General features: G+C 41.3%; 2 protein-coding genes across 4 annotated transcripts; both read right to left on the bottom strand.

The window, feature by feature from the left end:
* Positions 1 to 4,688: 4,688 nt before the first annotated feature.
* MACC1 (MET transcriptional regulator MACC1) lies at positions 4,689 to 63,644 on the bottom strand. 3 transcript variants are annotated; one of them, XM_075587180.1, is made up of 6 exons: positions 63,463 to 63,644; positions 18,454 to 18,749; positions 14,678 to 14,799; positions 11,252 to 13,299; positions 10,644 to 10,832; positions 4,689 to 7,923 (listed from the first exon to the last, which is right to left on the bottom strand). In XM_075587180.1, the coding sequence occupies exons 3-6, from the start codon at positions 14,790 to 14,792 to the stop codon at positions 7,708 to 7,710; spliced, it is 2,568 nt and encodes an 855-aa protein (XP_075443295.1). In that variant the 5' UTR covers positions 14,793 to 14,799; positions 18,454 to 18,749; positions 63,463 to 63,644; the 3' UTR covers positions 4,689 to 7,707. The 3 variants fall into 3 exon arrangements, with proteins under 3 accessions (XP_075443295.1, XP_075443293.1, XP_075443294.1); XM_075587178.1 differs by lacking the exon at positions 18,454 to 18,749; XM_075587179.1 differs by lacking the exon at positions 18,454 to 18,749 and having other exon boundaries at positions 14,678 to 14,796.
* Positions 58,573 to 59,502, bottom strand: LOC142488260 (modulator of apoptosis 1-like). Its single transcript, XM_075588632.1, has one exon. It carries the CDS (start codon positions 59,500 to 59,502, stop codon positions 58,573 to 58,575), a length of 930 nt encoding a protein of 309 aa, XP_075444747.1.
* Positions 63,645 to 125,680: the final 62,036 nt, after the last annotated feature.

Here is a 125,680-nt window from a genome sequence, read left to right as displayed (position 1 = left end):
TAGATAGATAGATAGACAGATAGATAGATAGATAGATTATTAGATAGATAGATAGATTATTAGATCGATAGATTATTAGATAGATAGATAGATTATTAGATAGATAGATAGATTATTAGATAGATAGATAGATAGATAGATTCATTAGATAGATAGATTCATTAGATAGATAGATTCATTAGATAGATAGATTCATTAGATAGATAGATTCATTAGATAGATAGATTCATTAGATAGATAGATAGATAGATAGATAGATAGATAGATAGATAGATAGATAGATAGATAGATAGATAGATAGATAGATAGATAGATAGATTCATTAGATAGATAGATAGATAGATAGATAGATAGATAGATAGATAGATTATTAGATAGATAGATTATTAGATAGATAGATAGATTATTAGATAGATAGATAGATTATTAGATAGATAGATAGATTATTAGATAGATAGATAGATTATTAGATAGATAGATAGATTAATAGATAGATAGATAGATTATTAGATAGATAGATAGACAGATAGATAGATAGATTATTAGATAGATAGATAGATTATTAGATCGATAGATTATTAGATAGATAGATAGATTATTAGATAGATAGATTATTAGATAGATAGATAGATAGATAGATTCATTAGATAGATAGATAGATTCATTAGATAGATAGATTCATTAGATAGATAGATTCATTAGATAGATAGATTCATTAGATAGATAGATTCATTAGATAGATAGATAGATAGATAGATAGATTAATTAGATAGATTAATTAGATAGATAGATAGATAGATAGATAGATAGATTCATTAGATAGATAGATAGATAGATAGATAGATAGATAGATAGATAGATAGATTATTAGATAGATTATTAGATAGATAGATAGATTATTAGATAGATAGATAGATTATTAGATAGATAGATAGATTATTAGATAGATAGATAGATTATTAGATAGATAGATTATTAGATAGATAGATAGATAGATAGATAGATAGATAGATTCATTAGATAGATAGATAGATAGATAGATAGATAGATAGATAGATAGATAGATAGATAGATAGATAGATAGATTCGATAGATAGATAGATTCGATAGATAGATAGATAGATAGATAGATAGATAGATAGATAGATAGATAGATAGATAGATAGATTATTAGATAGATAGATTATTAGATAGATAGATTATTAGATAGATAGATAGATTAATAGATAGATAGATAGATTATTAGATAGATAGATAGATTATTAGATAGATAGATAGATTATTAGATAGATAGATAGATAGATAGATAGATAGATAGATTATTAGATAGATAGATAGATAGATTATTAGATCGATAGATTATTAGATAGATAGATAGATTATTAGATAGATAGATAGATTCATTAGATAGATAGATAGATTCATTAGATAGATAGATAGATTCATTAGATAGATAGATAGATTCATTAGATAGATAGATTCCTTAGATAGATAGATTCATTAGATAGATAGATTCATTAGATAGATAGATTCATTAGATAGATAGATAGATAGATAGATAGATAGATAGATAGATAGATAGATAGATAGATAGATAGATTAATTAGATAGATTAATTAGATAGATAGATAGATAGATAGATAGATAGATAGATAGATAGATAGATAGATAGATTCAATAGATAGATAGATAGATAGATAGATAGATAGATAGATAGATAGATAGATAGATAGATAGATAGATAGATAGATAGATTCATTAGATAGATAGATAGATAGATAGATAGATAGATAGATAGATAGATAGATAGATAGATAGATAGATTCATTAGATAGATAGATAGATTCATTAGATAGATAGATAGATAGATAGATAGATAGATAGATAGATAGATAGATAGATAGATAGATAGATAGATAGATAGATAGATAGATTCATTAGATAGATAGATAGATAGATAGATAGATAGATAGATAGATAGATAGATAGATAGATAGATAGATAGATAGATAGATAGATTCGATAGATAGATAGATAGATAGATTCGATAGATAGATAGATAGATTCGATAGATAGATAGATAGATAGATAGATAGATAGATAGATAGATAGATAGATTCGATAGATAGATAGATTCGATAGATAGATAGATTCGATAGATAGATAGATAGATAGATAGATAGATTCATTAGATAGATAGATTCATTAGATAGATAGATTCATTAGATAGATAGATTCATTAGATAGATAGATTCATTAGATAGATAGATTCATTAGATAGATAGATTCATTAGATAGATTGATTCATTAGATAGATTGATTCATTAGATAGATAGATTCATTAGATAGATTGATTACACAACATGGAGAAAGAACATCCAGGTACCAGAAAGTCAGGCAAATATACACAGGTGAACGTGAATATTAAAGGGCATATAAGGAGTGAACTCCACAAGGTTCCTAAGATCGATGAAGAAGAAACAGTATACACCAGTTCAAAAAAAGTACACATTTACAGTGCAAAAAAAATAAAATCTGATGTTTCAAGGTGAACTCAGTACCCATGCCCTCTCACGGCGGCCACTGACAAAGTAGTAACCACTTACATCAATGATGTACAAAGTTGGAGGGATGTTTTTCATTGTTATGAGCAGTTACCACATGGTAAATTAACATATCTGATTTTGGTTTTTAGTTTGTTTGTAACACTTTTTGCCCCATTTTTTTCTTCTTTAGATTAGAATATTTTTTAACAGTATTGGAATATTTTGTTGTGGTGGGGCATTGTTCCAGGAGGAGCACAACATGGATGGGGTTGAAGGAGTGGCTCAGTTTGAAGCAGGGGAACCTGGTTCAATTCGCGTTGTCGGCTCCTTGTGACCGTGGACAAGTCACTTTATCTCCCTGTGTCTCAGGCACCAAAAACATAGATTGTAAGCTCCACAGGGCAGGGACTGTATCTGCAAAATGTCTCTGTAATGCGCTACGTAATACTAGCAGTGCTATACAAGAACAAACAATTATTGTTATAATTATGAGGTAGGTGGTCTCCTTGAGAGAGCCCAAGCAGTATCAGTGGAACTCAAGGGGTTAATTACCATATTATACTGTGTATATTAAAATGTGTATTGTCATAGTTTAGTATATTTTTTTATTAATAATATTCTTAACAGCCTATAGCCCTATTAGCCTGCTTTGGCACAGGATAGAAGCATATTTCAGAGAGATGTGTTGGATAGTGTTGGACCGGGTCCTACTTTAAAAAAAAATGGGTAACGGGTACCCGGCCAAAATTAAATAATCTACCCGGCCAGGTACCCGGTTGGCACTTACCTGGGGTGGAGGAAGATGGCGGAGACATCTAGGAAGGTCAGGTCCTGTGGTGGTGGCAGCATCAGCAGTATGTGTGCAGTGTGTGTTCAGCCGGTGCGGGAGCTGCAGGACTCCATAGGAGTGAGAGCTGGGGAACCACGCGACAGCCACCTGTCCAATAGGAACACTTCTGCTCCTGCTTTGGTCACATGGTGCCCCAGCTCACACTGCTATGGAGTCCTGCAGCTCCCGCGCCGGCTGAACACACACTGCTGATGCTGCCACCGCCACAGGACCGCTGCTGACCTTGCAAGATGTCGCTGCCGTCTTCCTCACGGGTCATCCTCGCCTTCCGTCACTGACAGCAGGTAAGTGATGATATATTTTTCAGCTACCCTGACATTACCAGGCGCCGGCTCCACTTCTCAGTTGCTGGGTCCGGGTAATGTCTGGGTAGCTGAAAACCTGGCGGGTAACGCCGGGTACCGGGTAATTCCGGGTACTCGGTACATCACTAGTGTTGGAGCATGCTCTGAAGCTGCAGGTTGGCATGCTAAAGGGGAGGGCCAGCTGGGATGTTTGCAGGGTTAGTAGCCCCTCCTCCCAGGGTTTACGCTCACCCTTTCCCACTTTTAAAAGTAGTAGGTTTTTTTCATTTTGCTGTATGGACAGACCCACTGCGATCATTCTCCCTCAAACACAGGTAAAAGAGAAGGTTCATAGTTGATATGGGGGTCAAATAAGGCTGTAATATTTTTCTTCGAAGGATCTTCGGGAATAGGGCCGTAACACAGCGAAAATAACATTTTCCTGTTTTAAGTATATCCATTTTTCCTGAGTTAACAGAATCTAGCCCTTCAACAGTGTGCTGTAAAGCTTCTCTATTCTACTGTATATTCATTGATGTTATATAAAGGCACTTGGCCTCTACAAAGAACTGAATGTTTATATTTTAACTGTGTACCACCTTTTTACTTATCCCCCTTCAATGCATATTTTACTGTACGGATTAAGCTTCTAAGAACGTCCAATCCTGTATAGAAATATCTGGCATTTCCATTTATTTTTACCTTCTTCTACCACTGCAATCCATGAGAGATTAGGATGGTTCATGCAGACATATTAAGGTTATGGTTGACAAATCTTACACAATCTTATAAAACAGACAAAAACAGTAATGTTTACTGACAGGCCTCAGGCATGCCACCACAATCTTTCTCCATACAGTACTTAAAGACGCAGTTTTTAAACTGCAGATGTAGGAAGAAATAAAACACATGGCTTGTCCGTGGCCATGCAATGCAACCAGTACACATACAGTAAAACAGATAAAGAACACTTTAATGGAGACATTTCAAAATTACTTTAATGTTTTATTCATTTCTTTGGTGAAAGCAGTTTTATTAAATCTTGCTTATGTACAGTATATAAACATTTTGTTGTAATGCACTTTACATAAATATATAACTGTAAAAAGAAGGGAGACAAATCAGTTTAACCTTAAATAACATGCTTAACGTATTTACAAATTTACAAGAAATGTTTAAAAGAAATAAAACGGATTATCAGCATGTCATGGTAACAGCATCACAATAATGATCATTGGCAATATAGTTATATATTAATACAGTAGTACCGTAAAATAAAAAGCTAGTAACATCAGTAAAATGGTTTCATATTATGTACCCAGTGCTTACGGATGTGTCCTGAGTTATTAGTCATGAAAATCTATACAGGGGTCCATGTGAAAATGGATAAGTAAAGAGTGACACATTATGCTTATTTGCATGTCATTACCCAGAATCAAAGTACAAGGATTCCGGGCTCACGCTGTCCCAGATACAGTATCTGTGATAGACTGAAAATCTCTTGCAGCCGTCAGCAGAAGTACTCCACGATCTCCTGTATAGTGAGCCCCCCTAGGGGAGCTCACAATGCGACACAAGAAAGAAAAAACGGAGAGCGAACGGAGATTCAGTATATGGGGTATATACAGCTAGTGGAGAAGCTGTAGCAGGTCCGGACCCATAGAAGAGAGGCTGCTATGTACGCTGTCATTAGTGGAGCAGTGGATCAGTCAGAGAGAAGAGAGAGAGAGAAACGCATTCAGCTGAAGGAGTCTATGGTTCTGGGCCTGCTACATCTTCTCCACCGGCTGTATTCCCGGATCTCCCGGTCCCACTTGCAACCGATTTTTTTTATATACCAGTTGTAAGTTCACTATTGCAGAATTGTTGTGTTTTTTTGTTGTCAAGGGACTTTTTAATATATACCCCATGTACTGAATCTCAGACAGGGTTGCAGACTTGTCTGAGACATGCAAGTGTACCCACAAGTGGTATTTGTATTTGCTTAAAATATGATGTTAATGAAGGTATCCTCATCATGTTTCTTTGATGCAGGATCCTTAAATGGATGATGCTCATTTAAAGGTTTTGTTTGGACTTTATAAAAACTCCATAAAAGCAGGGGAAATAAAGTCTTATTTAATTTCCCTTCTGATTAATGTTTTATGGAAAAACTCGCACAGACTTTACCTAAAATCTGTATAGACAAGGAGATTAAATTAATTAACTAGTGTTTATTTCTTCTGTTTCTATTCACGCTCTGTAAAGCCCATCAAAGTTGAGGAAGCTGCAGATTCCACTTACATGCCCAGCACTTACTTTGCCAAATACATCGGAACATATCTGTATCTGCATATCTGTAGATACTGTAATTATTGCGTTACTTACAGTTACAGTATACATGGCAATCTTGTTCAAAACATTGATCCATTTTACTTTATCCCAGTAATTTGTAAATGTGTATTGTATCAACACTGACAATAACCGATTTAAAAAAAAAAAATCACTCACGACAAAAATGGCTAATAAATAAAAATGTTTCTGGTAAAACAAAACTGCCAGGCATGTACATTTTTAGTTTTGAAGCCAAACATAGAGAGGTAGCTCACATACTGTTGGAGTATCTTTATTTTGTATTATTATGGTTTTACGCACCCCACAAAAAACTGCACTATTTGTCCTACTTTTAAATACCAGGGACAATATATTTATGCCATCTGGAACTCACTTGGCAAGTATATTCACAAATAATTGTGTCTGTAGATAATCCTCACTACCATTTATATTAAATATATTTTTGGGGGGTAAACTTGGAAAGTAATGTCAAAAGCTGGACTGCTGAAATTATTCCTCTTTTGACACATGGCCCAGGTACGCTAAGCTCTATTATGCTATTTCATGGGATGTTAACTATAGGTTGTCACTTTAACGCTAAAACAGTATACACTAAAGTTAAAAATGTAACGTTGACTCACTTAAAAAAATTGTTATAAATAACGTTTGTTAGTGAAAATGATATGAAAATGAGTCATAATCATAAGCATACATTAAGCATTCTCTTAGCACTTAAGTTTAAACACTAGGGAATACCTTTAAGTTATTTCAAGTCAAACCTAAAACTGGGGTTATTCCCATACAGAAAGTGAAATAGGTCTTGAAGAGGACAGAATACCAAGAATAGATTAACAAAAATAAACTTTTAAAAATATTAACCCATGCCTAGCTGGTCACTTGGGCAACTAAGGGGTTAATATTTTGAAAAGTTAATAACCGTTTATTTCATTATGTTTTACCATCTATTCTTGGGATTTTCTCCCCTTCTTTCCCTGTTTCAGAGTCTGTATGGGAGTAACGTCAAAACTTTAGTTACTGTACATTGCGTTATTTGAATTTAACCTAGTGTTATCATCTTATTCTAATGAGCTCAAGTTTGACCGTTATGTTTGTAGATAATAAACTTGGTGAACAGGGCATTAACTCAGGGAAAATAATGTCCCTTCGTGTTTCGGGTGGGGTCACATTATTTCCCCTTATTTAACGGCACGTAGTGAATCTGGGCACTAGTTGTTCATTTAAAGTTGGTATGAAAACAAAACAATAGCTTTGTTTGTATAGCTGTTTTGAGATTTTTTCAATGTCAAAATCTCTGGTCCGTCCCCCTCCTTATAATATCAAAAATAAAATTACAATATTAGCAGCTGGAATTGCTGCTTTAAATAAAGAGTGTTGAAGGCAGCAACAATGAACATTGAGGTACAAGTCATCCTGTCGATGTACAATACGGCTTGATTTGCTATAAAAACTGCCCACCTGATTGTTATTGACAAAGATATTAGTTAAACACAAAAAAATATTAATTCAATTGCAAGGCAAAAAATAAACAAATAAAAACAAAAAGTCACACTTATTTTGGCAAAGGTAAATGGCAGTACATTGGTTTTAAGAAAATGTAAAGAACATTTCACTCAGAAGGCAATACAGTACATACATACATACAGTACATACACATACTTTTCACAGATCTATGAGAATATAAAAGATAATCACTTCATAGTCCCTCTTCCGATCTAGAGAAGGCAGTCATTCTTAATTTCTCTAAGCAGTTCACAAAAATGAGAGTGCCAGTTAACTCTCTCCACTGTCTGGTCACCGGATTTTTCATCTTATCCAATGCACAGTGCAAGTCTTGCAAAACATCCCTGTAACTGTCTCCATAGTGAGCTCCCCATGTATACAGGAAGTCAAACGCAGGCTTCCACATCATCTGGAATCAAGTTTAAAGAGTTAATTGATTAATGCAATACTTGCTAAAAGTTAAAAAGGACCTTGTTTAAAGTGGGACTATTTCACCAAAAACCAGTACATTTTTGAAAACAGTTATCAGAATGTACTGTATGTAACTCAAATGTGAAAAAATATGGGGAACCTCTCGTATCACATGGTACAAAAAAATAAAAATGCTCCTTTGCTATAAAATCTATTTTGCTAAATCTTAAAGTCCTCTTTAACCAGACAAACTTTTTTATTGTCAGTAAAAAAGTGACAAAACCCCTCCACCATACAGTGTATAGCAAATAAAAATACTACTTGTGAGCACGTACAAGTCTCAGACAGGTCTGCAGACATGTGAATGTGTTCACAGGTGGTATTTTTATTTGCTGTACAGTCTTCTTTAATATTTCATAAAAGTAATTATCTTCAAACAAAAGTCAATAGTTTTGGAAACACAATAAAATAACACATATGCATTCTGTAATAAAACTATAAAAATCATTTGGAAGACCTATAGTTTTGATCCCATTTTCATCATTATTTCTACTTCTTGACAAGGCTTAACGTATCAGAGAAATATATCAGACAAATAACTCTCCTTGGCCAATATTCACGAAAGGGTGCTAAACTTTTATCATGTCTTAAAGAAGCAAACTCAGCAATATGTGTGTTTTTTTGTTGTAAATAAATCAGTTCTATAGTATTAGATAATATTTACTAACTTTTTTATTTTTAAATTCAACTGTTAATGCCAATTTTAATGAGTTTTAATATAAGCATCCTTTGATTTTGATTTGAAACTAAAAAAGCAACCTTTTAGTGATTTTGTTGATCGATCAGGGGAGAAAAACTTATCGACAATTTAGTTAATTGGCTTTCAATAAGGGTAATCAAAGGCTGCATACAATATATATTTTAAGCTGCTTGGATTGGATTTTATTAATTTGAATGCGAGCTCCGGTCTGCAAAAGCATTGCACACTTTAGTGAATGTACAGTAGGCTTTTGCTCCCAGAAAAGGTTTCCAAAAGAGGGACAGACAGAACAATAAAATCAATACAAAATCAATTTATGTTTAAACAATTGTTTTAAAATAACACAGGATTTCCCTGTACATTTTTTTCTCAAAATGTAGACTGATTATATTAGAATTATTAGGAACACATTTTCCAATATTACTCGATATTAACCAATAATGGCTAGGTTTCAACTGAGTTAACTCCTGTGTTTCTCTCAGTCCTCTGACAAAAGACTTCTACGAAACATCAACGGGTTATGGGTTAAGCTTGATTCTTCTATATAATTAATACCAAGATTAGAGATGGGCGAATCCATCGAAATCCATTTCCCGGATTTTTCGTTAATGTAACCCCCAAAGACGATTTTGTGGTGTACAATCCGTAAATGGCTGGTTTAAATCCCCGAGGATTCTTCCAAATCTGCCATTGGATACAACCGGTGGATGGATTTGTAGAATTCAATCCGCGGATTCTACAAATCCATCCACGGGGTTGCGGAATCCAGGGAGTGTATGGTAATAATAATAATAATAATAAAATATCCGCAAAACGCGAGTCGTCCTTTTAGACATTGATCCGCTGAAATTTGTGCTCCAAAGAAACCGGCCAATCCGCTGCGGATCCACACTCACAGAAAAAAAAATGTGCCCGTTTCTAGCCAAGATAGACATTTTAAACAGGAGCATCTTTCTTCTGTTTCCTATATTGTACCCTGTTTGCATCAGCTTGTGTGATATGAGAAGCAATATAATAAAAAGACATCATGCACATTATGATTGATTGAATCAAATTATGCATCAAGGGATGTAATTATTCTCCCTATTATCTGTAGCCAAAGAAATTCAGCTGAGCTTTACAGTACGTGTTATTATCTTATTCAATCATTTACAACTAGATCAAAAGTCAATACAAATTGTGGAACCTATTCTTGGGCCAGTGAAACAATGGGTAACTATTTTTTTTAATCTGGCACAAATTCATGTTTGGTCAGAAAAATTATATCCTTACTTTGAAAACAAAATCTTTTATATTTGCCACCCAGCTATTTTGTAGGTGCATGCACCGTACAGCCTGCCTTAAAGCAGCAATCTCCCACCAGAAACCTACGAGTTTATCTCAGGGGTGGCCAACTCCAGTCCTCAAGAGCTACCAACAGGTTAGGTTTTCAGGATATCCCTGCTTCAGCACAGGTGACTCAATCAGTGGCTCAGTCACTGTGCAGGAAGCAGGGATATCCTGAAAACCTGACCTATTGTTGGTCCTTGAGAATTGGAGTTGGCTACCGCTGCTTTAACTCATAATATGCTGGTATATTGCTCCCTCCTTGGGGATGTCCTGCTTTTCGTTTTTTGTTTTTAAAAAGAAGAAAATATTGAATGTTCAAAAGCATGATTTTTTTTTAAAACTCTATCTTCTGAGGTTACCATAGGTTGTCTGACTTCACTAGGCTCTTGGGGAGCTCCATCTTAACCAACCAGACACTTCATATTAAAAACATCTCCGTAACAGAGCATCAGATAAAAAATAAATACTGTATTGGAAAATGAAAAAAGACCAATTAATGTTAAAAAAACAAAAAAAAATGTTGGTTGGTGTAGATTGCTGCTTTAAGCATGAATGTATTATTTTTATTTTCCTGTGAAAATTACAACATACAATTTGTTTCAGTGTACTGTACTTTTCTGTAAACATACCTGTAAACTAACTTCTCCTGTTTTTCCTTGATGAGGTATTTCATATGCTTCAATTTGTTGCCTAGTAAGTCTGGCCAGTTTCTCCGCTAGCTCTCTCCAACGTACACCTAACTGTACAGCAGCAGTCAAAATAACTGTATCCTGTGTAAGACGAGCCACTAAGCCCTGACAATCCATCTTCAAGAGGCCCTGTATAAACAAAACAGAAAATCAAACCAAATAGGAGTTAAAAAAAAAATATCGGTTTATTTAGTCGAGTAATCCATAAAGGTAAAAACCTTCACATAAAAATAATAATAATAATTAAAAAAAAGTTATTTACCGGAAATGTTATGGACAAACAACAACTATATTTGATTAAAATAAGGTTGTAACATGTAACAATTAGGTTGTAACATGTAATGTTTACTATTGGTAAGTCTGCTAAGAATGATGGTGTATTTATGTATACAACTCAGCATTAAAGCTTTGATTGTTATTTCTTTACATGATCAGTAATTTGGTCATGGTTCTCTTTTCCAAAATAAAAATAAACAAATCAGGTTTAAAAAAATACAACTCAAGTAAGTAACATATTATCAGTAAAGCCTTAGTATACCAGCACTTACCATAATCAGCTCATAATGAAATCTTTTCTTTTTGGAATCAGCATGACAATCTTCCTTCAACTTCTTCACCACAGAAGACACGCTCTCGGATTCCATTTCTGTAGGTGTATGACTGAGATCATCTAGTGACAAATGTGAATACCCTAGTACATCAGCGAAGCATCTCCAGTCATAAACATTCTCAGACACAAGGGAAAGCACTGATGAATATATGTAGGTCAGTTTTTTAAATGGCAATGCAATTTGTTCCAACAGCATCTTGGTTGTAAATTGTACATCTGAAAAATCGATGACTTGCTCTTTGGAAATAATCTTGACATTTTTGCAGTGTACAAGGCCGACCCTTCCTCTCAGGACTCCCACGTACCACTCTTTAATTTTGGTCTGACCAATAGCTTTTACTTTATCGTCACCAAGAAGTGCTATTGTGTCTCCTTTAAAATATTCGAGTAAGTAGTCAATCTTATTTTGGCGCAAAACTGTTTTTAAAGTCACACCAAAGAAGCTGATCTGTAAAGTCTTATCGTGAAACTTAGGATATTTTATAGTATTTAAAAGTGGCAGAGGGGCAGATTTAATCTCTTTGCGTTTCTGCTGACGAATTTGATTTCTGGGCACGCAGTGTACTTTGGGTGCAGAATCAGGAGTTTTTACACGGAACTCAGATACCAATAATTGTTGATTATCCCTAATCTGAACCATGAAAACAAATGCCTGGATGTCTCCACTGCCATTTAATGAAAATGGAAATTGTGTGTGAATCATTTTTCCCGTTCTCAACTGTTGCTCCTTTATTTCATTTTGGTTATCCTTCGAATTCACTTCAAAATTTGAGTCAGTCGAAACAAAACAAATGGCTAAATCTGTTAGCTTATTAAGCACCAATTGATGTTTTCCCCAAAGCTGAAAAACAACTGGTGGCATATTTTTCCCACGTTTTTTTATATCGTCGACTCTGAGTTTTTCTGGAGTATAGTTGTGCCCGAAGACTGATAAAACAGTGGTGAAAGCTGGATGAATATGCTTTGGTCCATAAATTCCCACAGTTAATATTTTATGAATGTAATCATAAACACTAGTAGCTGGATACTGAATAGCTTTGGCCTGTGCAGCAGTTACTATGTATGATACACGGCTCAGGATGGGCAACTTAATTTGTACCGTGTCAAAGTAAACATAACCATTTGGAATTTTTTGAAAAGGACCTTCTTTGTTGTTGCTGTAAAAAGTTGCAATCTCAGTCATTACTTGGCTGTAAGGATCCTTCTTTACCTCAACAGCTATTTTCATATCCAGCAAGAGAGTCTCTACTGTGTTGACGTTGCTTAGTGTTATTTCCAGAACAGGACTAACAGTAGTTGAAAGGTTATTGTTGAGTGAAGCTGGTGAGTCGAGAATCGCTCGTAAAGAAACGTCCTGAAATTCCCCAGGAGCCACATGACCTTCAGGAACATGGACAGTTATATCAGAATTAGGAAGCTGCACAGAACCACCTTGATGATCTATTTTACAAACTATGTGAGTATCAGCCGCTTGTGTTTGTGCCCATCCAGGGCTTTGACTCATTACATCCAAATCAAGACAAGATCTTGTTAGTTGCCTATGGCTCAACCATGCCATTTTATAAGCTTCACGATCATCCCGAAGCCATTCTAAATCAGGAGCCAGAATCTTCCCAGTAGTGGAACGGTCTTGAACATCTGATTGTTTGCCTTCTAAAACATCCAAGTCAGAAACACTCTTAGATCTTGCAGATCTCCAAGTAGCAGACTTCTTTAATAGGTAGTCAATATCCAGTTCATCCCCTGAAGAAGCATATGAATTTCTGTTTTCCGAATCTCTAAACAACAGAAAAGGATCTTCTTTCAAAATAGAAACATTAGCATTACTCTTTGAACAAGTGTTAGCTTGAACCACATCATCAAGGAAGGGGTTGGATTCAGAAAGTCCATTCCAGAAAGGGTTTGTAGACTTTGAAAATATCTGGGAATGATTTTGGAACACATCAGACCAGTCAATAAGCAGGTCAAACTCCTTTGCCACATTATCTGCAAAAAAAATGAAGGTATTATAGATATATATTCAATTAATTTGATTTCAAATTATTTGTAATTTGAATGCTATGAAATTATCAAACTATTTCTACAGTTGTTTATTACAGATATAAATAAAAAAAATTACACTAGATACATATCTGCAAAAAACTTTTTAATTTATATGATCAATTAAGACTTCCTCCCTCAGCCCAAAACTTTTAAAAGAAATAAAGGTAAAATGGGAATATTTGAAAAAGTTTGAATATGCAGAAGCTCCAACCTGAGATGTTGAGTATGACAATAATAAGACACTAATGATTTAAGATTTTCAATTACAGATACCGTAATTTGATTAGTAAATTCAGTCCAAATCTGCAAAAGATTCTGAGTTGGCAAATCAAACTGATTTGTATTACTTCAAACAATTATACTTTATGTTAAAACTTTGGATTCTCTCAAGAACATAAAACATTAGGAGACACTTTGTCTCCTAATGTCCTATGACCTTAACAACTGTAGTTATCTCAAATAGTATTTTCAGAATTTGAAAAGGAAACTGAGAAACAGCAAATGTGAGTTTAGGATTTTTACTTTCTAAAACCAGAATATAATGTAATTGGAAAGGGTTACTGTCAGACAGACAGAACTTGTGACATTCCCAGTATGAAGATCTGCTAGCCTGACCTTGCAGGTTTATTGTTTCTGGTGACAGTATCTCGAGAACTCGGGTGTCACCGGAAGTTGGAGAACCACAGATCAGTCCTGGTTCAGGGAAGTAAAAATGTAAACATAAGGAGTAGATGCAGCCGCTGCTTTCAATGGGTAAATTCTTTCTTCATAAATCTTCAACAGTGATATATTGATTTTTAGAATTAGACTGTAGGCTACATAAAAATAGGGTACAAATGTGTACATTTGCAAATAGTGAGCCAGCACTGTACTGGGCCCTACACCGTGCAATGATGATATTCCATAAACTATTTAGCAGATCGATTTTGTGTAACTAAGAAGACTAACCGGATGTATAACCACCTTCAGCAGCATAGCCTTCACACACTCAACTAATCTTTGTTATTAAATGATGTAAAAATGCAGAATGTTAACAGATATTTTTTTCGTTGGCAGAGTTATTGTTGTACTATTTTCTTCACTAAAATTCTAACCTTCACTGAAACTCTGCTAAACCAATAGAGCAAAAAATTACAGTATATATGAAAGTATAAAAATAAGCTGACGTTAACTTGAGTACAAAACACAAGTATTAATTGTAATAATAAAAGGTGTATTAACAAGCTTTAATTACTATGGAATTTGTAATACCTCCTTTTCTTCATCGTAACAGCACATGCTGAAATATACCAGTTATATAAGTAACATTTGAATATGTCACCTGTTAAAGTGTTACTTGTTGAGGCTTTTCGGTCATCAAAGTCAATCAAGGTCCCCTCCGACTTACTCCTTGAAATTCCACCAGAACGAAAAGAATGTGATCGACTCGTTGACATTTTCCTTCTAAATACAACAATTTCATTATTAGAAACAATGTATACAAGGGAATATCCTTCAAACTAAAGGTTAAATGACATAGGAATGCACTATATGAACCTTATTTACTGAATTTTATATTAAAAAAACAACTTCATATAAACAGTTTTTTTGTCATACAGTATTTCACACAGTGAGAATTAATTACTTCTAAGTGAACATTGCTTGCAAAATCGTAATACCTATTTTGCTCTACACTCAAGTAATCATTTAATCGATAATTAGAAGGTTATATTTTGACCCCCCAAAAATTTATATATTTCACTTTTACAAAATCATATTTACCTTTCCTTTTCAATCCATTAACACATAACTCTTTGTGGAATAAACCTGGCTGTTTTCTGGAAATGTAAATAAAACTGCTTTTGTGGGGCTTTTAAAAATAGTGATATTGGCAGTTTTCTAAGAACAGCTTTATGACTCCGTTCAATTTTGTAATCTCTGCAGAATTATCTCTTCAGTAAAATAGGAGATTCCATGTACATGCCCAATTCTACAGATGTATATATACTTTTTTATATTGTACATTTTCTTATGTTGAGTGGAACAATTACATGCCTGGGGGCATTCACTTTAGTGTGACTCCAATATACTGTATGTGACTAATTGAAATTCTACCTTAGAGATCAAATCGAGGTTTCCGATATATTCTAGATTAGAATTGTTATGCCTGGAAACCTGAGCACACAGTAGCTATGGCTCTATGAATGCTTTGTAATAACCTTTTTAGATTCAATCATGTGAGTCACCAGTTCTATAATTAATCATCTCCTCAGACTAGGCATTACCTACTGTTAATGACCAGCTGTCCCCTACACTGAATATCTGGACTCGCACCCTGGAATTGTGACTATACAGTACTATGTGAATATTAAAGCCTTTTAATTATCTATACTGAGAGACCATTGGAGTGTGTGTGTGTGTGTGTGTGTGTGTACACAGGCATACCCCGCTTTAAGGACACTCACTTTAAGTACACTCGCGAGTAAGTACACATCGCTCAATAGGCAAATGGCAGCTCACGCATGCGCCTGTCAGCACATCCTGAACAGCAATACCCTGTACCGAAGCTGTACGCAAGCGGGGAGACTATAGAGCCTGTTACACATGTCTTATTTACATCAGTTATGCATGTATATGACGATTGCAGTACAGTACATGCATCGATAAGTGGGAAAAAGGTAGTGCTTCACTTTAAGTACATTTTCGCTTTACATACATGCTCCGGTCCCATTGCGTACGTTAATGCGGGGTATTCCTGTATGTGTATGTATATATATTTAATCAATAATACAACTGCATGTGGAACAAGACCATGCCAGGACGCATGCTCCACACAGCAGGCACAATTACCACACAGGAATCTGGAGTACAAAATCAAAGGAAGGTTCTCCTGTTCCTTCAGCAATGTCATGTACCTTATCATGTGCATGAAATGCCCAGGAAGCTGCTACTACATAGGTGAGATGGGACAGGGGCTAAACAAGAGAAGGAATCTGCATCACCACAGCATCACACGCAGAACAAGAGACAGTCCTGTCGGTGAACATTTCTCTGACTCTGGCCATAAGATGAACGATCTGAAGGTGGCCATACTCAAAAGTAATCTTAGAACACTGAAGGAGAGACGGTTGCATGAATACTAATTAATGAAACTGTTCAGGACACTGAAAGGTGGCCTAAACAGAGACCGCAGTTTCATGAGCCACTACACAAGAGAACACTCTTCCCATGAGTGCTAAATCCCATATCTATAAATACTGCGCTATGTGAATGCACACACACCTGTCTCTTACACATACATATGTACAATTTAATTCTATCCCTATATACCAATAGGGACTACATAGTATCCACACACATTTATAGTACTGCAACACCCTCTTAGATTTCAACACCCACCAACACCATTGGTATACAGACGAGACAATGAGTATTCTAAGGCTTGCCTTAAACTAGCCCGGTTACATGCTGGGTGTAACCTGGCTAGTTTAAGGCAAGTTTAAGGCATTTCTGCATTGACTAATGACCCATCGGATTAACACAGCAGGGGTCCCTGGCAGTCCCATTCAGTTAAATGGGACTGCCAGGGACTCCCGCTGTTAACCTGATGGCCCATTAGCCAATGCAGAAATGCCTTAAACTTGCCTTAAACACGACCCAGCATGTACCCAGCATGTACCTGGGTCTTTTTGGCGATTGCCACTGGTTTGTGTTAGAATAATCGTCGGCACTACAGTACACTCAAACTCCACACACACCTTTTGGAAAGCACTGTATACACTGTGGGCACTTTATAAATGTATACACACACACACACACTCTTACATCACAAACATTCAGGGACTATTTAACACCTAGTCATAAATCGCATTTTGCATAGGGGGGAGGGATAGGTTTCATCCACAGATAGCATTCCATCCGTTTTAAATTTAGCCATGCCACCTTTGGCTACTAACCTGCCCTACTCCTGGCAGAAAGCCCTGCTAGAATCTGGCTGCCAGTAGTCTACATGGGGTTTTCCCCCTCCTTGATGCTGCACTGTAGTGACAGTGTGAGGCGGTGGCATCAGGCCTGAGCATGACAAATCATGGGACAGACCTGATGCACTCCTCCTGGCTGTACTTAAGGGCAGTGCCGCCCAAATTTAGTAGTGCCTCACCCCACTGAGAGAGGCAGGCCGCACACAGGGAGCCTGAGATTGGGGCCTTCCCTGTTCCTCTTCCCCTTTGGGTAGAGCAAGTGTTGACCTATACCCTGACATCAGATAAGGGAGTCGGGAAGAGCTAGGACAGTTGCAGAGGCCCTGACCAGTAGTGGTAGTCCAGGAACCATCCATAAGTTGACCATCCAAAGACTGCAGTTGGCAGAAATCTGCCTTGTTCCTGTACTGCACAGACCAAGAGAATAAACCATTCCTGTTGTTATACTCCCACCTAGTGTGTGATCTTACTGGGAAGAGAGGTGATAGTTCTATTGTAGGAGATCATCTTCTACTATCTGGAGCCTACAGCAGATGGAGGAACTGCACTGCTAGACAACCATGTGGGTAATGTACCCCAGAAACCTGATCCTGTGAACCCACTACCACTGGCAGACAGCTCAGCCCTCCTGTTACCAGCAGGTATAATGCACCACACATTTAGTAATGGCCAAACCTCCCAGAGGGTGGGGGAAGCACCATTATATAAAGTAAAACTTTTCTTGCTTCATCCATTGTAACATCGCCCGAAGAAGAGATCAGTGTATCTCAAAAGCTCACACAAACAAAAGCATTTAGTTAGTTAGCCAAAGAACGGTATTGAGTAATAAATAAACAGAGAAAGCAGTCATCCCTAGCAAGGGAAGACAAAGGACAGCACTCATGGATAAATGACAACAAAAAAAACTGTATTCAGATGGTACAGCACAAACAAGACCAATGTTTCGGTCCTTGTAGGACCTTCCTCAGGGTTGTGCTAGAGAACACTGGCCAGTGGATACCTTATATACCTAAACCCACACACCAAGTGAAAGCAATCTGGATAGCTAATTAGTCCCATGATCAATCCCATAGTGTCAGGAGTCTCATTACAGCCGTCATAAGATCAGCTGTGTGGAAGGAAGCATCAAACAGTATACATGCTCTTGCTGCTGGTGGCCACTTGGAGTGCCGTTGGGTCGCGTCCTGTGTTGCCTTGGCAACGCGATTCGTGAATCACGGCACCAAAGTGCTTTGGAGGATACTTCACAGCGTCATTTGGAGCGTATGTGCAGCCCGGCCAGTCAGAGCAAAGCGCAAGAAGACGTCCCACGTTGCCAGGCGACACAATATTCTCCTTCAAAACTAGGCAACGATCCAACAGCAGAAAGGGAACGTCTTTAGCAATATTGCAGCGCTCATATAGACAGCAATGGGATGAATATCAATGGGTAATCTAAAAAATAGAGAAGTGGGGAACAAACGTGATTGAGGGGAAAGGAAATAAAAGCAAAAATGTCATGTAATCACAGGCTAATAAGTTAAAAATAGCATGTAAACGAAAGGGTCAATGTAAGAGACGTGTTCAGAGGTATGCAATGGAGACTGTTTTAAGGTGAAATTAAAATAAGGCTTTATTGCGCCTGTTGCTTTAAACACAGCAAACATGTAAATCAGCAAACAAAATCTGCTCCACTCTGGAGTATATATACACTTTTGATCCAGCTCTCTAACTGCATGGTTAGCCCAGCGATTCACCAGCCCAAATCATAGAGACATTCATATACTTAGATAGACATAGATAAGACTTTTCTTTTAAGACTATTATCTATTAGCTGGGTTGCTGTAGGGGAAGGCTTCTTTGTTCTCCTGGTGTCCACACCCATCTGTGATAAGGCAATGTCAGGATCCAGGTATAGAAGTATTATCCCCTGTGTCTTGTTGTCAGCTTGCAGTCTCTTTTGGCAGGCTCAAGACGTCTCTCTCCTTGTTCAGCCCAGTTGTGGACTAAGGAGTCTCACTTCCTTTCTCAGAGGCAGGCTTCTTCTAACCCCTGTAATCAGCCAGATAGTGTTAGTTAATTGTCTACCAGCAGTTAACCACCACACTGATAGGCACATTTGTGAACAGGGATAAGTCCCCTGTTACAGTCAATAAGCAAATTAACTGACTAAAGGTACCATATGTAACCATCAGAATGATGGTACATGTTAAATACTAATGATGTAAACACACAGCTGGACAGTAGGGGGGGCGAGGGGGAGGGAAGACAAATAAAACCACAACAGGGAAGAGGCAGTTGATACATGAAGGAAACACAATGAATACATATTGCGATGTATGAAATAAAGATCATAGAAAACAACCAAGTTTTAAGTCTTCATTAAGCCCTCTCGGGGCCATTGTGTTCAACTCAAAGATGAGTCTTGTTTCCAGCTGGGGCAGAAGCTTGCCCCTGTCGCCCCCGCGTGGTGGCGCATGGGATTGGAGAAGGGCATGCATCGTATTGTGGCAAGACTATGTTTACATTTTTTGAAATGTCTTGCCAGAGGCTGTAGTTTATGATCATCATTCTCATTTAGCTCAAGCAGTGCTTTCCGGATTAATGATCTGTGTAGGCATATTCTCTCCTTTAACATCCGTGTGGTTTTGCCCACGTAGTACAACCCACATGGGCAACGGATGAAATAAACCACGAAGTGGCTCTCGCAATTGAGGAAGTCCTTGATTTTGATGGCTTTGCCAATGTGGGGATGCGCGTATTTTTTGCCCAAGATCATACAGTATGTTGGCAATTCGTGCACCCATGGCATTTGTAGACTCCCGGAGTCCTCGTAAGCCAGTTGGTCGTATTTGTATATTTGGTCACAGGGTCAGATTGTAAAAGTGTACAGAGGCATTGGCATATACTTACCAACGATAAAATAATTGGGCCATACTTTAACAAACCACCACTGTTTGCTACAGACGTGGGCGGAATATTGGTGATTCTCTTTTACAATCTGACCCTGTGACCAAATATACAAATACGACCAACTGGCTTACAAGGAATCCGGGAGTCTACAAATGCCATGGGTGCACGAATTGCCAACATATGATCTTGGGCAAAAAATACGCGCATCTCCACAGTGACAAAGCCATCAAAATCAAGGACTTCCTCAACTGCGAGAGCCGCTTTGTGGTTTATTTCATCCGTTGCCCATGTCGTTTGTACTACGTGGGCAAAACCACACGGATGTTAAGGGAGAGAATATGCCTACACAGATCATTAATCCGGAAAGCACTGCTTGAGCTAAATGAGAATGATGATCATAAACTACAGCCTCTGGCAAGACATTTCAAAAAATTTAAACATAGTTTTGCCACAATGCGATGCATGCCCATTCTCCAAGCAAATGTGCCACCACGCGGGGGCGACAGGGGCAAGCTTCTGCTCCAGCTGGAAACAAGACTCATCTTTGAGTTGAACACAATGGCCCCGAGAGGGCTTAATGAAGACTTCAAACTTGGTTGTTTTCTATGATCTTTATTTCATACATCGCAATATGTATTCATTGTGTTTACCTCTCCCTGATGGCTGACCCCAGCACTCTTTTCCTTTATGTATCCCCTGCCTCTTCCCTGTTGTGGTTTTGTTTGTCTTCCCTCCCTCCCCCCCCCCCTACTGTCCAGCTGTGTGTTTACATCATTAGTATTTAACACTATTAACATGTACCATGATTCTGATGGTTACATATGGTACCTTTAGTCAGTTCATTTGCTTGTTGACCCTTTGTTTACATGCTATTTTTAACTTATTAGCCTGTGATTAGATGAAATTCTTGCTTTTATTTCCTTTCTCCTCAATCACGTTTGTTCCCCACTTCTCTATTTTTTAGATTACCATTGATATTCATCCCATTGCTGTCTATATGAGCGCTGCAATATTGCTAAAGACGTTCCCTTTCTGCTGTTGGATCGTTGCCTAGTTTTGCTGACAGCTGTGTTTTGCAAGGAGAATATTGCGTCGCCTGGCAACGTGGGACGTCTTCTTGCTCTTTGCTCTGACTGGCCGGGCTGCGCATACGCTCCAAATGACGCTGTGAAGTATCCTCCAAAGCACTTTGATGCTGTGATTCAAGGCAACACAGGACGCGACCCAACGGCACTCCAAGTGGCCACCAGCAGCAAGAGCATGTATACTGTTTGATGCTTCTTCCACACAGCTGATCTTATGACGGCTGTAATGAGACTCCTGACACTATGGGATTGATCATGGGACTAATTAGCTATCCAGATTGCTTTCACTTGGTGTGGGTTTAGGTATATAAGGTATCCACTGGCCAGTGTTCTCTAGCACAACCCTGAGGAAGGTCCTACAAGGACCGAAACGTTGGTCTTGTTTGTGCTATACCATCTGAATACAGGTTTTTTTGTTTCCATTTATCCTTGAGTGCTGTCCTTTGTCTTCCCTTGCTAGGGATGACCGCTTTCTCTGTTTATTTCTATAGGACAGGCACCAAACAATTTCACTTTGATGGGAGTAACCAGCTGCCCCTCTGTTTTATTGCTATATATATATATATATACAGTATATACACTGACATAGTCCCAGGCTTTCTGTCTGATTTTATGCGGAATCGGGGAACGCGTCCCCCATGGCGTATTCCCTCCTTACCTGATGCTCCACACACCTCCGCACCGCTTAAAGAGCGTGAGCGCACATGGAGCTCCTGGTACCCAGCGACGTAGGTTAACTCAGCCCCTCTTCCTCAACGCGCGTCCATCACGTGCAGCGCACACACGTGCTGCCGTGCACCGCTCCCCACCTGTGAGGCAAATCTCTCCCACCTGTCCCCTGCACCTTACAGCCAATCTCTGCATCCGGAGGCCGTGCCTCCGCTCTTCCTCTCTGTCTGATTCACCCAGCTCTCCTATATATGCTCAGCTGTCTCACTCCAACATTACTAAGCCCAGTTCCTGGTAGCTTTGTGTTTTCCATGTCCTGTTCCTAGCCTCTGCCTTGCCTTGTCCCTCTGCTGTTTGTTTTCTTGTGTACCGACCTGGCTTGACTTAGGACCCCTCTCTGGATAACGACCCTGGCTTGTCTTTGGACCTCTCTCTGGATAATGACCCCATCTTGCCTCTGACTACGTGTACCTCTCCAACCCTGACCTCGGCTATTGGACACTATTACCCTGCTGGCTCCAACCCTTGACCTCGGCATTACGGACATTGACCATCCCACTGGCTCCGCCCTACGACCTCGGCTACACTGACAATCCACCCCCAGGCGTGCCTCCGCTGCTGTAGGTGCGCAGTTTTACACTTTCCCACCTCAGTACCGGGGTCCTGCCTTTTTTGTGGGGAGTTACAGATTTATAGAAGAAAGTGCAAACTTAGTATGGAAGTGATCCACTCCACAGATTCACAGTCACTAAGGCTGGTGGATAGGAAATCCATACCAGACTTTACAATGGTTCTGATTTCCCTCACCTGCTCTTCTAATTAAGGAACAGGAATATATTGCAGTGAGGTTTTCTGCTCCAGTCTCTCTCTTAAAGCCTGGAGGCTGGGAGAAAAACTGCTGATCCCCCATATCCAGTTCGGGGTAGACGGCCCCCCATTTGTTGCAGCATCTGAGGATCTAATGGGATGCTGTCCCCATCTCACAGTTAAGGACTCAACGTTATTATACCTGTGTGTTATTTAAAGTTGGTACTGTAACTGGCATAGCCAGCCAATATTGCAGACAGGGATATGCATGTGAGTTAGACTCCTGACAGGAGTAGATGTTTCCTTTTAGGATTTATTTTGTTCTTAAAGTGACGGTGTTTAAAATGTTTAGTGTCACTAATGGAGAAATAAACCGCTGAAGGTTGAGGGTTGAGTGCCCCTTGTGTGTATACACGTGTTTGTCCCCCTTTTCTACAAATGAAACCCTAGAAGACTGTGTCACGAAGAGCCTGGGCAAACGACAGCACTACATAAGGGGAGCCATTTGCCACATACATACATACAGATGCAGCGGCCATAATTTTAGCAAATCACGTGGTTTATACCTCGGAATACCCATGTGATGGCGCGCAATTTCTTCCAACCCTACCGCCTTAAGACGCGTGTTGACTCGGGTTTGCATCGGGTTCAGAAAATTGCATTTTGGCACAGTCTGCAATACCGTCGAGAAACTCAAGTGGGCGATCGCGAGTTGTTGTTTTAAAAATCTAATAGCAACTGAACTTGTCTTTTATTGCCGTACAGTTCTGCAATTGTGTGCGTAATTGTAATCTGTAGATTCATGTTAGGAGTTCATACTGTATGGTGTACATGGGAAATAAGTATTTTGTACGAATTAAGTGTTGTATTTGTACTGGATAATAAAGGGAAAAGGCGTAATAAAAAATACAACGTCGCTTCTTCTAAATGTTAAATATTTTTTCCGCTCATGCGTGTACAGTATGTCTCTGCTAAGAAACCCCAAAACTAAAAATGTATATCTTTTATTCTATATGTATTATTTATTAATCAATACTTTCAACTTTTGCTACTGTAGGCTTGCTCTTTTTTTCATACTGTTTTTATTTTATGCGCATGCGTGTATGTCTCATTGGAACTGGGTGCAATACGCCTGAATGCATTAGGTATTGGACATAATACAAAGTCAGGCACACCATAATGAAAAAAAATTAAAATGTATTCAGTTGAGAGCAAAAACAGCAGGAACACCTATAGAGAACTTTGGCATATATTGGCGAGTGCATATAGCATAGGAACCAAATAGACATGGGTGATGAAGGTCCTGCTTTAAGGACTGAAATGTTGTATCTATTTGGGAACTACATGTTTTTGTGATTCACCTACAGCACCCGAGATGTGCTGCTTGTTCTTTTACCAAGATCCATGGGTTTGGGTAAGGTGTGCATGTGTGCGAGTGTGCACACACACCTTATCCAAGTACACACTGTATTAGAACTAGAGCTGGGCACATTTTTTTTCTTATTTGAATCCGCTGCGGATTGGCCAGTTCCTTTCAGCTGCGGAACAGTCTCATAAAAGGCAAATATGCCATTTTTTGCCTATCACTGAAAATCCAAGTGATGGATTGTTAAAAATCAGTCTTTCAATTCAGTAGTATCTCCAGGGAGAGATGACTGTGCTGAAAAGGATACACACCTGAGGTACGCTGGGAGATATTTAATTATACTTTGCATAGACATTAGCATCAGTCCCATCCCACACTTCCAAAAAGAACTATAATGAATTGATAAACAAAGCACCAGTAGCTGGAATGGCATCAGACCCAACAGGACTAGAACCGACAACGACTGCTTTTCTAGGCAGCAGCTCTAGCAGTGCGAGCAAAACAAGCTGCTGGAAAGCATTACTGTCAAATCCTACTTTTGAACTGCTCACACGTGTAGTTAATCTACCTATAAGCATATCTCACAGGTATCTCAGGTGTGCTCCACAAAGAACATTAAACTGCCAACCTAGAAGTGGAAGTGGTCTGAATTTAAAGGAAGTGAGGGGGAGAGAGCTACTACAGTTATGAGCACTCATTTTGGTGCTACATGATGGATATTCACAAAGGTGGCTACGGTGTAACAGAACAAGTGAAAACATATTCAGTGTGTCACCTGCCAGAGTGCCAGGCACATACTGAATTGATTTATGTTTAAATAACTAAAACTCTACGAACTGCAGGAAGTGATTGTCAAAGCACACAAAAGCATGTCAAAGCAAAGCATGTCAAAGCACACAATGTGTTATTGGGTTTGCAAGTCTAATGCACCGTATGAGAAATGGGGTATGGTATCAGCCCCACCAGGATCAAAAGTTGAACCCACAAAACCTGTTATTCAGGACAACAGCTTTAGAAGTGTGAACTAACCCAGCAAATAGCTAGCACCTCTGTCACAGTAGTTTAGTTTTGATTGCTTATTCCTGTACAAAGCACTTTACCCTCTTCTTGGCTAGAGAACCAAATGTCATAAACAGTCTTCTGCCATTAGACACCGTAAGGCATGGGGAGACACCTTACAGTTCATTCATTTGAATTGGTGGTAATGTATTCCAGCACCGTAGGTGCCCTATGCAGAACACTGCTTAGTAAATATGGGCCATTGTCTTTATCTTTTATAAGATTACAAGTACTAACTGTGGTCACCAGGTCACTTTGATATATTACTTTCTCTCTGCATCTGCTCTATTTGCTGTGCTTCACCTCATTTTTACTTGTGTATCAGAAAAACTGTGTTTTATTTAATCTCACCTGACCTCAGTAACTCAGAGTCCTCAGTACATATTACTTTGTGCTTGAATTCCTTTGAACAATATAATCAACAATAGAGATATCCCATGGATATATGGTAGTAGACAGTTACAATGGTGCACTAGCCATCAGGTGGCTTAGCTCACACTGCTAGAGCTTCTGCTTAGAAAAGTAGTGGCTGTGGGTTCTAGTCCTGTACACTATTCCAGTCACTAGATGCCAGGCTTATCAATTCTATTTAGATGGCATGGAAGCCTTTTTAGGAAGTGTGGAATAAGACTCATTAAAATATACTTTGCTTGGCCATTAGCAGATCTCCCAGGGTAGCTCAGGTGTGTTCCTTTTTCAGCACAGGCATATCTCAATAATAAAAATGGAGGGAGATTTGAGGGGATATATATACACAACTAGAGACAATACTGATAAATTGGAAGTGTCTCTCTCAGATTTGTAATCCATTGCTCAGATTCTTAAAAATCTGACTGGATTGTATCAAATGGCAGATTCAGATTTTGGTGGAGGGCTCAGATTTGGTGTAAAAAACAGGGAAGGGTATTTGGACCAGTTCACCCATCTCTAATTAGAAACTAGAGTACCGTATGTAGATATACGATACAAATGGGTTAATATTGAAAATTGGGTAAAGAGTAAGGGTAAGAGTCGTCAGCCCATAACCAAGTGACCATTATTGCACCTATAATATACAAATGTTAGCAAAACAATGGGTTTACAAAAATAAATAGATAAACCAGGGTTTCTTTGCAAGTTTTATGTTGGGCAAACACAATTTAGTACTAACAAAGCACCATTACAAATACTGTAATGCTATGCTTAGGAAAGCAGGCAACAAACGTTTCTGCCGAGGTGATATAGCCATATTTTATGAATAACGAGAATAGCCCTTCTGCGAAAAGGTCTAGAAAAAAAAGAAAAATAAGTGTTTTAATTACTTCCCAATCCAGTGAACTATGTTACACATGCTGATGTTCTATTTAAGAATTCCCCTCAGATCCGCATATTCTACTCCTCTTCCTAACTCTCCTCCTGCTTTCCTTGACCTTTTTTCCTCTGTGACAGAGGACGTGTCACTACTGATCTCCTCTTCCCCCTCTAAACCCCATAACCTGCCATCTCCTTAAACCCCTTGCTTCTACTCCAATCCCTATACTTACACATTTTCAACGCCTCCTTCTCTTCTGCTACCTTTCCCTCCTCAAAGCACGCAAGTAATATCTTTACTCAAAAACAGCAAGCTTGACCCTACCTGTCTCTCTAATTAATTGCCCTGTCCCCCTCCTGCCTTTTGCCTCTAAACTCCTTGAATGTCTTGTATTCTCTCACTTGCTCCATTTTCTCAACACCTATTTTCTCATACTGTATATCCTCTACAATCTGGTTTCACATTGCTCATTTCACCGAAACAGCCTTCGGTGTACTTTCAGCATCTCTTTTGGCAAATACCTCTTCCTCCTTTGTTGATCTCTCTATGGGCGTACCCAAGTGGTTTGTCCTGGAACCTCTTCTCTTTTCTTTGGACCCAGTCTCTCTAGGTGACCTTGTCACTAGAGATGGGCAATACCACCCAAATCCATTTCCTGGATTTTCACTGATGTTACCCCCAAAATCCGTTTCGTGGTGTAAAAACTTCAAACGGATTTGGGCAGTTTCAATCAGTGCGGATTCATCAAAATCTACCATTGGATACAACCCGTGAATGGATTGTTGAATCCGCAGATTGGATTTTACAAATTCGTCCATGGGTTATGGAATTGGCAAAGAGTATTGGTAATAAAAAATCTGCAAAATGCGAAATCGCCCTTTGATATTGATCCGCTGAAATCCGTGGACCAAAGGAACTGGATGATCCGCAGCGGATTCAAATTCGGAAAAACAATTCACCCATATCTACTTATCACATCTCGTGTTCAAATATTCCCTCTATGCTGTTGACACACAAATTTACTTTTTAACCCCTAACCTTACACCTGCTGTATAGACCAAAGTCTGTGAATATCTCTCCACTATATCATGCTAGATGTCCCTCCGCCGACTAAAACATCCCCCAAGCCTGACCCTACTGCCTCCTTCTACATTACTGTTGGCAGTACCATCATACACCCAGTAGCACAAGTACGCTGCCCAAGTGTCACTTTTGACTCTAACACATTCATAATGTATTTCTGTCCTCTGTAACATTTCCTCTGTCGCTCTACTGTTAAAACTAACAGACCCGCATTCTCTGCCTTTCCAACTATTGCAATCATTTTACTCACTCCTAAATCTGTCTCAGTGTCTCTCCTTTATTGTGTGGTAAGACCCTCTAAGCAAAGATGTGACATTGTGAGAAACAAATGAACTCCATTTTCAAGTTTGTATTCTTAAGAAAAGTTGGGAACTCGCACAAAACATTTTACCACATGGTCCAATTTTCTTTAACCCTAAAAGGGTTAATAGTATATGTGTAACCAACTTCACAGGTTCTCACAGGAACACACCCTCCAGCTTGTAAGAGGCCAAAAATAAATAAATCATGTTTTTCCAGTTTGCATTTTGTACGATCACGATCAGATACATGTACAACCACACCCATCCTGTCAGTTATCTGAACTCAGGTAAACCAATTAAAAAAATAAAACGAGATTGGTGTTCCCTTTTACTATGACCAGAAGTATTCAATTTGAATTTACGATGTGTGACACGCTTATGTAATTATATATGTAGTTAATAAAAACAGAACCTATCAGCGTCCCAGATTTCAAATGAAAATGCAACAACTTCCAGGCAATAATCCATCATGCTTGTATAGAGATATAGAGATAGATATACACATACACATTTGCTACAGTCTATTACTTCCCATATGCTTCGTCCATTGTGCTGATAATCTAGGGGATATATTTATTATATTCATTAAAACTTCTGTATGAAATGTAAAATACATTATTTACAAAAAGTTCACATTTAAAGATGCTTTCCCACGTTGCTGGATAGAAAACAACATTTTGTAAAAAAGAAATTGATTGGCTAATTAGTTTCACTAGACAAATCTAATCATACTAAAATAACATTTTGTTTGCTTTTGTTCTATTGACTTCTGAATGGGTAAGTGTGTTTCAATCAAGTATTCTTTACCTTTAGCCTACCCTATCCTTAAAAGGCATAAGACCTATAGCACCCAAGTGCCCTTGGACTTCCTGAATTAAACATGACACATTAGTTCATGCAGGTTCTAGAATTGCCCCTTTAAAGAGGCAATCCAATCAACACACACATACAGTACACATACAGTAGACACACACACACACACACACACTATTACTTGTGAGCACATTCACATGTCTTAGACAGGTCTGCAACCCTGCTTTTTGCCATTACCACCTAGCATTCAGTGCTTCCACTGCAGCAAGGGATTCTGGGAAATTACATGCAGAAGAGCACACAGTGCCACCCTTTGCCCCAAGTCCATTATTACATGGAGCCCTTATGCTATATGGTGGAGATGTATATATATATATATATATATATATATATATATATATATAACTTAACTCAGTATTATGGTATAGCCTATCCCAACACTGATGAGACCCATCAAGGTCGAAACAGCTGTCTGTGGGTGGTTTTCTGGGTATGCACCTTAACCCTGGCTGTGCTCAAAGCTGTGACCATGCAGCAAGCTTAAGCCTATAGGGAACCATGTTAAAAATGGTTTTTGAAGCAAAAAGTGGCACTGTGTGCTCATTTGCATGTCATTCCCCAGAATCCCTTGCTGCAGTGCAAGTGCTGTGTGCTGGGTGATAATTGTGAAAGGGGGGGTTGCAGACCTGCCTAAGACATGCAGATGAGCATACAGTTGTATTTGCATATATGCTTTCCTGTGGAGGGTTTTTGTCACTTTTTTTACTCACCATAACTTAACTCAGTATTATGGTATAGCCTATCCCATAGCCTCTTATGCATATCCAGTTAAAATCAACCCCACACTGATGAGACCCATCAAGGTCGAAACAGCTGTCTGTGGGTGGTTTTCTGGGTATGCACCTGTACACCATACAACTGTATGCTCATCTGCATGTCTTAGGCAGGTCTGCAACCACGCCTTTCACCATTATCACCCAGCACACAGCACTTCCACTGCAGCAAGGGATTCTGGGGAATGACATTCAAATGAGCACACAGTGCCACTTTTTGCTTCAAATTTTTTTTTAACATGGTTCCCTATAGGCTTAAGCTTGCTGCATGGTCACAGCTTTGAGCACAGCCAGGGTTAAGGTGCATACCCAGAAAACCCACCCACAGACAGCTTTTTTTTTTTTTTTTTTTTTTTTAGCCCGGGTGGTGAAAAAGTGATTCCACCTCAAAAACCGTGCTCGTGATCAAGTGAGACCAGGTGCGCTCCACATGTGACAGTCTTCTCCGGAGAGTAGGCTAGTCCGGTTCCATGATGTCTACCTCCGAAGAGTCCGACGTCCTTCTCGTTCCCTCCTAGTGCAGCAGGCGCCGCAGGAGTTTCCAAGTCTTTAGGGTTTTCAGCTTACGCCTACTAACCCACCGTAGTCTTTTCCCGAAGGAGGGGTGACCACCGACCTGCACTTAGTCTTCTCGCTCTCCGAAGAAAGAAGGGTGACTATAACCCAACACCAACAAACAAAAAAAAGTTCATAGTGCAAGTGCTCCTGTGCGCTGTGTGATGCAGTGCAGGAAGTGCTCTGACAGACGACACAAAAAAGTGTGCACGAGTGCACGCCCGGCCCTTTGCAAGGCCAGGCAGGTGAAAAAAATAGTTGGATTGTCCCCTCAGCGGAAGGCAATAAGGGGGGCCAAGTGCGGGAAAAATAGGGGACGGTGCAAAATTATCTGTGCTGATCAAGTGCTCGTAAGTGGAGGCAGCCGCCCAAACAGCCATCCACAGTGCAGCAAATGATGCTCCCCAGGTGTTCCAAGCCTGAGGTGCAAGATTAAAAATGCCCAGGCTACTTTGCATCCGCCCATCTCAGGCCATGACCAGAGTACCAAGTGATGCAACTAGGGCCATCCTTCACAGGACAGACCCTACACTTGATCTTAGCCAAAAGGCAGAGAAGCGAACCTTTATGGATCTCATCAGTGTGGGGTTGCTAAACTGAGTATGCAGAGAAGCTAAAGGATGGGGTTTACCATACTGAGTTAAGTTATGGTGAGTAAAAAAAGTGACAAAAACCCTCCACAGCAAAGCAAATATGCAAATGTAAATACAACTGTATGCTCATCTGCATGTCTTAGGCAGGTCTGCAACCCCCCCTTTCACAATTATCACCCAGCACACAGCACTTGCACTGCAGCAAGGGATTCTGGGGAATGACATGCAAATGAGCACACAGTGCCACTTTTTGCTTCAAAAAACATTTTTAACATGGTTCCCTATAGGCTTAAGCTTGCTGCATGGTCACAGCTTTGAGCACAGCCAGGGTTAAGGTGCATACCCAGAAAACACACACATATATATATATATATATATATATATATATATATATATATATATATATATATATATATATATTTGGATCGATCAGCAAGATTCTGCTTCACAGGGTTCAGTAAATTGCTGCCTTTCAGTTTCAAATCAATTCTTCAGTTAGTGAAACTCAGCAGCTACAATGTATTCTTATATTACTAAAGTGACAATATCTATTGTTACAATTTACAGCTCAAACTGTTGGGAATATTGGCAACAAATTATCACAAATAGGAAAGTGTTGCAAATATCTTGCACTGCTGGGAAAATTTGCTAAAACCTGCTATAGAAATCAAAGGATGCTCAGTATATTAAAACTCATTAAAAATGGCATTAAGAGTTAAATTTTTGAAGAAAAGAAAAAGTTAGTAAGAATGATCTAATACTACAGATCTGACTTATTAAAAACACAAAAAACACATGTAGGATATTGCTTGGATTGCTCATTTAAATCAAATAATAAATCAAATAAAAATAGCCAGCAACAATCATCCAAAATGTTTAAAATGAAGGATCTCTTTAAATATAATCAAACCTTTTAACTTTTCCATGATACATTTAAAACTACCTCAGACTATTTTTTTTACTATTGGCCACTGGCATTTGATCCAATCGGCAAATAATACATTTCAGACTTCCATGGCATTATTCACATTTGAGTGTCTCTATTCCAACTCTCATTGCCACAATATCCCTATTTTTTCAGCTCCTATCCCCACCAGAAAACGAAGCAAAGTCCTCTTTTATGAAACAGTGGGAAAGGTACATAGTTTCTGAGCTGGATCTAGAGGACTTAGATGATTTAGTAATGGATTCAAAAATGTCATCCATCTGCTTGACAATAAAAGAGAACTAAGCATTACAATTCTTCTCGGTGGTATCTCACTCCTACTAAGCTGCACTGCATTTCCCGTTCACATTCTCTGATGTGCTGAGAGGATGCGGAAGTAAAAGAATGTTTCATATTCTGTGGGCATGCCCATTAATTTAACAGTGTTGGAAGAAAGTGCAATCTCTTATCACAACTGTGACAGGATTATCTATTCTCCGGTTCCCTGGATCCATCTTTTAAAATCAGCCCAATTCAGGGTTAGATAAATTGATCTAGGACATTTGGTCTCGGCCATGTCGCAGCCACCAAATGACTGCCGGTGCTTTACCGCAACTCACCCCGCCGCCGGAAGCTACTGCCGCCTGCCACTTCACCGCTAAGGTAAGTGCCTAAACTCCCTAACCTAAGCCCTTACCCTAAAAACCCATACCCTCACAGCTAAAACCATTAAGTGAACCCACTACCCTGAGCACTAAAACCCCTTAAATTAACCCCCTACCCTAAACAGTAATAAAACTTACCTTAGAAGCGGCCGGTGATGGGGATTCCAGAGGTGGATCAGTTGTGGTGGAGGGCCCGTCTGCAGCCAAATGGCACTAATGATTTGGTCGCGGCACAACAGTCAAGATCAAAATGTCCCATTCCATTGTATGGGAGTCGGATGCCACAGTTGAAATTGTATGACTCCAATGAGCTACCTTACCTAACTAGCTTTCAAAGACTTTACAATCAAGGTGTTCAAGGGTCATATTCCAGCAACATCACAACATGGGCAGATCTAGAGATGAGTGAATCCACCCAAATCAGTTTCCTGGATTTCCTCGCATTTCCCCCACAAAATCCCCTTTGCGGTGTAAAATCCACAAAAGAATTAGGTTGGTTTTAATCCACGTGGATTCATCACAAAACGCCATTGGGAAAAACCAGTTGATGGATTTGCAGAATCTAGAAATTAGTCTACGGGTTGCGGAATCCATGGAGTTTATTTTTAATAATAATAATAAAAAATCTGCAAAATGCAAGAATTGCCCTTTTTGACATTGATCCTTTCTGCTGTGGAACCAAATTCGTCAAAAAAATATGCCCATCTCTAGGTAGAGCTAAAAAATAGCGCAGCTGTGGTTGACAGGGAAAAGTGTGATATCTGACTTTTTTTTTTTTAAGCAAAATATAATATATAATCTTAATGTTATGAAGTCACAGCCTTTTTCTTATAAATACTGTATATGTTCTAGCAGTTTTTACTGGAGAAATACATGTTTTTTAACCTACTGTATTTCAGATTCTAATTTGGGAAGGGTCCAACATACAAACTAACAAAGAAAATGATCTACTCAACACGTTATAGAACTAGAGATGAGGGAGTGATCAATTCTGCACACCAATAAAAAAAAAAGTTTACATTTTTTATAGATCTTGACATAGGAAATTAAGTAAAAGGTTATGAGGTATAAGCTGTTACAACATGTATGATAGTAGACCCCAACTCTAGTCCTCATCTGAGGACTATTTATCAAAGTCTGATAGCTTATTTTAGAAATGATTGTATTTTCACCACAAACCCACCAGTTTTGCAGCAAAGAGAAGGTGCTAGATGTATAAAAACATCACATGGGACTTTGCTTTTGTGATTGAAATGCAATGGGGAGACATTCCTGGTGTAAGGATAAAGCAAAACATACTGTATGTGCATAAATATTCAGTTATGATCATTAACTCCCTTTTTTTATGATGTTTGTTACTCTCACTTTCTGCTTACAAGTTCAAAAACATAGCATATTCTCACTTCATAAAGAAGTCATTGCGTAATCCAGTAAGTATAGTAGCATACATCTAAATCAAATTTAGCTTCATTGAAGTTTCTAAACTGGGTATTTTTCCAAGCTCCACAATGAGGTCTTTCTTGATACAACAAAGAGAGAAAAATAAAGTTAGCAGAAACAATGCCAATGGCTATATTCCATTACTGTATACTATGTGTATCAAGTACCTTTCCCTAAATCCTATTGTTCCAATTAAAGCTCCGCAAATCCCATGCTATCGCAAACAGAGCAAAAGCAATGGAAAGTATTGAAATGTATACCACCAATAACAATTTTACAATCAATTTATTACTAATATAACAAATTCTGTTATTCAGTGAGTATTTCTTATTTGCCAAAATCATCTGTACTTTTTTAAAGAAACATTATGAAAAGGTGACTATGATGGAATGCATTCGACTTCTTCTCCTTCTTCTTGCTCTCAAATAAATGTGGTTATTAAATCTTGCAGTTTTGTCCTCCCCAACATTGCAAATATTCGCCCTTTCCACGGTCATTCAGTTACTAAAACACTAATGCATGCCCTCAATCTCTCCCATATTGATTACTGCAACACTGTTTTTTCTTTCGTCCCTGCCTCACACTTTTCTAACTTACAATTATTCAAAATGCTGCTAGTAGAATCATATCCTGCTCTCCTAGACACGTATCCAACCTCCTGAAATCTCCTATTAATCTTTGTATAAGTTACAAAATTCCCCTCCTTTCCTTAAAAGGCTCTACACTCCTCTTCCCCTCCAAATATCTCTATTCTCATCTCTCATTATACCCCACCTCCCTAGTACGCACAACCCAAGGATGCCTCAATTTTGCACCTTTAACCTCCACAGCTCGCTTACGTCTTAAACCTTTTCATTAGTTTCTCCCTACCTATGGCGCTCTCCTCCACTCAATAATAGTCAAGCACCCTCACAGCTGAAAACACACCTCTTAAAAGAAGCATCTCAATAAATAATCTACACCTACACTTGACCTCAATAACTTGTACTTTTAATTATTGGCCTTTCACTCAGAAGGTCTCCAATGATATTACTTAGATTATAAACTCTTTGAGCAGAATCAATCTTTCCCTTATGAATCACACAGTTGATGCCTTTATTCTCATTGTTTGAACTTTATTTTCCCTGAACTGTAATTTTCTAAAGCACTGCATACACAGTCGGCTTGATATAATAAAAATAATGCATTACAAAGTTCATCCGACACAAAGAAAAGCCCCCCAAATTGCTTTCAGATTAGATGAAATGTGAATAGCAGTTTTGCTTGATCACTAATTTACTTTCATTACGATTTCTGTTTGACATTCCTTCTTACTGTAACTCGGCCCCCCACCCCTCCCGTGGGAGGTCTGCCTGCTACCCAGTGTGTGATGGTGCATGACACCTGTATGCTTGCAGGAGAGCTGAGTTTCCACCGGTGTTGTTGTAGAAACAGGACAGGCTTTTGAGGTAGATGCTTGATTTTTTCTCTGGGTACTAGCGCCTCAATCTGCCGCAGGCTCCAAGGTAGAACCAGTCCATACTCCCCATGATTGACTGCAGACTCAGGCCAGGAGTATATTGAAACATGAGCATCTTTATTTAGCATCCACTGCATATAGCATAGTAATACAGCGAATACTGCTTTCTCTCTAAGGTCCCAGACCTCTGGATGGTCCTTGTAGCAGATGATATGATTGAGGCCTTGTCTTTTTGGGGCGTGGAGTGGGGGGTGTGGAGGGGGAGAGCAAACACAAGATTGGGCCTGATATAGCCTGCATCTACCAGGACTTACATGTTAGGAAGTGCAGACGAGTAGCCAGAACCAGCCATGGCTACATTATCAAAAGAATTTAAACTCTGCTAAATGGTACTGTAGTAACATCCTCATGAGAACATACTTTTTACTGTAAGAGCACAAAACAAAAACGAGTGCTGATTCAAATTTGAACAAAGAGTTCAATGAGTTTCGTTAAAAAAAAAAAAAAAAAATCCAATATAATCCATGTTTTGCTGTACTATAAACATTGGTAGGCATTGTGCAAGTGGTGTGGTTTTCTTAAAGACAAACATTTTGTTTGAATGTCAGTTAGCCCTAAGGCTGTGACGTTTGTCAAATCATTTTAGCAAAGTTGAATGCCTTTTTCCACTGGCTATTGCATAATTCATGAAGATTACTAGGAAGTTTATTGAATCCTCAGAGAAAAATATAATGTTAGTCTTCTTAATAAATGTGCCATTAAAACATTCAGATTACCATCAGGAACGCAAAATAATAGTGCTTGCCTTAACATTTTAGATTAAAATAAATGTAAGAACTGTGCATCTATAAATGTTCATTTTGTTGATTCTGGAAAATGTTAATGTCTAAGTGTTTTGTTATCAGTCCACTGCAAGAGGTTCAGCAAGCACTTAAATGGGCAGTACCATGCAGCAGGCACAAAAACATATCCTTTTATTTGGCTTCCTTTGTAGTTTAGCAATCATGTTATACAGGTAACATTTTTGGCAATCGATTTTTAATAGCATTAGAATAGGGAAGGAGGGAGTTCACCGGAGATGAGGATATTATATTTTCAGATCCGAGGACCACCTACTGTATTCTCGACATACAGTACGTAACATTTTCAGTGCGAGTGTTCTCCACCCCCATTCCAGGGAAACAAAATGTTCTGCAAAACCATGGGCCAATAGGAAGCCACAATGGATGACACTGAAACTTCCCATTGGTTGACCACAACAACCATCTTTAAAAAATAAATAAAACAAGGTACATAAAAACTGTATGTCGGAAATCTTCAGGACTCGATTTTTATTTTTTTAAGGGAGGGGGGAGAGGGGGTTATAGTTTATTTTAACTGAAATGGGGGGTCCCTTGGCAATGAAACACAGTCCACCAGTCTCTGGGGCTCCCTGGTTCATGAGATATAACCAATTTGTCATGCAGGCAAAAATACTTGCCAGGGGGGCACAATATGTCCAACGGAGTCAGCGTCACTCAAGTGTCAAATCAAAAGCTGTAATTGGTAGATGACAACTAAACTTTATTGGTGACTCCAGAGTCATATTTGTAGCTTGTGTGTGTGTGACAACATTACGGGAACCGCGGGGGAGACGCACAAAAGTTGGAGGACCATGGATCAGCCCTGGGAAGAGTTTAAGGATATATATATCTCTAGTTTTAAAGAAACAGGGACTGGTGCTTTAAAGACATTAAGAGCAAAGAGTAATAATTAGAAGAGAGGAGCCGTAATGATGTAGGTGAAAGAGAGAGTGGCTCACTTAGGATACAACAGAAAAGCCGCCATATTGAGTGGTACTATAAGGTTGTAAGGGGAATTACATTATTGGATTTCAGTGATAAAGTTAACTTCGGGTAAATAATAGAGAATTGTTATTGTTTTAAATAAAACTGATACATGTATACACCACGGCTATTCAATTAGCTCTGTAAAGGGGCTAGCTCAGAAAGCATTTTTGATTAGTAGGGCCACAAGCTTATTGCAATGGAGTCTTAAGACAGAATCTAAGGATCAAATACACAAAAGAAAAAGGACTCAGCTGGTAGCACTCTATAACTCTAAAGTAAATAGTAATGGTAAGTGATAAGGATTAAAAATAATTTTAATGGTATATCTCTTAAAATAAAGGGGTGTACATAAATGAGAATAAAAATGACCGTATATCCCAGTCAGAAGCCTGCTATAATCAGGGTGTGATAAGATATGTGCTAAATAACTATATAGTTAAAAAGCTTGACACACAGACCTGTATCACCATATACAATGTATATGGGGTAATATATTAGCACTAAGTAATCCCTCCTTATTGTAATGTTGGAGGGCTATTATCAAAGTTGAAGAGAGATATTCCCTCCTCCTTAATGCAGCTGAATTAGTTAAATCAATTGTCAGTCTGCTGCAGAAAAAAGTGCTATCTAGTGCTAAAGTCTTCACTATTTGAAGGCGACTATGCTTAAACAGATCAGCCGAATGTACCCCTGGTTATTGTAGGCTAGACACTTAAAAAGATCCTTGATTAATATCAGGATATATGAGATCAGTATTGCATAGGAACCACATACCGTTTGTATGATCAGGCAGTGGTTACAAATGCATCCAATCAGTGTATCAGTTGCAGGCTCTGTAATTGTCCTGCTAGGTCGAGCTCCTCTCACTAGATTGGGTATAAGTCTATGTGGTGTTCGGAACCACTAGCCACAATCGCAACATTAAGTCATATAATTATATATTTAGAGCTTAGGTATTTGCAGAGCTCGCCGTGACAAGAGCCACTGCGTGATGATCAGCCTCCGCCGACGACCGTTTCGCGTATGCACGCTTTCTTAAGGCTGATTGGCAAGGGGATCACATGAAGGTCCTTCACAAACTGTATTTGGCCTGGCGGGCCACCAGTTAAAGAGCCCTGATATAGACCAAATGCACATTTCCTTGCTTAGTGTGTACAATTTGAAAAGACCACTACTGTAGTTTGTGAATTAAAGGCGATAGAGATTTAAATTAAATGATTTTCAGAAATAGAGAGATTTTTTTAAATTTAGTGTGTGATCATGAAATGAGAAACGTAAAATAAAGGCTATCTTTATTTTTTTAAATATTTTTATTTTGGGTCTACTTAGAAGAACTTCAGCTTTAATTATATTAATTGCTGAGAATATTCATTTTTTCTGTTGATTTAAACACACATGCATGGCGAAATAACATATTTTAAACATTTCTAAAATTTGATGTCATTGTTGATTTTAAAAGGAAAGGAAATTAAATAATATGTTGACTACGAACAACTGCCAAGTCACAATCGCATTTGTTGGATCTATCTATTGTTCTTTTCAATAGTACTACTTCAGTAATACATATTTTTAAGGTTATGGATTAAACCCATTATGACAATGTTGACATTGAAACGGAGGCAGCATGACTTTGTTATAGTACATTACAATAATACCTTCCATTTCAGTCATTACTGTAAGTAGTTGAATAAGAAGTCTAATTATGTGTTCAGGTGCCAAATACATTACTGTACGTTAGCAAATGATCCTCACTTGTTAATACTGTATGGGTTAAAAAAGCAGTCCAACATAGTGGGAATTTTTTTTTGTTATTCACTCCAAAATATAATTAGTTTGTTTTTAGCTTTAATCTTCCCTAAAGTAAATGTTTCACTTATTTATTTTGTAAAAATTAGTCAATCTCTATTTTCTTTGGTCTATTTAATTTGAGTGTTATCTGGTAATTATTACTCTTTGCTCTTAATGTCTTTAAAGCACCAGTCCCGGTTTCTTTAAAACTAGAGATATATATATACTGTATATCCTTAAACTCTTCCCAGGGCTGATCCATGGTCCTCCAACTTCTGTGCGTCTCCCCCGCGGTTCCCGTAATGTTGTCACACACACACAAGCTACAAATATGACACCTCATTTCTACTCACCCGCCATTCTTTACGCTTTTCTTTCATCTTTCCCTTAACTTTTGTTTTTCACTTCTATTTTTCTACTCCCTCATCTCAAAACTTGAAATTCTGTGATTAAATAAACTTTCACACATTTCAGTGTATTATTAATATCACATGGTCTGAACACTAGAATTGTGGCCAGAGTCTCTAACCAAAGCAAACACTTTTGCTCGTGCCCTCAATCATAGAGGCACAACTACATACAGTACACTATTGCTGCAAGTATATATTTTTAGGTTAAATGGAAATATGCTCTAACAGAAGATGAGGCTCTTCAGTGCTTTCTCCCGCTATTTTATGATTGGCTGCTTTGCCATTGTTGTGCTGTTCTCAAGAGTGCACATCCATATTGTGTTTTCAACTTCTCTCTAATAATGACTAATCTGCTTATTTATTCTCTCTGGAATTAAACTGGCTATTACTGAACTTTAAGCAATAAATATTTCTGATGAAATAAAAACGAATTGATATTGCTTTTGCTTTTAAAGCTCTCCACATGTTCTTTTCGCTTGTTTTATGATGTTGCACTTAAGCATTATCTACTTTTATTGGTCTTCCATTTTTACCATAGGAGTAATGGCTTTCATTATAGGTGTAATAAAATGGTTCCTATGTAGGATTTGCTAATCAAATAGATGTGTGGAATATTTATACTAATGTTTTGGTTCCCAACAAAAATTATACTATAACTTAAATGAAGATGAAAAGCAAAATAGAAAAGGTTTGGCACTCTCAAAAGTATTACAATGGTAACATAGGGAATCTTCCCGAGTCACAGTCCTAGATTCAACTACACAATATGCAATTTATTAAGTGGCAATGGTCTTCTGTTGTGTTTGTGGCCTATATTTAAAACATACCATGTTCTTGTAAAAACATTCTACAGGCATACCCCGCATTAACGTACGCAATTGGTCCAGAGCATGTAAGTAAAGCGAAAATGTACTTAAGTGAAGCACTACCTTTTTTCCATTTATCGATGCATGTACTGTACTGCAATCGTCATATACGTGCATAACTGATGTAAATAACACATTTTTAACAGGCTCTATAGTCTCCCCGCTTGCGCAGAGCTTCGGTACAGGTAGGGAGCCGGTATTGCTGTTCAGGACGTACGGACAGGCGCATGCGCGAGCTGCCATTTTCCTATTGGGCGTTATGCCCTTACTCGCGAGTGTACTTAAAGTGAGTGTCCTTAAACCGGGGTATGCCTGTATAATGAACCTCAAGACGCCAGCCATAAATATTCTTCCCCACAAGTAAAAAGAAAAGCCATCTGCAACTTTCACAGGTGCACTGTTGGGCTGCGCTTATAGTGCCGGCGACGGCAGGCTGCGGTTGCTGGAAAAATCAAATTGAGATGACTTCCAGCGATCGCGACCAAGCCATCACGCTTACTATACGCGCACGCGACAGCGGAAATGCATTTGCATTTGTTTTGCTGTCGCCGGCACTATAAGCGCAGCCTTATAGTCCATTTTATGAACTTCCAACAATCAAAAGGTCACACATAGTTCCAAAGAGAATTTCAATTAAGCCTTTTTTTTATGCAACTGTGACATGCATACAGTATTCCTTTTAATGGTCTGTCCCTGAAAGGACTAAATGAAACTAATGAAAGTGGCATGTTTAGTTAGCTAATGCTGGGTGATTCATGCCTTAAAATGCTATAAAAAAAAAAAAAAGAAAAAAGCAGCAAAATCGCTTTTGCTCTTTATATAAATTTTTATATATCCATCTTATTCGAACCAGGGGATCCCCAAGAGCTGAACTATAGCGCTCTAAACTCAGGTGACCTATCTGGTCTGGTGCACACAATTTATTAAGCTGCTAGCAGCCTAAGCATCTGTGCGTTTTGGGGAATCTACAGAAACCAACACTTTTTTTTGTCTTGTAAGAATCATTACACTTTTTTTTTAATAACATTTCACATTTACTGTAAATATACTTATAAATGCGATCTTGTGTTTAAACATTTTATTCACTTTTTCCATTTACTTTGATTACAACACTTTTTAGATAGTACACATACAGTATTTGTACATGTTCCTTAACCACCTCTCGTTTCTACAAAAATATTACTATTAAAGTGAATTTGGTAAAATATTTTCTGTGGTTTCTAATATACAGTACTGTTCCCACCAATGAGACGAGATTATATACATCTGCATAACTCAGCACAAACATAGAAATAACGGGGAGAGGGGAGGGGCGTACAGAGTAGCTACCTTAATCTCTGTTCATTAAATTTTAGTCATAATAGCATATAATCAAGTTTAAGCATGTATATTCAAATTGCTCTTCTCTCTTTTCTGTAGGACGTTTCTTTCCCACCTGGTATATTTCATTTGACCCCATGATAATACACCTTCTTTCATCTGGTATATTTTTTTAATTGGTGCACATTTTTCTTTCAATTTTACACCTAGTGCATCCCCATTATATATTAAATCTCTTCTATCAAAATCTAGTAAATTATATATTTCTCTTTCTAGATCCCTGATTGAAGGTGTGGTCATCTAACCATTTGTTCATTATAACTTTCTTCGCTAGTACAAGATTTATTACTTATTTATTGTATGAGACATTAACAGGTCTGAATATTGATTTTCAGTGAACGACATTGATTCACATATAGGGCCTCATGCAGAGAGCAGCGGTAATGTGAATAGCGGCATTTATTGGAGAGAAATGCCTGTAGAACTGCAGGTACTGGCGAGTTTTAAAAAAAGCGCCATTTTTTTTTTTTTTTTTGTGTTTCTCGCCGAGCTACCGGAGAGAACCTAAATTTCCCCTGTTCTAAAAATATCCATATTCAGAAAGGCGCGATCGCCATCTAGTGGCTGATCGCGCCAATAACATGGAGAGAAATTCTCTATTTTCCTCCGCCAAAAAAAGTTGGCAGGAGGCTGGCCAGAGGGAGAAGAAAAAAAAAAACCCGATTTTTTTCCCAACAGTTTCAACAGCGCTCATAGCGCTGGTTGAAACTCTCCATATGCAGAAAGGCAGTTTTATGCCCTTTCTGCATATGGAGAAAAAAACTCTCCAATAAAGCTAAATTTTTTTGAACTCTCCAATTTAATCTAGCGCTGCTCTCTGCATGAGGCCCATACTGTATTGCTCTATAGCAGGGTTATCCCCTCCTCTACTACCTACATAACAAGCAGACCCTACTGGGGGACTGCCTGTCAGTGGATACCTAAACCTATTTATGGTTACCCACCAATACTGTTAGGATCCTGAGCATTTGCTGTACTCAGCACTTGGATCCGGTACGCATTCAGTTTGTCATTTTAATACCCATTATTTTAGTTTGTTGCATCAATTATCACTCATCAGAGCGTGAGCTTGAGTACTAGACTTGGGTCACTTTTTCTTCTGTTACTATAGTATAGAGTTGAATGCCTTTGGTATTTTCTTATCTCATCCTTTGTATTTAGAAAGATCCCCCAAAAGGACACTTGTTTCTTCTTTACATACATTGATATTAAAAACCCTTTTAATATATACTGTTACTTTGTACCGTAATTTTTCTATTTTTCGGCATTTCTACACACCGTGAATAAAATCTGCCCTCTCTTATGAACATTTCGGGCAACTGCCATTAATTGATGTATCGTATAGATGTTTTCGCCATGGCAATATTTATATGCTCTGTGTGTAAATTTTACAAATCATTTCTTGTAAGGCGGCTGAAGGTACACTCTTGATTCCTGCCACCATACCTTTGGTTATTTGTTCTAATGATTGAAGGTCATTTATCTCTCCCTTCGATACCCATAGTGTTTTGTCTCATATTTTGTTCACTGCCTTCCCTAATCAGTGGTGTATATATTGTTTTTAGCATAAATGTATTTATCTTTGGGTTTATTATTAATTTGTCTAGTTAGTTTTGTTCCCAAAACCCTGGGTATTTTGCTGCTATGTGACCTATGTAATGCTTTAGTAAGCAAAATAAATACGATCTTACAGATCATATTTTTTCATTTCTTCAAATGTACATAGTGTTCTTTTCCCCTCGTCCCATATATCCAATACATTTAGTATTATTTTACCTTTCCAAATGTTAAAGTGGGGATTCTCTACTCCTGGTGAGAAATGTGAGTTACCCCAAATTGGTATATGGTTCTTTTTGCCAGTGGGCAGTATGCCCAATCAGGTTGCCACTTAACACTGCTTTTGCTGTGTCCCTAAACAATAACACATAATCTTTGGTCCGAATGTTATTCTTTTCAAAATCTTTCCACATTAATATAATTGCTTCTTTGAAATTTTCATTATTAATCAAATTTGTTGGAAATCTCCATATTCTACAGCTGCCTTTATCTTATGATTTAGGTCAAATCTGATGGGGGCATGATCTGACAGACTTATAGTTTCAATTTCTGAAGATGTTATTCTTTCAACTAGATTTGCTGACACAAGAAAATAACCTAACCGAGACAGCGTAGGATGTACCTTTGAAACACAGGTAAATTCTTGCTCCAGTGGATGCAATGCTCTCCATGCGTCTTCTAAATGAAGTAAATTCTTAATTGAGGCAATCCCTAGCACCGGTTTGATATATTATTGTCTCTTTTTTTCACTTTTTCTATCAAAGTGGATGTTATCTAATATCTTAAAGTCACCTCCCAATATAATTTTTTCCTCATTGAATTTGTATATACATAAAGAGAAAGAATCCTCGCACGAGCACTCTGTCCTTTACTCTCCTTCCCCCACCACTTATATCTAAATAGTGGGGGTATACTTGAAGGTATATTTGGGCATTTGAGCACACTATCACCCAGTGGGTTCATGTCCATACCTCAAGGTTATGCTACTCTTAGGATCAGTAGATAGTGGTACTCACTCTATTAGCCTGGTACAGTACTCCCACCCACTACAACAAGGGGGAGTTTTACTGGAGGGGAATTTTGTTTGGACTCCCTGGGAGCTCTTATTCACACAGTACACTAGCACTCTGTCATAATCATGTGAGATACTGTTTCAATTACATTAGGTACAGTACCAACGGCAGAAGTGCTTAGCACCTACAGGTTTTAACCTCTTATTTCCTCTCATTGTACAATATATAATAAACATTTATTATTTTCATTTAGTGGAGGAAGAGTGCTAGTGCAAGGATTCTTTCTCTTTATGTATTTGCTCTCAACCATTCCTCAGCACCTCTCCAATCATATACTATATATATCACGGTTTAGCATTATTATTGGTAGTGCGGCCTCCACCTTTGTTGTTTCATTGAATTTGTATATTAATGATTTTGGCAAAGAAGGTTTTACAGTAAATTGTTGGCATATATATTTAGCATAATATAATCTTTTCTCGACCCTCGTTTCTAAGATTATATATCATCCATGGGGGTGTATTTCTTCAGAGAAAGCTTCTACCTTCAATCCCTTTCTGAGTAATATCGCTACTCCCCTTGCTTTGCTATTGAATGAGGAGTAGTGGCATGCTTGTACCCAGCTATTTTTTCGTTTTCGGTGTTCGGACTCAATCAAGTGTTTGTCCTGCGGGAAGATTACTTCTGCTTTAAAAATTGGTGAGTTTATTCCACCAACGTTCCACAATATAAATCTGGTTTTAGACATTATTCCTAACTTTCGTTTTGATTTTTCGAGAGAAGGTAGTAACCTTCTTCCTGTGTTTTTACCATTTCCGTAATTCTGCTAGTTTTGTTGCTACCTGGGAAGGGGATGGGAAGATAAACAGGGAAAACAATACACAAAATCCAATCCAACAAATTGTGCAGCATAACTGCGTCCATTTCTACTTTCAATTTCCAGCATTTTACATAACCAATAATATAAATTTCTATTTGAATTTGTTCCAAAAACCAAACCACCTATGATCATTAACTATTTTCTTAATCTTTCTATCTTTATCTAACATTATATATATATCTATATATATATATATAGATATATATATAGATATATATATATACATACAGTAACCCCTGACTGATAGCAAACTATGGAGTATCTGGCACTACTTAGTACCACACGTTTGTCCCGTCTTATCTTTGTATACAGTCTCTGTGCTGTCTTTCACTAATTGCAGCAGAGAGCGGGGTTTTTCCTGTACTGTTCTGTGATGTGGCGGGCAGTGACAGTTCTTCTGTCTTACTTGATCGCTTCTTGCATAATGTCTCTTTCATCCATTTTTCCACTTCTTTAGGCAATTCGTAGTTCTTGGTGCCTTGTTCCAAGAATATTCTCAATCTGGCCGGGTACATTAAAGCGAACTTCAGTGTCGCAGATGTACAGTATGAAAAATCTTTTCTCACTTTTGCTACCTACGCCGAGAAATCTTGAAAGATCAACAGTTTTTTACTGTCCCAATTGAGTGGTGGCAGCTTCCTGATGTGTCTTAATATTGTTCATTTGTCCTGGAAATTAAGCTGTTTGAAAATAACTGGGTGTGCATGAACTTTTACTTCCTTTATTGTTTCTTTAACTTCATCTATATATGTGTCATATATAGTGGTTCCATACATTTTCTTACTGTGGCAGCCAATTCTTCTTTTGCTCATGTAATATCACTATAGTTATGCCTTTTGCCACTTATGTCCCATTTTGGCTCACTTTCTCTCTCCTCTGCCTCATTTTTCCTCCCTTGGGACCCTGTGTTTTTCTTTTGCTGCAATGCTTGCTTTTGCCTGCAATGCCTTCTTCTTTTGTTGCTTTTCAAGGCTTTTTTGCTCTGATTTTTGGTGGTGGGTTAACAGAGTTCTCTCAAGGCACTTGTTTCCTGTCCAGTGCCATACCGGAAGTCTATATTTATTATGTAATAGTTATTTTAATTTGTTTTATTAATATTAAAGTAGAGCAGATGTAGTACTGTTGCTATGAGTAGGCAACGACACGTAGAAGAGTATAAGCTTTTTAATCAGCCTTAATAACATTGAACACAAAAAGAGTTTACATTCAGCATGTGTACAAAATAACATGAAGCAGCTTACTTTATGCAGGCCTTAGAATAGTCCATTCAAAAAGTCCATAACATGGCTGAGACCTTGGTCTGCAAGGCTCAGTCTTTAAGCAAGAAAAGGGTTCTGTTATTTCAGTAACATAATGGTCCTTCAGGGTTCCAGGGTAAGCCACGGACTGCAGCAAGTTCCAGGTCATTAAACATTACTAATCATACAGCTGTGAGGTGTTGGTCTGAGGAAGGGACATTGTGTCCTGAAACATTACCACATTAAGCTCTGATGCATCAATACATTTGGTAATCTTTTGATACTACCATATTTTGTGTGCTTCTTCTTTTCTCCTACCTTGCTAATCACACAGCCCAGAGCTGGCCAATTTCTACAGGCTGAGATTGAACCTACACATGCAAAGTAATTAGGCAGTGAAACTACCCTGTCACAAGGACCCCTAATTGTTTTCAGCACTGAGGTAAACTGCAGGACCATGACTGCCCTGGTGTCAGAGGATTATCGCTTCAGGGGACCAATCTGGAACCATAGACCCCTCAAAGTGATGTTGCAGCAGTACTATGTCTGGGGCCGTGGCTTTAAGATTTTTTTGTATAACTTTTTGCTACATCTGAATATTATCCAATCAAATGAGATAGCCCCACAAAAAAACTCACAAACGCAACAATGTTACAACAAACAAACATAATTATTCTGGACCCAAGCTCACTTGTAGCATGTGAGTAAGTCCATGTACAGTAGCTTAACTCGTCCCCTTTTAAAAGCACAAAAAATCCTTCTATTTTCTTCAACTTTATTGAGGGGAGTTAACAGAAGTATAAAAGTTCTTGTATGTGAATTGTGATAGCAAATTTCTCTTGTCAGGAGATTAACCTTATGAGAGGAAGGTGTTCTGCTATGTGGAAGTGCTTCTCTAAGGGGAAGGCAAAAAGGATTTCCTTTCTGAGGGAGCAGTGGAAGATGTGTCTACTCACTTTGGCTGCTTGTTGAAAAGAGAGAGCACACTTTCCTTCCAGACAGGAACAAGCTAAGGGGCATAACAATACCAGAGAAGTGCAGGGGGAGAGGGCTAAATCCTGTGAGCATTGGGAGGGTGCCAGGGCAATGGACTAGTGGCTGTGTAAAGGGGATTATTTGTAACAATAATGTTGAAATATACACAGGCACTGGTGGTTTCAGAGCAGGAAAAACATGTAACTAACTAGGGAGAGCTGGTAGCCCGAGAGCTGCAAAGGTACACAGAAAATAAACAATCCTGTTCCAGAACAATAATTGTGTTTAAAGAAAACAATTGCTACCTTTGGTTCCCTTTCAGTGGACATTCTGAATGGGTATGAATGTGAGTCAAATGTTTCATTTATACTGTAGGTGTGGTCCCTGTGTAAGATCCTGATCAGCACACAGTGACATCACATAAAAGGAAGTAAAGCAAAAATCAAAGTCATAGCATGTTTCAAACTAATTTTTTTTTAAATCAATCACAATACTTATTGGAAAAAATAGGTATTTATTAAGTATACAGTAGTAATAATCTCCTCAGAACAGGGCATTACCTACCAATTAATGCCCTGGGTGGAAGAGTTAAGCCCACCCTGATCATTAATGGCCAGGTAACGTAATACAGAGTGAATTATTACTGGTATAAGATTTTTTTTATTATTACCATAGTTTGTGTGTTTGGCGCTATTTTTAATGCTGGATGAGAAAAGTTCTATGCTAGTTGAAAAATGTTTAATAAAATAGTTCCTGTAAATGGAGAAAAAGGTCTCAGACGGTCTCCATGGTCAACCCCTCATCTCCCCCCCCTCTATCGAAGACCTCCATGTCTGAAGTAGTGGCTCTGCCCTCTTCCACTAAAAAGCCTCTGTGGCTCAAGAAAGCTACCCTTGAAAATACAGAGAGCTTAGGTGAGTGGCAACAGGCCTTACAGTCTAAGTAGCCTTCAGAGAGGCGGAGCAAGACTTCTTCCATTAGAAGCCTTCAGAGGAGTTGCTAATTAAAATGGGTGCCATGGGGCTGCAATCGGATCAGATAGATGTGGTTTGACTAAGGAAAGGTAGAATCCCTTTTTGCTGCACTATGACACCCTAAACTGTGTAAAATTAATCTTTATTAATACATTAAAAACATTATATTTTTGAGAATTTAAAATAACGATACAAACAGAAGAAAAGTAAAATCAATTAAACATGGAGATAGGCGTGTAGGCGTACCGTGCTGCCTGGTAAATTAATAACCACACTTAATTACACTAAAAGTACGGAACTGTGAGACATGAAATCGGGCGACAGCACTCAGGCATAAGCAGGTGAAACAATTGTATTGGCAACAGGGCACAAAATACCAACATTTCGGTCCCAAAACGGGACCTTCCTCAGTGTTGTGCCACTGGCACTTTGACTGAGCATAGAACCTGTTGCTGTTCTCATTACTCTCTGCCTCTCTAATCCTGTCTTATTTTGCAGTCCTGATCCTGTGCACTGACCCGGCTTCCTCCTCGACTACTCTGAACCTCTGGCACCCGGCCTTGGCTACGGCATTGACCTCTCTGCTCTCTCCGCACCCGACCTTGGCTATGGCAATACGACCACTCCGCTCTCTGCGCACCTGACCTTGGCTTATGGTAATATGACTACGTCCCCCTTTCTAACCCCGGACACGGCTAACAGTACCTTCTATTATCCGTACCTCTCCTACCCCGGCCCGGATATCCAGACCAATCTACACTCAAGACATGCCCTCGTGGCTGTGGGTGGCGTAATATCCATTCCCACCTCAGCACCGTGGTTCCACCTAGTTTGTGGTGAGCACAGCGTGACACACTGCTAATAACAGGGGTGATACAGTGGAGCTACACAGAGGATAAATTAGTGAGGCTAATGCCTAGTGTCACTGAATGAAGTCTTCCCCCAAAATAGTTGGTAGGTTCCTTTTATTAGGAACCCCTCCCCAGGGTTGCTACGTGTCTGGTTTTGAACAGGACAGACCGGTATTTTGTCGATCTGTCCGGTCAAAAATGAGAGGTATTTTCCCTCTCTGGATGTGCGAGCAGCGCAAGTGCGAAGGGTGGCTGGGTGCAGGGTCCCCGCTTTTACCTCTGATTCAGAAGCGGCAGCGTGAGTCTCCTGCAGGCTGTAGCATCTTGTAACCAGGGCAACAGGCAATGGGCAACGTCACCCCCTCCTTTCCTGGCCAAGGAGAAGACTAACCAAATGCGAGGGCTCAAAATCATTAAGGAGCATTCCCAGCTCCCTCGATTGCTTGCTGGTAAATGTAGTTTCATTCCAGTTTTGCATATGGGAGAAGAGAGAAGAGCTCCACTGTGTCCCTGTCTGCCAGGAGAACCTCCACATGTAAGATATAAGGAGAGGGAGGGGAGGTGGTAACGAAGGAGGGGGTGGTGGTGTGAGAGGAGGATGAAGGAGGATTAGAGGATGAGGGGGTTACAACAATCTTTGAAGTAGTGGGAGAGGAGCTTTAAGATATGTATAGCTCGCCATGTATGATATGTTATTTATAAAATTAATCTGAACGTTATGTAATTTTCTTCTAAATTTCACTCCACGTATGCACCAATTTGCATTTCATATTCTATTTCGTAAAAAAATGCTGGGAGGGCGCTCAATCCCCAAACATCTCCCAGAATTTTTTACGAAATAAAATATTAAATAGTATAAAATTGGTGCATATGTGGAGTGACATTTAGGAAAAGTTACGTAATGGTCTGAGAATTTATAAATAACATACTTCCCCACCAAGTTTTCGAGCGCACCACATTTTTCAGTATTGTGTGAATATTTTTGGACAAGCCACCTGGCAACCCTACCAGGTTGTTTCCATTTGGTTGGGTAATAATTTATATGACACAAAAAAATATAGCCCAAAGTGCCCACTATAAAAGCTGAAAGATGTGGCACACGAGTAATAGCAGAGCCTCTACTCTGTTTTCTGCTTAGTTGCTCTATATATAAATAGTATATAATATTACATGTTACTCTATGTTATAGCGCTGTGCTGCCCACGGCTGCAGTCTCTCTAAGCACTCTGACCTCCAAAGCCCACGCCTCCGATGAGCTGACGTCACCTGGAAGTGATGTCTGACATACCTTGAGATGATCAGTCATCAGATAAATGACTGATTTGTATGTAACATGGTATGTTCCATAGTACCTGTCTTTCCCCACATAGTGTATCTGCTATGTAAGTCCTGTTAAGTTCCAGGCAGTAGCAGGCTAATTTATGGGCCAGTGACCCCCCTTCTGCTTCCCTTTAAAGTGAAGGAAGTTTGGTGGTGACTCATGGCCTGTGTACAGCCCTTTGGAGGTGGGTATAGTCCATGAGCCCGCCCCTTCCAGAGTTTTCTAGGGGAGTAGCTAAAATATAGAGTCTTTTCCTCTGCTCCTCAAGGAGCAAGGAAGGTGCTGTCAGTTATCCCCATTGTGGGGAAAGCATGATCACTCTAGGCGGCTGGCCTAGAGACCACCAATGATTTTGTATACATGCACGAATAAACCTACCAATTATTTCTAAGCGTGAGTAAACTTCATTTTCCCGGCGGCAGCAGTGACCGCCTCCTTACAACATTTTCTAGAGACCACCAAGACTGAGCCGAGCGCCATCCAGAGTTCCTGGAACCGTGGACAGTATGCTATGCTGTAAGAAGGAGCTGCTGCAGGATGAATAATAAAGCTGTATGTTCACCATACCTTTGCCTGGGTGTCAGTTCTTGGGCAGGAGGGGTAATGAATGCAGTGGTGGGAGCTGATATCCTACATCCTAGGATCCCATCACAGCTAGAGGAGCTGTATCATGAAACGAAGCTCAAGTAAGAGACCCTAAGCCTGTCCTGCTACCCCATATCATCACGGCAACTCAGTTTCTCCTGACCTCACAGGTATGCTCAGTACCATACATACACCACCCATGTTGCAGCAGGTAGAATCTCCCAGAGATGGGGGGAACAGGGCTACATGTATATTTAATATGCTGCTGCTAGGCTTTATATAACTGTATTTTGTTCTTAAATAGAATCTTTAATAATTTTGTTTTGTTTGTGGCCATTTCCTTTTAAGTGCCGATATCTAACAATGGTATGTGGTCTATAAAGCTGGGGAATTTTAATGTAGCAGCCTTGCTAAATGTCAGCTTGCAGCTGCTGGCAGTGCCAGAGTTAACAGCTAGCACAAGGCGGTATATCTGAGTCAGTCTCCATACTTGGTTACAATGTGGCACTTCCAGGCACATGTTCACTCTGGTGATGCTGGAAAGGTCACACGTCTATGATTGACATGTGCTATGTTTGCTCTGTCCAGTTTCTGGGGAGACATAATTGGTTCATCCTTTTGATATAAAAAAAGATGGGATCCACCTTTTTGGACTCTTCTGTTCCAGAGTCTAAGATATAGTTCCAGTGGGAGAGGGACCCCAAAAGGAGTTCCCTGTATCAGGAGATGCCATCCATCTAGAGGGACTCCAGGGAATGCACCAAAAGCAGCCTATGCCCTAAAGGACAGCTTCCCTTCACTTTTTTCCCAGACAGGGATGAGTTTCCTTAGTGTAGGGTCCTTGAACTTGGTGACCAAGAGAAGCTACTCTTGCGTGGGAAGTGGTGAATTCAGACCTCACGTGCAATGAAAGGCTTGAGATTCTAGTTCTACAGTATATTGCCTACACGGAACTCCTGTCTGGAGGAGGAGGGAGATGTGAGATGTGTTGTTGCATTGAAAACCTGTCCTGTTGCCGTTGCTATGTATGCCGTGAAACCTGTTCTATGGCTGCTGCTAATTTCTGTACTGATGAATAAAGACTCAATTTAAAAGTTCCTGGCACCCTTCTCTATTTTTGCATCTTCACTCCACTACAACCTTGGCCTAAACCCATGAAGAGAGAGGACCCGGAGATCAAAGGTAACCCACTGAGCTAACACTCTAGTAGAACAGAACTAAACCCTGTCAGGTAAGATTAGAGACTGTGAGAGTTTATGTACACCCTATCTCTGGTTGCCGGGTGGGATAGAGGTGTTACATTAACATTTAATTTTTTTAGCCTATCTACTCTGAAATATGTCACCTCCATTGGCTCATTATGGCTTTCGCAAAGCGTAGCGAGCCGCTTCGAAAGTGCAAGGTTAAGTTTGGGAACTTTTGCGGTGGATGAAATTTATTCTCTGCTTGTTGTGTTACTATATTGTTAATGTTAAATACAACACAATAAACACTAACAATGAATCATGGATTCTCATTTGAGATGTGCATATTTAATTGAATAAAAAAAACTTATTTGGAGAAAGTAACATTAATTATTTTATGTATGGGAGCTAATGTACAGATCTAAGTGACTGTTTCGTCTGTTGAGATATGCTTGGGCAAAAGTACAGTATGCATATGTAACGGGTTTCCCCCCCCCCCCCCAATCGCAGATTATACTGTGTGGGTGCAGGAAACATATATCGTTACTCAATGTGGTGCATAACCTGTTGGCTCACAGGAGGGCTGAGCTTCCGCCACGGGGAAACCTGGGGAACAATATTAGCATATACCATACAATGATGCAGCGCCTCCACCTGCGACGGCTCCCGCCAGAGGGGGAGTGGTTCATCGCAGGACAATACCCAATAATCACATACAACTAAATGTGTAAGAACAAATACCTCTTTACTGACTGCTAGAACATATAAGTCAAACATGTAGTAACAGGTGTCCCTCTCTAAAGGTAACCCGACTCAACGTTTCCCAAAGGATAACTATAACGGACACCACGGTGGGTGTCCACACTTTATGCGTCTCGGCGGACGCTACCATCCCAACACAATAATCCCACACTCAAGTCCGATGAGTCCCACCCAACGTCTTGCACTCCCAATTCATAGACCAGTATATATGTATTTGTGTGTGACTGCGCAGCCACTAAGTCAACTGATAGGCCTGGTTGGTGCACGTGGGTTGTGGTGTTACCTGCCCGGGCTCCAGCCACGGGTGCTGCTACACCGCAACCGAAATCGCTGGATGTCCTCCAAAGGTGAGGTGAATTCCAGCGTGGATAATATCACTGCTTCTTCCGTCGTCTGCACTTTAATGATAACCCGGTTGATGTCCACAGGCTGCAGTCACTCCGCACGGAGCCTCCGCACTTATAGTCTTAAGATCCCTGTGGGCCTAAGCGTAGGCCCAAGCCTCTCGGCGGAAAGCGCAGCGTCCGCTGGATTCCTCACTGGCTTCTAGTCAAGGGGCAGGTCCCTAACCTAGGGCCGGTCACTATCTCACTCCGCTAGGGTGGCTCAGGGCTGTCTGGGGCCTAGGGGAGTACTGGCCTAGTGCTCGGAGTAACGGACTCCAGCACCCTACCTCTTACCCCTTGCCGCTCCAGTCGCCGACTGACTATGTAATTCCTGCACGCGAAATATATCTCTGGTTGCCAACAGAGATCCTCCTTCCATATTGGCTAGTCCTTCGCGGGCTTTCTGGACCTAAACTGCGCAGACGCGAGCTCCCTGTAGTCCTGAAGTGCTCCTGCTTCTTGCGCATGCGCAACGCCCCTAACAATGGCGGCGCCCTGCTCCGCGAACCGGCGGAACAACCACAACGCGATACCGGCCGCAACCCTTAGTGCTACTCGGCTCGCATATTGCAGGGGAGAAGGGGACGTGGCTACATCCTCCCCCCGGTAAAAACCCCAACGTCCTCGCTTGGGACACCAATATCATAACTATATACAGCATTTATATAATGAAAAATGCATTGGAGACATAACTTGCACATGCATGACTCTACACAATGTTACACAACTCCGTGAGCATCACAATCACAGATTGGATCTTGCTCCGAGAACACTGCTGAGCCTCATAATGGGGTGCCCCCATCTGATTATAGGCTACCTGAGTTGGAGGGTACCTGTTTCTTTGGGTCCGTCTGAGCTGTTCTTCAGCAACTCCCTCGGGGGAGTAATAAGCACAGTCCTGAGGCTCAGCCTCTTCCCTTAAGGGGAGAAATGTCTCTGAATAGTCTCTGTTAGGAACAAAGCTCGGGCTCTGTGGATCCAAAGGCTGGCCTGTTGGTGCCACCTTAGTAGGCGTTGGCCTACAGGGCCCCTTACCCGTAGCTCCTCCGGGAGATGCCCTTTCTGTAGAGGGGTCCCTTTGAGAGGGTCCCTCCAATGGGTCGCCAGTGGTGTCAGAGGGGGTCTCATTATGGACAGTCTCTTGACCCTGCTCTGGTAAATCGGGCTCAATCTCTTCATCTTCCACTTGGGGAATGGGAAGAAGATGATTGCGGTGCCATACCTTTACCCGGCCGTTAGTGTCTTTGATACGATAGACCGGGAGGCCGGGCATTTGGGATTCTATCTCATACACTCCATCCCTCCAACGGTCGGCCAGTTTATGTTTTCCTGGGACGCCTAAGTTCCGAAGCAACACAGCATCTCCTGGCCAAAGTTCCCGATATCGGACCTTATGGTCGTATCGCCTCTTATTATCAGCATTGAGCTTAGCGGTGGATTTCTCTGCCTGCCTGTTGCAAGCTGTCTTTGAGTCGTTGCACATATTTAAAATGAGTAGCATTATGAATCCCGTCCGTGGAGATTCTAAGACGCACATCCACTGGTAATCGGGCTTCTCTCCCAAACATCAGAAAGTACGGGAAGAACCCGGTTGACTCGTGTCGGGTGCAATTATACGCATGCACCAAGGTTTCTACATGTCAACTGCACTCCGATTTCTGGGCGCTCTGTAGGGTTCCGAGCATGTCTAACAATGTCCGATTAAACCGCTCTGGTAGGGCATCTCCTTCAGGGTGATATGGGGTCGTTCGGGATTTGGCAATGTTCAACATTCGTAGCAGTTCCCTGATCAAGGTACTCTCGAAGTCCCGCCCTTGGTCAGAGTGGAGGTGGTTGGGAAAGCCGTAATGTACAAAGTATTTTTCCCATAATATCTTTGCCACGGTGATGGCTTTTTGGTCTTTAGTAGGGAAAGCTTGAGCATAACGCGTGTAGTGGTCTGTGATAACCAGCACATTGCATATCCCCCGGCTATCCGGTTCAATACACAGGAAGTCCATACACACAAGGTCCATGGGGCCCGAACTCTGCAGAAGACCCATGGGGGCCACTCGGGTCGGCAGGGTTTTTCGCTGTACACACCGGGTGCATCGGCGACAATGACGCTCAACAGCCTCTCGCATTTTAGGCCAAAAAAAACGATCCCGGACCAGCCCAAAGGTCTTATCGGTACCAAGGTGTCCATGATCATCATGTAGAGCCTTCAGCACCAGAAATTGTAGGTTCTTAGGGAGGACTAGTTGTCTTCTATCCGGGTGGTTGTGGTATTGGACCACCCGGTAGAGTAAGCAATTGTCTATTTCGAAATGATCCCAAGTTTTTGGGGGCACACTTAAGCAGGGCCGGGTTCTCCTTTATTACGGCTCTCCGGATGATACCAATAATAGGGTCTCGCACTTGGTAATCTACTAGGTCCTTCCACGTAGTACTTTATCAGGCGTGATATTCATCCCTTTGGGATCACAGTAAGCATCTGGGACAGCCTGCGACCGACATCCCAATGAATCGACTACTCTTAATTCTGAGAATGCCACTTGGTCGTTGATGATAGCGGCCATGCTACACATAGCTCGCACTGCGGGCCCAGGCAGTTCTTCCCATTCCTCGTCATCTGGGATAGCACTTAGCCCGGGTCTTCGGGAAAGGGCGTCCGCTCTGACATTCAGGGGTCCTGGCTTGTACTTCATGGAGAAGTTGTAACTGTTCAGGGCGGCAAACCGGGCGGTGTCCGGCAGCGTCCAGTTTGGCTGAGGTATTGACATAAGTAAGAGGATTGTTATCGGTCCTTACTTCGAAAGCAACCCCGTACAGGTAATCGTGTAGCTTCTTGGTAATAGCCCACTTGAGAGCCAGGAATTCCAACTTGTGGACGGGGTATCTCTGCTCGCTGGGTGTCAAGCTGCGACTGATGTAAGCCACAGGCCGCAGACCCTCAGGATGCTTCTGGTGCAGGACGGCGCCCAGTCCATTTAGACTGGCATCCACATGCAGGACGTATGGCTGCTCGGGGTCCGCATATGCAAGCACGGGCGCCTCGGTCAGGCATCCCTTTAATTTCAGGAAGGCTTGCTCACACTCCGATGTCCATTGGTCACCGAACGGTTGGCTAGCCGATACAGCCTTCTTCCCGGTCCCTGAGGGGTATATTTTTAATAGGTTGTTCAGGGGCTTAGCCTTGCTCGAGTATCCTTCCACAAAGCGGCGGTAATCCTAGGAAGGACCGCAACTCTGTGACGTTCTCGGGGCGCGGCCAGTTTACTACGGCTTCTACCTTGGCAGGATCAGTGGCGATCCCCTTGGCGGACACTATGTGTCCCACGTAGGTCACCAAGTGTGTGGCAAAAACGGCATTTGTCTGGGGAACGAAGGGTTGAAATTATCCCTAGATGGTCGATCACCTTAAATAACCGCTCTTCGTGTTCCTCTAAAAGTTCTCCCGAAGACGATAATGTCATCCAGGTAGACCAGATATTCCCGTGGAACCATGTCCCCGATAGTCTTTTCCATCAACCTCTGGAACGTGGCCGGCACCCCACATATACCTTGGGGCATACGGGTGAATTGATAGAATCCCAAGGGACAGACGAAAGCAGTTTTTTCTTGATCCTCCGCGCTCATAGGCACCTGATAGTACCCGGATCGGAGATCGAGCACACTGAACAACTGACTTCCATTTAACGCGTTCAGTAGTTCTTCGATGCGCGGGAGGGTGTACTGATCCGGTATCGTGCGGTTGTTCAATGTCCGATAATCAATACACAGTCGTACGGCTCCATTATTTTTACGCACCACCACGATGGGGGACGCATATGGGCCCCGAGACTCTATCAAGATCCCAGACTCTTCCATATCATGGAGAACATTCCTCACATCGTCTATATCTCGTGGGGCGAGGCGGCGCGACCGTTCTCGGAACGGGGTGGTATCACTCAATCGGATAGTATGTTGGGCACTGCGGCTACACCCCACATCCATCTCACTCGTGGAGAACACATGTCGTCGTTGGGTCAGCTGCGCGACCAGTCGTTCTTTCCACTGGGTAGATAGTGTCGACTCACCGAAATTGAAATCCATTTCAACGGACCGCTCGCCCGCGGCCGCCGCCTTCACCTCTGGTGTGTCTATGACAGGGCTGACCGGATAAATGCTTCCCAACTTCTGTCCGGCATCCAACTCCATCGCAAAGGGGGAGATATTCTGTACATACACGTGGGTCTGGCGGGGGATCTTAGTGGTCCATTCCCTCACCTCGGGTAGTATCTTATACCCTCTCTGAACTTCTTCCTCCGGGGTACTCTCCAGAGATAACAGCTGATCCGCCCCATCCCGGTCCGGGTAGCAACACCAGACGGGCAGTCGCCGCACTCCCCCCGGTAATATGGTCGTCAGTCCAGCCTGGCGATTGTATAAGTCCCCATATCGTTCCAGGGCATAAATCCGCTGGCACTCGTCTCGTAGAACTGGGTCTAGAAGAGCGGTGGCTAGGGGTAATTCGTTAGTCTCTTTTAGGTACTGCCGGAACACTGCCTGTACTATATCCGCGTTAGTGCCTAGAATAATCGGGTACTTGCATTGGCCTTGGGGTTCTGGGCATACCAAGGCCGCTAATTGCAGGGGGTGTTGTTTCCCGGTGTTCAGCTGGAGTATTTCCATCTGCACCTGCACAATTCCAGTGATAGGGTAGTCTTCATTGCTTAGCCCTCGTACGGTCACGTGCTCAGCCGTGCATAGGGTACAGTGCTGGAGGTGCTGTTCATAGAACGGCTGATATATGATGGTCACTTGCGACCCTGTATCCAGTAGGGCCGAGGAGTAGATCCCTTCTACTAAGATGGGTACAATTGCTGCAGGGCCTACTTGGCTGTACGACCCTCGGTGGGAGGGGTCCGTCTGGGCCTCGGTATCGGCCGGGGCTGAAGGGTTCCCTTGAGGGGTTTCCCCGTCAGGTTCGTTGGCTCGAGCCTGTCAAACCATCGTCCGAGCTGGGCCGGGTTGAGTGGAAGTTTTGTCTTTGGGGAGTTCCTCCCGTTCTGGGCAGGCCCGAGTGAGATGGCCCTTCTTACCGCAGGTGTAGCAAAGGCGGTCCCTTGATTCCGGATGGCCACGGTATGGGGGTGGGGAATTTCGACTCGGCCTAGCTTTGGGGACCGCACCCTTAGGGGCGACTTCCTCTTCTGGAGTCGCGGGAGTCTTGGCTTTAGCCCCAGTGGCTTTAGGCGGGTCACTGGGGGTGGACTCCTTACTTTTGGCGGGAGTATGCAACCGGCCATATGCCTCATGCTTATTGATCTCATCTACTAGATCTTCCCAGCTAGGGGGTTCGTTCCGCATCAGGGCGCATTTGACCAGGAGGGCGATAGGGTTGTCGGGCAGGGCTCCTTTCTGGAATTGATTCCAACAATACTCGTCCACCTGGGTGGATTAGATCTGATCTCGTTTCCGCATATCCCATAGGACTGTCATAATTCGGTGGAGATAGACAGACAGATCCTCCCCCGGCTTCTGGCGAAGATTGAGGTACCTCAGCATCAGTTGACCTTCATCCTCGGTCCGCCCGTAGGCACGCTCGAGTGTCTCCAATATTTTCTGAGCAGTGATTTCTGCATGTTGATCTTTAGCCAGCCGTATAGTGATGGAAGCGGGGGTCCGTAGACACTCCATTATGCGTTGTCGTTTAACTAGCTCAGGACATGTCCACTCCTCCACCACCTGTGAGGTATATTCTATCCAGGCGTCGAATGCCTCTTCGCCCGTTGGTGTCGGTTTAGTGCCTGAAAAGGTCTTCAATTTATGATATTGTTGTTGCATTGATGCGTCAGCCCTGGCTCCTCCCAACTCGGCAAGACTTTGAGCTAACATTTGAATCTCATTTCTTCCGCTAGTCGGGACCGGTGTAATACTGAGCGGCGGGTTGTGGTCGGCAGCTGTGCCTACTATAGACTCGCAATAGCTCTCAGGGGTAGAAGACGAGGTGCACATATCCACCTCCTCTAAGTTCGTGTGAGAGCTGTCAGGTTCTGACTTGATGGGCCGCGCGGGGAATACTACCGCACAGCTCGACTCGGCCGGGCCGTCGAACCACACACTAGATGGTCCTTGTTCTTCATTTACATCGTGCCCAATGTCCACTAATACTGAATAGTGCCCTTTGGTCTCGGTACATTGATCCACCAAGGCTAGGGCGTTTTTACCCCGAAAATGCGAATGTTGGCGCAGAGCTACTCGGATGGCCATAGACGGGATGTCTATAGGAACGCCGCACACCGCCAGAGTGTGGGCCGGTGGCACTTCCAGCCTCGTAGCCCACTCATATACTTCTGAGTGCGACAGGCACGGGAATACGGGAGACATTTTAGAACGTTTATTGAATAGGGCACCCCAGGTCTAAGCTCTCAGCAGCGCCTCCAAATGTAACGGGTTTTCCAACCCCCAATCGCATATTATACTGTGTGGGTGCAGGAAACATATATCGTTACTCAATGTGGTGCATAACCTGTTGGCTCACAGGAGGGCTGAGCTTCCGCCACGGGGAAACCTGGGGAACAATATTAGCATATACCATACAATGATGCAGCGCCTCCACCTGCGACAGCTCCCGCCAGAGAGGGAGTGGTTCCTCGCAGGACAATACCCAATAATCACATACAACTAAATGTGTAAGAACAAATACCTCTTTACTGACTGCTAGAACATATAAGTCAAACATGTAGTAACAGGTGTCCCTCTCTAAAGGTAACCCGACTCAACGTTTCCCAAAGGATAACTATAACGGACACCACGGTGGGTGTCCACACTTTATGCATCTCGGCGGACGCTACCATCCCAACACAATAATCCCACCCTCAAGTCCGATGAGTCCCACCCAACGTCTTGCACTCCCAATTCATAGACCAGTATATATGTATTTGTGTGTGACTGCGCAGCCACTATGTCAAATGATAGGCCTGGTTGGTGCACGTGGGTTGTGGTGTTACCTGCCCGGGCTCCAGCCACGGGTGCTGCTACACCGCAACCGAATCGCTGGATGTCCTCCAAAGGTGAGGTGAATTCCAGCGTGGATAATATCACCGCTTCTTCCGTCGTCAGCACTTTAATGATAACCCGGTTGATGTCCACAGGCTGCAGTCACTCCGCACGGAGCCTCTGCACTTATAATCTTAAGATCCCTGTGGGCCCAAGCGTAGGCCCAAGCCTCTCGGCGGAAAGCGCAGCGTCCGCTGGATTCCTCACTGGCTTCTAGTCAAGGGGCAGGTCCCTAACCTAGGGCCGGTCACTATCTCACTCCGCTAGGGTGGCTCAGGGCTGTCTGGGGCCTAGGGGAGTACTGGCCTAGTGCTCGGAGTCACGGACTCCAGCACCCTACCTCTTACCCCTTGCCGCTCCAGTCGCCGACTGACTACGTAATTCCTGCGCGCGAAATATATCTCTGGTTGCCAACAGAGATCCTCCTTCCATATTGGCTAGTCCTTCGCGGGCTTTCTGGACCTAAACTGCGCAGACGCGAGCTCCCTGTAGTCCTGAAGTGCTCCTGCTTCTTGCGCATGCGCAACGCCCCTAACAATGGCGGCGCCCTGCTCCGCGAACCGGCAGAACCACCACAACGCGATACCGGCCGCAACCCTTAGTGCTACTCGGCTCGCATATTGCAGGGGAGAAGGTAATACCGCAGGGGACCTGGCTACACATAAATAACAAAAGTCACATTTAATGAAATTCTTTAACCCAGGAAGCTCTGAATATACATTGACCAGAGCCACAGACAGAATTCCTGGGGCCAAGGACTAGAGTTATGAACCGCCCCCTCCCCATCAGCACAGTTACGAGCTCCGCCATTTCATACCTCACGAGCCACCTCTATTTATCTCTTCCCATGTATTTCTCTCCCCTCCGTCTCACCTCTCTCTCCCCCTCTATCAATTATCCCACTCTCACTCAGTCCCTGACCCCCACCTCATATGTATTTCTCTTCCCGGCGTCTCACTCCCTCTTTTCCTCAGTCACTCCCTCCCCCCCTCCTCACACAATCCACGCATAAAATAAATACCAAAAAACCGCACACCCAAATACATACAAAAAACTTTCCATGCCCAAATACATAAAAAAAGATCCCCCCAAATATATACAAATTCCCCAAATACATACAAAAAACAACCTCCCCATTCCATATAACCCACCATTACATAAAAAAACATATAAAACAAATAGAAATAGATATAAAAAACCTTCCAAATACAAACCCCCTCAAATACATATATAAAAAAATCCCCATTACATATAAACACCCCCAAATACAAATACATATAAAGAAAATACATATAAATAAACAGACTTACATAGGGGATAGTGTCAGGCCTCTGGCCATGCCTGGTGGCAGTGGGGAGCCCGACTCCTGGTCCTCTCATTGCCGCCGAGCTCTCCCTAGCTGCAGGCCTCTCCCTCACAGAGTGACAGGACTCTCTGACATCAGCACGCCAGAAGTAAGCTGGGCTGAGCTTCCGACATGAGTTGGCCTGAGAGGGAGGCTCGATGATGCGCTGGGGAGAACCGGGGCCCTGCAGTAAATGCTCTGTCCAGCCGCCGCCCTCCCCCCCCCAACAGCAACCGGGTCCAGGACACTTGTCCCGACTGTCCCCCGTCAGCAGCCCTGACAATGACTGTGACGGTAAGGGTAAATATGGTTGTTGTTAATAAAGGTTATTACCCCTACCTGTCAGTAATACATTGTTATTGTATTATATGTTACATGTCTTTGCTTGGTTCCAGCACCTCAGGAATCAGGGGTTAATATGTTTGCAGGAGAATTGTTGCAACTTGGTCTGTTACCTTTCCCTGTATCCTTGTTATGTTGCAAATGTTATGTTGCAGTTCTACCCACCAATCAGGGCCTGAGCTTGTAGGCAGCACCTGACCCTGAGTGTTGCAATATTATGTTCTAAGTGTATTAAAAGGTGGGGAGGGAGACCCCTAGGAGACAGAGCCTACAGAGAGTTACAGAGGTGTTGCTGTTACAGAGAAAAACTGCAGTGTACACTCCAGAGCTGATCTCAAGTCTGAAAAATAGTCCTGTAGGCACTGGGCAAGAAGAGAGAACAGGGGAAATCTCTGCAACTAGGTCCCTGCAACTACGTATGTAGGGTATCCCCCAGTTGGGTATGTGTGATGTTTGTGTGTTTTGTATAGTTGTAGATATATTTTTCAAATAAATTAATTTTATAAACTCTTGTGTTCTGTCTGGCAATATTGATCCCTGGTATTAGTGGTCTCTCGTGACAGTGACAATCATATTTGTCCATCCAAAAAGTGTTATGGTTAAAATACACAAAGCATACAAATAAACCCCTTCTAGACTGTATGTCAATTCCACTCATTACATACAGAACCATTGATAACAAATGTGACTGTGTTTCAATGAGTGAGAGTAGCAATATGAATTGGAATTCTGATAAGAAATGTGCCTCTCCGTGAGGAGAGCGCTGACAACAAACGTGACTGCTCCTCAGTAAGGAGACTGCTGACAACAAATGTGACATCTCCTAAGTAAGTGAAACCACTTATCATGAGTGAGTCTGCCTCTCATTGAGTGAGCCTTATTGTAAAACTGTCACAGTTAGCTTAATGGCTTGAAGATAAAAAAAATATATATATATATATATATATATATATATATATATATATATATATATATACGCATTATAAACATATGTATAGTATTTATTCCTTTAATTACTCATTCAAATGCTGAAGTATGCAAGTTTATAGTTAAAAAATGACAAGAATGTTTTAAAGATTTATTTTCATGATTACTTTCAATTTCCTACCTCTGATAGTCAGAAAAATGCAACGTGTGTGCACTTTTTACAGGTACATGAATAGATGAGGTTCAAATAAAAAAAAGACAACATCTCTGAGTTCAACCTATGTTAAATATAAATGACCGATACTTATCCTATATTTGTAATTACAGTATTTTGATCCAGTGGAAGGCATTATTGTGTAAAGACCAACAGATTTGCATATTTTTTGTGACATGACAAAAGGTTTAACATATCTACATCTAAAACATCAGTCTCATTACACACGTGTTGTGCAAAAATCCCTTACTTTGAGAAACTACTGTACAATTAACCATTCTATGGGTCACAAGAAGCTCAAGCATACGCACAGTATAGGTACAGTACAGTTCAACTCGCACTGGAAACATAATCTCCTTTCACACACATTGTAGCTAATTAAATGAAACATTTGGCTGGAATAACTGCAATTGAAAAAGATCCTATGTTTATCTGATAAATATCCATTAATAAAACTCACTTTTTGTGGATCACAGCAACAGCTTCAACTCAGACAGATAGGTTCAGGCATTTCTTTTGCATGGTGATTTACTCCTCTTTGTTTACCTAATCTAGCAATCATACTGCAGGGGGTAATGATTACCCTGTTCAGCAAGACTAGGCAAACTCAGACACACCTTGCTGTTTCCATCCTGCCCTGCCTGTTAACATACCAGTGCGCAATGATTTCTGGGAGTTGAAGTTCTTTTGCAACCCAAAAAAATGTTATAGCTATGTCATAAAGAATACACTACCCATAAACCTTTGCAATTAACCTAGGATTACGCCTGAAACCAAAAGAAGGTTTGGAGTTTCGGTTGAGGGAGGGGCCAGGAAAAATGTTAAAATCACATTTGCAAGATGTCAAGTTTTGCAAGCATTAAAGAGAGAAATATTGGATATGCGTTTTAATCTTACACTAGGAAATCGTCAATTAAAAAAATGTAAGTGTTTTTGCTACATTATGAGCAAAATAATACTAATATTTCATACCATCTAAATGTACATATTTAGCAGGTACACTCCATGTTTTTGGCTCCTGTAACACTAGCTGTACTATGATGGGATACTCTGTGATTTTCTGCGTTGTCACTGTCATTGAATACTATGGAAAATCAGTGATATTCTACATTATAACGCAAAATTCTGCGTTATGAGCAGGCGTAATAAGCCTTACTACGTTGATATTCACAGAAAGCGTTGAGTTGTGTCAAGTAAGCCGCACAGGTTATGGGACTTCTATAGGGATTGCTTGGACGTGCCTCTGCCTAGCACGAGTAGAGGAACAATAGCGGCATCTATTTTATTCCCACAAAAATTGGAGGGTCTGATATTTTAAATGTATAATTTACATTGTAGTAAGTAATAAAATCAAAGGTTGAAGTGTGATGATAGTAGGTATTTCAAAGTACCACTTTCAGTAAAAAAAGATTCATTTTAGGAAGACTCTTCTTGATAGGCTTGCATATTTAATACAATAATATTTGTTACATGGGAATACTCACTAAAATCAGCATGGTTATACTGGGGTATTGAAATCTGGTTAATGTAATATCTTTGCCTTACTCTTTCTTCAACACATAGAATACACAGTTAGTCATTTTTTTCAGCATGTCTCAATCCCTATTTTCCACCTGTGGACACAGAGAACTATAGTACACTGTATGTAGAATCAAGCTCGTCCTTAGGTAGTAAGCAGGTAAGGCACTGCCTAGGGGCGGCAAGAGGGAGAGAGTGGCAGCACTGTTGCGGGTTTACATCATTTAGGATTGAAGCAGGGGGTCTCTGGAGCTGAATTATATTAATTTCTGCTCTGAGAACCCCTGCGTCCTGAGATAATTACCTCCTTAGGGGGTGCCGGTATCTACTGCTCAGGTTTAATGCCCCTGGTCACATGTGCCAATAGGAAGCCGTCTATCATGTCACGGCTTCCAATTGGCCCATGTGATGGGACATGTACACTTGAGCAGGAGATAACGGCACCCTCTAAGGAGTATCTCAGGAATCAGGGGCTCCCTGGACCTTAAATTAATGGGGTTCAGCCCCGGAAACCCCCTGCTTCCTACCTAGGCAGGGGGCGGGGTGGAAATCTTAGGGGGAGATTTTTTTTCTTTGTGAGGGGGCGTGGGAGGGACGTTCTTAATATTGCTTGCCTAAGAGCAGCATATACCCTAGGGATGGGCCTGGGTCCACTCAAACTGTGTTTCTGTTCCTTCCCCCGCACAAACTTACTCCTCCTTTTAAGTCTGTGTCCCGCTGCCTGCTCTCCCCCCTGCTCATGTCCCCCCCCCTTATCTGGTGTCCGGCGTTACAATGTCGCATTGCCATGTGACCCCGCTGTGTCTTTTGACCATGGCGACGCGTCACTGGAAGCCGCCAGAGACTAGGTAAGGAACATTAGAGGCCTCGCATGAGCTCCACGGCATTTGATTGAAATGCCTTGGGGAAGAGCGCAGGGCCTCGGTAATCGCCACGCCCCCCACCCCCGCCAGAAAATCTTGCAGCCCCCAGTTTTTGCACCCCTGTCCTAAGTCATATATTCGTTAACTCACACAGCTTCTCCACTCCTCCTTTCCCCCAAATCTTCGACATGCTCCTTCTTCGCCCAGCCTAGTTTTACAGGGTGATGATGGTGGTGCTTGTTTCTATGGGTTATATGGTATTTGTGCAGGAGATCTATGATTTCCTGGAAATTATAATGATGGAAAAGATAGGTGGTAGCCATACTGTAGTTCTCTAAATTCTGTATGGTTCCAGAACAATTAAGCTCCATCACTTGTCACAGTCCTCCTCATGTTCCACTGTATCCTACAGAAATGTGTCTTTTACTTTCGGAAAATATGATAATTTAATACAGAAATAATATTTTTGATTTGGGGTAGAAATTAATGTGTTGGTATTGAAAACTTTTATGAAGCATATACAGTAAATGTATGAAAAAGGTGGAATTAATTATTTTTTATGCTCCGTTAGATCAGCAGTTTCACACTCAACTGGGAAGTTAGAGCTTACAATTCTGTGAATCTAACATTCTAATTAGTGCTGTGTCTGCTATCAGGAAGACATCAAACTGAGAGGTTTGGGCTACATCACATGCATGCTGGATGCTGAACTTGAAGCAGTGAGTGTGTGACTTTTGTTTGCTCTTTTTAATCATAACCTTTATTAAATTGCTGTAAAAAATGTATTGATACTGGGTTTAATTTCAGAATATCATCATTTGTTTAAGCAAATGTTTCTACTTTAAGAATTACATTTTTAATGTAAAATAACCTCTTTAAATTAGATCTCTTTTTAAAGTGAATATCTAGTTTTTTTGGTTAAAAATGTGGGGTTCTCATTATCTCCACATAACATTACAATTCTACCACTGTCAAGGTTATAACAATTTAACAATGATACAGCAGCTAGTATCGTAGAATCGTACTGACATGTGTGCTTAGAACTGGTTTGAATTGGCACTCTTCTCCATTTATTATTATTAGCAAGGCAGCTAAAATTCTATGGCACTGTTAGCAATTTCCTGTTTAAAAGAAATATGGGAATTTGATTACGTCCACTGTACACATTTTAACTGCTACTGTATTGTTATATAAGTACTGTATGTTACATGATCAGCACTCTCACCAAATAATCATCTGCAGTTAGTGTGCCTTCTCTGAATAATTTGAAATTTGCCTAACAATAATGTATAGCCATATCTTTACAAATCGCCATATCTTTACAAATCATTACATTTAAAAATCCTATAGGCAAATTCTTTCTCTTTCTCTCTCTCTCTCTTCTCTCTCTTCTCTCTCTTCTCTCTCTCTTCTCTCTCTCTTCTCTCTCTTCTCTCTCTCTTCTCTCTCTCTTCTCTCTCTTCTCTCTTCTCTTTCTCTTCTCTCTCTCTCCCCCCCCCCCACCGGGCCCAGATAAACATTTAAATTAGTACAAGGCAGTCCAACCGGGACAGGTAGTGCAGTGGCATGTCCCCCCATCAGCCAAAAGATGGGTGGAGCTGGAGGCTAGTCTGACCTCACCGATACCGTTGGCAGATATAATCTGGCTAGACAAGAAAGGCCAGCCGAAGATAGTCTCAACCAGATTTTAAATCACTCCTGTGATATGTGGGACTCGCCAGGTTTAAGCTGAAGCTCACACAAAAAGACTCCCTGATGATCCCGCTAGCAAACAATTCTAACTTCCCTCCAGAAACCTATTTAGACGCCTGGAGAGGTAAAGGTATTTCAAAGGTTGTAGATCTATTCGCACTGTCCAAATTGCAAATGTTCCAAACACAACAGGGACAGTTCGAGATGCCAAACACAGATTTTTATCCGTACCTGCAAGTTAGACATTTTATTGGGGAGAAGTTTGATCGGGTTATCATCCAAGATCTCACGTATTTTGAGAAAATGTGCACACAGGCCTCCGATAAGGTTAAAATGACATCATCTATATACTATCACATTAATACACTAGGCTCTCAGGATAGGAATAGATATATGCTGGCTTGGGAGAGAGAACTAGGGAGGAACTTGACTGGGAGGACTGGCGGGACATCTAGGAGGCGGTGGGTAACAGTTCCACCTACATTTTAATAAAATAAAACTCCTATAAACTTCTGTATAGATGGTACAAAACACCAACTAAATTACATTTAATAGATCCAAATATCTCCCCGCTGTGTTGGAAAGGTTGCGGACAGAGAGGTCCCTGTTCCACATCTCGCTGGACTGCCCCAAAATGTAATCCCTATGGGAGAATATATTTAGGCTTATCTTGGATACTACTATATACCAAGAGACCAATGTTTTTTATTGTTAAGCAAACCATTAGACGGTGTATACAAAATTGACTCAAAATTAATAGGACATACTGTATTCTTAGTGCTGTCAGATGTCTGGATGACAAGTGCTGGAGGCAGACTAATCTGCCCACATACAGAAAAGTTAGGGAACAAATATCCAATGTTATGATGATGGAGAACTTAACTAGCTATCTCGAGAATTCCATGATTAAATTCCAGAGAGTCTAGGATCCCTTTCTATAATAGGGCTGCATGCAGATGCAGTGGCCGTTTTTCCGAACATATCACGTGTTGTACACCACGGAATACCCATGTCATGGCGCGTCATTACCGCGTGTTGACTCATTTTTATCGAGTGCAGAAACTGGCATTTTAGTGTTCTGGTTTTTAAACACCTGTATATTGAAACAGTACTATTCTGTACACATTACAATTCATTAATTTTTGCCACAGAAACGCAAAGAATTGCACCCAAAGAAATCGGGATCCATGAAATTCAAACAAAGCAATCGCGTGATTGGCCGCGTGGAGTACAGTAGCGCACACGAAAACCGCTCCATGATATGTTCGAATAACGGCCGCTGCATCTGTATGTATGAGCAGAGAGGTGTGGTAGATTTTTGTGTTTCTTTCTCAAATGAAATGTTAGGAGTGTTAAGAACAAGAACAAGATAAATAACTACATTGATATGTTGTATTGAAGATGCAATGATTACAATATGTGATGACACCACCCCTCCCCCTTTACCCTCATACCCCCTCCCCCAGGTTTACATCTTCTTGTGTCCCTTATTTCCTGTTTTATGTTTCTTGTTATTAAAATGTATCCCTCTATTATAATTTCGGAGCTCCAAATGTACACAACTATTAATCTGTGTTAAGAGCTACATATACTGTATGTGACAATGTATCTGTTAAAATGGATCTTCATGTGAAAATACAAATAAAGAGATTAAAAAAAACATATTGCTCTTTGTCTCTCTGTGCCTCTCTTGAAACAAATTGCTCTCTGTCTCTCTGTCTTTCTCTCTCTTGAAACAGATTGGTCTCTGTTTCTCTCTATCTCTCAAAACAGGTTGTTTTATGTCTCTCTAAATGGATTGGTCTCTGTTTCTTTATCTCTAACACGCTCTCTCTCTACAGTATAAACAGATTGCTCTCTCTCTCTCTCTCTAAACTGATTACTCTCTGTCTCTTTCTAAATGGATTGCTATGTCTCTCTCTCTAAATAGATTGCTCTCTGTAGCACTCTCTCTAAACAGATTGTTCACTGTCTCTATCTCTCAAAACAGATGGTTTTCCTCCTCTCTCAAAATGGATTGCTCTCTGTTTCTTTATCTCTATAAACGGATTGCTCTCTCTCTCTCTCTCTCTCTCTCTCTCTCTCTCTCTCTCTCTCTCTCTCTCTCTCTCTCTCACTCTCTCTCTCTCCCTTTTTCTCTCTAAACGGATTACTCTCTGTCTCTTTTAAAACGAATTACTCTCTCTGTTCCCTGTCTCTCTATAAACGGTTTGATGTCTGTGTCTCTCTCTTTAAATGGATTTGTCTCTGTCTCTCTCTCTCTCTAGAAGATGAAGAGATAGGGGCACTCCAGTGGTCTTTCAAAAGTCGTAAATTTATTTAGTCTCTCTCTCGAAAGAGATTGCTCTCTGTCTGTCTCTCTCTTTCTCTCTCTAAATGGATTGTTCTCTGTCCCTCTTTCTTTCGCTCTTCATGGTTTACTCTTTGTCTCTCTCTCTAAATAGATTCATCTCTGTCTCTCTATCTTTAAAAATGGATTGCTTTTTGTCTCTCTGTCTCACTCTAAATGGTTTGCGCTCTGTCTCTCTTTTTTTAAAAGGATTGTTCTCTGTCTCTCTCTCTCTCTCTCTCTCGCTAAACATCTTGCGCTCTCTAAATGGATTGCTTTCTGTCTCTCCCTTCTGAAATACATTTCTCTCTGTCTCTCTCTCTCAATCTGTCTCTCTAAATGGATTAATCTCTGCCCCTCTGGCTCTCTCTCTAAATGGATTGCGTTCTCTCTCTCAAAATGGATTGCTCTCTGTCTCTCTCTAAATGTATTGCCCTATGTTTCTCGCTGTAAATGTATTGCTCTGTCTCCATCTCTAAACGGATATCTCTCTATTTCTCTCTCTAAACTGCCTGCTCTCTGTTTCTCTTTCTCTCTCTAAACAGATTACTCTCTGTTTCCCTCTTTCGAAATGGATTTCACTCTGTCTCTCTCTTTGTAAATGGATTGTTTTCGGTCTCTCCCTCTCTTTAAATAGATTACTCTCTGTTGCTCTCTGTCTCTAAATAAAAAAAATCAGCGGATTGGCCTTTTTGAGAGTGATCTGTGGACCAGAGGAACCGGCGGATCCAAATCTGCAAAAACAAATCTCCCATCTCTATTTATAATGCTCTTCACATCAAGACATTTGTTACTACAGTACAGTATATACACTTTAACTGGTGAACAACCTTGTTTATACTCTTTAATTCTTCACTAGGTAATCCTTACTCTCTCATGCTACTGTAGGTAGGTGCTTAGGCTTGGTGCTGTTAATGTCATCTTAAGTGGCCATCTTCTGCATAGCGTCCACAAATCTTTATATCAATTGGGCCCCAACTTAAGTTACCCTTATCATGAACTGTGGTATCACTATCCTGGTGCAAGGTACTTTGTGCTTTTCTGAAGCACTGTGTTTCGGATATAAGAGGGGGCGTCTCCTCAGGGCCGCTTCTATTAGATCCCAGGCTGTTACTTGCATACCCCCAATATGACAAAGACTTTCTCTGTAGGAACATTTAAGAATCTGTACTTCTATGGATACGAACGCTCACTGGATATGAAACTTTCCCTAACAAGTAAACAACAAACAGGACAGGACATTATCACTATATATTAACTATACATGGGAACTTACAGTATTTACATTACCAACTGTGAGGCTTCTCCAATTGTCACTCCTAAGAACCTAAGTTCTAGAACCTTCAGACTCACTATATATTCCCCAATGGTGACATCTCTGGTCACTAGGAATACAGCGGGAGTAGCTTCTTTCCTGCTAAGTCCCTCTATACAATGTGATGGGAAGGGGGGCATTACTCTGCGTGAGCCCACACAGTTAACACCTTAAGGCCCTTAACTGCAATGTGAAAGCCTTAGTCTATAATGTTTTCTAATCTTATGAGTTCACACATGTAAGCATGTCACATACATTATTTAGCGAAGTTCTCCAAACCTGTACAGTATGTGTGAGTTCACTGCAAATAAGAAAATAATCTTTGTTCTGATGTTCAAGGTTATATCTGAAGTGACGTATACTGATGATTGATATATAGTTTATAATATATGTACTGTACGTATTTTCATGTACCTGGTCTCTCCAGATGCACCGTGTTCACCAGTGCAGGAAGATCCACTACCCCTAATGAGATGCATGAGAGCAAGTGGTTCCCCTCGTGTCCTTCTTGTGTAAGCAGTGTGGTCAGCCATCTTGTGCTTGAGCTTGCTGTCTGCCCAGCACTTTATTAACATATCCGTGCTGCATACTGTTTTGTCCAGAGCATTAGTGCAGTGAAGGATGGGGACCCAAATCCGCTGTTTTAGTGCAGTGCTTCTGCATGAGTGGAGGGGTTGTCAATGACTTCATAGATGAGGATCTCCTGCTCTTCCTCAGTGAATTTGAGGCTGTGAATCCTTGCAGCATCAGACACTGGATCAATTCCAGGAGAAAAAGTGGATGCCTGCTGAGCCAGGTCAACAGTTGAGCTTTCTAGCTGCTATGACTGAGTAATTCAGTTTGTAATATGTATTTATTTGAAACTGCAACATGCTCACGGGCGTTATGTTAGGTAACACACATGTGTAAACTGTCACTAATGCATAAAATACAAAGGTGTCCCAGCACTCACTTTCTATAAAGCAAAGCTCTACTACAAGAGTATGTCTGAAATATGTAATAAGTTTTAATGAGAACACAAGGAAAAAATGACTTGGAGTTGCACATCACATTGGAAACAGAGTCTTAGGCAAGGGGAGTAGGAAAGGGAGACGTGACAACACACTACAAAAACAAGGGTGAAAAACACACTAAAAGGAGGAGGGTATGTAAGGGGGGCAACGACCGTTTTGAGGTACTAACCTCTTTCTCAAGCCCGTTCCCTCTGATCCAAAGGGACCCAGAGGTATTTCCCTATATCCTCACTCCCCTATATACAATGCACCCTGACAAGCGCTGGTAAGTAGCAGAGACACAGAGGAGCAGTGACTCAGCAAAGGACGGTTTGCTTTCTTGACTTGCACATATTGCTTTATCTTGGACTCCTTTGGCTGTTTCTCCATTATTGCTGGATTGCTACTTCTGTATTGCTAATGACCTTGCCTGATCTCATATACAGTTGATTCTTATTGTAGGACATTTAAATGTTTACAGGGGGTCTTTACTGGATCTTGATTGCTTTATTGCTGGTCTTCGTTTGCTATATTGCTGTATCTATATTACCAATCGCCTTACCTGATCAGATATTCATTTGTTCCTTATTGTAGGGCAGGATTCATTGTATATAGGGGAGTGAGGACATAGGGAAGTACCTCTGGGTCCCTTTGGATCAGGGGGAACGGGCTTGAGAAAGAGGATAGTACCTCGAAACGGTCATTGCCCCCTTACATACCCTCCTCCTTTTAGTGTGTTTTCCCCCCTTGTTTTTGTAGTGTGTTGTCACCTTGTCTCCCTTTCCCACTCCCCTTCCCTAAGACTCTGTTTCAATGTGATGTGCAACTCCAAGTCATTTTTTCCTTGTGTTCTCATTAAAACTTATTACATATTTCAGACATACTCTTGTAGTAGAGCTTTGCTTTATAGACAGTGAGTGCTGGGATACCTTTGTATTTCATATATGATTTAGGGGAATTACGGTCCCCTAAGTCCCATTGCACCCTGCATGCACATTATTTATCTCTCTTAAGTGCTGTCTATCACTTGTTTTTTTGTCACTAATTCATGTGTGCTAATTGGAACGCACATTATACTTTCCACAATGCGCATGTGCAGTGTATTGTTGAACGTTTCTCAGCACAACGTTAATCCCCATTCTTACAGTAACATAACAATGGTCGGTTTACTAACTGACATTGTTTTTGTATCACATTAGCTTTGAGGATACCTATTAAACGGAGCAAACTAACGGATGTTGCATAATTAGATAACGTTACGTTACTAGGCCAGAATTAACGGAGTTCTGAGGATCTATCCACAGTTTCGTAGCCTATTGTGCTGTACTTGTCAGCCTTTTATCAGCCAGAGAGGCTGATTATCATTTCCTGCAGTACACCTGAGTGCTCTGTACTAGCAACCCAGCACCGCACTCACTAACCCCCTCACTGGCACAGCAGTATATACATTTTCTGGAGCTGATAGTTAGAGATGTGTGAACCTGCTGAGATGTACTTTGCTGCTGTTTCAGTCATACTTTCCAAAAATGGTAAAAAAACACAAAAACCAGCAAAATCTTTTGTACTTTCGACAGCAAAGTTATTGCAGAATGACCCAAATTGTTAAACATGTGCTATGTTACCTTTTTAAAGTGGCAAAATAGCAGCCCCACAACTGAATTTCTAAAGCGAACATAATTGATTTTATTCGAACAAGCAATGCCCATTGACTTTTAGTATTAAGTGAACTTGTTGCAAAGTTTTGGATCTAAGCAAACTTTTGCGCCGAACCATAGAAGGTGTGCTGATGATGTAATGTGCAGAAAAACTAACATTTATAGTTCACGTAAGTGAATTAATGAACAGACATTGTATGCATTCTTTATTGTCAATATGCTGTACTAGAAAATAATGATTTACCCTCACAAATGTTTCAAAGTTTATTATGAAGAATGTATTTTTTCTGTTATTTTATTGAACTTTAGAAACGGAACATTAAGTCCCCAAAACTGATATCCTGCTACAAGTCTTATTCTCATTAATAGCTTCAAGGCCAGTACAACCAAAAGGAAAATGTATATTAATAGCAACTGGCATCAGCAGAAATAGGGATGAATCAGTTACACAAGCACCTTGAGAAATTATCTCAGCCAACAAAAATGAAGAACTGTGTTATCAAGTTCCAGTAATCAGGAAACTGTTAGTCAAAACCTGAAGGAATAGAAGCTATATCCTGCTTTCAGAAAAGTATAACATTATTAGTATATTTTTATAAGAATATAAATTACTAAAACATTATCTTTACTACTGTATCTCATGACAGAAAAACAAACCCAAATCAGAAGGTGGACAAATATGTGTTAATGTTTATGTATTGTCACTTTATTATATTTAATAACCAAGCACAATGGGCCAAACTTACAAGTAGTTATATTCAATAAAACTTGGTGCTGGAAGACAACTTATGGCCCGTTCACTTAAATGGATCAAAAGGTGTCTTTCGGCACTGATTAGATAATATGTGGGCAAATTTATTTTAGAGGTTGATATATGAGCATACACAGACTAATATATTTTGTTTTTTTATATTTCTTAGTTATAAAGTCGATAGTTTTAAAAAAAACATATGTCCATCGAGTTTAACCTACAGTATGTTTAATGTAGATGATTACTGTATCCTATATTTGTATTTACAGTATTTTGATCCAGAGGAAAGCAAACAAAAAGCAAAGTGAAATCCAATGATGTATCCTACGGGAAAAAAATAAACTTCTTCCTGACTTCAATACTAGCAATCAGACTACTCCCTGGATCAACATCCTCCTCATGTTTACTTATTTGGTATATCCCTTTATACTTTTCCTTTCCAAAAAGACATCCAACCTTTTTTTGAAGATATCTATTGTATTTGCCATCACAGTCTCCATAGTCATAATGTACTCAATATATTGTGAGGGATATGCTGTGCTAGGATTTGGATAATTCGCTCCAGAGCAGGGCTTTAATAGGCAGGATGTGGGTCCTTGTCATTGCTACCTGTTTCAGAGCCTGCAGAGACAGGTCAAGAGGCTGTGGAGACTGCCCAGATGGGTGCACCTGGGAGCTGCAGGACTCTGCTGCCATGAACCAGGTTAGTCAGGAGGAAGTCAAGCTGCCAAGAGTATGTGCCTGATACAGGAGATACAGTAGACTTTCCTCCGGTGCCTAAATTAAGAACAATTTAGTCTGCTTCTGTTGCACTGCCTGTGGTTCAGCTATCCGTGAGTTTTGTTTAACCGGTAAATGGGGTAGACATCTGGGATAGTTGGGGGCAAGACGGGTACTGTGTAGTTAGTGCTCAGAGAGAAGTTAGGCATTGCTTTGTTTTATGTCTGCAAGAATAAACCTGCTAACCGATTCTTGTGCTTTCTGCCTTTAATGTGAGAGCAAAGATCCTGCAACATGGCAGAGTTGTCAGAATATGTAAATGAATAGCTAGCTAGCTAGTGTTGGGAAAATAATTGTAATTGTATAAAATAATCACTCCTAAAGTATAGTACATTATTATAAGTGGATCAAACTTTAAAAGATGAGCTGTAAGCAAGATGTTACCATCTAAAATACTTACCATTTAATGGACACAGTGCTGTGCAAGCTTCATCTTAGAAAGATATTTACTGTCACGAAATACAAGAACTAGTGCAGAGAAGATGTCACCTTCAGGATACCCTTGATAAAGTTCTATTCAGCAAAGTACTGTATATGGTTTACAGAGAAATAAACCGTACAGTAAAAAGCAGGAGACAATAAAAATGTCATAATTTAGTTTATATTTGTTGAAAACAATCTGAAACAAAATTATACTGGGTCTTTTTGTAAAAATATCCCACACCGTGTTTAAACAGAAGTTTGAAAAATTGGCCATCTGTCTTTTTTTTACTATTTACTAGTATTCTGCTATGTTGCTAGAACAATCGTTTCTCATTTATTTCCTCTGCAGCACATCCAGAGACCTGGTATTGTTTAAGTACGTATCTCAGATTTTGTCTGAGTTTCAATGTCAATTAATGTATCTCTACAACATTTAACACAGAACTGGTTTTAATAAATGCATTTATAAAACCGCATAGATATCCGTTCATCAGATTGAACAGTGATTAAAAAAGCAAGCACTATTTAATAATAATGGTTTGAAAAAAGAAAAATGAACAATAGCTGTAATGTAGGATTGTTGTTTATGAGTTCAGGACTCAAGGAACACAAGACATTGAGAAAGTGGTTCTAGAGAAAGTGACAGAAATGTGAAAGCGAGTAACCAGCTTCTTGACTGATGGAGGACATGTGTTTTGAAGCATGAAGTGCTGGGGCTAGGCTGATGTTCAGGGTCCTAGCAAGTCTTTTGTCATGTTTGATGTTTGCTGTGTTTATGTGTTCAATGAAGCTGTGGCCCTTGTTATTCCCGAGATTGGTGTGATTTCTATGCTTGAGTGATGTGTATGCACTACACAGTGCTTCATGGTTTTATTAGTAGCACTTCCTTTGGCTTGGTCTAATATATCATAATCATTTAATCACACAGCATATTTTCTAATGTACAGTATGATTTCAAACATTGAACACCTTAATTGTTCAGCTGTTTGCTGTTAAAGTTTCTGCAATGACATTAAGAAATTTGAAAAATATGTGACAATTTTTTATTTTTTTATTTCACAGGTTCAACACTTTATCCAAACATGCACCTTTCTTTTTAGACGTAAACATAAAGGTCTATGGGGCAATTTCATCAAGCTGTTATGCAGGGTACTGCACCTCAATTAAAAATTATTAATAATATATAAAGCTATTAGTTTATTTGGAAAATATAGGGCTACTACAGCATCAGTATGTTTATGTGCCTAGCATAAATGAGTTAGGGTTCTACAAAGTTACGATACATTTTGAAGAGGTTCTACTGTGTTGCCATATATTTATGAAGGGTGCCACAGGTCTTAAAAAGTTTAAAACCACTGTTTTAACTGAACTTCAGAATCCCCAGAGCTGAACTTAACACGCAGGGAGTCCTCCTGCTTCATACCTTTAAAAAATGATTGGAATGCTCCGTTAACAGAACGCAAGAATCCTTTGTAGATGTAGAACTCTATTTTATTAAGGAACCAAATATTGTTAATGGTATTTGTGTATAGAATTGCAAATACAATCTCAACGTAAATGGGCTCTCTCATTTTCTTGTCATCTCCAACAATATATCGACAAACTTGTATAAAGCAAGTTTACACACACACACACACACACAATGAAATGTATTGCTATATTTAAAATGTGGCAGTATATTTGTGATCCCTAGTCTGTGCATACATGTGCGTGTTTGTACAGTAGTGAGTAGAGATCGGGAAAATGTTTGCTGAATTTCAAATACCCTTGGATTTGCAAATTTCTTTGAGCCGCAGCATTCTGTGAATCTGTCTTAAAAAGGCAGACTCAGGTTTTTTTTACTATCACCGAAAACCCATCCAATGAATTCCAGAATCTAAATCTGTAAACAGAATCCAAATCTGCAAACATAATTATTATGGGAGGAGGAGTATTAAAATAGGGGCTTAGCTGTGGATTGGTTAGGGCTGTTGCTTTATACTATAGGTCAAACATTTATACATTATTTACTTAATGAAACTTGTAGCTTAACCATTAACCTGTGACTGACCCCTGTCTGTGTGGCTCCAGTCCACTCCCTGGACTGGTGCCGGCCTAGCTTCAGTTGCATGGTACTATGTATATTATATAAATGATAAAGCAGAACAGTATATTAATATTTATTATTAATAATACAATAATAACAACAATACTGTCAATTAGTTTCAAAGAGTGTTAAACTTATACACATTTACTTTCTTTAATTCTCTGCACCTAGTGTGATCCAGATCATTGAGGCCAGCAGCCACCCCCATTCCATTACTAGAGCTGCTGTATTTTGTACCATTGCCAGTTACACAGTAACATCAGCAGCATCCAGCCAGGCAAATCAAGAACAATGTGCAACGTGCAAAAGCAGCACCAATACATACAGACATACATACAGACATATTAAATTGAAAATGCAAAATGTCTTTCGCACAAACATTTGCATAAACAGGATATCAAGGATCGGATGATGTTATGTAACATCTATAAACACGATTTTCATAAACACAATTTCAACAGCAAATTTAAACATATACACAAAATTGCAAGAGCTATATTCTAGGCACAGTATATGCAATAAATGCACCACAGATAAAAGACAGGCAAACAAAATATTCCCCTACTGACATTGATAAATTCTGTTCTATGTGTTTAGCCTGACTGTGTGGTGTCTCATGGCGGATGTTAATACTGACATATCTAATATACCAAAATAGGAACCCATGATGCTAGTGGCATCTTTGATGTAAACTTAGATTGCAGTGGTACCTACATATCATAGATGGGATAAACCAATGGGACTTAGCCCATATCTTATGTTCTATTTGGCGTGAATGCTATCAATATGAAATAGGAATAACAGTGGAAATAATAAGTATTAGCAATATTTGTTTTCAAATGACAACTATTCTTGAAATAGTTTTTAATGATTATTAGATGATTTTTAATTTGATCATTTTTAATAGATGTTTAAATAATTTTAAAGTGATTTGTTAAGGAACATTAATTACACACAATTAACTATTACTATTAGTATTATGACAGACTCTTCACTTCAGGAATGCTGCCAAATCAAACTCAACGTTGAGTCCTTGAGGTGTCAATGTTTTTAATTCAAAGATCCAATAGAATTCTCTTCATAAAATTTGATTTAGCCTGTCACCTCCCCTCCAGCATACTTTAGGGCACTCAGTGGCATGCCACTTGGGTCCCTCTGGACTTGGTGCATGTTTTAGTTTGAAATGGTTAGACACACTGTGAGTGACCAATCCTTGTTTGATGTTATTTATGTGTTCACCCAGACGTCTTTGCAAAGGTCTGCTCGTGCAGCCTACATATTGTAGGCCGCACGGGCATTCAAGCAGATACACCACATATTTACTGTGGCAATTCACAAGTGATTGAATTTCATATTCTTTACCAGTGATATTTGATTAAAAATGTTTAACCTTGATACTATACTTGCAAGCTATTAATTTAGCACATGTGTAGTATCCCTTGATGTTATATTGATCTGTACTTGCCAAACTAGTGTAGCCCTGGTCTCCAGCAGCTCCTAGAGACCCCCCTCCTTTGGAGAAGCGCGGTCGGGGTGCCGCCGGAGCCAGCGCCGGACCCGACGGCTGCTTCCAAAGGTGGTGGCCGGAGCAGGGAGCCGCACGCTACCTCCGAGATGCGTCCGGTTGCCGGGGACGCGATCGGGCCGTAGTTAGGGCCGCGGTCGCGTCGCGAGGGTCTCGGCGGCTCGGGAAACAGGGCGTCGCCATTATTAGTGCTGTTGCGCATGCGCAGGAGCCAGATAGCGCGGGAGGCCCACAGACAGCTCGTGCATGCGCATTGCAGGACTGTCAGCCCCCAGGGTGCATAGGGGCAGAGCCACATGACCCCAGGGAGCCAATAGGGCTGGATGACCCTGCAGGAGCAAGTGGATACATTGTGTTGGTTTGGCACTACGCAGTTAGTCAGAGCCAGGAGCAGCCAAGGGAAGGAGGTAGGGTGCAGGAGTTAGTGACTCCCTGTACTAGGCCAGCAACCCCCAAGGCCCGAGATAGCCCTGACTTACCCAGTAGAGCGAGTGTTGCCAGGGACAGCCCTCAGGTTAGGGACCCTGTCACTTACGTCAGTTGGAGCTGGGAGCAGAATGGGAAGGAAGGGTGTTGGGAGCGAGTGAAGCTCCTGCACCAAGTAAGGTCCCCCATATCCCAGGTAGGCCCCAACTCCCAACCAGATTAGTGGGTAATTGCAAGGGATGGCCCTAGGTTAGGGACGCTGCCCCTTAAGTTAGGTGCCTTATTGTCCGGTAACAGCGGTCAGTGCTGTGAGGGCGGACAAGAGGGCCTAGTGTTAGGTTGCAGTGCATTGCTGCCAGGATTAGGAGCGGTTAGGTAGTGTGGGTGCAGGGGGTCAGGGACCCACCTGCGTAGGATAGGCTACCCCGTAGGCCCTAGGAGTTCCCCCTAAGCCATTCAAGGTTGCTGTGCTGTAGGGACGGCCAATAGTGCAGCGAGTGTCACGTTAGTACACGGAGTCAGCTAGGGACTCCGTTGACGCTGTGCAGTGTTCCGAAGGTTGGGCGCAGACTATTGTGGCAGATGTTCTGCATGGGATCGTCACGGGTGGTGGTTCCGGTGTCTTCGGTCATCGGATCCTTTTCTAAGCCGTTGCAGATCCGAGCACTGGAGTGCTCGGCAGGTACTCTAACTCTACAAGTGCACCAACAGTTCTATTAGTTAGTGACTGCGCTGTCACACATATCCTCTCTCGGTAGGAGTGCGGAACATTGTGTGGGGATTGTTGGACACGGAGTGGGATCACCCGGTGTTGGGGAAAGCGTCCTGCGAGACGCCGTAGTAGTGTCTCCTCTAGGGAGGGACACCTGTTATTATGTTGATGGGATATGTATCTGATGTTCCTCAGTAAAGACCTTAGTTATTATACATTACGGTGTGCGGGTTATTTTGTATGTGTCCTGCGAGGAACAATTCCTGCTTTGCTAGGAACCATCGCAGGTGGAGGCGCAGCACCGAGTACGAGGTTACTCTTATTATTACTATAATTGCCCCAGGTTCCCTGTGGCGGAAGCTCAGCCCTCCTGTGAGCCTAACAGGTAAAGCACCACACCTGGTAACACTGTATGTTCTCCGCACCCACACTATATCTGCGATTGGGTGGGGTGGAACACCTGTTACACTAGTTAAAGGACAACTGGGGGATAATCTTGTTTTTAAATTGTTTGCCCTCCTGAAATAAATGTCAGGTTTTTCTTTTAGATGTTCTCTTAGATGTACATCCCTCCTCAACAGACCCCAGTATTTGTGAAATGTCCTGATGATTTGCGGTGCCATTGAGTTATATTGTGTGATAAATGCCACTGTATCACTCCTTTTTGGTTTATTATCATCTAATTTATACTTCAAAAGTGTTGTTCTGGTCATCTCACTCACCTTCTGTATAGTTGCATCAAGCAGTGCTGGATAGTAGTCTCTATCTAAAATTTTTTTGTTTTAATGAGAGAGAGAGAGAGAGAGAGAGAGAGAGAGAGACAATTTTTTGTTTCACTTTAAACGGTCTCCATTGCGTGCCTCTGAACACGTCTCTTACAGGGAGAGCGAGTGGTTACCTTTTCCCCTGGTCCTGCTAGAGAGCTGGGGAAGAGCAAGGACTGCTGCGGGGATCCTTGACCCATATTGAAAGTTATTCGTATTGTATCTGATAGTGTTAGGACTTGCGAACAGGGTCTGCCTTGTCGTGGCTCGCTAGATTACAATGCTTTGGTCAAAAGGTTAAACGAAATGACCCATTTTCAAGAGAATATATAAGTATTTTACTCTGTATTTTTGTCAAGTTGGATGTAGCATTAGGCTTCTCTGTCGTCTCCCGTATTGAAGGTTCAGGGACCATCCCAAGTTTGGAGACAGATCAGTGAGTGTATTGGGCAGGACGGCCTGGATACTGTTGTATTTGCAGATGAATAAAGCCGGTACAAGTTATCTATACCTCCCGCCTGGTGTGTAATCTTTCTGGGGGGAGAGGTAACCATTCTACTGTGGGAGATTACCTGATGACTTTTTCCGAATGCCACACGCTTCGCCGCGTTCATGCGGCGTTCATGCCGTATTCATGTCGCAATTATGCTGGCGTCACCCGCGCTTGATATGTTAAATGAGAATGGTTCGGATTTAATTGGTTCCAATTCTTCGCATATCCGCCAGGTGGCAGATATTCATGAATTGTAATGCGCATGTGCTTCAGTAATGTGTCGACTTGCAGGTGTTTAAAAAATACCACAGTCGTCCTTCGTGAATTGACCTTGGTACTGAAGAAGTTGTACAACATTGCATCTATTTAGGCGTTTTATATTAAAAACTAAATGTAAAGTGTCTGGTGTTCTATTCCATTGTCCAGAGGGTCCAGAGATGAGTACACCACTGCAGTCCATATTCCAAAAGCCCAACATAACATATGCTTATTTAATATGGTCAGCAATTAGTTCAGCAGATGATAAGATGGCCACAGTTGGTAAAATTTATCAATATTTTATCGAAAATTATGACTTTTACAAATTTTCACCAGATGCTCATGGGTGGAAGCGTGCGATAAGGAAAAAGTTATGTATCGATCCACGGTTTTTTTCGTATTGCTCCTGCACCCAGCGTTACAGGAGGCGGGTATTGGTGTGTTGCCCCTGAATTTTCCAGTATCTTTGATCAGGGAGAGTTCAAAAGGCGAAAGATCATGGTAAAACCAACTAAGAATCGTCAGTCCCAGGCAAGCAATGCGCCAGCGCCAATAACGGTCATACCGTCTGTGAAAACCTGCTGACCGGCAACCCTTGCTATCAGCCCCCGCCTGGATACCTGCAGCCTGAGCAGGATTTCACGTACAGATACCAGCAAGCTTGCATGTACCAAAGCGATTTCCAGCTTCATCAGCTGTCAACTACAGGTCTAGCAGGTCCACTGTCACCTGTCAACTGCGTGTATAATTAAGACTACGGGACTGGCAGTGGCTCGGCACCAACCGAATGGCAAAGTCTATGGTGGGTACAGCTGCCATAAGTAATTATTTTTTTACCATATCAATATCAATGCACAGTAAAGCAATTCTCCTGTAATCAATCGCTTTGCTTATGGTTATTTAGTTCTTTTAGTCACAATTTGCCAAAATGTAGTCCAGACTCGGCTCGGGACGATTAAAAGCACAAAGCCAAGCATTTGCAAATGAATGCTTTGCGAGAGGTCTCGATAAGAAGTTAAAATCCGTGATCCTTGTGTGTGTCTGCGGGGGGGGGGGGGAGGTGGGTAAAGATGCATGAAGGATTAGCTGTACTGTAGTTCAAAGACATACAGTATTTTCAACAGGTCATCATAATGTTTTGATCCCCTCACCCCAAATCAATAAAAATCACATAAAGCATGTGAATGACTAGTGTTGCATTAAAAAGCTACAGTACCGATAGAATATCAGAATAACAAGAATTTTTATGCAGGCACACATGTCTGGAAACAAAACAAGAACAACAAAAAATGTTTGTTTTTTTCCAGACTTGAACTTCCACATGATTGTGAAGTTATACACGCAGACGAAGAGATGTGACACCAGGCTCGGCTCGGGACGATTAAAAGCACAAAGCCAAGCATTTGCAAATGAATGGTTTGCGAGAGGTCTCGATAAGAAGTTGAAATCCTTGAGCCTTGTGTGTGTCTGTGGGGGGAGGGGGGTAAAGCTTCATGAAGGAATAGCTGTACTGTAGTTCAAAGACATACAGTATTTTCAACAGGTCATCATAATATTTTGATCCCCTCACCCCAAATCAATAAAAATCACATAAAGCATGTGAATGACTAGTGTTGCATTAAAAAGCTACAGTACCGATAGAATATCAGAATAACAAGAATTTTTATGCAGGCACACATGTCTGGAAACAAAACAAGAACAACAAAAAATGTTTGTTTTTTTCCAGACTTGAACTTCCACATGATTGTGAAGTTATACACGCAGACGAAGAGATGTGACACCAGGCTCGGCTCGGGACGATTAAAAGCACAAAGCCAAGCATTTGCAAATGAATGGTTTGCGAGAGGTCTCGATAAGAAGTTGAAATCCTTGAGCCTTGTGTGTGTCTGTGGGGGGAGGGGGGTAAAGCTTCATGAAGGAATAGCTGTACTGTAGTTCAAAGACATACAGTATTTTCAACAGGTCATCATAATATTTTGATCCCCTCACCCCAAATCAATAAAAATCACATAAAGCATGTGAATGACCAGTGTTGCATTAAAAAGCTACAGTACCGATAGAATATCAGAATAACAAGAATTTTTATGCAGGCACACATTTGTGGAAACAAAACAAAAGCAACAAAAAAAATAATTTTTTTTCCAGACTTGAACTTCAACATGAATGTGAAGTTATACACGCATGCACATTAATCATCAACTAGATCTCTTCCCAAAGAAGATTACACGCAGGTGCTGAAATGTGACACCAGGCTCTGTACATTATACACGCAGGAATGTGATGACAGGTTCGGGATGATTGAAGCCAGAAACCCATCTGGCTTTCAGAAAGCCATCTGACTGGGAGAGGTATATGACCCAATAATGTAAATAACTAACTAATACACCAAAACTACAGCGCTTAACCTATAATGCACTAATGCTAAAAAATGTGCCTTAAATTGAATGGTGTGCATACTTAATTGCACCTACAATATAATAAAGTGCACATACAATATCAAGTGAACGTGATGACTAAAAAACAAACAAATAAAGCAGCCTAAGTTGTCCCACAGTGCATGTTATCTCCTCAACCTACACACAAAAGCCATACAAAAACCATATGGGATACCTGGCGCTTAATACAGTAGAAAGTGTCCATACAGTGCAGTCCTTTAAATGTCCAAATGATGTTCCCAACCAAAATGATGATTGCAGTTGAATTCGTTAGTTCCCCCTAATAAAGGGTTCAAGAAAAAACACAAATTGTGCAGTATATCTGAACAGGTGCATACAGGACAGTACGACCACAGTGAACTACTTACAAGATAAATCTTGCAACTTTCAGTTGAGAGGATCTGTGCTTTAACCTCTTCCTTGCTGTGATCACGAATCCCACGCGAATCTTCTCAATCCTCCTCTTCTTTAGCCTCTCCCAAGTAGATATTCGGAAGGCATGATAAGGAGAGAATACAGCAAGATAGTGTGGAAAGTACAACACAATTTATTAAAATATATAAAAACAGCCAAATGTAAACTCATATATGGATGCAGTAACACGTGCAATACTAGGATGCCGTCCGCAGCTTGCTAAGGTGTCCCTTTTACTTGTTACAAATCAAGTACAGCTGTATGGCTCCTCTCAGAAGCAACTCACTGCCCAGGACTCTCTTCGCCCTCCCTGGTGTGTTCCGGCGCTGGTCCCGCTGACGTCACTGCTTGAGCACCGTTCAAACAACTGGGAACCTCCTCTGCAGACGGTGCCTCTAGAACTCCTGCCACCTAACGCGTTTCGTGATGTGGGGAAGTCACTTTTTCAAAGGATAAGGAGCTACTGCCAATAAGCCCTATTTATACCTCCAAGAAGTAATTAACCCCTTGGTGTCAAATTACATTGCATATACATATGACAGAAACGTATTAAAACACAATAAAATTAATTAATACAGACGCTATACATTACTACATGTCAAAAGAGATTAACTCTGGGATTCAATGGCTTGTATAATGGAAACAGATAGTTAATAAAGATATTAAATGCATAGTGGATAAAGAGTGATTTCTAATCCCTTAGGAAGGAGGCTAGATCAAACTCTATATTTAAGCCTTTAGGTGTCAGTGTCCTTAGTGTATATATCCAGAAGCTTTCCCTTCTGGACAAATTCCTAAGTCTGTCACCTCCCCTCCAGTTAATTTTAGGGCACTCTATCCCTTTACATGTTAATCCTTCAGGGTTTTGGCCGTGAACTATTTTAAAATGGTTAGAGACACTGTGACTTTCAAACCCTCTTTTAATATTGAACACGTGCTCGGCTAGCCTACGTTTGAGGGGTCTCCCTGTTTTCCCCATGTATTGGAGACCGCAGGGACATTGTAAAAAGTAGACACAATACGTACTTCTACAGCTATTGAAGGTGTTAATTACATAAGTTTTGTTGATGACTGTAGAATGGAACTTGTCACCTTTTTTGCTGTAATTACACCCAATACACTTGCTGCATGTCACCCTTTCAAATCACCCAACCATGTACTGTAACCCTGTTTGGGTCCACCTAAGGGACCACTAGGTGCTAGAGATTATTTTAGCCTTCTTATACACAATTTGAGGGTGAGATGGTAGTACAGATTTCAAAATGGGATCTCGCTGGAGAATTCCCCAATGCTTTTTAAAAGTAGGCTAGCCGAGCACGTGTACAATATTAAAAGAGGGTTTGAAAATCACAGTGTCTCTAACCATTTTAAAATACAGTAGTTCACGGCCAAAACCCTGAAGGATTAATATGTAAAGTGATAGAGTGCCCTAAAATTAACTGGAGGGGAGGTGACAGACTTAGGAATTTGTCCAGAAGGGAAAGCTTCTGGATATATACACTAAAGACACTGACACCTAAAGACTTAAATATAGAGTTTGATCTAGCCTCCTTCCTAAGGGATTATAAATCACTCTTTATCCACTATGCATTTAATATCTTTATTAACTATCTGTTTCCATTATACAAGCCATTGAATCCCAAAGTTAATCTCTTTTGACTTGTAGTAATGTATAGCGTCTGTATTAATTAATTTTATTGTGTTTTAATACGTTTCTGTCATATGTATATGCAAATAAGGGACACCTTAGCAAGCTGCGGACGGCATCCTAGTATTGCACGTGTTACTGCATCCATATGTGAGTTTACATTTGGCTGTTTTTATATATTTTAATAAATTGTGTTGTACTTTCCACACTATCATGCCTTCCGAATATCTACTTGGGAGAGGCTAAAGAAGAGGAGGATTGAGAAGATTCGCGTGGGATTCGTGATCACAGCAAGGAAGAGTTTAAAGCACAGATCCTCTCAACTGAAAGTTGCAAGATTTATCGTGTAAGTAGTTCACTGTGGTCGTACTGTCCTGTATGCACCTGTCCAGATATACTGCGCAATTTGTGTTTTTTCTTGAACCCTTTATTAGGGGGACTAACGAATCCAACTGCAATCGTCATTTTGGTTGGGAACATCATTTGGACATTTAGAGGACTGCACTGTATGGACACTCTCTACTGTATTAAGCGCCAGGTATCCCATATGGTTTTTGTATGGCTGGGAGAGGTGTTCTGTACTGTAGATAAGAAGTTGAAATAATACTTTAACCTTGTGTGTGTGCATGGGCGAGAGGGAGAGCGCTGTATGCGCCGAAATGTGATACTGTAACACGCCTATGCGTTTCAACAATGTTCAAATGAGACGTACTGTACGGTACACTCATAATATAAAAAGAGTATGAAAACAAGTAAAAAGTACTGATTACAAAATACTGTAATACAGTACATACAGAACTGTATAGAAATGTGATAATTTTATATTCGAAGAAGACGAGGCGCTATATTTTTGTAATACTGTATACTGTAAATCTTCCATTTTACAAATACTGCGCGCGCACACACAGACATAATGCATTAGACATGCATTAGACTTATTAGACTTTTAAGACAACAGCTCGCGAACGCCCACCTGTGTTTTTAGACGGTATTGCAGTATAGCAGACAGCGCTAAAAATCCGAGCGCTAACATACCGGAAAGCGCTCCGGAAAAAAAGAAAATATACCGCATCTGGCCACGGTTATCAAAGCACCGTGGATCCGGCCGCATTAGGATAAAGGCGGCCGCAGCTGTACAGCAGATGGAGGCGCTGTGTAACATGGAATAAATGTCGGGTATATACCCCAGAAGCCTGTCAGGCAGTCCCCACAACCATTGACGGACAACCAGCTTCCTGTGAGCCAACAGGTAGCATGCACCATACACCTGGCAACAGGGGAATCACCAAGAGGGTTGGGGAAACACTGTTTTATATATATATATATATATGTTTAAAACAGCATGCAGTGGCTTGAGGATTGGCTTGTGTAATACGAGCTTGAGACAAAAGGTGGCACTGAGTGCTCATTTGCATGTCATTTCCCAGAATCCCTTGCTGCAGTGGAAGCGCTGTATGCTGGGTGACAATGGGGAAAGACAGGGTTGCAGACCTGCCTAAGACATGCAAATGAACATACAGTAATATTTACAGTTGCTTTATGCTTTACTGTGGAGGGTTTTTGTCACTTTTTTTACCCACCATAACCTTAATGACAGTGGTGATTACCTAGTCTAGTCTCAACCTGCAAGCCATTAAGACCAGCCTCACACTGATGATACCCATCAAGGTTGAAACATGTATGTGAGTAGGTCTAATGGCTTTGCATCTCATCCCAGCCTCTGTTTAAAAGCTGTGTTTAAAACAGCATGCAGTGGCTTGAGGATTGGCTTGTGTAATACGAGCTTGAGACAAAAGGTGGCACTGAGTGCTCATTTGCATGTCATTTCCCAGAATCCCTTGCTGCAGTGGAAGCGCTGTATGCTGGGTGACAATGGGGAAAGACAGGGTTGCAGACCTGCCTAAAACATGCAAATGAACATACAGTAATATTTACAGTTGCTTTATGCTTTACTGTGGAGGGTTTTTGTCACTTTTTTTACCCACCATAACCTTAATGACAGTGGTGATTACCTAGTCTAGTCTCAACCTGCAAGCCATTAAGACCAGCCTCACACTGATGATACCCATCAAGGTTGAAACATGTATGTGAGTAGGTCTAATGGCTTTGCATCTCATCCCAGCCTCTGTTTAAAAGCTGTGTTTAAAACAGCATGCAGTGGCTTGAGGATTGGCTTGTGTAATACGAGCTTGAGACAAAAGGTGGCACTGAGTGCTCATTTGCATGTCATTTCCCAGAATCCCTTGCTGCAGTGGAAGCGCTGTATGCTGGGTGACAATGGGGAAAGACAGGGTTGCAGACCTGCCTAAGACATGCAAATGAACATACAGTAATATTTACAGTTGCTATATATATATATATATATATATCATTGAAAATCTTGGTTGTGAGTGTCTGGAGACCATTTGATTGGTCCGTCCGCCCGCCCTCCCACGGCTCTCATTGGCCGGTGTGTCTGCCCCCCTGTGTCCTGCCCCCCCTCGGCTATCATTGGTCGGTGCTCTATCCCACTGTTACATTCACACACCACACCGCACACCCGCAGCCTCACACACTCAACGCCTTTGAGCCCGCTCACGCTTTCCCAGCACTCATGCTTCCCCGGCGCTAAGCCTTCCCCGGCGCTCAACCTTCCCCGGCGCTCATTCCACGCCCCCCACCCCTGCAATCCTGGGCAATGCGGGTATATCAGCTAGTATATATATATATATATATATATATATATAAATATATATATATAGGCTTCAGTCACAGATACATTCCAAGTTGCACTGTTTTAAAGTAAAACCCTTTCTTGCTTTATCCATCGTAACACAGTTGGAAGAAGAGATCAGTTTATCTTGAAAGCTCACACAAATAAAAGCATTTTGTTAGCCATAGAACGGTATTGTGTATTTGTTTTTGATTATTACTGTAAGCTTGGCTAACGGTACAGATACGTCTACATCAATTTATATTTGTATATATATATATATATATATATATATATATATATATATATATATATATATATATATATAAATAAAACAAGCAACCATCTAAAACCAAATAATGAATATAATTTGTTCACTTTTGTAATTTTATTTTAATAAGTTTTTCTTCCTCAATCACTCACTCAATATACACTTAGTACACTCCGACAGCCAAACCATAAAACTCAATATCAAGACACAATCATACAGTAACACTCACACACGTCTTAACACTGACTAATACTGTATAAATCACACCAGTAAACAGTCTCAATTTTTCTGTCTCCTCTCATCTTCCTACTTCACGCACCAACACCCAAAAATCAGAAGCAAATGCACCAGGTTACATGACCCCTTAGATACTTCTTTTCATGATATATTTTGCATACTGTGACAGAAACCAGGGGTTGGTAATAAACTCCATATACAGGGCTCCCAGGATACTGAACAGTTTCTGTCCTGTCTAAGCTGAACAGGGCAGCCTCGTGGTACAGGCACTCCATTCCACAGTTTGTCTGCTGCCTGTTTTCTGTCACCTGTCATGCTGATTAGAGTTCAGGTATATAAGACCTGTTTCCTGTTTCCTCTGAGCCCCGCCCAAGAGCCTGGAAGGCTGCTGAACTGCAGAGGGGTGAGAAAGCCTCTTTCCCAAATCGCTTCATTCATTCTGTTAGTTTGTCTAAAGACTGCAAAGGTACTTATTTTGTTGGTGGAAGTGGACAAGCCACTTCCAACTCTGAGTCAGGGACATCTAAGTTTAAGTTATCGCTCAGACGAGCAGCTTTTTGTTTGGCTTTGTTTTCTGTTTAAACTGTGGCAGTCTCAGTGCCTGGGACTGAATAAACCAGGCATAGCCTGTTTAAAGGAACAGTACGTGACGTCTCATCATTTAACCTACCCTAAAAGACCGTGTTCTAACAGTCCCGGACAGACGGCGGAGCCCCGGAGTAAGCCGTTTGTCACATATGGTGGAGAATGCGGGCAGAACACTGAAAGGTCTGGGGGTTAAAGAACTTTAAAAAAAAAAAAAGAAGGTTTTTTTTTCTCTCTCTCCAAACAAGATGGAAGACGTGGTGAGTGCGCTGGTACGCAATGTCGCTGTCCAGAAAGACGCGAATGAAGCCCAGCAACAGGCGAGTGAAACCCAGCGACAGCTGTTAATAGCCCAGCAAGAGACTAATGCAAACCAGCAAGAGACAAACCGCCTGCTGAGAGAGGAGCAAAAGCGGTTCGCTCAGGGCTTACAGCAGGAACTCGAGATCCTGAGGGGGACTATCAGTAACCTTCCACTGGCAGAGGCAGCCCCAGTTCCGAAAATGACCAGGGCAAGCCACTACCTTCAGAAGATGGGACCCTCGGATGATGTGGAAGCCTATCTTCTCACGTTTGAACGCACGGCACAGAGAGAGGGATGGCCAGAAGCTGAGTGGGCTGGTCTAATCGCACCCTTCCTAAGCGGCGAACCCCAGAAGGCTTACTTTGATCTAGAGCCAGCCGAAGCTAACGTCTATGCAAAATTGAAGTTCGAGATCCTCGCCCGCCTCGGCGTAACCACGGCTGTTCGTGCCCAAAGGTTTCACGCATGGTCCTTCACGATGGATAAAGCCACCCGAAGCCAGATGTATGACCTCATCCACCTCGCCCGGAAGTGGCTACAACCCGAGATCAACTCAGCAAGCCACATCGTGGAACGGTTGGTCATGGACCAGTTCTTGAGGAAACTTCCCTCTGCCTTACGCCGTTGGGTCAGTCGGAGTGACCCCCACAATGCGGATGAGCTTGTGGCCCTTGTAGAAAGGTACAGTGCAGCAGAAGAGCACCCGCAACCCACAGTCGTGGAGCAACCCCACTATCCGAGGTTCCAGGACTCTTCCAGAGACGGTAAAAGGGTACCGGGGTTAAGGGGCGCTGAAGAGCGGCGACCACCTTCACGCCGCCCCAGCAACAGTGGTTCGCACACTAAGGGCAATAGCCAACATGGGGAGCCGGGAAAAGGCTCTAAGTGGGACACAGACTATGTACCTAAATGTGTAAATTGTCATGAGAGGGGCCACACAGCAAAAATCTGCCCACTAAATGATGAGCCCATGCAATGCAACAGCGTGGAACCTTATTCGCTGTTGTCCCAATGTATGGGCCCTAGCCCAGAGGACCCCTTGAATAACCATCTGTGGGCATTTGTAAAGGTTAATGGTAAGAGGGTTCGGGCACTTCTTGACTCTGGGAGTATGGTCACACTAGTGTCCGAATACCTATTGCCCATTAAGAAGAAACAGGTAAACAGTTCACAAAGAGTGGCAATTTGTTGTATACATGGGGATAATCATGAATATTCCACTGTTGATGTTTTTTTTTAAACAGAATTTGGTTCTTTAGATTTCAAGGTGGGTGTTGTACCCAAACTGGCACATGATGTGTTAATAGGGACCGACTTTCCCCATTTTCTAAAAATGTGGTCCCCAGCTCAGAATAGCGCCCAGAGTTCAATAGCAGACCATAACGAAGTGTTAGAAGAAACAAATCCTTTCCCTTTTTCAGAAATGGAGGTTGACGAGGGCCCAAATAAGAAGGGGGAAAAGGAGGAGTGCTGTGAAATTCCCTTCCCAATCACTACTTTGGTAGGGAATACCCCAAATCAAGATGTTGATCAGGCACTTACCACCCCTGTACAGGATAAGACCCTCGCTGACCTAGAGGTCAGTCCTGGGAGTTTTAAGAAGGCCCAGTGGGAGGACCCCACATTAGCGGTAGCAAGGGGAAATATACGGGACCAGAATAGTACTCATGGCCAACCAGATAGGTCACTTGCTTACCCCTACTTCGAGGTAGAGAACGACCTAGTATATCGGGTTGATAAAAGAAAATCAGTTACAACTAAACAATTGTTGGTACCACGGACATTCCGTAACGTAGTATTACACCTCGCACATAGTCATCCATTGGGGGGACACCTAGGGGTGGAAAAGACAAAAGAAAAGGTTCTCCGAAGCTTTTATTGGCCTGGGGTTCTGGCAGAAATTACAAACTATTGTTCCTCATGCCCAGAATGTCAGATCACCGCCCCGTTCAAAGCATACCGCAGCCCATTGGTACCCCTTCCCATAATAGAGGTACCATTTGACCGGATTGCTATGGATCTAGTAGGACCCCTAATAAAGTCTGCTAGGGGACATCAGCATATATTGGTAATATTAGATTATGCTACCCGATATCCGGAGGCAGTTCCCCTACGTAGCACCTCTGCTAAAAACATAGCAAAAGAGTTAGTACTTCTGTTTTCCCGGGTCGGAATTCCTAAAGAGATCTTATCTGACCAGGGAACACCATTTATGTCCCAAGTAACAAAAGAGCTATGTAAACTCCTAAAAATCAAGCATCTCAGAACCTCAGTCTATCATCCACAAACAGATGGTTTAGTGGAAAGGTTCAATAAAACCTTAAAGAGCATGTTACGCCGGGCGGTCGATAAGGATGGGAAAAACTGGGACTGTTTGTTACCATACCTGTTATTTGCCATTAGGGAAGTTCCCCAGTCATCCACAGGCTTCTCCCCGTTTGAACTATTGTATGGCCGACATCCAAGGGGCTTACTGGATATAGCCAAAGAAACTTGGGAACACGAGGTTACCCCTTACAGAAGTGTAATAGAGCATGTTGCCCAAATGCAGGACCGCATTGCTGCAGTCCTACCCATAGTGAGGGAACACATGGAGAAAGCTCAAGAAGCACAAAGGAATACGTATAATAAGGGTGCTAGGGTCAGAATTTTTTTCCAGGTGATAGGGTACTAGTTCTGGTTCCCACCGTGGAGAGTAAATTCCTTGCTAAATGGCATGGGCCATATGAGGTCTTGGAAAGAGTGGGAGAAGTAAATTTTAGGGTAAGGCAGCCAGGTAGGAGGAAACCTGAGCAAATTTACCATATAAACCTACTCAAGCCCTGGAAAGATAGAGAGGTCTTGTTAACCCTAGTACCCCCAGGTCCGTCAGAGAATCAAGAAACTGACCCAGAGGTTAGCATAGCTGAAACACTGTCCGTGCATCAGAAACGAGAGGTCCAGAGTTTAGTGAGAAGGAACAAAGAAATCTTCTCTACACAGCCAGGTAAAACAAACGTAATTAAACATGACATAGTCTCTGAACCGGGGGTCCGAGTTAACCTTAAACCGTACCGAATCCCAGAGGCCAAGAGAGAGGCTATAAGTTTAGAGGTTAAAAAATGCTAAAACTAGGCGTAATTGAGGAATCCCAAAGTGGGTGGAACAGCCCTATAGTTTTAGTCCCAAAGCCAGACGGTACAACAAGGTTTTGTAATGACTACCGGAAACTAAACGCGGTGTCAAAATTTGATACTTATCCTATGCCCAGGGTGGATGAACTTGTAGAGAGACTGGGCAAAGCCCGATATCTCACAACCCTAGACCTAACAAAAGGGTACTGGCAGGTTCCCCTCACAGAAAGGGCAAAAGAAAAAACAGCCTTCTCAACCCCAGACGGCCTCTTTCAATATAAGGTGCTGCCTTTTGGCTTACATGGAGCTCCCGCCACATTCCAAAGAATGATGGATAAAATTTTAAAACCACATGTTCGGTACGCTGCCGCCTACCTGGATGATGTGGTAATCCATAGTGAAGATTGGCAGTCCCACCTTCCAAAGGTCCAAGCTGTGCTCGACGCAGTTCGGTCTGCTGGACTAACTGCTAACCCCGCTAAATGCACTATTGGTCTGGAGGAGGCCAAGTATCTGGGGTATTCTATTGGTAGAGGGTTACTCAAACCACAAACACTCAAAGTAGAGGCGATACAAAATTGGCCAAGGCCAGTCACAAAAAAACAAGTAAGGACCTTTTTGGGGTTAATTGGCTACTATAGGAGGTTTATTCCCAATTTTGCAACTAAGGCAACCCCACTAACCGACCTCACAAAAGCAAGAGGACCGCTAATGGTAAAGTGGTCCCCCGAAGCCGAACAGGCCTTTAGAAGCCTGAAAGAAGCTCTCTGTGCCCAACCAGTGTTGGTCACACCTGACTTCTCCAAAGAGTTCGTAGTCCAAACCGACGCATCTGAGGTAGGGCTGGGGGCGGTACTCTCCCAGGAGTCTCAAGGGGAGGAGCACCCCATCCTTTATTTAAGTAGGAAACTAAATCCCCAGGAGAAAAATTACTCCATAGTCGAGAAAGAGTGTCTCGCAATAAAGTGGGCTGTAGAGACACTCAAGTATTATCTGTTGGGGAGAAAGTTCCGATTGGTCACAGATCATGCACCCCTTACCTGGATGTGTCAAAATAGGGAGAAGAACGCTAGGGTGACCAGGTGGTTCCTAAGCCTACAGCCCTTTAAATTTTCTGTGGAACACAGGTCGGGGCACAAACATGGCAATGCCGACGGGTTGTCAAGGATGCACTCCCTAATATCCATGGTCGCTCACCCCTCGAGGTCTGAGCTGGGGGGGAGGATATGTGACAGAAACCAGGGGTTGGTAATAAACTCCATATACAGGGCTCCCAGGATACTGAACAGTTTCTGTCCTGTCTAAGCTGAACAGGGCAGCCTCGTGGTACAGGCACTCCATTCCACAGTTTGTCTGCTGCCTGTTTTCTGTCACCTGTCATGCTGATTAGAGTTCAGGTATATAAGACCTGTTTCCTGTTTCCTCTGAGCCCCGCCCAAGAGCCTGGAAGGCTGCTGAACTGCAGAGGGGTGAGAAAGCCTCTTTCCCAAATCGCTTCATTCATTCTGTTAGTTTGTCTAAAGACTGCAAAGGTACTTATTTTGTTGGTGGAAGTGGACAAGCCACTTCCAACTCTGAGTCAGGGACATCTAAGTTTAAGTTATCGCTCAGACGAGCAGCTTTTTGTTTGGCTTTGTTTTCTGTTTAAACTGTGGCAGTCTCAGTGCCTGGGACTGAATAAACCAGGCATAGCCTGTTTAAAGGAACAGTACGTGACGTCTCATCATTTAACCTACCCTAAAAGACCGTGTTCTAACAGTCCCGGACAGACGGCGGAGCCCCGGAGTAAGCCGTTTGTCACAATACGTTTTCCGGTTCAGTAAAAAAAATTGCTGCCATTTTAGCTTTCTGGCGGTATTTTGCTAGAAGCTCAAAAATGTGACTATATTGTTAGATCTTTGAAAGTTGGTGAAATGTTTAGCAAGAAACTGAATTAGAAAAAAAGGCACAAAACATTGAGACTGCATTTTAGATCGTTTCGTGCATGTATAACGATCGCACAATTCCATACGCTGATAAGTACATGTATAAAGTACATATTTTCCTCTAACACAGTGATTTCCAATAGGGGGTCCAGGAACCCCTAGAAATTCATGAGGGGTCTCTAAGGGGTTCACAAAAAGAATATGTAATGGTGGATCCCAGGCTGTATAGTGGTTTATTGAACCTGTATGAGGACAGCGCGCTTAGTTAGGTCCTAAACTGCACCTTCCAAAGTCACCCAACACAATGCTGGTTATCCACAGCTATATCACCCATGCTGTAAGCATACACTGAGAAACAGTTTGCGACATTTTTAAGCTTGTGTTCCCCCCACGAGCTAAGGACACTATACTGCTTGAATTGGTAAAAGACTTTTGTGCGCCATAGTCTGATGAGTAGGCAACAAGATTTATTAATTAGGGATTAATGTAACATATTTTCTAGCAGGAGGTGAACAATGTAAACAAAGTTTGAGAAAAGCCTCAAAGAGCTCTATCGTATTAGTTTAAACCAGTGATTCCCACCAGGGTTCCGTGGGGGCTCCTTAAAGCAGTCTCAGGGGTTCCTCCTATGGACCACAGACCAGGTGGGGTTTTTTGGTATGTATTTTGTAGGGTGGCTTGAGAGAGTGGTGTAATTGACGCAAGGGATACATACATGCGAGGCGGGAGCGGGGAGAGTTAGTGAGATGGATGGGAGAAAAAAACATGGGTAAAGGGTGGGAAATAGAGGTGGCTCGTGAGGTGTGAAATGTTGTGACTGACCCCTGTCGAACCTAATATGTGTGAGCCAGATAGGGGTTCCCCGAGATTTTTCAAAATACTTCAAGGGTTCCTCCAAACAAAAAAGGTTCGAAATCACTGGTTTAGATGCTCACCTCTACTTCACTTATCTCCCATGGCCTGAGTTAGTTGTTGGATAATCCTGGAAGTGTACTATCAAATCTCTGTTGATTCTTCACTTTCAACCGCTGATACCTGTATGTAACCCTGTTCCCCCCCCTCCACGTCCCCCCCTACCGCAATCGCAGATAGGGTCTATTACGGGGAAAACTATGCTGGTTACTAGGAGTGGTGTGGTGCATACCTGCTGATAAACAGTAGCCCTGAGTCTCCCGCATGATGTTAGGGGATGTCAGGACAGGCTTCTGGGGTATAACTGACTCGTACTCATGGTGACAGCGCCTCCATCTCTTGCTGTCCCCAGGATAAGGTGAGAAATCCCTGTTTGAGAGTCTCTTTCTCCTTCTTCCTGATAGATTTCAGTCTCAGGCAAGAAGTATATTAAACAGGATCACTTTATTCTTTATGCACATGGCACAGCAGTCAATTAGCAGCATATAGGGCCTGCACCCTTAGGATGTCCCTGGACCTACACTCCCAGCCAACAGGCACCAGGAGCAGTCCTAGCTCTTCCTTTACTCCCAAATAGAGTAAGGGGAACAGTCTCCCACCGCTCCCCTAAGGGAGGGCACACAGTAGGCAGAGCCCTGCACACTGATCAAGGGTAGACTTTGCCTCGCTCAAGGTAGAGGCAGACTCAGTAAATTTAGGAAGTGCAACCCCTAAGTACAGATCCAGCAGGAACCAGCCCCTTGACCCTGATTGGACACCAGGCCTGATTACACTACCTTCTCTGTGATTCACTGAGCTGCAGAGGTGTGGGGAAAACCCATGATTACTCCTGGCAAACCTGCCCTTACCATGATTACTGCCAAGAGGAGGGCAGACTGATAGCCCAAAACCAGCCAGGGCTACATGTACATATACAGACTTCCCTCTAAAAGCTCTGTTGTCTGAGTTTAGTTGCTCACTGCTACTTCCCTCATCTCTCAGATCTGATCAGCAACCTATGGTGCCTATGCACTAGCATAGCAAACAGCTTCTGTGGTGCAAAATTGACACAGCAACAATTTAAATTTAAATGCCCAGATGTGTGCTAATATACTAAGCTCAAGTTTCTCCACCCTGCCACCTGCAGCAACAATATTTTTCTTCCTTTGTATTGGCACATAAATAAACTAGTCTTGGCATACTGATCTAAATTGTACATACTAAAAAATATATATTTGTGTGCACCATAAAACCAATTAAAGTATGTAAAAATCATCTGTCAAGTTAGGCTGCATTATGTCTGCTAGTGACATACTCTGTCTTCAGCCGAGTGAGTCCCTATGGGAAAATGCCTGCAACAGAATTGCTATTCTCACTGAACTAAATATTCTTAAAATAGACTGCAGGATTTTGTTAGGGATTGCAAAATGTTCACACTTCATCATTATTATCATTATATATAGAGTACATTAACCGGTTTAAGCTGTTCATGAAATATAATTTGAAAACCACTAGAGGGCAGCTACTGTACATAACATTAAATGCTCTCTCCATCTCTCTCACGCCCTTTCTCTCCATACTATATATGTTTGGTTCATTACTTTAATCCACTCTGAACTTACTTAGTGGCTAAAATAGTGGAGTAAGTTCCAACTGGCTGTGTGGCTTCTCCAGAATCTGCAGCCGGAATCCACCCGACTCCGTTCCGCGGATTATGCCGAGTCTAAAACCGAAAGCATTTATTTTTCCACATCATTCCTCTTTCTCTCACTTTCTGGTGTGGGAAGGAAGAGGATGTATGGGACGGATTTCTGAGAGAGATAGAAAGAGAGAATTTAGTAGTAGAGGGAAAGAGAGAAAGATCAAAAAAGAAATTGGAGGTTTTTTTTTTTCATTTGGTTTACTTTTTACATTTTTTTAAATTATTATTGCATTGTTCCATCCAGTGCAGGAGTGACTCTGCCCATGCCCCTCCTGTGAGACTGAGAAGGAATTCTTCCTCAGGTTTATTCACAGTGAGGGTAGAACAGCAAGGGCAGCGGTTGGTGTACCAGTGAATTTTCTTGATGGTACCAGCCATTGGAGTAACCATAGTATTGTGGCTGCTGCAACCCCGTTTGTGAGAATGTCACAGAAACCTGCTGCATCTACAGCTATTCAGCCTATGTCAGAGGAACAGGTTGTGTTGCCCAGTAGCTTTGTCTTAGAGGGAGCAGGAAGGACAGAGGATTTGTAGAGAGAAGGAGCAGCTCGTAGAGAGAAGCACAGGAACCTGGTTCAATTTCCAGTGGCGGCACCTTGTGACCTTGGGCAAGTCACTTTATCTCCCTGTGCCACAGGCACCAAAAACATAGATTGTTGGCTCTCCGTGGCAGGGACTGTGTCTGCAAAATGTCTCTGTAAAGTGCTTCGTAAAACAAGCAGCGCTATACGAAAACAAACAATTATTATTATAATTATTATTGCCTATTTGTTGGTGTGAGTATCTGTCAGGGTGTCAGGAATAGCCCTGGCGGGCGTGCTGCTGCAGTTTCTGTCTGCTCTGGGTTTTCCTCTGTCATTCTCCTGTTTCCCTGTCTTCTGTCCTTGCCTACTTTGTATAGTCTCCTGTCTTCTGTTCCTCTTTGCCTTTGTTTTGTGTTCCCTGAACTTCTCTGCCACAGCCTGTTCCCGATTCCTGATCCTGTACTTTCCCTTGCTAATAAAAGGTCCTGCAATTAGGCATGCCCTAGTCTGTTCCTTGCCCTGCTCCTTTGTCCAAGTTCTGCTCGCTTGTCCCAGTCCTGTTCCAGCCTCCTCACTGCCGACCTCTGCCTGTGACCCAGACTATGAGTATTGCTGCCTGCCCTTGACCCCTGCCTTTGGTCCCGACATGCCTTGCCCGCCCCCTGCTATTCTGGCCACTGAGGTCCAACCTTCACCTGAAGATTCTGACACAGATTGAATGTGTGTGATTTTGAGTGATTTTATATATCGCAGTGATTCTCCATCCAATATTGGTGATATATTTTCACTAATCAGGTAGTCATTGACAGAGTTAAATCTCTTTTGTCTGATCGCCCAGAGCTTTTATTTTGTATAGACAGATGATCTGTGCGTAGATTCTGGCAGTGTGACTATGCTTATCTGTGGTGTAGCAAACTGCATGGTTAAAGTAGCTTCAGTGTAATTCCTACAAACTGAACCTGTATGTTATTAAGCGTAGGTGCTTTTTCAGCTGATAAGTATTCGTAAGTGTCATTATTAGAAGGTTACAGTGTATCTTAGTAGTAACCCATAAGATTTTTAAGTTGTGTGCAACTTGATATTTAATTCGCTATAGAGTGAATTACAGTGTTGTTCGGTCATATAGATACATATCGTTGGTATACCTAGCACGGAGCAACCGTGCTGTAGGTAAGCAGATCAGGGGTAAAGCTGCATAGCTAATTCGTATCAAGTATGGACTGCACCATCAGTAGTTAGCCTAAGACCCCATAAAACAATGAGAGAGAGAAGATTAAAAACCTGATGATTTAAAAACAAGATCAGATGCATATGAGAGTCTGTCGACTGTTCCTTACATGTGGTGTCATGGACCACCTCCTCATAATAGAACACTATGATGATGTCATCAATTTTATCGCAACATGCTGACATATGTTTCACATGCATGGCGTGCTTTCTCAAGCTAAAATAGTGTACGGGAATGAGTCTCCTGAATGCCAGAGTATATATACGCAGGAGTCAACTGAAAAAATGTCTGTCCAATTAACCCGTTCCTTTCCTGAACAGGTAAGAATCTTAGTGACAGGTTTTGATGTCTCTCCAAATATTCGAATAGCATGTTCATGAATAGTTTTTTGGCATATGGATGAATGAGTTTAAACATTGATTTGATGTGTTTAATATATAGAGTTATCAGTTAGGATTAATTGTCCCTACCTCAGCCAGCACCTTATTGGAATTAGAAGCTAGCTATAATGCTATCACTCCAAGTGCCACAATTGCATTAAGCATCTTCCTTTGATAAAGAATGCTTAGATGTAATTTTTAGGAGTGAGTAAAATGAGTTGGTAACATGTAAATTATATGTCTGGAAAATTCTTAGCATCTATATGTGCAATATTTATTGTTTTTCGATTATTGCTACATCTCTATTAGACAGCTTGTGTCTTATCTTCTGAGGGACATTTTGCTTTCCATACTTTTATTTGAAAGTTATAACTGTTTACGCTTCGGTACCCTAGAAAAGGGGTGCGCAAACTTTCTCCGCTGCGCCCCCATGCCTGCTAACCCTCCCGGCTCGCGCCCCCTCCTTACCTTGCCTTTGGCGTCAAATGATGCCGCAGGGACACGTGATGTCACGTTGCCATGTTGCATAACACATCGCTTAAGACAAGGTAAGGGACTTTGCAGAGGCCTCACGCGATCCCCCAACATTAATTTAAATGCCTTGGGGGAAGAGCGCGGGGCCTGTGCAACCACCATGCCCCCCCATGAAAATATTGCGCCACCCAGTTTGCGCACCCCTAGGGCCTAGGATACATCTATACTGACCACTGAAAAAAATTATTTGACCATTTAGTGGTTATATTAATAAAAGTATTAGAGTCAGTGCGTATAGTATGTATGTATGTATGTATGTATGTATGTCTTTATTTGTATAGCGCCATAAAATGTACATAGCGCTTCACAGTAGTAATACATGTCATATAAATAACATATGGCCTAGAGGCTGAGAGGGAATAAGTGCTTCAGACATACTGTAAAAGTAACATTAAGGAAGGAGTCCCTGCTCCGAGGAGCTTACAATCTAATTGGTAGGTAGGGAGAACGTACAGAGACAGTAGGAGGGAATACTAGTAAGTGCGTCTGCAGGGGGCCAAGCTTTGTGTCATGTGTCCATGATTATCCAGTACTACTCATATGCTTCTTTAAGCAGATGTGTCTTAAGGTGGGTCTTAAAGGTGGATAGCGAGGGGGCTAGTCGGGTATTGAGGGGAAGGGCATTCCAGAGGTGTGGGGCAGAAAGTGAGAAAGGTTTAAGGCGGGAGAGAGCTTTAGATACAAAGGGGGTAGAAAGAAGACATCCTTGAGAAGAACGCAAGAGTCGTGATGGTGCATAGCGAGAAATTAGGGCTGAGATGTAATGAGGGGCAGAAGAATGTAAAGCTTTAAAAGTGAGCAGTAGAATTGAGTGTGAGATACGCGATTTAATCGGAAGCCAGGAGAGGGATTTCAGCAGGGGAGACACTGAGACAGATTTAGGAAAGAGTAGAGTGATTCTGGCAGCAGTGTTTAGGATAGATTGTAGGGGAGACAGGTGAGAGGTAGGAAGGCCGGACAGCAGGAGGTTGCAGTAATCGAGACGTGAGAGAATGAGGGCCTGAGTCAGAGTTTTGGCAGTTGAGTAACAGAGGAAAGGGCGTATCTTTGTGATATTGCGGAGGAAAAAGCGACAAGTTTTAGAAACGTTTTGAATATGAGAGGAGAATGAGAGAGAGGAATCAAGTGTGATCCCTAGGCAGCGTGCTTGGGCTACTGGGTGAATGATCGTATTTCCAATAGCAATGTGGAAGGATGTAGTAGGGCCAGGTTTGGGAGGTAGTATAAGGAGCTCTGTTTTTGCCATGTTAAGTTTCAGTCGGCGGATGGCCATCCAGGATGATATTCCAGAGAGGCATTCAGAAACTTTGGTCTGTATAGCAGGTGTAAGGTCAGGGGTTGAAAGGTAAATTTGTGTGTCGTCAGCATAGAGGTGATATTTGTTAATTTTCTCATCTTTTTATAAGAGGCTCATTATGGTTGATTATATGTGCCCATTGACTGTTCAGTATAGACATAGTTACAGAAGAGATATATAGACAGAGTAGAGAGCTACTGTAGTACTCAGGCAAGGTATTGTTCACACATGGTCCTTATTTAGAGGATTGAATGAAATCGTAACGGTTCCGATATAGCCAAATGATGACAAAGTTGCTATGTATGTATAGGAAAAGGAGGGTATACGGCGCTACTGCGCATGTCCGAAAAAAGCTCCCAGAATTATCTTCAATCAACTTTATTGAACACACACAGGGCTACACCAGCGTCTCCCCCTCAACGCGTTTCACCCTTACACAGAGGGCTTCGTCTCTGAGTGGGGAGAAGTGGGGGGGAGGGAAGGGGGGGGGAAGGTGGGGGAAAAAAGGGGACAGAACAAAACACAAAAGACAGAACGGAGGATATCATTAGAATGACAATTTACATAATTATATGCATATGTATACATAGTTATAGGTATGCATATCTCAGGGCAAGTTTCTCTGGATAATTTTAGAGAAAACATCGCAGATCCCAATCCACATTAAGTCCCTTTCCCCCCCCCCCCCCCCAAATCCTTTCCTTTCCCCTCCCCCCCCCTTCCTTCCCTTGCTTTCTTGCAAACCCTTCCCTGCATTCTTTTGTCAAACAGCATAGGGATTAATAACTATGGCTTATGTAAGTTATGGAGTCCATATATGTTTAAATAATGGACTTATAGCAGTTTGGCTTTATTTATGAGAAATAGGGATTATGTTTTCTTGCAGTGTTGTAACAAGCATTTTAAATGCATTTATACACCTTCAGTATGCAGCCAAACAGTCTTATCTTTGCGTGTGTATAAGATTTGATTATGCCCTGGGTGGGAATGTTATATACCTAGGGATGTTCCAAGTGAATAATACACAAATAATGATTTATTGCAAAGAGACTCCTGGAAAAAACTGTTAAGTACTGAAGAGGTTAAAATCTTTTATTCCGCTTTAGCGGGCTTTTAGGCTATTTAAGAGGCTGTCACCACTTCTCCCCACTCCGAGACGAAGCCCTCTGTGTAAGGGTGAAACGCGTTGAGGGGGAGACGCTGGTGTAGCCCTGTGTGTGTTCAATAAAGTTGATTGAAGATAATTCTGGGAGCTTTTTTCGGACATGCGCAGTAGCGCCGTATACCCTCCTTTTCCTGATACTCTCTGACGGCGGCACGCAGGAGCAAGCGAGGAGAGTGGGCCCCAAACCGGAGGAAAGCAGGTGAGGTATCATCCCCTTCCCCCTGCACCGGTTACCTCTGTGGCCCTGCATAGCTCCCTCGCATCACTCCAGTGTCTGAATCATCCATACCTGTGTAACTGCACTGAAGCGCACGACAGACCCCCTGGTATTTATGTATGTATAGGGCACACACACAACTAGCCACTGCAGATAGTGGCAGTGAATGAAAAGAGTGTTATTTGTCAACTGTCAAGTCGGTGAGTGTAATGAACTGTGCACAGTCCAGTTGATGCAGTGGAAGTGACAGTAGTATCTATGTCACCATGGACAAGTAAGTCACTCTGTTCACCATTAAAATAAATTCTCATCATCACTGACTGAATTAGCAGCAGCTTCAATTGTTTCGGTCTCACTCTCTGAGTCATCACTACTTTCTTTTACTAATCTCTCATGATTCTAGAGATAGAACATGTGGTGGACTCAATTGATGATGAATAAGCATAATCATTTAGTCATGGTGGAGCTTGTGCAAATAATAGAACAATAAAACAACAAGACAGTTGTCAAAAAGATTAAGAAATCTACAGCATGATGTAGTGATGTGAAAAACTGATTAAAAAAAGGATTTAGTTGCCAATATGATTGTCAAAGCTGATGGGAAAAGTGCATTAAATAATGAAGCATTTACATTAAAAGGTTAAAAAAAATAATCAAAAAATACATATATAGCCCACCCCAGTGTAGAAGTGAGAGTTAACAGGGGAAGACGCACAGAGTAACCATATTATGTGCCACCAGTTACACCAGTTAATGTCTGAAGTGAAGTCTGTGTTTCTATGTTTGAGAACTGGAGTTGCCCACCCAAAATGAGGCTTACCTTTACAAAATACAGCATTATCAACGGATGTGAACAATGCTCTTATTTGTACTACAAAAGTTCCTGAGGCTCCATCATTAGTCTATCTGCCTATCCACCCCCAGCCTGCATGGATCCCACACCCTTAAAAGATATGAGAGACTGAGCAAAGCCATGTATAAATCCAACATGATGTAAACTCCTTTTGAGACATTAAAGGAGGGTTACACATAAAAGGTGTAGTTCCTGGGGTACTGGCACCCTCCCACCCAAGCATTACTGAGAGATGGAGCAGTAACTGTGGTTTAGGACATAAATAAACACAACAACAAGCCAAGTACTGTGCCATTGCCAACCTAGAGATTACATAATTGGTGAGTGGTGCTGGTGGCCGGCCTATAGTGTAAGTTGCCAATTCCAAACTAGATGTTTTGGTGTGCCACTGTTGGGTATAGCACTGGAATTTAGGTGCTGACTTGTTGGGGCCTACACTAGATGGTCGGTCCAAAATAAATACAACTAATCTCATTCATTATGCCATATGTGACTGTTTTTGTTTTGCAATGGCAATGAGATAAATATTAATGGTGATTGCTGATGGTGGTGGTGGTTGAACACAAAAGCCACTGACAGTAGTGACAATGTCAAAAAGTCAATTAATGACCAATTATGCAGCCGCAAAGCTTACCTATGTCTAGTTTATGTTAGATAGTCAGACTGACAATCTCTCTGACTGGTTGTTTTATTTACTTATTGTTGATAGGGAATTTAATTTACTACACAATAATATACTCATTCAGAGTCAGGAACTCAATAATTTTAAGACTAGTGGCAGTTGAATGGACAATAAGCATTTATGTCTAAAGCACTTATTCCCATGATCTGTTATTTATATTATCTGTTATTTATTTGATTACCATGTGTATTACTACTGTGAAGCGCTATGTACATTAATGGCGCTATATAAATAAAGACATACAATACAATACAATACAAATCCCTGCAAGCTCTAACCCCAGTATCCATCACATCATATATATATATATATATATATATATATATATATATATATATATATATATATATATATATATATATATATATATATATATATATATCCTATGTGACAAAATATATAGCTAAATACTTCAATATTAGTATTCTCATGAGTAAGGGTCATTTAGTTAAGCCCTTTGGCCAAAGCATTATAAGCCTACAGCCACATCACGGCATGACCAGTATGCAGGTCCTAACACTACCGGTGAAGATTTCTCATTCACCTCTGCAGTGGAGGGTGAATGGTCTTAATAGACTTGCCCTGCACAGGTACATGGAAAAACCTGCTACTTAAAAAGTGGGGAGGGGTGATCTTAAACCCAGGGAGAAGGGTCCACCAACCTCCAAGCAACTGATACCAGTTGAAAATTAAAATTAATGAACACACTTACACACATACATACATAAACATACCTGGAGACACTCCAATTTCAGATATTCAAATCCAACTTCAGATTTTTAATCCAAACTCAGATTCAGGACAGAATCCAACTGGATTTGATTCAATGACAGATTATAAGGTATCCGCAGAAGAAGGTCCAAAGAAGGGCATATGTGCTCATTTTGGACTAAAAATAAACCCTTTTATGTTATAATCCCTTGTGCGGTTCCGGTATATTGGATCTCTAGTGATCCTTTCAGACTATACATACAACTGGAGACCCTCTGATGGCAGGGGTGGAGGCATGGGGCTCCTCCTCACTTCTCTCTGCCGTTACCGTACCCTTCCTATTCCTCCCTCTGTTGCTTTTCCCTCCTTTGAGGCTCACATGGTCCAGATCTTCTCTCCTCGCCCTGTCCACGTGCCCATCATCTATCGCCCACTTACCTCTTATCATCCCCCTTCTGCCTTTCTCTCTCACTTTGAATCCTGGCTCTCTTTCTCTCCTCATGCTCCCCTGTTCTTCTCCTTGGGGACCTCAACTGCCACATTGATAACCACTCTCTCCCTTTGGCTTCCCGCTTTCTCTCTCTAACCTCTACATTTGGCCTTCAACGGTGGACTGCAGCAAGTACCCACAAGGATGGCCATTACCTACAGTAGACCTTGTTTTCACTAAAAACTTTTCTCTCTCTGATTTCTCCATTTCCCCCTTTCCTCTGCTTGACCATCATCTCATTTTCCTCTCTCACTTCTCCCCTTCTCCATATCCATCTACCCCTCGTTTCTGCAGAGACCTGCGCTCTATTAACCTACCAGCTTTTGATTCCACTTTACGCTCCTCCCTCTCCTCTCTCAGCCCTGCTCCAGACACTGACAACCTTGTTAGGAACTACAACTCTGCCCGTCCTCCTCTCTTGATCTACATGCCCCACTTTCTCTCTGCCATTCTCGCTCTTCTAACCCCAGTCTCTGGCTAAATTCCCACACGTGCATGCTGCATTCCTCCACTCGTCCCTATTAGAATTCTCATGAGTAAGGGTCATTTAGTTAAGCCTTTTGGCCAAAGCATTATAAGCCTACAGCCACATCACGGCATGACCAGTATGCAGGTCCTAACACTACCGGTGAAGATTTCTCATTCACCTCTGCAGTGGAGGGTGAATGGTCTAAATAGACTTGCCCTGCACAGGTACATGGAAAAACATGCTACTTAAAAAGTGGGGAGGGGTGATCTTAAACCCAGGGAGAAGGGTTCACCAACCTCCAAGCAACTGATACCAGTTGAAAATTAAAATTAATGAACACACTTACACACATACATACATAAACATACCTGGAGACACTTCTGGAGGAAATCTCACTCTCGTAGACTTCCTTCACTACAAATGTATGCTATCCTATTTCAATCCTGCCCTATCTCAGGCTCAACAAACCTACTTGTCTTCACTAATCAACATGCACCTCTAACCCATGCCGACTCTTCTCTGTCTTTGATTCTCTACTCAGACCACCCTCAGTTGCCTCTTCTTCTTCCTCCATCTCACCTCAGGAATTTGCTGACTATTTTAAGGAAAAGGGGGAATCCAAACATCAGAAAATACCCGCTGTTTCCACCTCCCACCCTACACCATTTCCTAACTCTCCTCATGCCTTCCTTGACTCTTTTTCCGCTGTCACAGAGGAAGATGTGTCACTGTTAATCTCCTCTTCTCCTCTACCACTTGCCCTCTTAACCCCTTTCCCTCTTATCTCCTAAAACCTCTTGCTCCTACTATAATCCCTACGCTCACACAGATTTTTAACTCCTCCCTCTACTCGGGTATCTTTCCCTCCTCCTTCAAACATGCAAAAGTCATACCATTACTCAAAAACAGCAAGCTTGACCCTACCTGTCTTTCTAACTATCAACCTGTCTCCCTCCTTCCTTTTGCCTCTAAACTCCTTGAACGTCTTGTATTCTCTCGCTTGCTCCATTTTCTCAACACCTATTCTCTCCTAGACCCTCTACAATCTGGCTTCCGCACTGCTCACTCCATGGAAACAGCCCTCACTAAAATAACTGACGACCTCCATGCTGCCAAAGACAGAGGTCATTACACTATGCTCATATTACTCGACCTCTCTTCAGTATTTGATACTGTGGACCACCCTCTCCTCCTTCACTTTCCCAATACTCTTGGAATTCGTACCAATCTTACCTCTCCCATCGTACTTCCAGTATCTCTTCTGCTAATACCTCCTCCTCTATCGATCTCTCTGTGGGGGTACCCCAGGGCTCTGTCCTTGGTATTCTCTTCTTTTCTCTGTACAAACTCTTTCTAGGTGACTTAATCACATCTCTTGGGTTCAAGTATCACCTCAATGTTGATGACACACACATTTACTTTTCAACCCCTTACCTTACACCAGCTGTACAGACCAAAGTTTCTGAGTGTCTCTCTGCGATATCATCCTGGATGGCCCACCACCAACTTAAACTCAACATGTCAAAAACAGAGCTCCTCATATTTCATCCCAAACCTTGCCCCACTACCTCTTTCCACATTACTGTTGGAAGTTCTGTCATACACCCAGTAGCTCAAGCACACTGCCTAAGGGGTCACACTAGACTCTTCTCACATTCTCCTCTCACATTCAAAACGTATCTAAAACCGCTTTTTCCTCAGCAATATTACAAAGATACGCCTTTTCCTCTGTTGCTCGACTGCTAAAACTCTGACACAGGCCCTCATTCTCTCCCATCTCGATTACTGTAACCTCCTGCTGTCCAGCCTTCCTGCCTCTCACCTGTCTCCCCTACAATCTATCCTAAACACTGCTGCCAGAATCACTCTACTCTTTCCTAAATTTGTCTCCGTATCTCCCCTGCTGAAATCACTCTCCTGGCTTCCTATCAAATCCCGCATCACACACTCAAATTCTCCTCCTCCCTTTTAAAGCTTTACACTTTTCTGCCCCTCCTTACATCTCAGACCTAATATCTCGCTATGCACCATCCTGACTCTTGCGTTCCACTCAAGGATGTCTTCTCTCTACCCCCTTTGTATCTAAAGCCCTCTCCCACCTTAAACCATTCTCACTGACTGCCCCACACCTCTGTAATACCCTTCCCCTCCATATCCGACTAGTACCCTCTCTATCCACCTTTAAGACCCACCTTAAAACAAACCTGCTTAACAAAGCATATGAGTAGTTCCGTGGCTAATACTAAACACCTGATACATAAATCTTGACTCCTTGCAGGTGCGCTTACCAGAATGCCCTCCTACTAACTCTGTACGTTCTTCCTACGTTGATTAGATTGTAAGTCCACAGTTTTCCAAAGATGAAAGGAGCTGGCCAAATTAACAGCAAATTAAAATTTGAGCATAAAATATGCCCATCTCTATTGCTAAATTAGTGATCACATATCAATAATTACTGTGAGCAAAAAAAAAAAAGTGTATGTCCTTGGGCTCTGACTCACTACATCTGCATTGCCCCAAAGGCGGACATCTGCATGGGTTCTCCAAGAGCTGCTTCCCTCTGCATAGGACCAGCATGCTAAGGATTCCCATCTGGGATTAATTGCTCCTAGCAGTATTTATAACTCTGCAGCCATTCTCTGCTTGGTTACTGGGTTGGATTAAGTCTTCTAACACAATACATGGCAGGCCTATTCTACCTATTCTAGCACAATTTTGACCTTGTCTGTAAATTTTACATAGGCCCATAATCCTATATTATCTCTAACTGTCAATTAGATGTCTGTAAATTTAATGTTTTACCACTATTAATTTAAGGTAACCATGTATTATCATAACTCTGTGCCCAAGTCATCCTTGACAATGAGAGGTAACACTCAATGTATTACTTCCTGGTAAAACATTTTATAAATAAATCCCATCCATGCTGAGAGATGAAACAATAACTGTGGTTTAGAACATACAAATGTTAAGTCGAGTATTGTGACAACTGCCAACATAGATGTCACATAATGGTTGCTGATGGCCAGCCTGCAGACAGTGCCAGGTGTCAATTCAACCCCAGACGTTATGTTGTGGAGATGCCTGGCATGGCACGGCAGTTTGAGTATTGCTTCTTTGGTCGTCGTCGTCCCCCCCCCCCCCCCCATCACGAATGGTCGGTCAAGAAAATATCTAACAATCTCATTCATGATGCCATATTTGCATGTTTTGGCAATAAGAGGATGATGGATGATAATTGTGTGATTATGGCACTGGAGGTAAAACATGTTGTGGGGTGGGTAGATGAACAGCACACAACAAGCCACTGACAGAAGGCACACAGTGACACTGACAGACTCAGGGGCAACTTAGACTGTGTGACTCCTGATGAAATCGGGGAGCCGAAGAAACGCGTAGAGTTGATCATCAATCACTGTGTAGGACGCAGTACACAGTGCTGCCTGCCTCCTGTCTATCATTCGGGAACTCAACCTGGAAGTTGAGAGACGAGTGACACGAGCCCATCTGAGGAGGAGAGAGGGGCGAACTCTTCAGATCCTACCCGGTCATGCTTGATACATAATCAAAATACTTACTTAGATTTGACACCATGTGAGGGTGTTTTAACTTTTACTAACCATGGATAAAAGTATTTATCAGTCTATACTATTCTTGGCTTCTTTTACCATATTCAATGAAGGCTTCTACTGTATACTTGTGGATCCAGTGGGTACAGACACAAAGACACCGCAAAGACATATTGCCACTGATTTGGATATGCAGTAAAGATTGGGAAATTTGTGAGTACAAACTCAGTTGGATTTGGAGAAACAAGCTCCTTAAAATCACTTATAGACATATTGCATTATTGTTTGTATGTTCTTTTTTTACATATACCTGTGCTCTGTTGAAAACCTGGACTTCTGAGAACACTGGATTGAGAAAGCAAGCCCCAAAAGGGTTTGAGCTGCTAACCACATTTGTTTTTGAAATAGCACTTCACTATTTTTATGCAATTATCTGCATATTTTATTTCCACTGAAATAATTAAGATTATCATTTCAATATTATATTATATTTATTTTCTTATTTTAAGAAATAGCACAGATTTGATTTAAGCACCACCATCTGTTTTTCCACTGTGTGACTAATTATGTAATCGCTAATTTTAGTTTATCTAAGACCGTCTGCCTCTCTGACTAGTTGTGTTAATTAATTATTATTGTTCTTACTATATTACTCACCTCATTCAGCCAGTCACTCATTGCTACTAAGGGTAGTGCTAAGTGTATATTCAAATAGAAAACGGGTTAGCAATTATTGCGAGCAAAATATTAACAAAATAAACGGACTATGGGGGCTATGCACTAAGCTCAATGGCTTTGCGTTCTGATGTTCCAAAAAAGCAGGTTCGTTAAAAAGTGAGGCCGGGGAAGCGATTCACTAAGGCCTTGAGACCATTTTTTAATATACCTGCTCAAAATATCTCAAAACACCCACAGCATACGGGTTGTTTTTTTTCCCCCTGCTAGCGTTATTAACCTTTACGTACGCAAGCTGAAAAAAAAGCCGCATATAACATTTGCATGGAGATTCTGTATCTCCATGCAAGACTGTTACAGGCAATCGTACACTAAATAAATACATTTTAATAATAGTGTACATGAGCAGGGGGTCTCCGGAGCTGAACCGCATTGGTTTCAGGTCCGAGGACCCCCTACTTCAGGAGTTACAGGCCCCATTATGGGTTGCCGGTATCCCCTGCACTTTAAAGCTCCCCCGTCATGTGACCAGGACATTTAAATTCTGCAGGGGATACCGGCACCCCATAAAGGGGCCTGTATCTCCTAAAGTAGGGGGTCCCCGAGGCTGATTCCTATGCGGTTCAGCTCAGGAGACCCCCTGCACATCTACACTAGTATTAAAACACACATAACAATAAACAATAATTCCTTACCGTAGCGGCTATCCGCTATGGTAATGAAGCTGCATTAATGTACATTTTAATAATAGTGTGCGGGAGCAGGGGGTCCCCTGAGCTGAACCGCACTGATTTCTGCCTCAGAGACCCCCTGCTTCCCGAGTTACAGGCCCCGGTTTGGGGCATCGGGTGCCAGTGTCGCCGCCATCTTTATAGCGTCCAAGACGCGACGTGGGCTCTATAAAGATGGCGGCGACACTGGCACTGATGCCCCAAACCGGGGCCTGTACCTCGGGAAGCAGGGGGTCCCTGAGTCAGAAATCAATGCGGTTCAGCTCAGGGGACCCCCTGCTCCCGCACACTATTATTAAAAATACATTAAAGCAGCTTCATTACCTTAGCGGGTATCCGCTAAGGCAATGAAGGGGTTAAGGCACATTAGCATGTTTATTGGGGACAATTGCCCCCAATAAACATAGCAATATACAACACACATCCCCCCCGCCCCCTAACACATACAGTACTGTAATGGTCAAAAAAACTATTATCCACATATGGATAATAATGCATTTGCCCATTTTAAAAACATATAAATTACAATAAATACAGTCAATATATATTACATTTACCTTTTGCAGGCACCCACGATGAAGTCGTCTTCATCCTCATCTTCATCCTGCCCATGCCCCCTCCGATGCTGCAAAACATACACAAGAATAAAAACATCCAATGTAATGTCCCCTAACCCCTTAATCACCTTAGCGGTTTTTAACCTCTACAGTCATTAAGGGGTTAACCCTCACCCACCACTCAGGAGGCCTACATACCCTCCCCCACTAATCCCCCACCCCGTGAGGCCTAACCACCCTCACACACTACCCAGTCAGGAGGCCTACCCACATACCCTTGCGGCCAATACCCCCTTCCCCCACCCCCAGTACCTACAATAAAAACAATACACTGCCCCACAATAAACATCATTATATTTATTAAATACATAACCCACCCCCTGTGCCCCCCCATAAATACATGATTTATTATTTTACATACAGGGTTAATTCCCCAGGCCCACGGGAGTCCCCGGTGGGCCTGACGGGTCACCTCACAGACCTACAGGTGACTAGCATCATGTTTCACACAGGGTCTGGAGGCCTGTTTGTGGTTCCCGCCAGGTGCCAGGGCCACAATGGGGTCTCTACGGTAGGCCCGCGGATGTCTGGGGGGCCTGGGTCAGACCCACAGGTGTCTGAGGGGCCTCGGGTGGTTCCCACGGAGGTCTGAGGACCCACGGGTGGTCCCTACGGGTCCGCGGTGGGTGCTTTTTAGGCCTATGACATCACATTTTGGTCAAATGTTTCCCACAGTCCTGAATGGACTGTGAAAAACATGTGAATTAAAAAAAAAAAAAAAAATGATGACGTCATTTAAAGGCAATGACGCCAGCCAATCAGAATTGCTGAGTTTCAATTGCCTTTAAAATGATGTCATCAAAACAAAGATGGCCGGCGACACATGGTACGGTAGCCAATCAGAGCGTGTGAACTCCATCCCAACTCTGATTGGTTCAAGTAGACCATGTGACAGAGGCTTTGCTTCAGCCAATCAGAATTAGGATGGAGTTCCCACGCTCTGATTGGCTTCCGTACCATGTGTCGCCGGCCATCTTTGTTTTGATGACATCATCTTAAAGGCAATTGAAACTCAGCCATTCTGATTGGCTGGCGTCATTGCCTTTAAATGACGTCATAATTTTTTTTTTTTTATAAATCACATGTTTTTCACAGCCCAATCAGGACCGTGGGAAACATTTGACCAAAATGTGATGTCATAGGCCTATTAAAGCCTTTGTCGCCTCATTTTGAAGCCACCTCCCCTCCTAAGAAGAAAAGAAGGGCGTGGCAGAAGAAGATGGAAGAAGACGGAGAAGAAAAAGAAAAGAAGACCCCAAGACTGACGGGAAGGATTACAAATAGAAGAAAGAAGACACCATTATGGATTGTAAGGGTTTATTTTTTTATGGTTACCTGTGGATTGGTTCCAGTGCTTCCGGGTCGCCTGGATTTCGGTTAGTGGGCATCTAATGGTAAGTAAACAAAAGAAAAGTGTATTATTTTTACTTTTACAGGTTTTTTTGATTTTTGATTCATGTCTTTATTTTTTTCAGTCCCATTTAATGCCCGTGAATATATCTATGTTCCTATGGATATACCTACATTCACGGACACTGAATGGGTATATTCTATGTGATTTTTGTATGTAAATGCATTGTTTTTTATGCTCTATTATTGCCCCTGTATGTTATGTATATCTATCTATATGGATAGACATACAGGGATAATAATTGATTGTTTTGCTAAAGTTTATGTTCTTTTCATGTATGGCTAATGTATTTATCAGCTTTAGTTAGACATTGGTGTGAATAATGTAATTTGTATTTAGTTACAGGTTATTTTTAATGGCTTCTTTCTGGTAGTTAGATTAGAATGATGATGGTTACTTTCAATTAGAATTCTTTTGGCAATGGTTTGGCTTTAGGAATTGAATAGGGAATTGTATAATTGATTTGTATTGTATTGTAATTGTTTTAGGAAATTGATTAATTGATTTATGGTAATTGTATTGATGTTGCTCAGTTTCTATTTCATTTTCATGATGGCATTGGTGTTTAGGGGACATTGTTCATAGTGTATTTTATTGTTACATATATTTTGCATAGTGTTGACTCCCGTGGGCCTGGGGTATTAACCCTGTATGTAAAATAATAAATCATGTATTTATGCGGGAGCACAGGGGGTGGGTTATGTATTTAATAAATATAATGATGTTTATTGTGGGGGTTGTGTATTGTTTTTATTGTGGGTACTGTGGGGGGGAAGGGGGTATTGGCCCCAAGGGTATGTGGGTAGGCCTCCCGGCTGGGTAGTGGGTGAGGGTGGTTAGGCCTCACGGGGTGGGGGGTTAGTGGGGGAGGGTATGTAGGCCTCCCGAGTTGTGGGTGAGGGTGGATTAACCCCTTAATGACTGTAGCGGTTAATAACCGCTAAGGTGATTAAGGGGTTAGGGGACATTACATTGGATGTTTTTATACTTGTGTATGTTTTGCAGCATCAGAGGGGGCATGGGCAGGATGAAGATGAGGATGGTGGCTGGCTGTAAAAGGTAAGTGTAATATGTTTTACTGTATTTATTGAAAGTTATATGTATGGGCAAATGCATTATTATCCATATGTGGATAATAGTAATTTTGCCCATTACTGTATTGAATGTGTTAGGGGGGTGTATTTAGTTATAAATATTGTTTATTATTTTTGGAGGCACAACATTGGTACCACAGGCTTGCGGGTACCCCGGGACGGCCGCGGGGATCCCGGGACGGCCGAGGGGTCAGCCGGGGACACCTGCGTGACCCCGGACGCCCTCTGGTACCCCCGCGGGGTCAGACGGGGACACCCGCCGGCCTGTTGTATGGGTTTTGGCATGCAATAATATAAAGCAATCATTTTTTCTAAGTCCAGCTTTTTTTGCATCTACCTTGAGCTGACGTGTTCTGATCAACGCATCTTTCGCGTACGCTAAGGTTGCGTTGCTTAGTGCATCCCGCTTAAGGGCAGAATTTAACGCAAACAGGGTAACGAATAAGCAAAGTTGGACTTAGAAAAAATTCCTGAAAAAAGTCAGTTTTAGAGCGCAAAGTGCCTGTTTGCTTTGCTTAGTGCATTGTGTTCAGCGCAACATCACGTTCTAAGAGCACTTTGCGCTCTAAAAGTGACTTAACTGAGCTTAGTGCATGACCCCCTATGTCCTTGGATACTCTCTCACTCCCACCCATGTGTTATTGAGAAGTGGAACAGTAACTGTGGTTTAGGACATACATAAACACAACAAGTCAACCAGTGTTCGAATGCCAACCTGGGTGTTACGTAGTTCATGTCAGGCAATTCTGACAGAGATTTTAGGGACAGCTGTAGCACTGCCTGCCTGGCATATCACGGCAGTTTGGGTGCTTACTTGTTTGGTCCTCTATTAGATAGTTAAAATAAAATATAAGTGATATAATGCCATATACTGTATGCAAGTTTTGGTTTTGTCAATAAGATAATGATGACAATGATGAATGATGATAAAGGTGATACTGGTGATGGCAGATGAACCACACAACCAGCCAGTGACATAATCACAGGCATGCAGTGACACTGAGACTCAGTGGCAACTGGCAGGCATGTCAGTCTTTGGCTAATTGTGAAACCACAAAGCTTAGCTACAGTACTGTATGTTTATCTCAGACAGTCAGCCTCTTTGACTGGTTGTGTCAATAAATTATTGTTGTTACTGAATTACTCAACTCATTCAGGAGTCAGGCAGTCACTCAATGCTACTAAACTTTTGTCAATGACAAGCATTGACAAACAGGGGCTTTGTCTTTGGATCATTCCTTCCCACCCAGGTGTTACTGAGAGATTGAACTGGTTTAGGAGTGGGACATACATATATTAATAAAAACAACAATCAAAGCGCTGTGCCAATTTCAACCTGCCAATGCCTCACACTGGCCACCATCACCATCACTGGTACTAGTTGTGCTAATTGACATCTCTGCCGTGGGCACTGGTTCTGAAGATGGGCAGATAGCAATTGTTACATGGTCTTTTAAAAGTGCTATGGTGCTGGTAGTGTTATAGTGAGGGTGACACTGTATTGCACTGTAATAATCTTAGTAATTAGCCCACTCCTCCTGAGCCACTTGAATTCTGGGTACAGGGACCGTATATTTCTGAGGAATCAGATGTTGATTCCTATTGATAAAAGTGAGCCTTTCAACGCTACCATGGGACAGTTTTCTCCAGTAATCACTTAGGATTGCACCATCTGCACTAAACACGCTCTCTGACAACACACTTGCAGGAGCACAACTCAGTTACGCCACTGCCACCATTGCAAGAGCAAACAATCTTTCTGTTTTTGCAGCTGAATATTCAAGAGGATCATTCAGGAGGTAGGAATAAACTATCACTCATATACGCCCCTACCTTGTCCATGGCACTAGTATTATGTGGTGTCTCCTGCTTGTGTTCCATTGCGAACCATGCCATAGTGATGAAGCCTTTTTCATAGTGATAGGCCACCACTTTGGCTGCTGCAACTACTACCGTCACCACCCCTACACCCACTACCCCTACCCATACCACCACCACTACCAAAAGCCACTTAACTTGAGGCCTGAGAGGAAGAAAGCGGGGATGATGACCACTGTTTTCTGTTTCTGTGTGGAATGTATGCCCACTGAGACTGCCCTCTGAACCTTTATTGGCTTCCTCTCTCTGCCTTTCCTCCTTTTCCAACACTGCCTGGACACAATTAGCTTTTCATGCAATTTGTCACAGTCTTTTCACCAGGGTGCAAAAATTATTTCATTGTGTCTTTGAAGTGAGGGTCTTAAAGACACATATGATTCCTAATTTATAACATAGTACAATGGTGCAGCTAGACAGATTAGAAGAATTCTGAACAAACATTGGGGCATTTTAGGAAATTATGCAGTTTTAGAACAAGTTTTGGTGTAAATTTTTTTGATGTACAATAAAAAAAGTTAAAAAGTTACTGGTATTGTTCCGTTGTAGTTCAATTAAAGAACAGAATGCAGTTCTTCTCTGGTTGAAGAGGTTTTGATTTCTCATGGGTAGGTTGCAGCTCTAGTTGGAGGCGTTCCAGTGCTCTCCCTGTTTCAAATAGGAAAAATAGAAAGAGTCTAACCGCCCAAAGCATAACACTGTTTATTAAAAATATAAAACACATAGCCATATAAATATTAAACTCACTGATTAGCAGATTAAAAAGGTGTTCATGCTCTTAGGGAAGTGTGACACCCATCTGTAGTTTACAGAAGCTCCCTTATTGTCTTTCCGCTTGTGGTATCACCATTTCACAGAAGCCCTACTGCACAACAAGAAACTTCTGGTATTCCTTTTAGCGTTTGGAATTGTGGGCCAGTTCAGTAGGTCAGGCAGCTCTGCGTAACGTCCAAGATCCTATGCGTTTCATGACTGTACGTCACTTCATCAGGGATATCATGCCCAATGTAGTTATATATATATAAAGAAAAAGAAGCGCAAGCTCCATAGCATAAATCAGAGATATTATATGGGATTTATTAAAAAAGAGTGATGCCCAATCGATAGGACCTGCACTTACAGAACGGTAAGAATATAAAAGCATGTTGAGTTAATACTCAGTGCTGGAGATGTTTTCACCATAGGAGCGGGAGGACTGGGATCCTATAACCGGATTTCATGGAGCCTTGTCGCCGTGATTGTATGCTCCTGTCAGCGGTATCCTCACAGTGTGAAGTGGTTCCCTTAGCCTTGTGGCGTACAGCCTATTAGCAATCAGCTGGATGTGCGCAGTAGACTTGGAGGCACACCTGATCACCACAGTTACTTCCCGGAGCTCCTTACATGGTGACGTCACATCAGCAACCAACGTCACACCACGTTTCGTCACGATCATGTGACTTCATCCCCAGTTTTTGGCCAGTATACCCTTTATTTTACCTGCTGTCACATTAAATTTAGTTATAAACGGAGTCCTAAAACTCTCCTTTTTAGCATCATTCCCATGTTCCACTTTCTCTTCTGTCCAATAAACTCACTCTCTCCAATGCTTCATCAACTATTTTATGATTATATTTTTTTAGCCAGGAATCGCTCCTTAAGAATATAGGCAGAATAGGCAGAAGAATATGTGTCAGAAATTCAGATGTCCTAGTACCGTTTTTTCTGATTCTCTGAAACTGACAGGGAATGTTTTTTGATCCAACCTTCATAGAGTTCAAGTAACTATTACAATCAACTTCTTTAATATGGGTCTTGGTTATAATGTTCAGATCGGGTGAGATCTCAAAGTGTAAATCCAAGGAATTAATCTCACATTTGTCATGTACAGTATATGGGTAAATTCCACATGAAAGCCATTATCGTTTATATATTCAAAAAAACAACTCAAATTCAAATATCTTGCACCTGCAAATGAGAAGCACATCTTTGATAAATCGCCTCCAGAATACAATATTCTTCATAAATGATTTTTGCTCCCAGCTTCCCCTAAAAAGATTGACATACTGTAGCTGGTTGAAAAACGGGTGCCCATCGCCGTGCCACAAATTTGAAGGTAATACTGATCCAAAAACCTGAAATAATTATGATGCAAAATGTATTCTATGCTATCCAATATAAATGTCCTTTGTTTCTAAGGAAGTTCTATATCACTGGTCCAAAAAGACTTAATCCCTTCCCATATTCTATTATTTTATAATTTAACATCACAAGTCTCCCAACAATAATATTTTTTCCATGTGATATTTTTAATTAACTTCAAAACTTCAGTGGAGTCCTTAATATATGACTCCAAAGTTGGTACATATTTATGTAAAAAGACATCAACATAATGGGAAAGATTTGATGTAATGGAGCCAATCCTGGAGATTATTGTCCACCCTGGGGGATTATCTAGTGATTTGTGGATTTTTGGTAAATGATAATATATTGGCATATGTGGAGAAGAATGATAGATGGAAACATATTCACTGTTGGTGATTAATTAATCTACTCAAGCCTGATCTAATATGATTTTTTATTTTTTTAAATACAATTTTGTGGGATCATTACTTGGTTTACAGTAGGATAAGGAATCTGTAAAGAGTATTTTTGCTTCTATAATATAGTTGTTTATTTTAAATGACTATATCACCCCTTTTGTCTGCATTCTTTTATAACCATAGTGTCCAATATACAATTTAATCTAATATCTCTTTCTCCAAACTCTTCAGATTTCTTTTGACATCAATTTTATTGGAACATAGTTTATCAAATTCCATTTAAACAGCATTATAAAAAGTGCCTATTGTGTTGCCTCTTGATTCCAGAGGTTAGTATGTTGATTCTGTCAGATCTATAAAATCTGTCACTATGGGTGAAGAATCCTCATCTTTAGATTGACCCTTCATAACATTTGTTTCTGATGGTTTATAAGACAAAAGGTCTGCATTCCATCTACGTTCTAATTTACTGAAATGTCTCTTCAGGGTGAGATTTATAATGAACCTATAGCCTAAAAAGAGTGGGAAGCCATTCGGGACACAACTAAGAGCAAAGGATAGGCCTTTATTTAACACTTCTTTTTGTTTTTGGGTTAAAATAACTGCTGACAAAATGAATATTCCTGATACAGTATACCTAGTATGCCTTGTTTTCCTTTTTCTCTGTTAGATTTTAATTCCTCCTTTAGTCCCTGGTCGGGGGAGATTCTTCTTTTTTGACCCACTGATGACAATACCCTTTTCCTAGCCCATGCCTTCCTCTCCCTAAAAAACTGATTGGTTTTTTTTTATTTTTAGGTGATCTTTGGAGAGCACTAAATCTATTGGAAGTTTGAATTGGGGAGCTGTAGTTTTGGTGTTGGGTGTGAGTCCCAGCTGTTCCCTGGCAGGCCCTCTGAGAACCTGCTCTCCTGCAGTTGTGGAACTCTGAACAGGGTCTTGCCTTTTAAACTCTACTTTCCAATCAGGGGTTGAATGGAACACTCCAGCAGATTTGGAAGCTAGGTAGTGGTCTCCTATACCTGGAACATGGAAGGAGTTAATCTCTTCCCTACCTCGTATAGCCATTCATTTTTATATTATCTATTTGAAAAGTAAGTATCCATCACTTTGAATATTTAAAGTGCATGAACACTTTTCATGTCACTGCAAGACTGGTTCTATTGCCCAGTTTGATCATGTCACTGCAAGACTGGTTCTATTGCCCAGTTTATGGTTTATTGATTATATATCTATCCTAGTTGTCTCAATCATGTTTTTATTTTTTGATCCACATCTTTCACTCTGGTTGCAGTGGTAATGATTTTTGACCCGAAACATTAATAAAAAGAAAAACAATGTAATTGTACCAACATGATTGTATGTTCAAAACATTATTTTGTTATTATTTCTCTATATTGTATAATTATGTATCTTTTTTTTTTATCTCGGTCATCAAATGTAGTATTTCTCATTGTTCCTATATCCACAAACTATGTATCATGTATATAATGCCATACATCATTTTTAAAAAACTTTTTTAAACCAATCAGAACTAAAAGGGTTAATTCCAACATGTATGAAAGACCAAAGAAACAGTTATTGACAAACTTTTTATGAAGCCGACCATGTCTATGAAATGTGTTGAAGCAATTGTGCAGAGGACCAGAAGAAACACAGAGATGCTGATCCACACACTGAACTACAGAAACTGAGAGTGCACAGGGGAAACGGAGTAGAGTAACATGAATAGGCTTCCATAGTGACATCACCTGGCTTTGATCAGCATGGAGGGGCGCCGACACCAGAGGGTAAGGCCTTGTCCAGGGTGGCGGTGGCATATTTGCCCGCGTTCACACTGAACACTTTGCGACAATGCACGTGGCCTGCGTGAGCAGGCGGGCAAGCATGCTCAGCACTCAGCCGCTTGCCGAGCAAGCAAAATTGATTTTGCTGATCACAAGCGTGTCACGTGAGCGGTTCGCCCAATGGGGGCAAACCAGCTCGAACCGGCTCCTAGGCCGGCCAGGACGCCCCAACGCACATGTTTCCACCCTAGGCGAGGCCCGAAGGACACCCACCATGCTGCTAGAGTGACGTTGCTTGCACCGCACACATTGATGTTCAACACCGATCAACAACGCAAGGTGATGCTGACAGTATATAAATCCCCAGGAGCTCCAGAGGGACATTTGTAAAGCCAGTGGAGCCAGTGGAGGACACCCAGATACCCAGAAACTGCTCAGATAAGCTTAGTTTTTACACTCACGATAGAATGCATCACTTTTTATAATCATTGTCATGGGGACCAGGACAGTATACACCAGGATCACAAACTCAAGAAGGAATGAAGGGGTTAAATAATGCATGTTTATTTTGACTGGAGTCATCAGTAATGATCACTGATCATGAGGCATCTGACAGTATATACATACAAGTTAGCAATGTATCGATGACCTATTATACACCCTACACCCTTCATATATACTGTATGGTATATTATGCATCTAACTGTTTGCAATAAGTATGTATGTCCTTCACATTTAAGTATCTCTTCATAATTCAGTGTGTGCAGTAACCTTTTTTTTCTTCATTTTCTGTTCACTTGTTTTGCACTTAGTGTTTTTATCTTTAGCACTCTGGTATTTTTGGCTGTCATTAATCCCTCCATCTAGGGAAAGTCTGTGAATGGTGATATCACCATGGGAACAGGGGCCCAAGGAGGAGGTATGGTTTAATTTTGGCGGTTGTTTTGTTTTTTTTGTAAACTATAAATGTCATATAATGGTGGATGCTCCTTGCTGTCCTGATAAAGGTTAATCCTAAACCAAAACATGGATACCTTAAGAAATTAAAAAAAAAAAAATAATAATCAATAAGACTGGTGTGCTATATCATATCTCCTTCCCAAAGTAGGTTCAGTTTGCAGCAGATGTTTTGATTGAGCACCAAGCTATTAATTTTGGAGCTACAGTACATGTTCTTTTTTACCACAGTAAGGTGGGCATTCTGGATATTGTTATATGCAACAGTAAGCAAGCCATTTTGAAGCTCCATGTCACCACTATTAATTGACAAATACTGCTGACATCACCATCAAGCCTAATCACTTCAACTGGGCACAATTACCAATGGGCAAGTGGTCTGCTGCAGTGTTTTAGACCTTCTCTCTGGAAACACTGAAAAGGCAGCTAAGTAGTGACTCTTTGGAAGGCTTATTAAACAAAAAAATCCAAACCCAATTGACGCACAAAAAGAAATATATATATATATATATATCAATATATATATATATATATATAATATAATGCCTATTTGCTCTCTTTTGCACTACAGTATATATATAGTGCAGTGCAAAAGAGAGCAAATGTGCATGGAAGTCTGGTATATCTACTGTAAGTGTTAAACATTGTTTCCCTTTCGATATAAAAGACAGGGTTTACATAAAGCAAGAACAGGAGAATGGAGGTAAGATTTATTGCCTGACGTCTTGCTTTTATTACAAAGAATATATATTCTTCTAGAGCCAATTTTACATCGTTTTCAAAATGCATGGCTTTCAAATTAAGTACACAAGGAAAATCAAATGTACTCGGTACAGTAGCAAATCATTCATCCTCACTTGTAGAAATAAGCTGTAATTTTATGGATTTTCATGGTTCATTTTCACAGTATACAAGCAGATAAATGTGCCACCCAAATGTCAATTGACAAGTACAGTAGCTCTGAGAAATTTTTACAGGAACATGAGTTTACATTTTTCCACACATTACATGTTAAAAGCTGATCAATTAAAAGAAGAACTATGTAATGCTCTGGGATTTACCAAACTAAAGAACAGAGCATGTATTTTTATATGAAATATGAGATGACAGGTTCCATGTCCAAGTTTTAATCCATTAAGTCAGTCTACAGCTTCCCAGCATGGAACATTGTTAAACAATGAGATAAAGAGCAAGTTATGGATATTCACATGACAAATGAGAACAATGATCAAGGAACTGAAAATAAGACAGTTCTAATATTTTAACATTGTGTCCTGGAAAAATGCCAGTGAGATAAAAAGAAATTTAAACTTAAAGGATTCAGGGTTTTTTTGTTGGTGCCTTGGCCACTTTCCCACACTCCCATTCCAGTGTATATTAGGCAAAACAAGCCAGCTTGCATTCTTGAAGTAAATAGACACACTAGGGAATTAATTTGCCTATAAAAAAATATTCTTTGTAGATGTAAAAATGATCCAGTGTAACCATTTTGTTATTAGACAGTGAGGTTTTTTATTAAATGTTGCACAATTATCAGCAGTTCACATTTCCCTTTTTCAAATGATTTATGGCATGTTTTATAAGGCTAATCTTCAGTATCCCATTATTTTGGTTACTTAAGCCTTTAACAAGTACTGCAGCTGCATTTAGAGAGTCGCAATAAACAAGTACATGAAATATAGGAAATACACATACTGTAAAATAGGAAAGCAATATCCTCCTCCTCCTCTTCCTTCACTGGCAAATAACATTTTCATGGTCTGGATGGGACTATTTCCAAGTCTACGTATGACTAATGTAATGGTAACCTTAAGGGACTTTAGTTAATACAGTATGCAATGTAAGGGTAAATGGCTCTTTTGCATCTCATTATAACAAACGTTGTTATAGTTAATGCTTTTGTTCAAAGAAAGATGTCTTAATGTTACATTATTATCCTTTGCCGATGTGCGATAAGACTTAGCATGACATCAAGTTAAGACACACCAGTCTTAAACCAATAAAGCAATTTTAATGTATTATATCAACATGTTGGTGTTAATTTACTCCTTCAACAGGACTTCAGAAACAAACTAAACAATACAAGACTTTAAATAGTGAAGACAGAAAGACAGATTACCCGCCAATGTAGAGCTCCATATGGTGCGGTAACTTTTAGAGATGCCATTGTTCTCCCCTGAATCGAGTAACAATATATACTGTACATACAAATCATTCAGTGAATGTAACTATAATGCAAAATTGCACAGTAGATATGAAACATTAATAGTGCATACAAAGAATCCTTTAATTTTTGCTTTGTTTTCCAGTTTTTTCATTGTTTACATTGCACACTGAGGTTGTGGCGATGATGCTTCATATTGGTGGATAATCTAGCGTTCTATCTTCCCAATCTACAGCTTGTGTTGTATGGTATTGTATTTTCCTCAGTCCTGCTGAAGGTATAAATTAACACTGAAATGTCAAAATAATACATTAAGATTGATTTATTGCTTTAAGATGTGTGAGCTGCATAGTTTGTGGACCTTATACTGTATAATGTATAGTTTGCAACGACTGTTGATGGAAGCACCCAGCAGCAACTATACAGCAACTGTGCTGACGCTCTATTAAATGGTATTGGTGCATTTCCTGCAATTTTTGTTTTGGACAGTAACATCCCGTTAAGTCATGGTGATGGTGCTCATCTCTAACCAGGAGGCGACCCGCTTGGCTGAGGCAGGATATGGGAACTGACCATAGGCCTAGGGACCGAGTCCTGATTGAGGAGAATATCCAGGTCACAAGTCAAGGTTGGGGCAAGGTGCAGAAGCATAGTTGGTGTTCCATGGTCAAGGCAGGACGAAGGCAAACAGAGTCAAAATACAGGCAGAGGTTCAGCAAAGGGTAAGAGTATCAGGATATCAGAGGGCGTTCACGAGTACAAAAAATATCTTGCTCGGGCACTGGCTTACTGGAAATGGCTTCTTTAGTACAGGCCAGGAACAGGTGCAACTGATTACAACCTTTATCCAGTTTGAGAGCAGAATGAAACCACTTCGGCCATCTTGGGTGAGGGCAAAATGACCTCATGGTAACCATCTTGGTTGGGGCAAGGAGTTCAGGGAGGTGTTGGTGCCGAAAGGAAACGGCTGCGATGACAGACCCTGACAGACACTTAATAGAGATTCGTGAATCTTGGCCCAAGAGTTGAACCTGTAAACAAACAAAATTGATGTGCTCAGTTTAATGGGCTTCCTATATGCATACATGGGGACAAGAAAAATTAGACTAGCTCAAGACTATCTATAAAGCTATAAAAGTGTGGAATTAACATTTTTTAATTCAACACAACATACTTTAGGTATAGTGTCAAAGTTTTTGTAAGAGGTCAACACTCCTCATAATATTCATTTGTGACTGAGAATACGCAGAACAGATTATTCAAAAATTACCCAAGTCTGAGAAACTGTACAAAATCTTCATGTAGATGGTGGTGCCTGGAAGGTAATGGACCTCACTTTCCTGCAGGTACAGCTTAACCCCGTTATAGCGCCGTCCTCGGGGGCCACCCTCGACCATCGCGTTATAAACGGGGTCGCGGAAAAAAATGGCCGCCGAAAGATGTTATATTTTTTTTTGTGGTGGTACTGTGTCTGCCGGAGGGGGAAAGCTGAGAACTCTCCCAGCGTTCCCAGACCTGGTGGGGCAGCGGCAACAGCACACAGCACTTACCCAGCATCTGGCAGCTCTTCTCCCTGTCTCTGCTTCCTGCTTCTGCTTCCGTCTTGCGAGAGAAAGCTCCCTTAAAGAGACAGTGTGTCTCTGTGTGTGTGTATTTGACTGTGTGAGACTGTGTGTGTGTGTGTCAGTGTGTGAGTGTGCAGTGTGCTGTGTGTGTGCAGTGAGTGTATGCAGTGTGCTGTGAGTGTGTGCTGAGTGTGTGCAGTGTGCTGTGAGTGTGTGCAGTGTGCTGTGAGTGTATGCAGTGTGCTGTGAGTGTATGCAGTGTGCTCTGAATGTATGCAGTGTGCTGTAAGTATGTGCTATGAGTGTATGCAGTGTGCTGTGTGTGTCAGTGTGTGTGTGTGCAGTGTGCTGTGAGTGTGTGT

The sequence above is a fragment of the Ascaphus truei genome, chromosome 2 (assembly GCF_040206685.1).
Source record: "Ascaphus truei isolate aAscTru1 chromosome 2, aAscTru1.hap1, whole genome shotgun sequence".
NCBI lineage: Eukaryota > Metazoa > Chordata > Amphibia > Anura > Ascaphidae > Ascaphus > Ascaphus truei.
This window is presented reverse-complemented; position numbering and strand designations above follow the sequence as displayed.

Excerpts from the sequence above, each read along its gene's own strand:
- MACC1 (XM_075587180.1), bottom strand. The coding sequence starts at position 14,792 with ATGTCAACGAGTCGATCACATTCTTTTCGTTCTGGTGGAATTTCAAGG. Across the intron at positions 13,300-14,677 it reads AACAAGTAACACTTTAACAG|ATAATGTGGCAAAGGAGTTT; the intron begins GTGACATATTCA and ends TTTTTTTTGCAG. Across the intron at positions 10,833-11,251 it reads TTCATTATGAGCTGATTATG|GGCCTCTTGAAGATGGATTG; the intron begins GTAAGTGCTGGT and ends TTGTTTATACAG.
- LOC142488260 (XM_075588632.1), bottom strand. The coding sequence starts at position 59,502 with ATGTCTCCCGTATTCCCGTGCCTGTCGCACTCAGAAGTATATGAGTGG.